The sequence below is a fragment of the Hyaena hyaena genome, unplaced genomic scaffold (assembly GCF_003009895.1).
Source record: "Hyaena hyaena isolate Hyena2069 unplaced genomic scaffold, ASM300989v1 scaffold_605, whole genome shotgun sequence".
Classification (NCBI taxonomy): Eukaryota; Metazoa; Chordata; class Mammalia; order Carnivora; family Hyaenidae; genus Hyaena; species Hyaena hyaena.
The window spans coordinates 498,214-642,392 of record NW_024081237.1 but is presented as its reverse complement, the minus strand read 5'-3'; the positions used below and the strand labels follow the sequence as shown (position 1 = coordinate 642,392).

Sequence of the window (144,179 nt, the reverse complement as noted above, 5' to 3'; positions counted from 1 at the left end):
TACTCACTCAGAGGCTCAGCTGTCTCATTTTATAAACAGGAAATAACTGCTACTGTGAAAGTTAGTAAGAAGGAGGCAATATCCATGCTAATATACCTACTTGTGCCAGATACAGCATTACATATGCATGGTGAGAACATTTAATCCACACAGCAATTCCTCAAGTTGGGTACGAGTTGGCATCTTTTATTTTACATATAAGGAAATCAAGTCTTAGGCAGCTAATAAATTAAGTTCCCCAAGGTTCCAAAACAAGTAGATAGTACATCCAAGTTAAAATCAAATTGTCTATCCCAAAGTTCTGTCTTTCCCACAAACCAACAAAGAATAGATGGGTGTATAGCAGGCAGGCTGACTCATGAAAAGGTGGGAAGCCTGTTGCCAGGGCTCTTAAATCACACCATATATCCTCCTCAAGGACTTGAACATCATGGTGGGAGAAGGGTCTAAAAGAGGGGCAGAGGAGAGCATAGTGCCAATGGCATGGAGAAACTCTCAAAGGGTAGACAGACATGTGATGAAGTTGGTAGACAAGTATGCCTTCACTTACATCCTTGAAGTACATCATCCAAGTGCATCTTGGTCTGGTGTTATATATCATCGAAGTTTGAGGATACCAATATATCACTTTATTCTCTCCTAAGGATTCTGGTCCAGTTGGAATGTAGACACAAGGGCTAGGCAGGAATTAAAATACAATGTCTGCTTTTTTACTGGTAGAGCTTAATTATTGGATGATACTTGAACTCAAGGCCAAAACAGGCTACTGAAATGACTTACCCCTTTCCTTCCCGCATATGTCTCAGGAGATACTATTTCTAGAAGAAATTAAGAGGTTGGCCAAATGAAAGAATCATTTTCTTTTTTTTCCTTTTTTTAATGTTTTTTATTTATTTCTGAGAGAGAGACAGCATGAGCAGGGGAGGGTCAGAGAGAGAGGGAGATACAGAATCTGAAGGAAGCTCCAGGCTCTGAGCTAGCTGTCAGCACAGAGCCCGACGTGGGACTCAAACCCAAGAACCGTGAGATCATGACCAGAGCCAAAGTCAGACGCTTAACCGACTGAGCCACCCAGGCACCCCAAAAGAATCATTCTCAACACATCAAACTGGACCCAAATTTTTCCTTAAAATGAAAGAGATATTGGTGCAACTATGTATTAGGCTAAGCTAGCTGCAAAGGAAAGGAAAGGCTATCCTCATCCCAATTATATTAACCCAGTATCATAAAATGTTACAGCCCTCTTTATTAAGACAAAACATAATAATACTCTTTATTTTGAGTTCATTATGATTAAGGCTTGCCTAGGAATCTGACTTCCATATGCAAAATTATTTCCATGGGAAAATACTTTTCACCTACCAAATAAACCAACCCCTAAAGGTTGGGAACTCAATCCATTTATCAGTATAAATATAGAACTGTGTTCTCACAGTATTCACTATTTCTAAAGGAAGGTCAGCCTCAAAGCTCTCACTTTTAATTGGAACCAGAAAGAAAAAAATGATAAGCTCTAGGGACCATCATAATGATGAGGAAGAACACAAACTCCATTGACTCTTTCCCCTTTTGTCACCTTCTCTGTACACAATACCCTCTGCTTATGTTTGTCTGCTTCCCTAAGACCTAATTATATAGAAACAGAAACATTTTTAAAGATATGAATGCTTGTTGATATTATATGAATTCATTCTGTTAGTGCTCTGGGAAGCTAAGTGTTCACAGGGTCCAAGGAAAGAGAATTTGCCAAGTAATTCCCCCAAAGAGCTAATTTGCTATACTCTATTTTTAGAGATTAGTATCCTCACTTTGGCTCACTGTGAAATAGGTCTACTTATTTCTGCCTTACCTCATGTGCCTAGTGCACATGAGAAACTAGTTTGAGATTGCAATTTGTTTGTCATAGTGGCACAACCCTTCATTCAACAAATCTTCCCTGAGAATTTAACATTTAGGGAATCACCCTAGGAAGTAGCAATATAGAGAGTTTCAGGTTGGTACTTTCAATATCAACATAGGTGATCTATCCAACACTCTTAACTTCTCAGTTCTTTGACTTTCCTTCATACAACAATTGTGTCCTTCGTCCCATCTATGGACATATTCCATGTCGTATCCCAGATTACCACACTCTACTGCTATCCCTCTAAAATATTGACTGTAAGTATCTCACACTTACTGCCAACTCTACTTCCGGCTTTCCCCTGCTCTGCTAACGTTCCAACAATCCTTCACCCAACCAGGCTACAATTCATTCAGTTTACTGCTCCTCACCCCCACCCCTTTGTTTTTATTCACATAAAAATCCACAGCCTATCATTATAATCAGTCCTCTACATAGACTGTCAACTTTTCTCCCCCCAACTCTCTCATGGGGAAAACAAACAAACAAACAAACAAAAAAAAAACAAACAAATCCATGCTTAAAATCAATTTTCAACCTTTTTTGTGCCTGCAAGCATGGCTGGAAGAAAACACACAAGCACATGGGTGGTTCCACTTTGAATTCCCAAGTACTAATCTCCCAAGAGTCCACACTGCTGTTCATGAAATGTATCACATGCCCCTATTCAAACACTTCTCCAACCTTCTTGGCTGCCTGTTTCTCACCTTCTTATCTCTCCTCAAAGTTCTTTCATCTTTTCCTACTTCCTATTCTTAACCAATGGCCTTACATCTTATTTAATTGAGATAGTAGAGCAATCAGAAGATAACTTCCACATGTTCCCACATGAATCGGGCACTGAATGCACCTGAACCATACATCCTACGTCTCCTCCCATATGATAATGGCAGGCTCCCAACTATGGCCAACCCTTTCACGTGTCCACTAGATCCTATCCCATTTCACCAACTCAAGGAAACTGTTCCAGCAAATCTCCCCCATATCTCCTATCATCTATCATTTCCTCTTCTGGATCATCAGCAGTGGCAAAGAAATATAATATAATGTCCCCCATCAACGCCTTCCAGCTATTGTCCATTTATTTCACAGAAAACCTCTTCCTATGAGTGATCCATGTTGTCTCCACTTTCTCTTTCCATTTGCTCTCAAACATCGTCCAGTCTGGCTCTCAACCTCATGTCCTAACCAAGCCAATTGTCAGTTCTTACCAGACTCAGACTATCAGCTACATTGGACATGATCGACCACTTCTTCCTCCTTAATCTTCCTTCACTTACCTTCAGAACATCAAGTATTTCTCCTTCTAGCACACTGGCCACCCCTTCTTAGGCTTATTTACTAGAACTCTTTTTCTCGCAACTTATGAATGTTGGAGTGCTCAAAGACCTATTCCTTAGATCTTTGTTATTATTTTTCTACACTAACTTTTTTGGATAGGTCAACTTATCCAATCCTGTGGCTTTAAATTTATATGCTGATTCTATGCAAATACTCGTCACTAACCTGGACATATATAACTCCTGAACTCTAAACTCCCACATTCAACTTCCAATTTAAAACATTCCTTTACATGTCTCATAAGCATCTCAAACTTCACATTTTTTTAAAACTGGGCTCCTTCTCTTTTTTTCCCAAACTGCTCTTCCCATAGTCTTTCCCATCTATGAAAATCACAGCTACATCCTTGCAGTTTTTCAGATTGAAAAGTTGCAGTCATTCTTCATTTACATCCTACACCTTGTTTTCACCAAATCCCTGTTGACCTTAATTTAGAAGAATATCTATAATCAGACCATGTCTTACAACTTTCCATTATCACCCTAAACCAAGCCACCATAATTCCTTTTATTCTAGGCTGGCCCTGTGCCTTGCTCTGATGGAAAGAACACAGCAGAGGTGATGCTGTATGGCTGCAAAGCCTAGAGTTTCAAAGTCTTGATGCTTCTGTCTCACCATCTTGGAAGCCAGCTGCCATGTGTAAGGTTGGCTAAACCACAAAACAATGAGACAGCGCATGGAGAGAAAAGCCACACAGAGGAAAACAGGCACCTGGCAACAGCCAGCACCAAGGCCCCAGATGTGTCCACTGGGGGGGGGGGGGGTTGGATACCAATCATGTGATCAGTTCACATGTCTCAGGTAGTCATATCTGAGTATTCACTTACTAAAATATACATATTACTTTGTCTTAAGTTCCTTTTACTTCTTTGGTTATGTTGAGGCATCACATAGATTTGTTTTGAAAAGCATATTGTGGATGGATTGTGTTATCTTTTTGGTTAAGTGAAGAACATGTTATGAAATATTAGTTAACAAAAGGAGGCATAAGGCAGTAAATCACCACCTTTGGGCAGCCTGGCTTACATCCAGGAGCCTCCGGATGAATATTTGGTTACCTATCTTACCACTATCTATAAAACTAGTTATGATTGCTCACAAACTCCCTGACTCATTTCTTCTTTCATGGATCTTTCTGTCTAGACCAGCATTTTTCAACATTATTTAATTTAAGGTCTCTTTTTTTAAGTTTATTTATCTATTTTGAGAGACAGAGAGAGAGACCACGTGCCTAGAAGGGGCAGAGTGAGAAGGAAAGGGAGATTATACCAAGCAAGCTCCGCGCTGTCAGCACAGAGCCCATTGTGAGGCTCAGTCTCACCAATTGTGAGATCATGACCTGAGCCAAAATCAGGAGTTAGATGCTTAATCAACTGAGCCACCCAGATACCCCACAAGATCTTTTTTTTTTTAAATGTTTTGGGGCACGGGTGGCTCAGTCGGTTAAACTTCTGACTTCAGCTCAGGTCATGACTTCGTGGTTGGTGAGTTCAAGCCCCGCATCAGGATCTGTGCTTATTTATTTTTGAGAGAAAGAGAGAGAGAGAGAGAGCACAAGCAGGGGAGGGGCAAAAAGAGAGGGAGACACAGAATCTGAAACAGGTTCTAGGCTCTGAGCTGTTAGCACAGAGCCCAAAGCGGAACTTGAATCCACGAACCATGAGATCATGACCTGAGCCAAAGTTGGATGCTTAACCAAACCAGGCACCCCAAAGCAGAAGTCAACAAGAGGCCCCGGAAAGGATCAAACTCACGATCCCTGGTTAACAAGACCAGTGCTCTAACCACTGAGCTATGGAGCCTACTCTGAGACCTTTTGATTGATTAATATGATTAACATGAAAATAATTCTCTCTCTGTGTCCTTCTCTGTCTCTCTCTCTCTCTCTGTCTCTGTCTCTTTGTCTCTTTGTCTCTGTCTCTCTCTCCCTCTCTCTCTCTGTCACACACACACATACCAGATTTTGGGGTGAAAACAGTCTCTGTCTCCAGCAGAAACCCACCCCATCTAGGCAGCACACTAGATGGTAGATAGCAGGCTCCTTGAACAAATCAACAGTGTGGCTCATCTCCGGACCCCACCCCTCCTCCCAAAGGACCTAGAACATGGCCGAGCACTTAATAAATATTTGGTTTATTTCTTCCATGTTGACTTCATACAACAGAAGAAAATATTGCCTGAAATTAATATCAACTTGTTCAAATTCCTGACTCACTGTTTTCTAATCTTCAGAGGAAGTATTTACCTCAACACCTCCCTCCACACTCATACAGAAATCCAAGAACCGTAGGAATTCTCTCATGCTACAAATAACTTCACATCAAATATGATTTTTGTACAAAAGCAAGTTAATTGCCTAGAAATACTCAGGGAGGTCACATTAAATCTTCGGATAACAGCAGTCTACAAAACATCTTTATGTGTGGGACCACCAATGTTTACTGTATGAGGTTCTTTCCACAAGTGGTCTTAATGCTTACAGAGCTCATTGAGGTGCTATGATTATCTCCATTTCAAAGATGAGGAAATCAAGCAAGAACAACTATTAAGGGACTTGAAAGTAAAGGTCATAGCTTGTCAAATGGCAGAGCCCAGTCTCTGCAGGCTGAGTTCGTTGTGTTTTCTACTGAGACTGTAGAAAGGCCATGGTGACCTCAAGCAATTACCTTTTAGGTCCTCACTTTTCCCGTATGTAAAATGGGAAGGAAAATATGACCAGCTTGTGCAGTCCACAGGAGCCTGCCACAAATGAACTGCTTAGATCTACATCAGGCACAGAGTAAGAACTATTGTTCTCAAACAGCCTTTTAAAACAGAAACACAAATCAGTAATCATTATTATATAGCGGCCTCTGCTGTTTTCTGTGTGTTCAGGACAGTAAGGAGATGGCTATTTCACTCATGAGAGATTTGGCTCTGACAAGAATGGGGAAACAGGAAATAAATAGCCTGGGCCAGGTGTCTCCTGTAACAATCTGTGTTGTATAACCCATTAAAAGGGGCTTTCAACATTTGGTGATATCCAATGCCTATTTCCATTATTCATTTATTATACTGACTTCTAAAAGCATGTTCCCAGCACCTAAGCCACAAAAACCCACATGGTGAAGCCCCAGCACTGCCGATGCCATGGAAACAAGACTTTTCAATCAGGTTTCACCTCCTGGAATGCGGGAGAATCACAGAATGGAAGGTGTCTCAGTGATGGCATTATGACACCACTCTCCATTTTACTGAGAGGGAAACAGGTGCAGAAAGGGGAAGTGGCTTGTTTTCTCAAGCTGTCCCTTCATTGGCTCTGTGAAATAGAGAGCATCCTCCTTACTTTACATACCTTCCTGCTACCCAATGCGCACCTGATATTGCAGCCATTGTAAACCACATGTGAACCCCAACCCTATCCCAGCCACCCTGCCTCTCTGCCTTGCACATGTTACCTTCTTCAGCAAGGAATCCCTCTGTATGGTCCACTAGGCTATTTCCAGCTTGTCCATCTCAGCTCACGTCCCCCTTAGGTCTCAACTAGACTCTGGCAACAGGCTCAACTAGCCTCCCTACTTCCACTTGCCTTCCCGCAGAGCAATGTCATTTCCTTTCATTTAAATTTTAGTTAACATACAGTGCAATATTGGTGTCAGGAGGAGAGTTCAGTGGTTCATCACTTATGTACAACACCTAGTGCTCATCACAAGTGGGTTCTTTCATGCCCATCACCCATCTAGCCTGTCTCCCACCAACCTCCCTCTATTAACCCTCAGCTTATTAAGAACCTCTTGTGGTTTGTTTCCCTCTCTCCTCTCCCCCCTCCCCACCTCCTATGTGTTCATCTGTTTTGTTTCCTAAATTCCACATATGAGTGAAATCATATGGTATTTGTCTTTCTCTGATTGGCTTATTTCACTTAGTATAATACATTCTGGCTCCATGCATGTTGTTGCAAATGGCAAGATTTCCTTCTTTTTGATGACTGAGTAATATTCTATTGTGTATATACATATATACTACATCTTCTTTATCAGTTCATCTGTCAATACATATTTGGGCTCTACCCAAATATTTTTTTGCTTCCTTTGGGTAAATTCCTAATAGTGCAGTTGCTGGATCGTAGCATAGTTTTATTTTTAGTTTTTTGCGGAACCTCCAGACTGTTATCCAGAGTGGCTGCACCAGTTTGCATTCCTACCAACAGTGCAAAAGTGTTCCCCTTTCTCTGAATCCTCACCAACACTCTTTTGCTTCTTATGCTGTTAATTTTAGCCCTTCTGACAGGTATGAGGTGGTATCTCATTGTGGTTTTGATTTCTATTTCCCTGATGATGAGAGATTTTGAGCATCTTTTCATGTGTCTGTTAGCCATCTGGATGTCTTCTTTGGAAGTGTCTATTCAGGTCTTCTGCCTATTTCTTCATTGGATTATTTGGGGTTTTTTTGGGGTGTTGAGTTTGATAAGTTCTTTATAGATTTTGGATACTAACCCATTATCAGATATGTCATTTGCAAATATCTCTTCCCATTCTGTAGGTTGCCTTTTAATTTTGCTGATTGTTTCATTTGTTGTCCAGAAGCTTATTTTGACAAAATACCAATAGTTCATGTTTGCTTTTGTTTCCCTTGCCTTCAGCAACGTGTCTAGTAAGAAGTTGTTCCAGCCGAGGTCAAAGAGGTTGCTTCCTATGTTCTTCTCTAGGATTTTAATGGTTTCCTAGCTCACATTTAGGTATTTCATCCATTTGAAATGTATTTTTGTGTATAGTATAAGAAATGGTCCAGTTTCATTCTTCTGTGTGTTGCCATCCAGTGTTCCTAACACCATTTGTTGGGAAACTTTTTTCCATTGGATATTCTTTCCTGCTTTGTCAAAGATTAGCTGACCATACCGTTTTGGATCCATTTCTGGGTTTTCTATTCTGTTCCATTGATCTATGTGTCTGTTTTAATGCCAGTACCATACTGTCTTGATGATGAAAGCTTTGTAATATAGCTTGAAATCTGGAATTGTGTTGCCTCCAATTTTGTTTTTCAGGATTGCTTTGGCTATTCAGGGTCTTTGTGATTTCATACACATTTTAGGATTGTTTGGTCTAGTTCTGTGAAGAAAGCTGGTTGTATTTTGCTAGGGATTGCATTTAATGTGTAGATTGCTTTGAGGATGGTATAGACATTTCAACAATGTTTTTCTTCCAATCCATGAACATGGAATGTTTTTCCATTTCTTTGTGTCCTCTTCAATTTCTTTCTTAAGTGTCTTATAGTTTTCAGAGTACAGATCTTTTACTTCTTTAGTTATATTTATTCCTAGGTCTATTATTGGTTTTGGTGCAGTTGCAAATGGGATAGATTCCTTGATTTCTTTTACTGCTGCTTCATTATCGGTGTATAGAAATGCAACAGATTTCTGCACATTGATTTTATATCCTGAGACTTTACTGAATTCAGGTATCAGTTCTAGCAGTTTTGGGGGGAGTCTTTTGGGTTTCTACATAGAGTAACATGTCATATGTAAATAGTGAAAGTTTGACTTCTTAGCCGATTTGAATGCCTTTTATTTCTTTTTGTTTTCTGATTGATGAGGTTAAGACTTCCAGTACTATGTTAAATAGTAATGGTGAGAGTGGACATCCTTGTCATGTTCCTGACCATAGGAGAAAAGCTCTCAGGTTTTCCCCACTGAAGATAATATTAGCTGTAGGTCTTTTGTATATGACCTTTATGATGTTGAGGTATATTCCACCTATCCTCACTTCGCTGAAGGTTTTTATCAAGAACGGATGCTGTATTTTGTCAAATGTTTTTTCTGCATATATGGACAGGATCATATGGTTCTTATCCTTTCTTTTATTAATGTAGTGTATCACAATGATTGATTTGTGAATATTGAGCCAGCCCTGTATCCCAGGAATAAATCCCACTTGATAAATACCACTTGAATAATTGTTTTAATGTACTGTTGAATTACATTTGCTAGTATTTTATTGAGAATTTTTGCTTCCAGTTTCATCAGGTAAATTGATCTGCAATTCTCTTTTTTAGTGGGGTCTTTGGTTTTCCAATCAAAGTAATGTTGGCTTCATAGAATTAGTTTGGAAGCTTTTCTTTCCATTTCTACTTTTGGAATAATTTGAGAAGAATTGGTATTAACTTTTCTTTAAATGTCTTAAAGAATTCCCCTGGGAACCCATCTGGCCCAGGACTCTTGTTTGTTGGGAGATTTTTTATTAGTGATTCAATTTCTTTGCTGGTTATGAGTCTTTTCCAAATTTTCCATTTCTTCCTGTCAGCATGGGTAGTTTGTGAGTTTCTAGGAATTTGTCTATTTCTTCCAGATTGTCCAGTTTGTTGGCATAATTTTTCATAGTATTAACTTATAGTTGTTTGTATTTCTGTGGTGTTGGTTGTGATCTCTCCTCTTTCATTTATGATTTTATCTAAAATCATAAATTTTGTCCTTTCTCTTCTTTTTGAGAAGTTTAGCTAGGGAGTTAACAATTTTGTTTATTCTTTCAAGGAACTAGCTCTTAGTTTTGTTGATCTATTCTACTCTTTCTTTGTTTGTTTCTATAACATCTATTTCTGCTCTAATCTTTATTATTTCCCTTCTTCAGATGTCTTTAGGCTTTATTTCCTGTTACTTTTTTAGCTCCTTTGGGTGTGAGGTTAGGCTGTGTATTGGGTACCTTTCTTGCTTCTTGAGATAGGCATGAATTGGAATATACTCCCTCTTTGGACTGCCTTTGCTGCATCCCAAATGTTTTAGGTTGCTGTGTTTTCATTTTCATTGGCTTCAATGTATTTTTTATTTCTTCTTTAATACCTGGCTAACCCATTCATTCTTTACTAGGATGTTCTTTAACCTCCATGTATTTGCCTTCTTTCCAAATTTTTTCTTGTGGTTGACTTCAAGTTTCATAGCACTGTGATCTGAAAATATGCATGGTATGATCTCCAACATTTTGTACTTGTTGAGGGCTGATTTGTGACCCCTTATGTGATCTATTCCAGGGAATATTCCATGTATACTCAAAAAGAAAGTGTATTCTGGGACGCCTGGGTGGCTCAGTTGGTTAAGCGTCCGACTTCGGCTCAGGTCATGATCTCATGGGTCGTGGGTTCGAGCCCCACATCGGGCTCTGTCCTGACAGCTAGCTCAGAGCCTGGAGCCTGCTTCAGATTCTGTGTCTGCCTCTCTCTCTGACCCTCCCCTGCTCACGCTGCTTCTCTCTCTCTCACTCTCTCTCAGAAATAAATGAAACATTAAAAATTTAAAAAAAAAGAAAAGAAAGTATATTCTGCCGCCTTAGGATGAAATATTCTGAATATGTCTGTTAAGTCCATCCAGTCCAGTGTGTCATTCCTCTCTCTCTCTCTCTCTCAGAAATAAATGAAACATTAAAAATTTAAAAAAAAAGAAAAGAAAGTATATTCTGCCGCCTTAGGATGAAATATTCTGAATATGTCTGTTAAGTCCATCCAGTCCAGTGTGTCATTCAAAGCCATTGTCTTCTTGTTTTTCTGCTTAAATGATCTGTCTGTAGCTGTAAGTGGGGTGTTAAAGTTTCCCGCTATTATGGTATTATTATCAATGAGTTTTTTATGTTTGTTATTAATTAATTTACATATTTGGGTTCTCTCACTTTAGGGGCATAAATGTTTACAATTGTTAGATCTTCTTGATGGATAGGCCCCTTAATTGTGATATAATATCCTTCTTCATCTCTTGTTACAATCTTTGCTTTAAAATCTAGTTTGTCTGATATAAGTATGGCTAATCTGGCTTTCTTTTGATATCCATTAGTATGATAGATGGTTCTGCATCACCTCATTTTCAATCTGCAGGTGTATTTAGGTTCAAAAAGAGTCACTTGTAAGAAATCTATAGATGGATCTTGGTTTTTTATCCATTCTGATACTCTATGTCTTTTGATTGGAGCACTTCATCCATTTATATTCAGAATGATTATTGAAATATAGGAATTTAGTGCCATTGTGTTACTTGTAGAGTTGGTGTTTCTGGTGATGCTCTCTGGTCCTTCCTAGTCTTTATTGCTTTTGTTCCTTTTTTTTCTTAGATAAATTTCATTTTTTAATGTAAATCAAACCATGACACTCTCCTGCTTAAAAGCCCCCAACGACTTCCCAACACACTTAAGATAAAACCCAAACTTCTTGCTCTACCTTCAAGGTCCTGCAGAACCTGGCCCTGCCTGCTTCTCATCCCACTTCCTGCCACCCACCCTGCACTGCTTTCCAGCCACACTGGCGGTTCTGCTGCTCCTTAAACACTCTTATTTTTGCTGGGGGCCCTGGAGCTTTTACACTTGTCCTTCCTCCTTCTGAAACTCTTGCACTCAGATCTCCAGATGTAACACCTTCTCATTCAGATTTCAAGCCACTTTCACTCACTTGCAGTCTTCTTATTACCACATAACTATTCTGCTTCCCATATCCTGAGGATTTCTCTGATAACATTTCCAACTATCTGGAATTATTGTTTGTGCATTCACTGTCTGTCTCTTCCACTAGATGCTCTATTCTATTATGGAAGGAATAGGATTTTGTTTGCCAACAATCTTTACAGCCTATCATAGTACCAGACACAGAGTTGGTACTCAATAAATACTTCCTATGTGAGTAAGTGAATTAATATCCAATCCTGCAGGGCGATCCCTCAGGTCCAGTGTTTTCAAAAGTTACATAATGGTTTAATAAATATGTCTGTTCTCCACTTTTCTGCTGTCTACTGTCTGTCAGCTGGGGTGTCCCATTATGGTCCCAAAATATTGATCTCTTCTTGTAGGTTTCATGCATTGCTTTTCTCCAAATGACTCATCATTCTGCCCGTTCATTCTTTCTGAGGATCTGGTTTTAATCTACTCACCACATTGAGATTTCAGTTCAAAACATGACAGATGAAGTCTTCCGTTTGGTCAAATATGCCAGAGATTTCAATATTAATGTATTGATAATTTTGGGGTTGACAAAGCAGAACCCTCTTCCCAGGGTAGCTCCAGTTGGGAGGGGGACAGGCCATTGCACAGGGAGACAGGAGTTTTGGGATCTCATTCCCTCTGAGGAGTGATTTATTCATCATCTCATTATCTTTATCTTCTGAAGTACATTGGATGTTTTCTGAGGCCCCTTCCAAGGCTAAAATTACATTCATTCATTCATTCATTCATTCAACAAAGATAAGTATTTATCCTATGCTTCCTCACCAAGCAGTGTCAAGGTTCTGGAAATCCAGTCTTGAAAAAAATAAACAAGAATACCTCGACTTTCTAGAAGATTATGTGAGTCTCTAGAACATCATCTGCTATTTAATTATCAAATGATTTGATTTTATGTATGGCATATTTTAATTAGAGAGAGTGATGTAATGTCTTACATCCTCTCCCCCACCAAAATGAGGCTGTCTTTACCTTCCAGCCTTATACTCTGCTTTCTACCAGAGGTGTAAGAAATCCTACCCCTTGTCTGTCTCTTCTTATGTCCCTGAGAAGTGTTTTGTCTACCCAGTGTTTTGTCTCCCTGTGCTTTGCCCTCCCCACCAAATCAGATGGGTCACAGTAAAAAAAAAAAAAAAAAGAAAGAAAAGAAAAAAGAAAAAAAGCCATTGTTATGTCTATAAAGAAAACACATGGACTAGGTTTCAAGAGCCAGGTATTAACTCCTACTCTTCCACTTACTTGGTATGACACCTTAAGAATGCCTTTTAATCCCTCAGGATCTCAGTTTTCTTAGCTCTGAACAGAATGTGATCACAGTGAGAATTCTCCCCTCAAATCTCCGACCACGTGGAGTATAACTGACCAAGGGCTTCAGTCATGCTGTCTGAAATTGGTCACCACACTGGCACCCCCAGCCAAAGCCCGAGTGCACCAAGGACTCTTCTGGGAAAAACAGGCACGTTGCTGGGGGCTGTGGGACTCCACAGACCAGTGACTTCAGCCCGAAGTCTCTCCATCAGCTTTACTGAAATTTTCTTGAACTTAACTTCTGTCAAATACTTCTGCTGCTCCATCTTTCCTTCTTTCCTCTGTAGTAGTAAGACTTGCATCCCGCTATGGTGGCTCCCTCATTCTCCACTGCTTCTTCTCCATTTTTCCTCAAGGGCAGTTTCCATAATCAGTCTCTCACATTTAACCCAATTTTAGTATCTTCTTCTTAAAGGCCCAGAACTAACACATAGAGGCAATATCTCATCTTCCTTCCTCTTATATTGTTTTAAGGACGGTGTCAGTGAAAATGCTTTACAAAGTATATAATGTTTTTTAAGATATACATCATCATATGAAAGACATAGCATCATTCATTCTTTCATTCATTCATTCACAATTAGGGACTAGAACACCACCGCGAGCCAGGCTCCAGGCAAAGGATTTGAAGACAGAGGGATAATGTTCCTTCCAGAGCAGATCACAGGCTAGAGGGCCTGTCCAGGTCCTTCATGACCATGCACCTAGATAATAACACATTTTTAGTAGGGAAATGGAAAAGAAAGAAGATAGAGTAAGAAGGAACGATGACAGGAGACCAAAAAGAAGTAGCCATTATTTCAAGGCACTGCAAGTGTTAGATCGTGCCTGTTCAAGTATACGCAAGCATTTATTTTAATTGTGCTCTATTAAACGCAGTCCGCTGCCCCCTCCCACCAGAGCTTTGCAACACAGGCGGCTTGTTGGCATGCAATGGTTGTAACGCTTTTGCAGGGAAACTCTTCAACTGTTGTCACAATTTCGTGGCCCAGAATATTCAGCTCAACAACAGACCTCCAAGAGAATATGCTCTGTGTTGTAATTTTCCAAAGGCGACACGATGATAAAACCCAAGCAGATGGAAAGATGATTGCTGTGGACGGGTAAAGCTGTTAGCAGTTTCCATTTGTAGACAAAACCATTAGTTTTTTAACAGATCGCTGCCAGAATTTGATGAATCTGGTACTCTTTGCACCCTCTGCCTTGCCGAAAGCCCCGTAACTCTGTGAGACTTTGAAAACAGTTGCAGGATGCTATTTTTGTGCATTTGTTTATGTCGAAGGCATTACCTCATCGGGTTTCACATTTAGCTTCCTGTTAATCTCTAAACTGCCATTAATGTATAGTTCCCAATCCTGAAAATTGGACTTCAAAATAAATGGCTGTGTGATCATCTTTTATTTAAAATATTACGGCACCCCATCACTCCATGTCAAGGCCAAGCTTGTTTATGGGAGTGCTTGATTACATAATTACATATTAGAAATCATTTGTAAGGAAAATTGATTGATGTACTTTACAGCAAAGATTTCACCAGAAATAACCCTGTCTCTTGTTGCAGGAGTGGAACACCAGGTTGGAAATGACACAACTTCAAAGACGTGTCACCATCTTGTTTATTTCTCCTAACAGGAAGGAGCCATTGCCCAAGGAGCAATGGGGGACAGAACTGGTGGCGGTGGGGGGCGCCTGGGTGGCTTAGTCGGTTAAGCGTCCGACTTTCGCTTAGGTCATGATCTCACGGTCCGTGGGTTCGAGCCCCGCGTCGGGCTCTGTGCTGACTGCCTGCTCAGAGCCTGGAGCCTGTTTCGGAGTCTGTGACTCCCTCTCTCTCTGACCCTCCCCTGCTCACGCTCTCTCTCTCTCTCTCTCTTTTATATATATATAATATTTTAAAAAAAAAAAAAAGAACTGGTGGCGGTGGAAAACTGTGATCCACAAATCACGCTTCAGGCAGTGTGGTGGGGTACTGGAAAGAGTGCTCCATAGGGATTCATGAGGTTCAAGTTCTAACTTTACCCCCGCGGGTGAGTTCTATGCAAATCACTCAGCTTCCTCAAACCTCCACTCCTCCGTCAATAAAATGGGAATGCAGCAGTGGGCTGCTCAGGCTCAGAAGTGGGCAATGTGCACGCGGATGCATGGGAGTTGAGCAGAATCTCCAGCCTCAGATGAGTTTCACGCCAGATGGGAAAACTGGTGGATGATACGTGGACGGTATTTCCTCCTAGACGGTGACAGGATCACTAAGACCTTGCCCACCCAGCTTCCAGACAACCCCAGGGGTCCCAGACTGGGGATCTCCGTTCCTTCCTATCATGCCTTCCTGTCCATGTGTCTCTTCCCCAGCCTGTGATCACTTTTTTTTTTCATGATCTCTGCCAGTAGAATTTGTTCTCCAAAACAGGCATCCAAGTCTGTCTGTGGCAAGGGCTTGCAGCCTTTGTTTCTAGCTCTGCGGAAGACTGTCTGTGTTTTGTGTGATCTGGGAGTGAGGAAAGCATACCAATTAAAACCTCAAATATCATCAGACCATGGAAATAGACTAATAACATCAATAATAGTAATGATGCTATCCCTCCAACAGTATTGATGATTCTGAGGAACAAATACCATAACCATAAGGATTATCCTAACTCTAGAAGTACATATTTAATTTCAAGGATTTTTAAAAATTTATTTCTTTAAATTCAAGGTAGTTAGTATACAGTGTAGTATTCGTTTCAGGAGTAGAATCCAGTGGTTCATCACGTACACACAACATCAAGTGCTCATCCCAACAAGTGCCCTCTTTAATACCTATCACTCATTTAGCCCATCCCCCCCCCCACCTCCCTTTCAGCAACCCTCAGTTTGCTCTCTGCATATAAGAGCCTTTTATAGTTTGCTCCCTCTCTGTTTTTACCTTATTTTTCCTTCCCTTTCCCTATGTTCATCAGTTGTGTTTCTTAAACTCCACATATGAGGGAAATCATATAGTATTTGTCTTTCTCTGACTGACTCGTTTCACTTAGCCTGAAACATTCTAGTTCCCATTAACTTTTTATTTGCTTGTTTTTTTCATTCCTGAGTAACTCAGATTTGTTGAAGAACAAGAAAGGAAATGCACATGAGCAAAATAGAAGAGGAAGAGGAGGAAAGGGGAAGAGGAAGAAAAAGAAGACAGAATTATTGGTAATTTCTCTTCATAATCCCTCCATCCAAATAGAACCACCATGAACATTTTTGAGCATCTAAATTCTCAATCATTCCCTGTGAATGTGCACTAAACATTTACAAGAGTGAAATCACACTGCATATACTGTGTTTCTGCATTTTTAACTCAGCTATATATTATATATCACTTCTCATGTTATATTTCTCTGTACCATTTTGAACAGCCATATTGTCTCCCATTGCAAATATACACCATAATCCCAAATATACCAGAAACTTCTTTGTTACCATATCTTGGAACATGTACTTAATCAATTTCCAGTTTCCAACCATTTTTTCTGAGAATGCTTTTGCCATTATGAGGGCAAAACATAATGACTGTACTCAGACCAAATATTACCTTAGAAAGCAGATATGTTGGACACGGTTGCAAATGAGACTTTTCCTTGTCAATTCACTTGTCTCTTTACCAGGTAGGTAAGCTTTTTCAGAGTATTACCTCCACCTACTGTGACCCTTGTGAACTTCCTGAGGGCAACCATACTTTACCTACCTCCTCAATGCCAGTGCCCATCCCAGGCTCCAGCATATCATATACCTCGATGAATAATTATCAAACTAAACTAAACTAAACTTCTCCCCACTCATGGGTAAATGCTTACTCATCACACAAGCCCCAACTCAAATCACCTTTTCCCCATGAACACACAGCTTGAGTTTCCTCCCACAGTTAATTCCACAGTATTTTATCCATGTCTTTCAGTAGTTATCCCAATAGATTTTCTGTGTGTCTGCATATCTTTCTCTCCCTACATGCTTATTTCTTATCTCTGCACCTAGCAGAGTCTGCCATGAAATAAAATGAATGAACAGCCAGAGATCGGGGGTTTTTTGGCAGCTGGCATAAAGTCAAACGCAATGCTGGCACTAAATAAATGTTTGTTGAAATGAATAAAATTGAATTGAGTTGAACTGAACTGAATTGAACTGAATTGGTGCTAGGATTTCCAACAGCAGAAGTGAATAAGCTTCTACCTCTTTATCTCTAGTTTGAAGCTTAATGATCTCACTGAAGCCCAATGATGGATGAGTATGGCATAAATTCTTTCCCCTTTTTCACCTCTCAAAACTCAAAATGCTGACACTTTTCATGCCCTGTTGATTCTTTTCCTTCTTACAAAGAATGAGGTCGGACACGGTTTACTTGCAGTGATTGTATCGATCTTTATTCTAGAGATGCAATTGGATCTTTCCCTTGCAGGTGAATTGTCATTGACCTTTCCTTGGTGAGACAGATTCTGATCATGGGATGCTTTAGAGAAAGTCAAGACTCAGTATTTAAATGTAACCAGCCCGGTGAGCTAAAATTTTTACCCAGCAAAATTACCTCTCATCATCGATTTGAATAAGCTCTTTCATGTCACTTCCAAAAGAGTTACATACAAAAATGGATCTGAACACCAGGCAAAGAATTGTGAAATTGTGTAACCATTAAATCAAATAAAATCTGTATCCTTTTCAAGTTCATCACTGGTATTATAATTCACGTATATAGTACTCCAGAGAATAGTGAGGACAAAAGCTAACTGAGTGAGATAATCTGATTTGAGTATGAGTATAGTTCCTTACCTTAGAACAGGGCTGCTCCGTGTATAAAACACTCTAATAAGTATTAACTCAGCTGTCCTTGAAAGGGCTCTTGCAAGAAAAAATATATTCATCCCCATTTTATAGAAGGTAATCCCAAGACTCTGAAAGAGTAAGGAATAAACTGAAAATAACAAAGCTGGTAAGAGTTCTGATACCAAAATGCTTGGCTGGTAAAAGCTCTGATATCAAAATGCTTGTTCTTTCGACTATACTTTGCTACTATGTGATTGGGGTTTTTTAATCTTTATTAGACTTTTTTTTACATTTATTTATTTTTGAAAGACAGAGCACATGTCAGGGAGGGGCAGAGAGAGAAGGAGACACAGAGTCCAATGCAGCCTCTGAGCTGTCAGCTCAGAGCCCCACGTGGGACTCAAACTCGCAAACTGTGAAATCATGACCTGAGCCAAAGTCAAACACTCAACTGATTGAGCCACCCAGGCTGTGATTTTGTTTATGTGAAATAAAGCTGTTCATAAACGCTTTCTTGTGCATTATCTCATCAGATACTCACAGCTCCCCTGCTGCTGGGAACAATGGCTGCTGATGGCTCACATCTGAGCCCTTCCCCCAGACAATAGGCAGAGATGAGCTGCTTCCCCCACTTATTACACTGCTTTTTCAGGGACAGCCCACACCCAGTCAGTAACTGGGAGATGTGGGGTACACAAAATCCAGCTTCCATCCAGACTGGGACAATTCTGAAGGGCCATCCCAGCTCCAAAATGTCCTCATGAAATCATCTGAGACCTGTATTATAAGTGCAATAACTTCTCCCATCTCACTCCCTATCCGCTATTGTTCCCAAAAGTACTCCTCAGTAGACTCCCTGCCCATAAATCTTCAGAATCTTTCTCAGGGAAGAGAAACAGAGTTAGTGCTAGGAGTGGTCAAAAGAACAGATTTTTGGGGCGCTTGGGTGGCTCAGTTGGTTTGGCGACTGACTTCAGCTGGTGACCGACTTCGGCTCAGGCCATGATCTCACACTTCCTGTGTTCGAGCCCCGCGTCGGGCTCTGTACTGACAGCTAGCTCAGAGCCTGGAGCCTGTCTTCGGATTCTGTGTCTCCCTCTCTCTGACCCTCCCCTCCTCACCCTGACTCTCTCAGAAATAAATAAATAGACATTAAAAAAGAAAAAAAGAACAGATTTTTAAGTGGGATTTTGGAGCCGGTCGCTTGCTAGCTGGTTGACAATGGGGAATCCATCATAAGGGATAGAGGAAGTATTAATAGCCCAGAACATCATGAAGCAGGGGTTGTTACAGTTTTGCTGGTGGAGAACTGAGATGGAACGTTGGTGGAGGGGAATGAGCATTATCTCAAGTATTGCTGAGATTTAGGAAACAACAGTCACAAGGAGCATGGGAGAAGATGTTTTTATTGGAGGATGTGTCAGACAAATGCAGTGAAAGGCTGAAATGTTCAATCACAAATTTAAGGAAATGTGCAAAACCCCGAGGGTCTCCTTGGCAGCATATGGATCCCTCATCTTCTGCAGCCAGAGGACAGAAAAAACTAAGGATCAGACCCAGGACATAAGGATAGAGGTCATGGGGTTCAGAGAAGATTAAATTCTCACCCTTGGAGAGTCTGTTCTTCTTGGGACTTGGGACACCAAGATGCAGGATGGAGACCTTGGTGTCAGTGCCTCCGAAGGACTCTGCAGATTCTCCTGACCCTTATGGTCCTAGAGAAGTGACCATTCCTCCACCTGAAAGCCTCATTCTCCTATTTCTTGTTTGAAAATGTTGCCTAAATTTCAAGATACCATGAGCCACCTGCCCTTTCTGGGTTTGTCTCCATCTCCAAGCATGGCCACCAGACCAATAGCTAGGATGAAAACCCAATATAACCGGGACACCTGGGTGGCTCAGTCAGTTAAATGTCCGACTTTGGCTCAGGTCATGATCTTGTGGTTCATGACTCTGAGTTCCACATCGGGCTCTGCTTGGGATTCTCTCTCTCTCTGCCTCTCTCTCTCTCTCTCTCTCTCTCTCTCTCTCACACACACACACAGTCTCTCTCAAAATAAACTTAAACACACACACACACACACACACACACACACACACAAAATATCACCCAGCCAAGGAAGTGCTTGGCCTGTGGGGGAGGAAATGGATCTGGTCAACATGTACCAGCAGCTTCTGGGTGAGTGTGCAGAGGACTGGATCCTGTGGGCACTGGATCAAGTGGGTGTGGGTGAAACATAATTGGGTAGAGGAGATCTCATTGATAGGGGAGTCTATTATGTAATAAAAGATTTTACCAGGATTAAGACAAATCTCAGGGCAAGGGTAGATTCTTGGCTTCCTGTATGAGCATATGAGACGCTACATGTAACTAAGGGGGAAATGAATTATTGTAGCTCTTCAAAATGTTGATGAAATCATGGAGATGTATGCTATAACACAAGATTCTATGTGTCTGTATGTTAAAAGGAAGTTCAAGTAGCTGCATGGTAGGAAGACCAGATATTGACCAAGAAACCAACCAAGAGACAATTTAAAGCATCCCATGGACACAGAGCTCTTGAAGGTGAGAGAAATTTTTTAAATAATGTTTAAATTTATTTATTTATTTTGAGAGAGATAGAGATAACATGAGCAAGGTAGGGGTAGAGACAGTGGGAGAGAGACAGAGATTCCCAAGGAGGCTCTGCACAGTCAACACAGAGCCCAATGTAGGGCTCAACTCACAAAACCGTGAGATCATGACCTGAGCTGAAACTGAGAGTCAAACACTTAATCGACTGAGCCATCCAGGCACCCCAAAGGTGACAGAAATTTTAAAGACTCAACCTGATGCTTACATTCTTATCATTTGAGTATAGATTAGAGCAGACAGTAATAATCCAGAAGCAGTAAAAATTCCTGGAGGAGTTTCATAGGTGAAAGAAAAAATTTTTTTGCCTGGTATTTAAAATAAGTCAATTTAATGACTAGGGAGCTTTACTTGTTTTTTGCTTTTAACCTTTGACCAAATCTGTATGTTTTTAACTACATTAAGAGCTAAAGAAAAATAATTGGTTGATTAATTAAATATGCTATTGGATAAATATAGAAATAAATATTGCAAAATGTAACAATTTGAACAGGTATTTTGACCCAGAAATTCCACTTCTGTACACATAACCTGAAGATATCTTATAGATATCCATGCATGCACAGATGTATACAGAAGGATGTTCACTCTAACATTGCTTGCATTGGTGAAGGCGGAAGACCAAAACAACATAAATCTGTGGGGCTAATTAAATAAAGAATGCATTGATATAATGGAATACTCATGAGCTATCCCTTTTAAAAAGTGAGTTATTAGAGCGCCTCGGAGGATCAGTCAGCTGGGCATCCAACTCTTAATTTTGGCTCAAGTCATGATCCCAGGGTCATGGGATGGAGCCCTGTGTTGGACTCCATGCTGAGCATGGAGATTGCTTGAGATTCTCTCTCTTTCTCTCTCTCTCTCTCTCTCTCTCCCCCTTTCCCCAACTCTTGTTCTTTCTCGAAAACACAGTGAGTTATTGAGTTAAATTGTTGATTGTGCTAATAGCTCCAAAATACAGTTTTACGTTCAAAAATAAGTACAGAACCATGTAAAATTCTGCCTCAAATTTGTTTCAAGATATATGCACATGTTTTTGCATGAATTTCCCCAGAAAAGTTTCTGGACGAATACAAAATGAGCATCACTGCTGACCTCTTCTCCAGCAGAGGAGATGAGGGTCCAGGGGTGGGAAAGGGGAGGTGGATGCACTTCTCAAATGAGAAGAAGATTCATATTGTTACTTTTAGAATTTTGTACCATTTGCACTCTGAATGTTTCATCTTGTTCATTTATTAGGTTATTTTTAAACAATAGGAAAGATTGTGTTTCAGGCTATAAAAGGGAACCAAGAATTCCAAACTAGCTTTATGCTGCTAAATAGAATTCCAAATAACATTAGGAAGTAATTTTCATAGCTGAGCAAGGTGAGCAAGCTGAGAAATTTGGGCTCTGAAATGCAGACTCCTAACAAGGAATTAAGTAACAACATCGTCTACCGGAGGACTGGTCCTCAGCCTCATCACTGGGAATTACAGGTTAAAACAAGAGAACATTTTGGCCATATCCCCATGACACTCAAGTGTCTGATGAAGACAAAAACAGGTAAAGACCTAGTCACTCTCTACCCTCACGACACACTGTCTCAAGGCATAGTATGGACTATGGATTTGTTTTAAAATTTCCGTGTGGGCATCTAGAATGGGGAAACATAGGCTTTATCTTTAAAAACACAGATGGACGGAGGCAGTTGTTAAGAATTCCAGTAGTAACAAGGGACAATGGCATCTTCAGACTCTTGATTATGACAAAAATGATTTAGAAAAAAAATTTAGAAAAAAAATTAAATGCTCCCCAGAACCAACTGAGTTGACCTGTGTCTTAGTTAATGCTCAAGTCCCCAGTCATTATCAGCATAATGTGGGAGGAAGACCAACAGATGTGGGGTCAGAAGAGGTAGATTCAAGCCTTCTGTATAATAATAAGATTTAATTAAGTCCTTTAAATTTAAGGCCTCAGGGTTTTTTTGCATCTTCCGAAGAAAAGTGAAAGAGGACTGTAAAATTTCACAGGTAACCTAGGTATTCATTAGAAAGCAAAGGAGTCTGATATTCATGTCCACTTACAGAATAAGATTGCAAACACACATGTGTGTGCACACATACACACATACACTTTCAACAAAATCTTAGAATGCCCTTAAATTCCATAAAACCTATATTCACAGACTCTGGATGAGAATTTTATGGAAGATGCAATGTCAATGCTTGATCAGAACAACATATTAATCCCCTCCCCCCATGTAGCAAACAAATAAGAAACAAAGTCTTATTTCTTTCTCCAAAGGATCAACAACCATCTCATTTTAGATACCCACATAACAGCTTGTGATACTGGCAGCTTCGATTTTTGAGGGATTCCTTACAATTTTCACATACTGTCTATATACATGGCTGGTAGAGGTAGAGCCTAGATTAAAAACCAAGTATGTCCAGTTAACAAGCCCATCGCTTTCACTTCATCGCTGGGACGGGTAGGAATCTGAAGCCTGGTCAATTTCCTAGAACCTCTCGGGTGTTTGTACACAGCATCTAAGAATCCGAATCACACACTTAATAACATTTTAATATGTTGCTTCCCTTTTGAATCCAATTGTTGAAAAGGGAAGATCCTAAAGAAGCCTACCCTAAGATTATACAAGAATGAGTTACTCTTTTAACATTTTGGGACTTCACTTAAATATCTGAAGTATAGGATATTTATTCCTCTATCCATCTTTTACTCAGTATTCCCATCTGCCACAGGGCAATTGTTAATGAATACTTTTCTTTTTATTTTCTCCTGAATTTCTTTCAAATGAAATTAAGCTTTGCAGACTAACATCTCCCATCACTTCCATACTGCCTTTTCACATGTCATACTTGATATTTTTCCCCCTGAGTCTTACTAAGTGATATTTATGCCCAATTTCAATTTCAAAGAAAAAAATTCTTCTAACCTTTAACACAGCAGAAAGCCGCACTTGCTTCATGCCATGCATTCTGCTTCTAGAACCCTCTCGCCACCTCACCCTCCATACACTCCGCTAACTGTCAAACTCCTATCCAATTAAAATGAGCCTCAGTGAAAAAACCCATGAGGTCTCCTCTCTTTGGACTCCCCTGCCTACCACAAAAATAACTCCTACCTTTTTTCGTCCTTTTTTCATTGAATGTAGGAAGTTATTTTGACTTCCTAAATGATGCTCTTGGGCAGAGAGAGAGATCAGGAGTTGGTTTTACTTCATGCTTTGCAAATGCAGCAATGGCATTTAAGGCCTCATCACGGCCAAGACTGCTGGTCTACCCTGGGATGCCAAGGGTAAGATAGCCTGCTCTTCTCCCACAAGGGGCCATCCAGCCATGGCACAACCCACCCCAGCAAACTTGCCACGAGGAAGGAGACAAAGCCTGCTCCACTTGCACCATCTTTATTTATTCTCTTTGTCAAGAGTAAGGGAGAGATTAAGGAGTGGCTTCCCTAAGAGCCACATTTCCACACTCTGGCTCATACTTCCTTTCCATCTGTCCTTCCATCAGGAGGAAAACTTTTGGTGGCTGAGCCCTCTTCCTTCCAGTTTTCCTTCTGCATGTGAGAAAGGGGCAAGATGCCTTGGATGTCAATGGGTGCCTTGGGTCTCTGAGCAGGAGACCACTCCATCCAAAAGCAACCAAAAATACTCATGTCTGAACATTTACTTTGAGGTAATTGCCTCTCACCCTAATGAAGCTGCACGTACCAGATAAAGTCCATGAGGCCCCTGCTCCACCCATCATTGATCCACCATCCCTGTCTATGGCCTCATGGCACCACATTTCTGACCCATCCTGTAGAACTCAGCTCCAGCATCCATCCTCCCAGAAGCAATTTCTTAGACCCCTGCTCCCACTGGGTCTGTGCTTTTTTTTCTGGGCTCACCCTTTGTGCTCCCTTTACATCTTCTTCACACCATGATTACAATCCTCATCATACTACATTGGAATCTTGCCTTTTTGCTCCAATGGCTTTTAGCTTAGTCCTGGATCCCGGTTAAGAAAATAGATCAATTTAGCTGAATACTCACTGTGTGCAAGGCATCGTGCAAAGCACTTTATATAGACTAGTTCATTGATTCTCCCACCAAGTACCCTACTATCTCCCATTTTACAAACAAGAAAACTGAGCCTGGGAAAAGTTAAATAATTTGCACAAGGTCACACAATTTGAGTCAGGATTTGAACACAAGTGGTCTGTTGGCTGAGCCACCCTTTTAACCACTATAATCTGGCACCTCTCTTCAAGACACAGAGTCACAAAGGATGAAGAGCAGTCCACTGGACAAGCAACAGAGAATGGGCATTCTGAACTTAATAATCTATAGATTTAAAGGCTCAAAATACAAATAATATGGCATCTAAGAAGTGGAAGAGAGTGTAGTGTCTGGTAATTCAGAGAACTTGGTGAGAACAAAACCTTGAAAGACCCCATTTTGTAGAAATAATGGATTTAGAATTTGGACTTTATCCTTTAGCCAGTTGAGAGTCATTGAAGGGTCTTAAGTAGAAATGAGACAAGATTGCATTTGTGTACTAGAAAGGTATTTCTGTTGATTTAAGAGAATAGAATTAAAAAGCTTAAACTGGGCAATAGAACAATGACTATTATGTGTAAGGCATTATACCAGCTTCTGGAGTGGGAGGTGCAAGATGAGGGATAACATTAGAATGAACAGGAGCGCCTGGGTGGCTCAGTTGGTTGAGTGTCTGACTTCAGCTCAGATCATGATCTCACAGTTTGTGAGTTTGAGCCCCACATCGGACTCAATGCTGTCAGGACAGATCCAGCTTTGGATCCCCTGTCCCTCCCTCTCCCTCTCTCTCTGCCCTTCCCCTACTCATGCTCTCTTTCTCTCTCTCAAAAATAAATTAATTTTTTTTAATCTTTAAAAAAATATGAGAATGAAGAATAACCATCCCTAATTTCAAGACATTCACAGAGTGGCACAGAGTTGTCACAGAGTGACAACAACCATAGACAAATCATGACTCTACATTACGCCATTGGTTAAAATTTGACACATGAGGGTGGGAATAGTCCCCATACGTCATTCTTTTCTGCATTTCCTTCCTGTGTTCTACCAATATCCTAGAAGAAAGGCAAAGGTGGAGAGAAGAAGTGGACACTATGATTGTTGGACAGATAAGGGAAATGTGTGACCCCACACCTCCACCCGTGCCCACGGAAGGCATCATAAAGTAATCTGGGCTCTCTTTCTATGGAGTTCAGAGGTGAGCTCAGATACCTTCTCAACAAAGCATTATAGGTACCCACTGCCAGTTAACCAGATTGGCTTCCATGTTAAAGCTGTTTGCCTCCCCTGAGGGCTGAGACTTCCAGAATGGAATGAATGGAAGTCTGTACCAAAGGGTGGCTGCACTGACAGGCGAAAGAAGACAGATTTCCCATCTTCAGTGTATCCTGGTATTATCACAGGTAACCACAAACTGGAAAGTGGTTGAGAAATGCCACTTTGATCAGGAGTTAGAAACATGAATATCCTTTCTCTGTCCCAAACAAGACAGCTAGGCAGATGTGCATATGCCTCTTTATGGTCACCAAGAGTGACCTTGCCATTATGAATTGAGCCCAATACCTAAGAGCCTATAAATCTCTCCAGTCATCTGAGGGTGACTGTGTTGCAGAAAAGATAGAAAAATGATCTTGTGTTTAAAAGATTCTCAAAGCCACTTTAAAAGCCTTTTTTGCCCTCATGTAACTTCTATGAGTGTAATACATAGGGTGCATTGATATCAGATTTCCTCTAACTACTGCTTCCTCTAGGAACATCCAGGAATGTTCTCGCACTGTGAATGGTCAAGTAAGAGATAGGAGCTCCATTGTTAACACTTCCAGGAGCTGCGTTTATAACCTGCCCAGCAACCTTATGAAGTTGGCAAAAACATCCCCATTTAACAGATGAAAGGAACCAACGAGCAAATTAGTTTGGTAATTTTCCCAATGATGTCCAGCTCTGTAGCAAGCCCAGGATGTGAACTTGGGTCCATGCTCTCTAAAGCATGCCCCAGCCACATACCTGACACTCCTTCTGTGGCCACAGCCATACTTTGATGGGCTCTGTCAAGGAGACAGGTCTGGAACACAAGGGCCCACCCATCTTCAGTTAAACCACCCTCCAGGAGTGGAAATGGGATCGGCAGGAAAATTTCCCACATTGGCCACTTTATAAGGGGAAGAAGCAGGGACATCCAGACCTAGCCCTTGGGAACAAGCAGTTGGCAGAGAAGGCCAGAAGGTTCTTTATCGATAATACCATTCACTTTTACACCAAAAGACTCACATTCTGGTTTGTTGTGTTTCTAGTCAGTTGAGTCTAATATTGGTTTTTTAAAAATATACATTATGGGCCCAAATGACACTTTATGGCAGAACTGAAGCTTCAGCCAATATAATCCTATTTGGTTAATGCCCTTAACTAGGTGTTCATGGTTAGCAAGTCCTGCTTGGGAAGATCAAGGAGATGCCTGCCTTTGGGAGCTCGTGCCATCATATCTGTTCATTTATAATAGTGTCAAACTGAAACGAAATAAAACTTTCAAAAGAAAAATGTGCTTATTTATCTTTCCACCCTTCCCTCTGTCAAAAACAGGCTTTGGTCCAGATAAAGGATGGCCTCAGTTGGAAAAGGAAGACAAGTAACAGTTTACTCTATGGTTTTGCATTTTAATGGGCCCAAGTCAGATGTTTTAAGCAAAATTTAAGGACTTTCTTCCCCATGTTCTTCTCTCAAGAGTAATACTTTTATCTACAACTGGTTTTTCAGTTTATATGCCAATTCTAGAATCTTTCATTTCTTCCCACCCCTACCCCATTCCCATGGGGACTAGACTCCATTCTTGTCTAGGCAAAAAGATGAAGAGAGGTGGATGAATTTGAGAGCTCTGCAAAGGTAGATTTCAAGACTTGTGACTGATTAGGTGTGAAAGAGAGAGGAAAGAATCTATGATGACTCCCAGGCTTCTCCACAGAGCCCTTCATCATTTCATTGTTTATCATATCAAGACAGAGCAATGGCTCTGGTTCTGCACAAGAAAATGGCTTCAGAAGATGCCATCTCCCCTTGATGATCCAGAGGTTAAAATTGCACACATTTCCATGGGATTAACTAAAAGAAGAATAATGTAAACATGAAGCTAGTTTCAGAGGGCAAAATCATACAGGCAGACCCTGACTTGCAACAGGAGGAATTCTAGAAAATGCAGTTCATGGTACGTTTGGCACATTCAGTCCCCAAGTGTTTCTTAGTTATAAAGCCTTGCGTAGATGGAGGTAGAAGTTGTGGATTCGCACTTGGTTTAGTTTCTTCTTGCTTTGATGTGCCCAATGTGTTTGCAAGTTTGAGAATCATCAAGCATTCCTTACCATGCATAACTCTCCTAAAAATATCCTTCCTGTATATGCTTCCCGCTTTTGTTTATAAAAGCGTATGCCAAAGCACAGTGCAAAATTCTTGTGAGAAATGTGTCACTGGTTTTCAACTTTGACTATTAAACAAAAGTCAAAAAATGTTTAACATGTGCCTGTTATATGAAGGCATAGTGCACGGGCTGTATACCAGAAATGATGAAAATTGTTAGCCAGTCTTTTCTGGGTCCTTTACATCAGTGCTTCTCAAACTTTCGAGCTGTGGAGGTGCCTACATCAGCCCACAAAAGCGGTTGTGTACAGCTGGGGAGCTCTAAAGATAGCCCGAAATGAACAACACAAAAGGAAAACTTTCCAAACCGTATATTTTAGATTATGCCTTCATGGATATTTTGCATTCTACTCCTAAACATATGTTTGCTTTTATATCATGATGAGAGGAGATGCTCTGTGTTTGTCCTGTAGATTTACATCACTCCCATCATGTTGCCCATGTGTCCAGATGCAGCCACATCTCACGGGAAGAAACAGTGACGCCGAGTATTTGTGCTAAAGACCTGAGCTCTGGCACACACAAGGCTCAATACAGAAATGGGGCTCTGCCCTTCTCATACTGATGACAACCTCATTCCCTATTCCCTCCTTACTCTCCACTTGCCCATCTTACTGCACTTGAATCTGATTTTGCTCCGTTTCTCTTCACCTGACACCAATCCTTGGCACTCTTTCCTGGTGTTGACCTTTAGCCTGTTCCTTCATTCTCATTTTGGAAACTCCCCATGACTACATTGGGGTTTTGTTGTTGTTGTTGTTGTTGTTTTTAAATGTTTATTTATTTTTGAGATAAAGAGAGAGAGAGAGAGAGAAAGAGACATGGAGTGCAAGCAGGGGAGGGGCAGAGAGAGAGACAGAACCCAAAACAGGTTCCAGGCTCTGAGCTGTCAGCACAGAGCCTGACATGGGGCTCAAACTCACGGAGTGCAAGCTCAAGATCTGAGCTGAGCTGATGCTTAACCACCCAGGCCCCCCTCCCAGTGACTACATTGTTTTAACACTGTTTCATACCTCCCAGAACAAGTCTCTACCTTTGCTGAGAGCATCAGTGTGGTACAAGCCCGTCAGATTCACCCTGGACCCAATAGTGAGTCCCCACCTCTACACACACACACACACACACACACACCAAACAAAGAAAAACATTAATATTTGTCTCACACAGTGTTAAAAAGACCATGTCTGGCTCAAGAAATATCCAATATATTTGTCTCCTAGGGCAATCCTAACAAATTACCACAAACAAGGTGGCTTGTAACAGCAGAAATTTATTCTCTCACAGCACTGGAGGATAGAAGTCTGAAATCTGGTGTGAGGAGGGCCTCGCTCCCTCCGAAGGCTCTAATGGCAAAACCTCCCTTATCTTTCCTAGGTCCTGGTGGTTGTCAGTACTCTTTGGCATTCTTTGGTTTGTAACTACATGACTCCAGTCTCTGTCTCCATCTTCATATATATTCTCCCCGTGTCTCTGTGTCTCTGTTTTCTCTTCATACAGGACACTAGACATTAGATCAGAGCACACCCTAATCCAATATGACCTCATGTTAACTTATTACATTTGCCAAGACCTTTTTCCAAGTAAGGCCATACTCTAAGGCTCCAGTTGGACATGAATTTGAGGAAGACATTATGAATCCCACTATGATGAGCATTGATTCCTTCTTTGTATTGCTGGGGAAGGGAGAGGTGATGGCTACATGATTTGTATCAAAGTTGGATTTTTAAAAATAGTTTTATATGTCTATGAAGTTCTTCAACTCTGGCGCCCTCCCTGAGATACCTTCTTGTAACTAGACTATGCATATGCTTTGGGGCACCTGAGGCAATCACCACAATTTGCAACGTCCCAGGAATGATCTGGCAGCCTCTCATCTTGTGTCTTGTGTTTGTTGTAAAAAATGTGGATAATGCCAGGTACACCCCAGAGTTCTAGAGTGAATCAAGTCCCACGCACTCCCAGTGACTTTGTCTGCCTTTGCTAGACTCTACGCACTTCATCTGACTAATGATTAATGTTTACATCCATCACAGCAAGTGTTCACCAGCTGCTTTTGAATTAAATAAATAAAACAATACCAATAATACACTTAACATTCACTGAGAGTTTACTATCTTCTAGGCCAAGACTGTCCCATAGAAATACAATACAGGAGAGCTTGGGTGGCTCAGTCAGTCAAGTGTCTGACTCTTGACTTCAGCTCAGGTCATTAGATTGAGCCCCAGGTCATGCTCCACCACTGGGCATGGAGCCTGCTTAAGATTCTCTCTCTCCCTCTGCCCCTCTCCCCTGCTTGTGTTGTCATAAAAAGAAAAGAAGGAAGGAAGGAAGGAAGGAAGGAAGAAGGATAATGCAAGCTACATATGTTCCTTTTAAATACTTTGATAACCACATTTTAAAAAGTAATAAGAAATAGGTAAAATAGTGTTTAATTTTTCAAATATATTGTTTTTAACACAATATGCCTAAATATTATCATTCCAGCCCAATATATCCAAAATATGACCATGTCAATATTTTAAAATTCTTAAAATGCATTTTACTTTTTTTTCATCCAAAGACTTCAAAATCCAGTATGTATTTCCCATCTACAGCAATCTACAACACATCTCAGTTTGGACTAGCCACATTTAAGGCTCAGCAGCCTCATGTGGTGGGTGACACCCATATCAAAGCAGTGTCGTTCTGGGAACTATACCAAGTACTTAACAAATGTTAATTATTTATGTGTCACAGCAACCTGCAAGAAGATATTATATGTGTCCCTATTTTGGGATGAAGAAAGTGAGACTGACTAGGTGGCATGAGTTTCCCAGAGTGACAGAATTAGTGACAGCACAGCCAGGATTCAGCAGTGTTTTTGATGGGCTCCTATGGTCTGAAGTCTTGTACTACATGGTCGTCGAGCCTGAATAGATGGATGGGTGGATGAATATAAATTCTTTGGAGGTTATTCCTTGGGTTCTGGGTTCTTGATCTTTTTTTTTTCCTTTTTGCTTCCCTCCAATAAGGTAATGTAAGCAGACACACACACTCCTGTGTCAGGCCAATACTTTTCAACTCTCCTCAAACCAGTTACTGCTGCATCAGAGCCACCTGGACTCTCCAGGTTCCCAGGCCCCACCCCTGTATGAGTCTCACCCAGGAGACCAATGGAAAGCTCATGAGCTATTAATTTTCCAGGTTAGTGATTTGGACACCCAAATAAAATAGTGTTCACAACACTGGCTGGTAATAGAATCACATGAGGCTTTAAAAATACCTTACTTGGAGTGGGGGAGTGGCGCCTGGGTGGTTCAGTTTGTTGAGCATCCGACTCTTGGTTTCAGCTCAGGTTATGATCTCATGGTTCTTGGGTTTGGGACCCCAAGTCGGGCTCTGCTCTGATGGTGCAGAGCCTGCTTAAGATTCTCTCTCTCTCCCTCTCTCCTTGTCCCTCCTGGCTCTCCTCTCTCTCTCTCAAAGTAAATAAACAAAATTTACAATAATAATAATAATAATAATAATAATAATAATAATACCATGTTTGGGCTTCACCCACAAGCACACTCTTGTAACTAGTCTAGGACAGGACTTGCGCATCAAAATTTTATTTTTTTTTTCATAGTTTATTGTCAAGTTGATTTCCATATAACACCCAGTGCTCATCCCCACAAGGGCCCTCCTCCATGCCCATCATCCCCTTCCCCTCTCCTCCATGCCCATCAGCCCTCAGTCTGTTCTCAGTATTCAAGAGTCTCTCATGGATTGCCTCCCTCCCTCTCCCCCATTATTTTCCCCCTTCCCCTCCCCCATGGTCCTCAGTTAAGTTCCTCCTAATCCACCTATACATGCAAATATATGGTATCTATCCTCCGCCTGACTTATTGCACTCAGCATAACGCCCTCAAGTTCCATCCATGTTGCTACAAATGGCCAGATTTCATTCTTTCTCATTGCCATGTAGTATTCCATGGTATAGATAAACCACATCTTCTTGATCCATTCGTCAGTTGATGGATAGTTGGGCTCTTTCCATGTGTTGGCTATTGTTGAGAGTGCTGCTATGAACATTGGGGTACATGTGCCCCTATTCATCAGCACTCCTGTATCCTTTGGGTAAATTCCTAGCAGTGCTATTGCTGGGTCATAGGGGAGTTCTATTGTTAATTTTTCTGAGCATCAAAATTTTAAAGTGGACAGCCGGTGTTGAAAATTCTACACCGGGGGTGCCTGGGTGGCTCAGTCAGTTAAGCATCCGACTTCAGCTCAGGTCATGATCTCACAGTTCATGGGTTTGAGCCCCATGTCGGGCTCTGTGCTGACAGCTTAGAGCCTGGAGCCTGCTTCAGATTTTGTGTCTCCCTCTCTCTCTGACCCTCCCCTGCTCATGCTGCCTCTCTCCCTCAGAAATAAATAAATAAAATATTAAAAAATTTTTTTGAAAAAAGAAAATTCAATTTTTGGTGTGAGATTCACCATCCTCATGTTTCTCTCTTCCAAGCCAGTCTGGATAATTAGGCATGATACTGCTTAGAAGGATCCAGAGAAATGAATTTAAAGCCACTAAGCATACAGGTGTCCAGGTGGTCAATTAGGACAATGAGCCAAACTGAAAGTGAAAATGGAGCATTTACTCCCCCAATGCAAGAATACAAGCAAGAGGTGATAAAGAGGGGCTGACTCCCCAGCGCTCCACTTTCCCCACAGAATGGCCCCAGATGAGGGTCATTTGGATGCAGCACAGATCAGGGTTGTCCTGAGCAAAGCCTGCAGCCTCTTTATGAGCATGTAAGCAAAGGGGACAGAGGGGGAAGGGCTAGAGATAGAAAGATACTCCAAGTGGAGGAAAGGGCTTCATCCAAGCCCCCAATAAAGAGGCCTCTGAATGAAAGTGTTCATCTAGGATGGCAGACAAACATTTCTGAGTATGGCTGGCCAACGAAGGGGGATTCTGAGTCCTTGCATCTCCTTCCAGAAAATGGCAATGCACATCTGACATGAGGAGGGTAGTTTTCTTCCCATGAGGCCTGCCGGTAAAGCCTCATAACTGCCTTTGGTCGGGTCTAAAAGACCACATGTAGGATTTTGGCTGCCTCCTCCAAACATCTATGATTCTTATAGCTGTGTTGGACATTATGACTCGATCTTTACACAGAGAATTCTCTGCACAAGTCTGTTCTGAGGAGCAACCCAGCCCTGATCATTGCGAATTTGGCAAAGCTAGTCATTAATGATCCATTTTCACACCCTGACTGGCTTCCATCGGGACCCCATTACTATATGCCTCCTTAGACACCTAGAGCTCTTGGCTCCTCCATGCATTGCAAGTGCTCTTTAGGATTCCTTTCAGTTAGAAAGGATAGAAAACCACTTTCAATTAACTTAAACCATAAAGTTTTTGTTCCAAGGAACTAAACAGACCAGACCCATAGAGGCCTTTAAACATGGTGAAATGCAGAGGTTCAAATATTCCATTGGGAATCTTTCTTCCTAACATTCTTTTCTCCTGCTGTCCATCACGAGGGCATCATCCTCAGGACACTCACAAAGCATCCTTACAAAGCATGAGAGATGGCTACCAGCAGCTCCGGGCTTAACCCTGCTCACAGCCAGCATTCTGAGAGAAGAGAGCTGCTCCTTATCCAAAACAACCACAGCAAACTTAAGCAAAGACTGGGATTGGTTCCTTTTGGGTCACATGTCCATTCTTGAGCCTATCACCATGGCTAGGACATCAGAGCCACATGATTGTCAAACCTCCCCCCCAAAAAATACAAGGAGGAAGGGAGGAGAGTTCCCAGAAGGAAGAGATCATCTTGGGCAGAGTGAATTATAAAGGAAGAACTGAACAAAATTCTTTCAAAGCTTGATGTGAGGAAGCAGTTTTGAAAACTTAAAAAAAAAAGAAAGAAAGAAAGAAAGAAAGAAAGAAAACCGCTATGCTTGCAGATCCTGTGTTCCTGAAAAGCATAAACCACTTCCTCCAAAAAAATGTTTCTTTTCCCAGAATACTTAACAGGAATCAAGTTCATTAAGCCAAAAGAGAAGAAAGGGGAGCTTCTTAGTGGAAACTATCTGTAGAAAAGACTAGGAACTGGGCCGGGCAATTTTTCTTATTTTTTAATCATGTCATTTTTTATTTCATTATGATAAGTGTACTCTTTAATCCCCATCCCACGTTTCACCCATCCCATCACCCACCTCCCCTCTGATAATCATCAGTTTGTTCTCTATAGCTAAGAGTCTATTTCTTGGTTGCACCTTTCTCTCTCTTCTTCCTTCCCTCTCTCTCTCTCTCTTTTTGCTCAGTTGTTTTGTTTGTTTCTTAAATTCCACATATGAGTGAGATCATGTGGTGGTTTTCTTTCTCTGGCTGGCTTATACTCTCTTGCTTAGGATTATACTCTCTAGCTTCATTCATGTTGTTGCAAATAGCAAAATTGGGTTCTTTTTTATGGTTGAATAATGTGTGTGTGTGTGTGTGTGTGTGTGTACCACATCTTCTATCTCCATTCATTTATCAATGGACGGGCTGTCCATAATTTGGCTATTGTAAATAGTGCTGCAATAAACAGAGGTGAGAGTATCTCTTTGAATCAGTGTTTTTGTATTTTGGGAGTGAATATGGAGTAGCACAATTACTGGATGATAGGGTGGTTCTACTTTTAATTTCTTGAGGAAACTCCATACTGTTGTCCACAGTGGCTGCACCAGTTGCATTCACACCAATGGTGTTCAGGGTTCCTTTCTGTCCACATCCTCACCAACACTTGTTGTTTCTTATGTTTCTGATTTTAGCCATTCTAACAGATGTGATGGGCCTGGCAATTTAAAGAGATCAACTCATTGAAGCCCCAGCACCATCATCAGGCAAAATGAGAAAACCGGAGCCCAACAAGATAAGGCACCTGCCCAAATGGCCGAGCAGCTCTTACACACTCTGTTCATTCTCTAATTAAAACACTATGTTTCAGGGCACCTGGGTGGCTGAGTCAGTTAAGCCTCTGACTCTTGGTTTCAGCTCAGGTCATAATCTCATAGTTCATGAGTTTGAGCCCCGCATAGGGCTCTGTGTTGACAGCACAGAGGCTGCTTGGGATTCTCTCTCTCCCCCTCTGTCTCTCTGCCGTCCCCCCACCCCAGCCATGCTCTCTCTCTCTTTCAAAATAAATAAACATTTTTAAAAAGCTATGTTTTCTTACTATGATCTTTTGCACAAAACAAGTACATATTTTATCTCATTTGACCTTCACAACAACCAAGAAGGAAAATAATGCAGGCATCATTATAGCTATTTGGCAATACTTCCTTGAGTATCTCTTGGGAATGGCCTGAGATAAAGTTGCAGGTCCAGCCATCAACGGAGGAAAACAGAAGAGTATATACAAGCAATTCCTGGTACCCTTGAACATTAATGACATCATCCATTCAGGTGCGAGGACAGTGACATTCCTGGCTCCTCACATCTTCAAGTGGAATCTTCCAGAGAGAAACAATGCTTTCCCAGTACAGCTTCTCTGTACCTCCAATCCCTTCCCACAGACCCTCCTTGGAAGACACCAAGGGGACTGTCCCAGCCCAGGGCTCATTGTGTCCCTAAGCACAGTAGCCCATCACAATCAGAAGTGCTCAAATGCTTATAAAACCAAACTAATTTGATCTCCTTGATATAATGGTGCTTGGTGCTTAAACTTGGTTTCCAGTCATCAAGGAAGAAATATTAGGTAGTAACAGGAATGTAGTCTGTGGTATCAAATAGGTGATGGCTTGAATCCTACCTAGGAGAGCTTCCAGCACATAGTAGGTGTGTATGTTGTTGCATTTTTTTCTTCCCTTCCATATCTGTACATTTCAACCTAAATGTAATGGAGCAGAAAAAACTTGACCTAGAAGCCAGAAAATGTGCATTCCAGCCCTCCTGCTACCACCAATTTCCTCTGTGACCTTTGTAAGGTGATGCAGGCTCAATGTTCCTTGGTTTCCTCAATCTTCAAGTGAGAATGATAATGCCAGTCTAGCTTCCCTCAGACTGTTGTAGGGACTGAATAAATGAATGTTCATGAATTCACTGTGAAAAGTAGAAAGAGCTACCCAAATATTAAGGATCACATTGGGCCAGAGCCTCTATCAATAATCTTTGGGACAGCCCATAGGGAACAGGCATACTGGCAGAAAAATTACAAAGTGCCTGTTACCTTTGCAAGGTCACTGCTGTGCTGCAGGCATTGACAAGCCTGAAGAACACGCAGGTCGAATACCAGGAAAATCTTTCATGCAACAGAAGATTTTTGTCAGCAGCACTGAGTGGAGTGCCAAGTCACAGACGGTTCTCTGAAAGCATGGTTAACTTCCTGATCAACATTTTGAAGCAATTTAGAAAAGTCATCGCAAACCAGAGACTCCTGGAAATTTCGACTAGGAAGAGAACCTGAGAAGTTATCATTCCAAATGCTTCATTTCCCAGTTGAGGAAATTGAGGCCCAGATCCCCACTGGGAATCTCAGATCCATGTTCCTTTCTACTATGCTGAGTATTTCCTTTTGATACAAATTAGGAGTAAGAATTCTCAAAATCATAAAAATCACTTAATTCGAATCATTACTGCACAGAGCCCTTCAACCTGGACCTCAGAGAGGGTTGTGGTTCCAAAGGTTCTGGAAATTGAGAAGAAATACGGGCAGCGTATAGAATCCCCATAGACAGCATAATTTGTAAAATTAGCATGACCTTTGAGGCACTTCAGATGAAAGTCACCACAGAAATGCCCAGCTTTTCATGAAATAACTAAAAGGAATAGAAGGTTTCACATTATATTACAGCTCTCGGGTTTCCATTAAATTTCAAAGTTGCCCCCCTTTAGATAAAAAGAGTCCAGCCCTTCCTAAAATGACGAACTCCAGAGTTTTAACTTTTCTTTGGTAGTTTAATATGACCCTGTAAATTTTTTCCTCTGGGCTGGAAGACAGGTTTTGTCACAGAAGAGGGGCCACAAGAATGAGGTAGCTCCTGGCAAATGAGTCTTGGGACCCCATAAAGTCTTGGGAGCCCTCTTTTTCTCTGTTCGTTGGAACACTGTGATCTTGTTAGGATAATGAGAGAGCTGTGTTCACCCAAACAAACAAACGTAGCTCACCGAGAGCATAAACACATGTGTGCACGCGAGCGTGAGCCTGGAGCTGAGCCACACGCTCTACCTGCCAAGCAAACATGGAAAGCATCTCTTCACAGTCTCGGGCTTGACAGATTGCTACCTATTCCATCACTAGGCCCCCAACTTTCATAAATGGGATACCTTTAGATACTATCTGCTATAGTTTTCTATGTGGCCCCCCAAAAGATATATTGAAACCCTAGCCCCCAGTACCCTGTAATGTGATCTTAACTTAGAAATGGGGTCTTTGCTGAGAAAATTAGGTAAAATGAGGTTAGACTGTAGAAGGGTAGACCCTTCATCCAAAATGATTGGTGTCCTTATAAGAAGTGTGGAGACACACCCTGGGCACTGGGGTGGCTCAGTTGGTTAAGCATCTGACTTCAGTTCAGGTCATGATCTCATGGTTCGTGGGTTCGAGCCCTGAGTCAGGCTCTGTGCTGACAGCTCAGAGCCTAGAGTCTGCTTCGGATTTTGTGTCTCCCTCTCTCTCTACCCCTCCTCCACTCACCCTCAGTCTCTCTCTGTCTCTGAAAAGTAAATAAATGTTAAAAACAAAAATTTAAAAGAAAAAGAAAAAGGGGAGTAGAGACACAGACAAGGAGATATGCATGGAAAATGCTGTGTGACAACTGAGACAGAGGCTGGGGTGACAAGGTTGTAAACCACAGCAGTACCAGAAGCCAGGAGAACAGCATGGAACAGCTTCTCCCCTAGAGTCTTCAGAGCAGGCACAGTCTTGCTGACACTGATCTGGAACTTCCCACCTCCAGACCCTGAGGGAATAAATTTTCTTTCTTTTTTTTATGTTTATTTATTTTTGAGAGAGAGAGAGACAGAGCATGAGCAGGAGACACAGAATCTGAAGCAGGCTCCAGGCTCTGAGCTGTCAGCACAGAGTCTGATGTAGGGCTTGAACTCACCAACCCTGAGATCATGACCTGATCCAACGTCAGACGCTTAACGGACTGAGCCTCCCAGGTGCCCCAAATTTTCTATTGTTTAAGCCACTCAGTTTGTGGTATTTATTGTGAAAGCCCTGGGAAACGAATACACCTTCCAACTCCAAGAAGGACAAAGAAATCAGGCCTGGGACAAGGAAAGACAAAGGGAAAGGAGGGCAAAGCAAATTGGCCAGCATTCGGAGCCTCCCTCGTCAAACTCTGGTTTGAAAAATGGTCTCTCCCGTCACGCTGCTGTGGAGAAAGAGTGAAGCAGGAAAGCCACCTTTATTATTGCTGACCTAGCATCATAAAAATAATTAGCAAATTGCCACAAGGTGCTTCCAGAAGGTGATTCAGATGTCGCTGCCGTTCAATCCGGAGGAGCAGCCGCCAGCCTGCTAATGCATCACTTTCAGAGGGAACCGCCATGTTTATGAGCAAATTTTCTTCTAAATTGCTCTCCACAGCACAGTACTTCTTTTCTGCACCTGGGACATCCAGACTTAGCTCACAGAGAACACTCTCAAATGAGCAATGAGGGTCTTGTCAGTCTGAGTAAGTGGATGTGACAGCTCCAATCAGGTTAGAAAGCCAAAGGGCAGCCAGTGGGGCCACCTGGGACCAGAAATATCCCTGGGGCATCTTCCTGGAAATGAGCCCATGTCCAGGAAGTTCAGAGTGCAGGACATGGGCTCTCAAAGTCAGAACCTGCAGATTTTCACAGGCCTATAAACATCTAGAAAATGAAAAGTTAAGTGCTCTAAATAGGTTTGGTTAGATGCTCTCAAACTTGACATCCAAGCTCCATGTCAAGTTCTAACAATGGAAGTCTCTCCTGCCTTACTTTACCCCAAGCTTGCTTTATTTTGTGTCTATATATAAGGGGTCATTCCATGGCTATCACTGTAATCACTTTCTATTATTCACTGTCAAGTTACACATTGACCTTGGACATGAAAACAATAAGGCAAGATGGAGAGAGCAAAGGATGGTCCTTGACATTATCTGTTGATGGCTTCGACATTCCGAACACCACCCTGAGCTTTTCAGCTTTATTATGTCTTTTATTCCTTATTTATATCATATTATGGATGAAGAAACTGAGGCACAGGTAAGTTACATGAATTATCTGCCCAAGGTTCCATGACAAGTTCAGGCAAAGGTGTAATTCAGGCAGAGACCTGTTTGCCATCAAAGTCAGAGCTACATATACTGCCTTATTTTTGCAGTGGAGAAAAAGTTCCAAAAACTGGGTGCAATTTGTGATTCTGACCCTGTAAGTCTCCATGGATCTCAGGAATATTCTCTCTATCTTGCCCAAGGTAAATAAGGATTTGTAAACTGTAAAGTATCATCTCTCAAATAGTGAACAAGTTTCTCTTTTGCCCCCCCACCCCTCCCCCCGGCAATGCTTGGTGCGTATCCAGCAGACACTTTCTCTGCTTGGGCAGGATTTTGAACAAAGCCAGTTGTGTGGCTGATCTATGTAAGGCAGGCAGCATGAGTGGGCAATTCATTTTTAAGATGAGATTGGAGAGGGAGCTCCTGGGTGGCTCAGGCGGTTAAGCATATGACTTCGGCTCGGGTCTTCAGGTCATGATCTTGCAGTCCATGAGTTCAAGCCCAGGGTTGGGTTCTGTGCTGACAGCTGGGAGCTCGGAGCCTGGAACCTGCTTCGGATTCTGTCTGCTTCTCTCTCTGTCCCTCCCCTGCTTGTGCTCTGTCTCTCTTGCTCTCAAAAATAAATAAACATAAAAAGAATAAAAATAGAAAAGATGAGATTGGAGGCAAGGGGAGGAGACAGAATGAAGTGGATTCTCTGCCCAGTATGGGAGCAGGAGAGGAGGCAAAGAAAGTCTCTAGACAAACATACTAATTAAGTCAACCCAGGCAAGGTCCAAAAGCATTCTTCTTTCTCCCTTCTGAGTCTCTGATCCACAGGGGGAGAATCAGTTGAGAGCTTTCAACAAAAAACAACTCATTTAGGATTACTGGAGAGCTCCCTTCTCCCATTTGGGACATATAAAATGATTCATCCCCTGCTTTTGAGTCAAAAACAGGGAGCTTTATTCAATAAGCTCCATGAATGGTTAAATAAATTACCATAGATTAGAATATTATGCCCTTATTAAAAGTCATATTTTCAGGAATATTTAATGCCACGAGACAATGCTGATAAGAGAAGCTTAAGCACAAAAACTAGGTTTCCTCCATAAGAGAATCCTATTTCTTTAAAATATATATAATGTCGGGGTGCCTGGGTGGCTCAGTCAGTTAAACTTCGGACTCTTGGTTTCAGCTCAGGTCATGATTTTGTGGCTTCATGGGTTTTATCCCTGTACTGAGTTAAAGGCTGCCAGCACAGAGCCTTCTCAGGATTCTCTCTCTCTGTCTCTCTCTGTCCCCCCCTCTCTACTTGTGCCCTCTCTCTCTCAAAATAAACAAAAAAATGAAAATAAAAATTAAAAATTAAATAAAATCTATATAAATCTGTTGATCTGAATGGAAAAGAGAGTGAAATCATTAATGGTGGTTATCTCTAGGTGAAGTGATAGCAGTTGATTTTATTTTTTACTTACTGTTTTCTGTATCTTTAATCGTATTTCACTAAGGCCAAATAATATTTTGGAGCAAGAAAAAATAACCATTGTTTTTAAATTCTTCTGGAAAGTACTAAATAAGAATATTGATCAGTGAATCATGAGAGCCACATTCCCATGCCAGCACTGTATCAAATCCCTTCCCTGGGCCATTCCTCAGTTTCCTCACTGACAAAATACAGAGGTTGCTGTTCATATCTAGGGTTCTGTGCCTCATTATACACCATGCCCATTAATGAATGTAGTCAGAACAAGAGACATAAAGAAGAAATTGAAAGAAGCAGGAGATACACAGGGGCCAGACAGGGAAGAAAAACTGAGAGAGAAGAAAGAGATCTAAGGAGAGGGGGATACAGGCAAAGCAGGTGTAAGCAGAGATTTTTGAGATGAATACTGATTTTAAGCCACTGCCTCCTGTTCATTGGGCCCTATATTCAAGGTGCAGTCCTTTGAAACTGATTATTCACAGATCTTCATCTGCTTTAATTATTAAAACTCTAACCATCTTACCTAATGATTTCACCACCCAAGCCCACCAGGTTGGAAATTAATCTCTGGGCTACAGCAGGGGTAACTAGAGAAATGTGATGAATTCAAACTGAAATCTGTATCTAGTGCCTCAGGCTAGAAATGAGTCACCCTTGAAAGAAAGCAATTATTGGGGGCGGTGGGGTGGCTCAGTAGGTTGAGCGTCCAACTTTGGCTCAGGTCATGATCTCACAGTTCGTGGGTTCGAGCCCTGCATCAGGCTCTGTGATGACAGCTAGCTCAGAGCCTGGAGCCTGTTTCAGATTCTGTATCTCCCTCTCTCTCTGACCCTCCCTGTTCATGCTCTCTCTCTCTCAGAAATAAATAAAACATTTAAAAAATTTTTTAAGAAGAAAGAAAGCAATTATTTGTGTTATCTGCCCACTTTACCTTTGACCTTTGGTTTATGTGGAAAATAATTCAGTTAAAGATGGTCTCAACTAACACCATTCCAGCAAAACACTTGCAGGTCCTCTCTCTCCAGGACACCTACACACTAGTGACTTGGGGACAGAGCTCCCTCCTCAGGAGCACCTTGTGAGAGACAGTCATTTTCACTCTACTATCAAAACTAAGATCTCCGTTTTCTGTCTTTGTTATGTCCTTCAGAGCATTCAGCTATTTAAAACAGAACACACTCAATAAATACCTTTATTTTTGGACGATTATAATTTTTCAGGCCTAGAGAATCTCATGGAAAATCAAAGGCCATCAAAATCAAGGAACAAGGTGCAGTGCAGCTTCAGTAGTAGGCTCCACACTCAGCACTGAGTCCAACACAGAGCTTGATCTCACTACTATGAGATCATGACGTGAGCCGAAATCAAGAAGTAGATGCTTAACTGACTGAGCCACCCAGATGTCCCTCAATTTTCTCAATTATAAAATGGTACCATATAGAGTCATCATAAAAATCAAATAATTAAGCTCTTTACCTAGTCCCTGGCACAGTACCTGAAATTGTTTTAAGGAAATGGAGTAATCACCAACCCCTATTTGATTATAGATGTGCTTAAAATGTATCTTTCCCTCTAATTTCTACGAATTTGAGGAGACTCACAGAAAAGGCACATATACTTTCCAAGCTAGTCAATTTGTTTACATCACAAAGTATCACAAAGTATCTGAGCCTTAATAGGAATAGGAGAACCCCAAAGAAGAAGGGGTAGCCTTCAGTATATTCATACAGTGGAATGCTACCCAACAGTAAGATTTTAAAAAAAACTGCTACATGCAATAATAGAACTAAACTCACACAGGCATGGTTTGAAAGAAGACAGATGCAAAAGTGTACATCTATCTGACTCCACCAAATGAAGTTCAAAAGCAGGCAAACTTAATCAATGATGGCTAATGACAGAATTATGGGGACCGACTATCTTGATTTGCCTGGGACATTCCTAATTTCTGCACAGAAAGTTTTATGGCAGGAAACCCCTCAGCTCCAGGCAAATTGTGACCAGTGGTCACCCTATTACCAGTCCTCAGGAGGAGGCTACAGACTAGAAAGAGTCACAGAAGAAACCCATCGAGACTGGGAATAGAGAACTTGATTTGTGCTGTGGTTACAGGCTGTGAAGACATGTAAAAATCATCGTGCTGATGATTAGCATACTCCATGCACTGTACAGTATATATATCCTGCCTTTAAAAAAAAACAAAAACAAACACGAAAACAAAACAAAACAAAGATACCTGAATCTAGAAAGGATGATAAGCAGTTGGAGAAATGAGATAAATAGTCAATAGTGCAGGAGATGGTACCCAAAGTGGGTATTTCCCCCCTAGACCCTACAGATCTCTTCATCCTTCCCCTTCTCTGTCCTTCCCTTCATATCTGTCTCCTGGAGTCTGGGCCCTGGCACCATATCTGTCCTCAAGGTAGGAAGAGATGGCTAAAGGAGTTGGAATTCAGCAATCCATGGGCTTTTTATTCATGGTCCAATTGTGGAAGACAATTCAGTTAAAGATGGTACTGATTAATTCAATTCCTAAAACACTTGCAGGTCTTTCCAGGCCTCCAGGCACTGGTGACTTGGGGACAAAACTCCCTCCTGTCTGAAGGCTACCAGGGCCTCAATGCTCTCATGAGTACAATGTGGGAGACAGTCATCTCTCCCACAAAGCCCCTGGGGCAATGCCCCCACCCAATCCAGAGCCACCTCCTAAACCAGTCTACACTTGTTCTGCCCCCATTCTCTATGGCTTCAGTCACCTTTCCATGGACCTGGTTTCCACTCTCACCCAGCCTCTTCAGTCTGGTGCTTCAGTCATGCTGTTTGGCTCTCGCAAGCCAGCTTCACCTCTGAAACCTTCTGGAAGGGAAAGAATTGAATCTCCAGACTCAATGTTCTTGAACATTCTCAGCATCACCATAGCCACTACTCCTACCACGGAGGAAATCTCCTGGTGGCCTTACAAATCCAGCCCCCATCTTCTGTATCCCTTGAAATAACAAGGCTAGGAGTGGTTAGTAAGTATTTGGCATACACACCTTCAATCCACCCTACCACACCCTCAACGGACATTACTCATCAATGTTGATTCTCCTCTCTGGATATGGATGAGGTCTTAGAGTCTTCATTAGCCCAGGGCTCTGTGTGTGATTCACGGATGAGAGAAAATGAAACCTACTTGTTATCCTCACACTGGCTTCCAAGTTCATAGAGGGACCTAATTAGCTTTGTATGTGACCATAGAAGCAAAGGCACATGGTGCCTGCAGTCTGGCCAGTGTATGTGCTACTTGTAGATGACTTCAGCCCCACGGTTTCATGAAATGAACTTGGCCACTCCTCCAAGCAACTGGTCTGGTTGGGGTAGGTTTTCCATCCTAAGGTGCTGGGCCACTCCAAGTCTGACCTGCCCCACCAGCCAGTGCACATTATTTGCCATTGAGACCATGGCAGAATATCTCTTCTCTGTCTTTACTTCTTTTCATCATTCGCATTATTTTTTACTGATGTATTTATATCAATAAAATGCAACCATCTTAGAGGTTCAGCTTGATAACTTTTGCCAACTGTACTCCTACCCCCAGTAACCACCACCCACAACAAGACAGAACATTTTCCATCCCCTTCAAAGTTCCTTGCTGGTGGAATATCTTCCATCGCAGTGAAAAGCTGGCAGAAGTTGTTTGTTCCCTTTACATGGATGGGATCAGATTCCTAGCTGGCTTGTTAAATTGCCCTCTTTCATGGGTCTCATCCAACTACAGCTATAACCTCAAACAGCACCTTGTAATTTTCTATCTGAAACAAAGAAAACTCCATTTTGTTTCTGTCTCTGTACTATTGAGTTTTATCTCCCTAGGCTTCGTTGACCTTCTAAAGGTTTTTTATATGTTTTCTTATATCCTGGTTTCTCCACTTATCTTCTTTACTGAAGTATCGGTTTTTCAGGATAGACTGTGTAAGTCCTTTTATAGTGTTGCACGGCAATCTTATATATTAGGTTTCTGGTGGGAGAGCTGTAAACTCAGGAGATTGTGGTGGGTATGGTGCTCGGGACCTGCCGTAATATTTTTCGTGTCTTGCTCTCTGTAATATCAAACAGCATTAGAATCTCTACCTTAAAATCTATCTGGCTCTTGACTTGTGGGCTCTGTGATAGGCTCCACATAACGTTTCCACGCTGCTCCAGGATTTTCTCAAATGCATCAACCCCACAAAAGGAGAAATGTTTGCTAGAAACGCAAAAAGAGCCATGAAGTAGTCTTCAGGCTTCATAAGGCAGAGTCGTTTTACCAGATGATGAAGGACTTGCAGGTCCAGGCTCTAAACACTTGTGAACCCCTACACCCAAGCAAGTTGAGAATAAAATCTTTCTAGGTATTTCCATGTAGTAGCCAGCAGGACCCTGGGCAGCATAAACATGGAAGACACCCACCCTGCTTCATCTGAAAGGAGACGGACACAGACAAAGGCATGAAGGGGAGAGCAGAGGTCCTGGCCCTGCTGCTTTGCCATCTTACACTGTGGCGTTTTTCAGACCCTCGTTGCTACCTGCCTGGATTATTTCAACATCCTCCTAATTGGTTGCCTGTCAATGGCCTCCCCCACTCTGTCCTCCATACCACTGACCATGGCTTCCCATGTCATTCTGCAGTGGCTTCCCCGTGACTGCAAATGAAGACCAAACCCCACTATGTTGCTCACGGATCTCCAGAGAGTTGCTCACCTCTCCCTGCCCTCTCTGTTCCAGCCCTACTGCTCCACCTACGTGTTGTGTTCTGCTGTTCTACAAGCCTTACCCCGGACAGCCTACTCTCCCAGAACCCCTGGCATCCACAGTTTTTTCCTCCACGTGACATTTGTTTCTCTCTCTCTCCTTCTAGTTAGTTCTGGATCAGCGTGAATTAGATTGTATGACATCTCCTCTGAAACTCTTTCCAAACACTTCTTAATAGCTTGTGTCTCCACTCCTGCACTCCCTGCAATCCTCTGTCATGGCCTGTTCAGTGCCTCTGCACCCACCTCTCACAACTCCAGGGGCACCATTCCCATTGAGTAGGACTCCCTGGAGTTATCCAACATGGCGGCACTGAGCCTTTGCACCAGAATCAGTAGTGTCCCTGTCTGTCTCCCAGGCCCCTCCCTCCACACCCCCATAGCCAACTCTCCACTAGTAACCATGACCATCTCTCTTTTTCAGAGGCTCTCTCCTCTGCCTGGGGGTCCTCGGGTCATCTTCTGGATCTGCCCATCCTTCCAACCTACTGAGTCTGTCAAACAAACCCCTTTTGCAAACTCTGTGCTTTGGGATTTGCAAGTGTCTGTTTTTCCAATAGTCCTCAAGTTTAACTCTGTCTGGGCTGAGACTTTCAGTAGGGTCATTTCTGCCATGGATAGGCAGCACTAAGCCCCAAACCCCATCCTGGACATAGTCCCAGGCCTCATTGCAAAGACGAGAACTCAGCCACACTGTAGTAACAAGAAAAAGAGTTTGGGATCCCTCGTCCCTTTAGTCTCAGCATTTGCTCCTTGCAGACACCATCACACCTCTACTTCCTTAAACCTTTTCTCCCTTCCCAGGTGTGGTGTCTTCTCTATGAGCACCCATTTTCCTACCTGGCTCAGTGGTACTTGGGTTAATTTCAGTCCCAGTTCAAGTTGGCTTTCTCCTGGCTGCTGCTCCTAGCAGAGGCTTTAGGAGAAAGAATTAGAAGCTGTTAGCCCTGGGGTGCCTGGGTGGCTCAATCTGTTAAGCGTCCAACTTTGGCTCAAGTCATGATCTCACAGTTCATGGATTCGAGCCCCGCATTGGGCTCTGTGCTGACAGCTCAGAGCCTGGACCCTGCTTCCGATTCTCTGTCTCCCTTTTGCTCTCTGCCCCTCTCTTGCTTGTGATCTGTCTCTCAAAAATAAATAAAAATGTTTTAAAAATTTTTTTAAAAAGCTGTTAACCCTGTTCTCTGATATCTTTGGATATGTACCGTTTGTTTCTAGGTTTGGCCAAGCCCAGGACACAGACAGGTTGATCAGTGGGGCTGCTACATAAGCAAGGATGAAGGCCAATTTGCATAAGGCTTTATTTAATTTAATATTAATTATTTAATAAATCTAATTACAAGACACTCAACCGCCAAACTAGGCTGTGAGTACATAGCACCTAACAACAGAAACTCCAGAGCAGGAGGCCCACCTGGCCATGAAATTGGCCCCAGGGCATTGTGTTAACGAGTTTCTGCTAGGATCATGGGCATCTTGGGATTCTTGTTCTAATGTGTTCCCATTCTTATGGAAGAGAGGGCTGGTAAAAAATAAAATAAAATAAAATAAAATAAAATTATACACACACACACACACAAAACCACACTTTTCTCTTTCTCAATTGGCTAAATTATCAGATGTACATAGTAATTATCCCTTTAATGCTTTTTAGGTAAATGTCCTTATAAGTTAATGAATAATTTGGAGTTAAGAAACATTATCCTTAGCTGAGAGATGTGCATTCTTAAAATAAACAAAAATTAAACCAAAACCCTTTTTTGAAACCATAGGATTGATGAACTACTTTGTTGATTTCATTACTATAGGTTTTCTGCAAGCCTGAGGAGTGCTGCTTCCAAAAACCTGTAAGAACAACTCATATGAATGCCCAGTTTGGTGTCTCTGATCAATAGACAATCTCTCTGACAGGGGGCACCCTCTACCGTGAATCGGGTTGTATTTTTTTTTCCGGGTTGAGGGGTGCAGATTCTCAGTTTATTCCCAGAAATGGTAAAGTCTCCCAAAATCATATATGAAAAGCAGATGTACCATGGGAGAGGGGAGGACCGAAACAATGGGGCAGAAGGAGGCTTTGGTTTATTTCTTGCACATGGCAAAGCATCATTCTCTGCTTGTGACCTTGATCCTGCAGCAACCTTGAGTCAGCCACTTTCTGGGACAGCCCATAGCCCTAGAGAATCAATCTGCTAGACTGAATTTTTCCTCATTAAAAAAAAAAAAAATCAGCTTTCTCTTCTGAAACCTCTAACAGCCAAGTGAAATAATTTGTCTCTCACTCCGGAGTCTTTCCTCTGCCAGGCAGCTAATGGCGGCCAAAGTGTCTGCCTCTGGATCTTTGTTGGGCCAAGTTCAGATCATATTCCATTCTTCATTATTCATCATAAATCAGTTCTTCTGGGCTCTTAGCCCCCTATTGCTGTGTTCTGAACTGGCTCCGGGGCAATAAATCAATTAGGAAATGTTTGTAAAGTGCTTTAACAAGTAAAAAGTGTGGAGAAGTACATCCCATTACCAGTGAAATCTGGTGGCCTAGGTGTGGTCTCTGTGTGCACAGGAGCTTACTTCTAATAAATCTCACAGTAATCTTCCTGAAGTGGATTGATTCATTTCCCCCTTGGATATTTCTCTTATTTTTGAGAAGCAAAACCAAATCATATTTCTTTGAGATATTTGTTTGGGCTGAAGGATAAGGACAGCCCTCTTTTTACAGCAAGAGAGATTGTATTTGGATATGAGCTTTCTGATGGCTGAAGAAGAAAATGAAGAGATGATCAACAAAAGAAGACTGGAGATTCCATCAGTGGAGATCTCCGGGAAAACAAACAAGCAAAAAGAAAGTATGCTTGAATTAAGACCAGGGAGAGGAAATGGGCCTCGAGTTCGGTTCAATTCTGATCAGTTCAGATCAATGGGTAGCAGCTGCCTGTAACAATGGTTTTAAAGGAATGTGGAGGCAATGTCCAGGGTCAGTGGGAAAGTATTGGGATCAATTCGCGATGTCTTCCCTGAGCATGAAGGAGGCAGACAGAGACTTGCATGGTACCTAGCAGCCTTTAGATGTTAGGTAACCTGGAAGTAGGATTTATAGGTGCTGACCTGACACAAGACACGCATTCTGCTATTGGAGAAGACTCCACATTTTGATGAAAACAACTTTGCATAGGCTCCACATCCCATGGAGAATATGTGGCCTACCAGCTAACATGAACTGCATGACTGTCCCATCCAGAGATCGATGCTAAGCTCCTGGAGATGGTGGGCAAATGCACTGCCCTTGTATTATACTGAAGTTGACAAACTTTTACATCTATGTTTTCTTTATTTTACATGCATTTCATTTTTCAACAAGTGTGTTTTGTGCTTCCTAGGAGTCAGTTAGTATAGAATGAGCTGGACACAATTGCTGCATTGAAAATAAAACATAGGCCCTGCCTCTTGATTTCACATGTTCATAAAGGATAGGAGGGAGGAAGACATAGGTATAGAACCCAATTTGGAGATGGGAAAATTGATATTCAAATAACGTATGTGACTCATAAATTTTATTTTTTTTTAAATTTTTTTTCATGATTTTTTTTTTTTTTGAGAGAGAGACACACACAGAGCATGAACAGGTCAGGGGCAGAGAGAGAGGGAGACACAGAATCCAAAGCAGGATCCAGGCTCTGAGATATCAACACAGAGCCCGATGTGGGGCTTGAACTCAAGAGCTGTGAGATCATGACCTGAGCCAAAGTCTGACACTTAACCTACTGAGACACCCAGGCACCCCGAATAACTCATAAATTTAAAAACAAAGAAAAGGAACATGGGGTGGAGGGACAGGACTCTAGGCAAAAGCTCCCCGTGTCATTTCTCTCTGTCTAGTCCTGGGCTTCTGCTCCATTGTTTCATGTAATCCTGATCCTGGGGCCGGTGGCCTCCTGCTCTGACAACCCTGGGCCTGCTTATTGCCTGGGCAATGCTAACCTTCTGGGGCTTCTCCAGTGATGCCCTGAATGCACCAGATCCCTGAGGACTCCTTCGGAGAATGGGGCCCCGGGTCTGGAAGGCAGAAGAAGGCTTTGAAAGCACTATGGAGTCAAGCTTGACTTCAGACATCAGATAAGATCTGAGGTGGAGAAGGGAAGGAAAGTCATTGCAAGTGGATGGGGTGTAAGAGTAAGAAGCAGGAGGTGCCTGGGTGGCTCAGTTGGTTAAGTATCCAACTTTTGATTTTGGCTTAGGTCATGATCTCATGGTTCATGAGATTGAACCCCACATCGGGCTCTGTGCTGACAGTACAGAGCCTACTTGGGATTCTCTCCTTCTCCCTCTCTCTGTGCACCCCCTGCTCACATTTTCTCTCTCTCTCTCTCAAAATAAATAAATTTTAAAAACTTTCAATAAAAAGGGTAAGAAGCATAAAGGGCATGATTTGTATGTAAAGGTAGAAAATCATAAAACAAGTAAGTGCCTTCAGGGAACAATGAGTAGACAGGTTTAATCAACCCAAGGGAAAAAATATATATATTTAGTGCCTGTATGCCATAGGCACTGAAAATTTTCATTTCATCCTCACAGCAACTCCATGAGTGAGGAAGGCAGACATCTTCCCTCATTACACATGGGTAAATAATCTTTGTTGCTGTTAAGTAAAATGCCCAAGGTCATAGACTGGTAAGTGGCAGAGCCAGGATTCATACCCATGTCTTCCCCTTCCTAGTGCCAGAGTTTCCCCAACTGAAAGCACGCATGGCAAGCTCGTGGTGAGTTCATGGTGAAGCATGCAAGGTCCTCAGGCCCAAGAGGGTGAGACCGGGGGAAAGAGTGAAAGCAGACATCCAATCAGGCTAGAGAGAAGACAGGCAGACCAGATTTGCCAGTTTGACAATGTTGTGACCCTTGTCAGGTACGTGATGTGTTTGGGGGAAGATGGGAGACAGCTCTCCATCGACAAACCCAAGCCTTATCTGTCATGAAAAGGAATCCTTCACTGTTTCTACTTTAAGGAACATTAAAAACCTAGAGATGAATTCCTCACATGTCCTCTATTATCTCCTGCTGCCTTCTCTTTATGGCCAATGCCCTCCCTCCTCCTTTGCCTCTTGCTGAAGACACAGCTGGTTGACCTTTCCATATGGACCCCTCTCCTTCATATTTCCTGCTGAATCTGGGCTTCATTCCTTCACATACACCCTCCTCTGTCAGGTCACATGCATCAGAGGAGGCAGGAGGTACCCCAATCTCAGCAGGTGACTCCTGCTTAACCTTAGTCAGTCACGGGATCCCCATTTCCCTTACCTGTGTGGACTTAGGTGTGAGTATGTGATGCAATGGAGCCAATGAGATATGAGGGTGAGTCTGCCTGGAGGTTTCTGGGAGACGGCTCTTCACTCTTAAGGGGATACAAGGAGGAAATCTACTTCTTCTGGGTTTTCTGTTTAATCTATGTGTGATGCCTGGAACTGTGGCAGACATGTTGCAAACATAATGGGACCAGGCCAAGGACAGACCAAGGTCATAGACTAGTTAGTGGCAAAGCCAGGATTCATACCAAACAACATTGCTCTTACCTGCTCCTGCCTGACGTGTGGCATGTTGAAAGGAAGACGGTTCCTTATGCTGATTCACTGTTGTGACAATGTGTTTCTTGGGGTGGGGGTGTGGGGGGTAGACAAACAAGAGGTTCAGAAAAGGGAGTATGGTCTATAAGGGAATGAGACAGAAAAAAACATTCTAAGAAGGATCACTTCAGTTATTAAATGGGTACCGTATAACATCCTTTGAGAGGAAGGAAGAAATAGTAGAATTTTTGAAAATTTTTTGGTGGTTGAACTATGCCTCTTGAATAGGAACCACTCAGACACTAGACCACAATGAGCACAGCCTCAGTAGCCTGAAAACAGGCCTACAGGAAATGAGTCATGGCACAGGAGGCCACTGTCCTGTGCACATTTGTTGATTTTGTGTCCTCCTCACTGAAGAACAAGGGTCGGCTAAGTGCAGTCTTGTGGTGGAGTCAAGCCAGCCCCTTGTTTATATAAATAAAGTTTTGTTGGAACACAGCCAATGCCACTTGTTTACATATTGTCCATGGCTGCTTTTGTGCTAAAATGTCAGGGGTGGGTAATTGCAGGAGACACTGTACGACTCATAAAGCTGAAAGTACTTTCTATCTGGCCCATTACAGAAAGTTTGTAGAATGAAGAGAACTGATAGGACAGAATGTCCAAATAATAGATATAGATATATATAGATTTAGATATAGATATAGAGATAGATAGATATATAGATATAGATCATCTACAAATAAGATTTGGTGGCTGACTCCCTTGCTATAGCAAGGGCAGGATAAATAATGTTTGCTTTTTTCATCTGGCTGATATCTGTTGATTTCTGCAGAATTTAGAGTCAGAGAAGCTGAGCCCTAATCCTGGATCTGCCACTCATTCTATAGGTGACATTGAATACCTCACCTCACCTGTAAAAACATGAAAATTAAGGGGGCAGAGTCCCTGCCCATGGCACATATGCTTTAAAGGTGAGACTACTGGCCATTGTATATATATCATGTATAAATATATACACACACATGGCCACCCAAATGTAAAACTGACTCACATAAACCCATATGAATTCTGACCCACAATCTACAGGAACCATCTCAAGAAACCAATCCATGACCTATAGTAAGCAGCTCAGGAAGCCAACCTGCTACCTACAAGTCAGGCTTGTGGGAGGTAAGGCCATTCTCTCTCAGTCCAGGCCAAACAAAAAATCCTGTAATGGTCAACCCCAAACAGAGCTGGATGAATAACTGAACAGCTTTCATAATGTTCATCCTCACTTGCAACAAAGGACAAGAAAAAGTCACCACAGACAATCACACAGGGTGCCCGGCTTCTAAGTATCCTGCCTGCAGCCTTCCTGAGCCCACAGCCTGCAATCAGGACATACGTGAAGCCTTCCCTGTTTTCCACTAAAATGATTTGTGGAGTCAGTGATGGTGGCCGACTCTTTTGCCATTACAACTTCAAAATAAATAGCCTTTGCTTTCCTCGTTTGATCTCTGTTTATTTGTTTGATCTCTGTTTATTTCTGCAGGACTTGGAATCAAAGAACCTGAGTTTTAATCCTGGATCTGCCCCTCATCCCATATGTGACATTGAATAACTTGCCTCACCAGTTAAAAAAAATTTTAAAGAAGGGGTGCCTGGGTGGCTCAGTCAGTTAGGCGTCCAATTCAGGACATGATCTTACCATTCTTCAATTCAAGCCCTGCGTCGAATTCTGTGCTGATAGCTCAGAGCCTGGAGCCTGCTTCAGATTCTGTGTCTCCCTCTCTCTCTCTCTCTCTGCCCCTCTCTTCTTGCACAATGCCTGTCTCTTTCTGAAAAATAAATAAACATTAAAAAAAAGTTTTGTTATAGGCTACAAAATGCTTTAAAGGTTAGATTATTGCCATACTAAAAGTATGTATGAAGGACAGAGGTAGCTCTGAAAAAGGAGTGACAGGTTGTATCTGGGTCATATATCTAGTAATTGCCTGGAATTGATTAATCAATAATCATTGTTATCTTTGGACACTATTAATATAGTCATCGTGAAAATATCTCTCCCCTAAATTCACAAATGTCTTCCTTTCCAAGCAAAACTATAAGCCACTCATTTCAAAATACGGTATAGTCATTTGTTTGAAAAATCTCATTTCACAAGTGGCTGATCTGTTAAAGGAATATTTTAATGGGTCTTGGTTCAAACCTCACTCAAACCCTCTTTTCTAAGGTTTCCATTAGTGGAAGCAGGTGACATTGTCCAAAGCACTATCAGCTTGTTTTGTGGGTGCTTAGAAATTTCCACAAATGATACACTTCTGAATATCTTGGCTGTCTTTAATCTTTTGTAGAATACCTATCTACTTGATTTATGGTGTGCAAAACAATGGGGTACCAATGGGCCAGAACCTTCACTAAGATATCATCAAGTGCCTCAGTCGCATTATCATAGTTTTATTGTCCATGATCATTCTACGAATGTCCTTAAAACCAATCATTGATAAAATAGCCTTTTAAAGCTACAGTTTCCATTAGTTAAAAAAAGCAACACGTAAATGTTTATTTGGATTTTTCAGCTTTAGCCTGAATGTTTTGTGACATATGAGCAAAGCCTAGCTTGTGAAATCCATAATACCCCAGTTTTTCCTACTCTATGCAAATTGAAAATTACATTGGAGGGGCGCCTGGGTGGCTCAGTTAGTCAAGCATCTGACTTTGGCTCAGGTCACAATCTCATGGTTTGTGAGTTGGAGCCCTGCGTCAGGCTCTGTGCTGACAGCTCAGAGCCTGGAGCCTGCTTCAGATTCTTTGTCTCCCTCTCTCTCTGCCCCTCCCCTGCTCATGCTCTGTCTCTCTCTGTCTCTCAATAATAATAAATAAACATTTAAAAAATTTTTGATATGTACATTGGATGGTGTGGGGATTCCAGGTGTCCAGTCTGGAATCTACCCCTGACCAAGTTCTAGACAACTTTGGATCCCTATTTCCTATCTTCTAGGCTATCATAAAGGTCCTTTTCAAGACTAAAAAGCTATCATCAGTGAGCTACATGAATTTTAAGAAATAATAGTAGAAAATGACATTTTCCAGGTGCTCAACAGGATGGTTTCCATCTGGAGGAAGCTTAACCTCACAAAATTTCAACAATGTTCACCTCAAGGAGCATTGGACTCAAGGTGGAACCTGGGATAACTTCTATCCAGGTGGTGTTCCCAGACGGAACAATACTTAGTTAGCATCATCAGTGTGGATGATTGGAAAGGTCAATGCAGAAAAGGACTTGACTCAGCTACTCATAGAGCAGGGCTGAGGTAATTTCTGAGGATCTGAGAGTAGCAAGACACTGCCCCTCCAGATGCCACAGCAAGTGAGGAGAGAAATGGTTGGCAAATGAAGAGAGACCATTGACTTGGCTCTGATATCATTGTGAGACCCATTTGGTAAAGAAATGGATGATTCTTGTGATCATCCCAGGCAGTATGGTAGTTACCAGTAATGAGCCTAGAACCATGCTTGGGTTCAGGGTTCAAATCCTTACTTTGCCAACTGTCCAACTGTGTGATCTTGAGTGTTACCTAAGAGTCCTCTGCCTCAGGTTTTTCCTTATCTATAAAGCATGTGTAATAGTGATTAATGCCTACTTCATGGAGTTTTCTGAGGATTAATTAGTCAATATATATAAAGCACTTCATATGATACCGAGCAAACTGTAAGCACTTTGCACGTTTTGGTAGTTTTTAGTTCTCATTTTATTGAGCATTGTCTAAACAGTGGACATGCATGATGACATTTAGTCCTCACTAGGGTAGGTTCTAGAATGCTCATTTTATAAAGAAAGTGAGAGAAGGAAGGGGGGGTAAAAAAAATTCTGGAATTTTGCATCATTCGCAGATGAGAACTGAAGAAAACGATATTCTCTTCATTTTTAGAAATCTTTCCTCCCAAAGTCTAGGGTCCAGTCCGGACTATGCTTGCCTTTTCACTTTTCCCTGGAGCTCATAAACTCTGTGAGGTCACGATCAACCTTAAAGGAGAAATTCCATCCAGCTCTGTCTTAGAATTCTGTCACTTCTACTTCACCAGCCAATGAACAATTCATAATTAGGTCCAGAGCCAAAATTCCTTAGTCTCCGCCCACTGTGAGGGGCAGTTGTCCATAAAACAAGACAAAAGTATGGCATACTTTTCCACTTTAAGCCAGATAAAGTTCACAGCAGTAATCTGGAGCAGTGATGTGAACCCCCATTACTACATTATCCTACCTCTGAGCACTTTGTGACCTGGGCAAGAGAGACATCTGGTCACTTCCTTCAAGATTCACATGGCTCCTATTACACCTAAAGGGACAGCCCTTCCATGCATCTTTATACCCTCACCCTATTCTCTGCTGGCCTGTTTCCCCTCTCACACCCTCATTTCCATGAATATGTCTATGGGTTTTTTTTTTTTTAATACAAATTACTCCTCGTGTAATAGGTATATGACTCATCTTAGCATGTATTGATATTGAATTCCCGCTCAAGACTTGGTGATTCTAAAGTATCACATTGACCGCCTTTGTCATTAGTTTCTTTTCTTTCTTATAATCTACCCATTTGTATGGAGATTCTGAAGCCCTAATTCCCTCCTCCTTTCAAATTGTTCCTTCCCAGACACATTCTTCATCTCCATTCTTCTCTCTGACTCATACTTATCAGCCAAAGCAATTATTTCCATGAATGTTTCTCCCTTCCCATATGTATTAGTTTCCTAGAGCTGCCTTATCAAAGTTGCACAAACCTGGTGGCTTAAAATGACAGAAAGGCATTGCCTCACAGTTCTGGAGGTTAGAAGTACAGAATCAAGGTGTCCACAAGGTTGGTTCTTTCTGCAAGTTCTGCGGGACAAGGTGTCCCATGTATTTCTTCTAGCGTCTGGTGGTTGCCAGAAACCCATGGTGTTCCTTGGCTTGTAGAGGCATCACTCCAATCTCTGTGTCTTCACATGGCCATCTTCTAAGGATACCAATCACTGGAATGAGGAACACCCTAACTCAGTATGGCCTCATCCTAACCAATTATATCTGCAAAGATCCTATCACCAAATAGTTACGTTCACAGGTACTGGGGTAAAGACTTCCACATATGTTTTTGAGGAGACACAATTCAATGGAGAACATCCTACTCACTTTAGAACCTTGTGCTTCAGTCAGCTGGACTAAAGAACAAATAACCTATTCTTCATCCCCAGGGATGGAGCCAGCCCAAGAAGCCATCACCACCTCCTCTTGAGCTCAGGATGCCAATCCCATGATGCAACCCCATGTACACAGCCAGCTGTGCCCCTCCCCAAACTGCCACTCCCTTCCAAGATCGAAATATCTATTTGAAAAAATAATGAAAGCCTGCCTGTGTTCTCCACCTTCCTGGAAACCCTTCCCTGTTGATGCTGTTTTTCCACACCAAATTAGGAGGAGCTGATAATAAGGTACAGCACACCCTTGACCATAACCCAAACATAGCCATCATGAAGACAACCGGGTTCATTCGGCCAGATTGGATGGTAAGAATGGACACTTTTATCACACATACCTGGTTGTAGGTAAATCTTGGCTCTACCATTTATCAGCTTAACCCTGAGTACCTCAGAGTGTGACCATGTTTGTAGGTGGGGCCTTTAAATAGGTGATTGAGTACAAAATGTTAGGGAGGGCCCTGAACCAATCTGACTGGTGTTCTTATAAGAAGAAATGCAGAGGCACAGAGAGACCCCCAAAGATGTGTGCACACAGAGAAATGCCCTGTGAGAACACAGCAGAAGATGGGCATCTGTAAACAAGGACCACCCCCCCCCCCCCGCCCACACCTTGATTTGGACGTCCAGTCTCCAGAACTGTGAGAAAATACATTTCTGTTGTTTAAGCCACCCAGGAGCCTGTGGTATTTGGGTGTTTTTTTTTTCCTTCCAACTTTCTTTGAGGTAAACTTGACAAATATAAATTGAATTTATTTAGAGTATACTCTGTGATGTTTTGATATATGTATATATACTGTGAAACAGTTACCACAATCGAGCTAATTAACATAACCTTCACTTCACATTGTTACCATCTTTCTTGTGTGGTGAGAACACTTAACTATCTACTCTCTTAGCAAATGTCATGAGTACAATACAGTATTATTAACTAAAGTCACTATACTGCACGTTAGATCTCCAGAACTTATGCATCTTTCATAACTGAAACTTTATACCCTTTGACCAACATCTCCCCATTTTCCCTATGCCCCAACCTCTGGAAACCTCCATTCTACACTCTGCTTTTATGAGTCTGACATTTTTCAATTCCACATGTGAGTGAGATCTGTGATTGTATAGTACTTGTCTTTCTGGGTCTGGCTTATTTCACTTAGCACAATGTGCTCCAAGTTCACCCATATTGACATGAATGGCAACACTTCCTTCTTTTTTAAGGTGCATAATATTCCACTGTATATATACATATACATATATATGTATATATACATATACACACACACACACACACACACCACATTTTCTTTGTCCATTCATCCATTGACAGACACTTAGGTCATTTTCATACCTTGCCTGTTGCAAATAACATTGCAATGAATATGGGGGTACAGATACTGAGATGGTAATTTCATTTCATATACATATATATCACATATATATATATATACACCTAGAAGTGAGACTACTTTTTAATTTCTTGACAATCCTCTCCCTATTGTTTTCCATAGTGGCTATACTAATTTCCATGCTCACCAACATTCCAATTTCTCCACATCCTCACTAGCATCTATTATCTTTTGCTTTTTGATAATGGCCATCATAACAGGTGAGGTGATGTGTCACAGCAGTTTTGATTTGCACTTCCCTGATGATTAGTGATGTTGTGCACCTTTTCATATACACACTGGCCATTTGTATGTCTTTTATGGGAAAATGTTTGTTTAGAGCCTCTGTGCATTTTTTAAATCATGTGTATTGTTTTGGGGCACCCGGGTGGCTCAGTCGGTTAAGTGTCCAACTTTGGCTCAGGTCATGATCTCCTGGTTCATGGGTTTGAGCTCTGCATTGGGCTCTGTGATGACGGCTCAGAGCCTGGAGGTGCTTCAGATTCTGTGTGTCTCTCTCTCTGCCCCTCCACTGCTCATGCTTTATCTCTCTGTGTCTCTCAAAAAATAAACATTAAAAAAAATCATGTGCATTGTTTTTATTTTTTTAAACTGTTAAGGTATTTGAGTTGCTTCCATGCTTTGGATACTAACCCCTTGTCAGATACATGGCTTGCTGTGTTTTTGCCTTCTTCCTCCAGCAATCAAAATCCAGTGTCTTTCAAACCCTGGCTAAAATTCTGCCTCCTTGATAAAAGCTTCCAGTGAGATCATCTGCCCTTTCTCTGCCGCATCCTACAAGCCGGGAAATAGAGTCTGGATCCCCCTCAGTTTGGCTTCTCTGAGTTGCTGAGAGCAAGCCTCTACAGTTAAATTCTGTTTGAATGAAGGCAAGTAAACATGAAGCTGCAGCCTGGAGTAGAGATGAGGTATGCCAGGACATTGTCTACATAGGAAACAGCTTTATGTTTGAAACATGGGCAAAATTCAAAACAGGAAACCCTCACAACTGGAATTCCAAATCCAGTTGCATTCTTGGGGAAGGAATTCTACCAACCCCTCTAAGAACCATGAATCCCCTGGGCACGATGAGGGAAAGGCCTTCTTGTCCAGTCCCCAGACTCTCAGCCTCTCCTGAGTGAAGAGACGAGTGACCTTTCTAGGGGACCACAGAGGAAACTACAGTCCCAATTCTCCCCACAGGGCTGAAGACCCAAGGCTTAAATGACTTCGAAGGGCAATTTAAATGAAACTGAAGAAAGTCCAAGTGTTTCCAGAGGCAAGTGGCACAGGTCGAAACTGCAGCGTGCACTACCCACAACATACACAGAGGTACTGGGGACCCAAGTCCGAGGCAGGTCAGCCAGCAATGGGCATCGTGGACAAGAACTGGACCTCATAATGCCATGTCCCCCTTGCTTACTCACAGTGTAACTTTGGACGAGTTACTTAAGCTTTCTGGGCTTCAGTTTCTGCTTATCCAGAAAGAGAGCCATGTAAGTTAACGCTGAATTCTTAACTGCAAGCTAGACAAACAGTGTGCCAATTGCTTTCCATGCAGTACACAATAGGATTGAATGAGTTAATGTGTTTACAGCTCCTGGTTCAGAATCTGACGCTGGGTAAGCACTATAACAGGGTATGGTGGCTACTGTTGCCATGAAGATGTTATCCCTATAGTCTATGGTCAGATGGATTGGCAGATTTTTCTTTTCTCAGAAAGTTCAAGCGCTGGCTTTGACCCCTGCCAGCTGTATGGCTTTGGCTAAACTTCTGAAGCTTCTCAGCCTCCCTGTCTTTGATCTTCCCAATGTGCATAACAATCTCTGCATCACAAGGTCTTTGGGACACCCAGTGATATCTGCAGGTGAAAGGCCTGGAAACAATGTATTGTGTGCACTGATGAGATCAGTCTGACTATAACCCCTGCTAATCTGCCCAGTTCCATGGAAAGTGGCCATGACTTACTGCTTAAGGGAAGCAAATATGCATACCAGAACTCCCCATGGGTAAGCACACATGGCAATCTGTGACTCATGCTGTCATCTCTCACCTCTGTTTAGAGGCCATGGATAAGCCACACCCTAGCAAGGTCAACAGAGCAACAAATGGGCCAAAGCATTTGGCCAGTGTTGTCCCATCACTCTGGCTACAAGGAGGGCCAGTCTACTTAAAAGGTAGTTGTGGTGACAGTGAATGGCAGGATAGCCTCACCAAATAATGGTAGGATGGAAGGGGGACAATTAGAAAGGGAATCATGGATTGTAGGGACATGCAAGAAATGTACACTTCCAGGGGCATCTGGGTGGCTCAGTCAGTTGAGCGTCTGACTTCGGCTCAGGTCATGATTTCACAGTTCGTGGGTTTGAGCCCCGCGTCAGGCTCTGTGCTGACAGCTAGCTCAGAGCCTGGAGCCTGCTTCAGATTCTGTGACTCCCTCTCTCTCTGACCCTCCCCTGCTCACGCTGTCTCTCTCTCTCTCTCTCAGAAATAAATAAAACATTAAAAAAAATTTTTTTTAAGAAATGTACACTTCCAGCCCCTGCTTAAGTGTACTTCCCCTGAAGTCTTTCCTGGCCATGTTGTCTGAAATATCCCACCTCTTCCCATGACTTTCTAGCTCTGTGCCTCAGTTTCCCTTTATAAAATAAAAATAATTATACCTCTTTTAGGTTGATGATAAGGATTAAATGCGTCATGCAGGTAAATGTTTGCACATGGTATGCTACATGGTGTTTCATAAATGTTAGCTTTCATCAATAAATAGTATTAGTATTTTCATCTAATTGCTATTTTATTCTAGCAGGTATGATATTCTGAAAATATTATCTTGGCTGTCGACCTCTCCTATGTGGTTGTTACCCGACTTCCCCACTAGGTCTTAACCTTTACAAGAAGGGGCCAAGGCCATCTCTGCACTAAGTGCCTAGTAAATATCAGTTGGTTGGATGAATGAATGACTTAATGAGTGAATGAAGGAACAGGCAACCCTCACACTCACCAGACTCACCTCTTGTATCCCAACAACATATTTGTAGAATGCAGTTTCTTATGTAAAGTTTAGGCACGAAGAAATAGTGACTCTGAAAAACCAACCTGTCCTCATAGGAATGTCCGCAATGGAAGCTGGCTTTAATCCTGGGCTACACCCCTGTTTTATAATCTCAGGATACACATAGGAAAGCAAGACTCAGGGCACATCTCACAGTGAAGAGGAGGCAAGGGGCCACAGTCCCCCACAGCATCCCTTGCACAGCATCTGAAGCCCAGCTGAGTCTTTACTCACTGTGACACCTGATTTCCTCATAGACCACTGTCTGAGCCAGAGCAACTTTGTCCCAAGGACAAGGCCACCTGGGTTCAGTTTTGTGAGCCTGTAAGTGCAGCTTTGTTTGTTCCTGTGGGGGTGGGGGAGGATGTGATAAGCATCACCACCATCCATGGCTTACTGTTCATTTCCTAATCAGTCATCACATTTTGTTCAAGCTTAATGCTGACCTATCGTATTTAACGCCATGTTCCGCAACAAAAAGCTACTGCTGGGATGATTTAGCGAAACCCGCCAGCTTCTGTCCTTGGCTGCTGCAGCGAGCAAAAGAATCTTAGATTTTCAGGATATTTTCCCTCTAGTTATCTACGGGTTTTCATTCTTTTCAAAAACAGTGTCCCCTCCTATTTTATCTTGCCTTCTGTGGTGCCAAGACCCCTCAAATGACTTAAAGCAGAGCCACATTTGGCTACTATCTGGATAGCTCTCCCCGCTAAAGCCACCCCCACATGGCATGCACATAAACACCCACATTATCAGCCAACAGAAGTCTGAGACCTTGGGCTTACATTTCATTTCTCAGCCTACATTTCATCAACTATCACATGGGGAGATTGGACTAGATCATCCCTTTTCGTTCTGAAATTACACAATTCCAATTTTCCCATGATTCTCCAATGATGGTGATAGAGTCCTAAATTGTCTGAGATGGAAGACATGTTTAGAATAATCTAATATGGGAGTACCTAGTGGCTTAGTCAGTTAAGAAGCAGACTTTGGGTCGGGTCATGATCTCAAAGTTTGTGAGTTCCAGCCCCCATCAGGCTGTGTGCTGACAGCGGGGAGCCTGCTTGGGATTCTCTTTCTTTTTCTCTATCTCTCTCTCTCCCTCTCAAAATAAATAAATAAACATTAAAAAAAAAAAAAAAACAGAAAGAATCCATGGGGCACCTGATTGGCTCAGTTGGTCAAGCATCTGACTTTGGCTCACGTCATGATCTTACAGTTTGTGAGTTCAAGCCTCATGTCAGGCTCTGTGCTGACAGCTCAGAGCCTGGAGCCTGCTTCAGATTCTGTGTCTCCCTCTCTCTCTACCCCTCCCCCGCTCATGCTCGCTCTCTCTCTCTCTCTCAAAAATAAATGAATGTTAAAAAAAATTTTTTTAAAGAGAAAGAATCCAATATGGCATCCTTATATTTCAATCATTTTAGTGCTGTTTCATTATTTGCCACATCTACATACCACCTACCCTACGATTTACTTAACTATTTTTCTTTAAGTTGACTTTATTGCTTAAATGCATGTATTTTAAAAGGAAAACTTATCACCACGATAAACCGAAAACCATAATCATTTGCTGTAAATAGAATCATCACTAAAGGAAGGTAAAACAACCAAAGAAAATTCTAGCTGGGTATGATTGCCCGCCCAAGGACACCAGCCAGCCACTTGCACCTCTCTGTTGAAATGGCAGCATGACTAGCATTGAAAGGCTGCTGAAGTCATGCTTGCACACAAGGCGGTTTCCCCTGGCCCTGCTCCCCACTGAAGAGAGCCACAGGTCTCTCCCAAGGCGTGCTGTGTCTTATTTATCACAGAGCCTGGATGCCATGCCACCAAGATCAATCTCACATACTTCACTTTGGGGAAAATGTCTTCCCTGCTGCTGTTTGCCCACTATTACTACGCTCAGCTCGTGCAGTGTCCCAAAGCATCTGCGTCCGCGTCTTGCCCACCTCCTTCCCCTGTGGGCACCGGGCAGCGGGGTGAGGAAGCAGTCCCGCAGACACGCACTCCCACACAAGCACAAAATGCTCCTAAACGGCTCAGAAAGCAGTGCACCCACTGCCTTCCCTGGCACCTCCCCAAGTTCACTGCTCTGGGAATCTCTGACCTCGGGCAGTTCAATGTTGCTGCCTTTTTGAAAGGAACCACTGCCAGTGTACAACCAAGAACAGCTTCCACTGAATATGTGGGGAGCCCCTGGGGGGATCTCCCCTTCTCCCCTTCCTCTTTCTAGAGACACCAAGAGGAGGAGGGAGAACAAGATAGAGACTGGGGGGTAGAGGAAGGAAAGAGAACACAGGGGAGGCACTGCCTTCGTTGACGTAGATGGCGTAGGGAAAAAGCACTCCAGTCTCTCTTCCTTGGATGCAGCCTGGCATCCACTTGCAGTTCTACCACGTGGCAGCAACATAAACTTGGGTAAGTTGCTCACCCTCCCGAGTTTGCATCTCCTTTTTTGCAAAGTGGCTCTAAAAACACATACTTCTGTTGTAAAGACGTCAGGAGTTCTGGTAGGTACGGGGCCAGGCAGGCACATAGTTCCTCTGTTAGCTGTTCTTAACTTTGGCACCATCTGCAGAGGTCCGAAGTGCGCCCTCTTTATATTTGTTTGTTTGTTTTACTTTCCAAATCTTGGGTCTCCTCTGCAAAGTAAAACAAAGCGAGAGACAGAGAGAGCACGTGCTGTGCATTCTCATAATTCAAGGGTTTTCTCCTACCAGCTGATTATGGAAAGCGATGTATGGGGGCTGAGTGGGTCGACAAGGGAGCAGAGTAAAAGGAAGAAAGACTTTACACCAGCAAGCCCAACAATCAGCCCCTTTTGAATAAGCGTTAGCAGCCTGCTGGAAACTCCAAGTCCCCAAAAGGTTTTCTGGATGAGAGTAACACCATGAATCTAGAAAATGTGGTGCATTTTGTGCATAGATTTGAATTAGAGAATTCTTGGTTGGTTTTGCATCTCAAGTCCAGGAGGTGGACGAGGGCATAAAGAAAAAACAGAGAAACACTGCCCCCTGCTGTCGATATGGTAAATAGCAGCATAGATGTAAAAAATTTCCATGAGCATGGATGTAAAAAATTTCCACTTATGCCCTATATATTTGCAAAGGATTCACTATGTGCAGATATATGAATTTTATGGAATGCATTGTCCCATCCGAAGCTACCTTCAAAGGTTGTAAAAATGATCATAAGACAGAGGTTTGCTTTCTGATGATTATGTTGTCACTGGACATTTTGTTATATCTTTATTTGAACAGGAAATGCATTGACATGATTTTTAAATCAAAACACTATAAACGAAAGTTTTAAACTGAGAAAGGTCACATCTTGTTTACTCATCTGGCCTGTTTACCCAGGCCCAGATGCTTTTATTTGATCTTTTATGTAAATAGAAGCAAGTGTGGCTCTATAATCTTTTTTTCCCTTCTTTCTCATACAGTAGGTAGCTACTCACCACTGTTCTGCATGTTGCTTTTGTCACTGAGCACCATACCTCAGAGACGTAAGCTTCCTTGTTCTTTCCTTACCAAGCATTTTAAATATGGGGGAGTGGGGCGCCTGGGTGGCTTAGTCGGTTGGGCTTCCGACTTTCTCTTAGGTCATGATCTCGCGGTTCGTGGGCTCGAGCCCCGCGTGGGGCTCTGTGCTGACTGCCAGCTCGGAGCCTGGAGCCTGCTTCAGAGTCTGTGACTCCCTCTCTCTCTGACCCTCCCCTGCTCACGCTCTCTCTCTCTCTCTCTCTCCGAGAAATAAATAAAAACATTTAAAAAAAAAAAAGAAAATTAAATATGGGGAAGTGCCAGTTGGCAAGCCATATACTTGGTAGAATTATTGCAAAATGTGAGTGATTTACAATTCTTAGTATAGACATAACCTTCGGCCCATATCACCCACTGACAAACACGGTCCATATTGTCGTTGGTAATAAACTTGTCACCCGCTTAGATTTTCATCCTGGTACTCCTCCTGACCTTGGTACCCACTCTGTTCCATGCCAGAAGAGAGCTTTGTAGCTACTGAACTTTACAAGCTGGCGCTTGGAACTGGAACGGCTTCATGCCTCTGAGATTTCTATTAAAAACCCAGGGTGAAGAAAAAAAGCCTTTCGCTTCAGCTGAAATGCTCTCGTAAAGGGCAAAATGGAAAATACAAACACCACTGCCTTTTTGCTGGTTGGAGCCCACAGCCGTCAGCACCTCCCGAGCATGGCAGTGGAAGGCGGGTTTGCTTATTGTATCTGAAACAGTTAGAAAGTGGTGCTTCCAGTGCAGACAGCAAGCCAGTAAGACTGTCAAGGTCAAAGCAAAACCCAATTATCTATAACAAATACTGACCGTACAATTAAATTATACCAGTCAGAAAAACGTTTGATCCTCTACAACTGGCCTTTCCAGAAAATTCACCCTCAGATCAGTCTGTGCAACTGACTGGCATCCAGCTGACCAATTTCCTTTTGTCATCCACATCCTGCAACATGTCACTAGTAAATATGTTAGTGGCCCACCCACGTCTCCTTGGTCCACCCTGGAGGTCACCCGCAGTTTCAGTGGGTGAAACGCATACAGATATCTTCCCATCAAGGAATCACTTCTCTCTACCCAAGGGCTTTTTCTGGCTACAGAAGTCTGCCCTGAACAGTCCAGGCATGCAAGGCAGGACTGAAGTGCCAAGACGTCAAGGCCCCCATATGGCAACGCTCAACCCATGAGGGATGGAAATTGGTAGACACATACCATAAATATGCAGGCGCCTTGCCTCTTGCTGGAGCAATGCTCAAGTGCGTGGTACCCAGACTCTCAGAGGGACCCAGTACAACTGAGCCCCGCGCGCTCACAATAGCGAGTCACTCATTAACACATCCTTTATTGGCTTTTTTCCTCCTCCTCTCTTGTGCTTTCTTCCTAGCATCACCTGCTATGACAATCTGGATCCAATCAGGAGACAGAAACCACAAAATAACTCAAACAGAGCAAGCATAGTACCAAGACCCCTTAATTGTAATAGAGTAACTGTAAGATATAAGGAAACTCTATAAGGCACCCTATGGCTTAGGGTGAGTACTTATGGAAGAACTTTCCAGGGGTCTAGACGTCTTTGGAGAAGGTGTGGCTCAGCCCACTGGGCAGCACAGAAGTCTGCTGCTTTGGCCAGGCTGGGGCTCGTCCAGAGGTGCTGGAAGCACAGGAGACCACACTCCAGAGAGCATGTGAGAAAGCGCACAACCAGCAACTGACCTTAGGCTATGGAGTCAGGAGGCCAACAGGGCCAGGAGTCCTTCAGAGAACACGTCTGTGCCGTAGGCTCTGGTTTCCGTGTTGAGGGGCTGCTCAAATGGCATCACCACCTTTGAAAAGTTGCCAAAGGACCACATTTTGGTCCTTGGCTGAGAGCCCCCTCCCCGAATGTCCTCACACCCTTATAGTTGAGCCCCAGCAGGTATAAAAATGGCAGGAGACCTTCCTCTTCTGCAATATCTCTCTAGCACCCTCTACTGAGAAGCTTGACGTTATGCTCACATTAAAGGAGAAATACTTAAAGGAATTCCATTGTCACAGAGCATAGATTGAAGGCTGCTTCAGAGCCGAGAAGCAGTAAGTTAATAACAAAGACTCCTCCCAAAGAAACCACTTGCTTCCGTATCCTTGTCCCAGGCTCTGCTCTTAAAAGAACCCAAATCAGACTTGATTTCAGTCCTGGTTCTGTGACCTCGAGGAAGGAGCTTAGCAGCTTACAGTCCACGCTTTCTCAATTGGTAAACTGAGGCAATAATAAACAATACCCACCTCACAAGGTGATGAGAAAATGAAAAAAGCAGACCATGTGCAAGTCATCTGGTACAAAACAGGGGCTCAAAAACGACATTATCTGTCTTCCTCCTTTTCGATCCAAATTGCAGCCCTAAGGTTTCTTCCTAGTTGTCAGGATGTACGGAGCTGCCCAGCCCAAGACATGTTGTTGGTGAATGTAGCTCAAGACAGCTTTCGTGGGGAAGGGATTAGAAGGGCTGGAAAACAATTTTTTTTGAAGCATTGGAACAAAGGATAAAAATAAACAAGTGTGGGGCGCCTGGGTGGCTTAGTCGGTTGAGCGTCCGACTTTCGCCTAGGTCATGATCTCGCGGTTCGTGGGTTCGAGCCCTGCGTCGGGCTCTGTGCTGACTGCCAGCTCAGAGCCTGGAGCCTGTTTCAGTCTGTGACTCCCTCTCTCTCTGACCCTCCCCTGCTCACGCTGTCTCTCTCTCTCTCCTAGAAATAAAAATAAAATAAAATAAAATAAAATAAAATAAAATAAAATAAAATAAAATAAACAAGTGCTTCTCTGCAGAGAAAAGTTCAAATGAAGAATTTCTTCAGCGCTGTGATACACCAATTTCCTTTGACACTTAAATAAATGAGCATTAAAGGGGTATATTAATAGCTACAGTTTATTGAGATCTCACTATGTGCCAGGGATTTGTATTTATAATCTTGCCTAATCCTCACATCAGTCTTTAAGATAAATGGTTTTGTTTTTTTTTAAGTTTCTTTCTTTATTTTGAGAGAGAGGAAGGGAGAGAGCGTGAATGGGGGAGGGGCAAGAGAGAGATTGGGAAAGAGAGAATCCGAAGCAGGGCTTGGGGTTTTATCCCAACTCCTTGATCGGGGCTCAATCTCAGAAACACTGATATCATGACCTGCTCCAAAATCAAGAGACGGATGTAAATAAAGGATCTCTGGAATCAGAGAGATCTAAGATCAGATCTCATTTCCACCACTTCCTACATTGTGAGAACTTTGAGACATGTACTTAGTTTGGCTGAGCCTTCATTTCTTCACTTATAGAATGAGGACAATAACTCAATCTTCCTAGTTAACGGAGAAGATTCAAGACATAACACCTGGAAAAGCACCTACCAGTGTCCTTGTGCTCAATAGCTGTTCATGTCTCCTCCAGGAATGTTACACTCCATTAGCTTTGACTTCCCCAAAGCAGAGCTGTGTCAGTGATGGCAAATGTGGGATGAGCACGGGCCCCACTGTCCCTTCCTGAGCCCAAGGACATGGCTAACCAATGACACCCCTCTTCCCTGTTGAGCCCTAAAATCCATCTCCACAAGCTTGCCCCTAAAACTTCATATTCCAGCTTATATAAAATTATAAAGAATTTCATATTTATTTAGCATCTTAAACTCAACAGACTCAGACCAGGGTTACATAGACATATATGGTACCTCTTAAATCCTCACAAAAATTTTGTGAGGGAAGCATGATTCTTGCTGAGTAGTCAAAGAAAGTCATACCCAGGCTTACTGAAGTAATGAACACCTGTCTTCAAGTCATAGGTGGCTAAGCCAGGTTCAAATCCAGATGTGTCTGGCCCACGGTGTGCCCACCATGGCATGCCCATGCTTTGTCAACAATGGAAAACCACTGAGTGTCTAACATTAGACAATAGACAATTATGGTGGAATCATTCAGAATCCAGAATTAGGAAAATAGACACACAATATGCCATTAGGAGGGAGTAAAAAAGAGAATATAGGAAATGATTTCATGCCACGAAGTGAATAAAAATAAGTGAGCTCTGGGGCGCCTGAGTGGCTCAGTAGGTTAAGCATTCAACCTTGGATCAGGTCATAATCTCATGGTCTGTGGGTTCAAGCCCCACATCAGGCTCTGTGCTGGCAGCTCAGAGCCTGGAGCCTGTTTCAGATTGTCTCCCTCTCTTTCTGCCTCTCCCCAGCTTGCACTCTGTCTCTCTCAAAAATAAATAAACTTAAAAAAAAAAAGTGAGCTCTGTTGGTATAAAGAAGCAACACAGAATCAATGGTCTGAAACACTAACAATTTATTGGCTGCTATTTCTGCAGATTTGCTTTTGGAAACAGGAGCGCATGAGGTATTTTGCTAATGGAGTAGACAGCACCTTGGCTAACCGTCAGGTGCTGCGCAGCTACACACTCTCCACAAAGCCCCGCCTCTTTCTGTTGTTTTCAGTTGGGTCGGCTTTCCTGCCAGTTACATGTGTCTCATCAGAGACAGAGGTGGGAAAACAGAGCTGACCCCTGACAAAACAGAGCTCTTTGGTGGGGAAGATAGAGAGGAGCCACTGAGCACAGTTTTGAATCTGGAAATACAATGTAATGCCCTCTCTCCTGGGGAAACAGAGGACACAGGAGAAAAGACAGGGAGGGGTATGAACGTCAGAACGTCAGAGCCAGGAGGACCTGCAGAGGCCATTTTGCCCACTCCAAATGCCAATCATGACTGCCATATTTCTATGTCATCTGTACTATTATTGACTTATTCTCTTCCTTTAAGTAAGTCCACTTAGTTGACTACATTTACTTTCATCCTAGACAATAACCAGTGAAATTATACATTTCATGTGCTCATTATATTTTTCCTTACAGATATTCAAATAAACATGGTAACTAGGAAAGCTGAAAATGTCCATCCAAAACCATGATGAGATATCACCTCACACCTGTTAGAATGGCTGTTATCAAAAAGACAGGAAATAAGTGTGGGCAAGGATGTGGAGAAAAGGAAACCCCTGGGCACTACAGGTGGAAATGCAAATTCATGCAGCCACTGTGGAAAAAGTATTAAGGATCCTCAAAAAATTAAAAATAGTGGGGCACCTGCGTGGTTCAGTCGGTTAAGTGTCTGACTTCTGCTCAGGTCATGATATCAAGTTCATGAGTTTGAGCCCTGCACTTTGGATCCTCTCTCCCTCTCTCTCCCTCTCTACCCCTCCCCTAATTGTGCTCTTTCTCAAAATAAACATTTTTTTAAAAAAATAGTAATAGTACACTTATCATGATAAACATTGAGTAATGTATTGAATTGTTGAATCACTATATTATACATCTGAATCTATAACACTGTATGTGAATTCAACTAAAAAAAAGAAAGAAAGAATTAAATATAGAACTATAATATTATCCAGCAATTCCATGTCTGGACATTTATCTGAAGGAATCAAAACTGCCATCTCACCATGATACTTACACCCTCATGTTCATTGCAACATTATTTACAAGAGCTAAGATGTGAAATAACGCTAGTGTCCACTGATGGCCAAACCAGAAAATGTGGTATGTATATACAATAGAATATTGCTCAGTCATAAAAAAGAAGAAGATTCTGCCAATTGTGACAACATGGATGGATCTTGAAGGCAGCATGCTAACTGAAACAAGTCAGACAGAGACCGGCAAATACCATACGATCTCATTTATATGTGGTATCTAAAAAATACGGAACTCATAGACAGATGAAACTGGTGGTTGTGAGAGGCAGAATATGCAGGATGGGAGAAGTAAGTGAAGGTGGTTAAAAGTTCCAGACTCCCAGATATAAAATAAATAAGCCATGGGGATGTAATGTACAGCATGGTGACTATAGTTGTATACTATAGATATGAAAATTGCTAAGAAAATAGATCTACAAAGTTCTCATCACAAGAAAAAATTGCAACCATTGTGGTAATGAATGGTAACTAGACTTACTGTGTTGGTCATTTTGCAGTCTATACAATAGACTATTTTGCAGTCTATACAAATCATTTTGTTGTACGCCTGAAACTAACAGAAGATTATGTGTCGAGTATATCTCTAAAAAAAAAAAAATGTTCAGCCATCTAACACATGAAGTCAACATGTAACACTCTACTGGGACATAATGGACCACACATCTGTTGACATATTGATGACGTTTTTTGAATTCTAGCCTTTTTTTCCTCTAGTAGCAGAAATTTAGTGGTACTAGGAGTGCCTGGCTGGTTTAGTTAGTACAGCATTTGACTCTTGATCTCAGGGTTGTGAGTTTAAGCACATTGGGCATAGAGCTCACTGAAAATAAATAAACAAATTGAAATTACAAATTAGAGAAGAAAAGAAATGTAGTGGTACAGGGGGAGTTTAAGGGACTCCAGCCTGCCCAGTACATAGCACAGAGCCACTCTGATGAAAGGAGAGTGGCCAGACACCCAGCCCTTTAAGCATCCACATTGCTGCCACCCTGTCCCACGCCCCCGGGCACCCCTTGTAGATCATGCAGAGTGCAATGAGCAGCATTTCGAACATCGCTCTAGTGCTAGTCTCCTGTTGGACAGAGGAGGAAACTGAAGCACCGGAAAAGAGTAGATGACAAAAGCTTGCATGCGAAGTTATTGCAATAAAGATCTTGAGCCCGAGGCCTTTGACATACATCTGGAGATCTCTGTTCTACTCTGTGTCCTGGAAACTCCCACCCTGGGTCAGAGAGGACACATGGCCTGCCTCCTCCTCCTCTCTCTCCATACCTTCCGGTCTGGAACAACCTTTGAAGTGAGAGAAGAGGCCATCTGGGCCAGGAAGAAAGGCGGCATGGTGGTGTTCAGATAACCATGGCCAGGGTGATACTGTTCTGCAAGCTCTTTGCACTGAGACTGCAACACTGATGCAGGGCACTTCAGGGGAGTAGACCCAACTCAAATGCTCCCGCACAACTTGGGCCCCCTGTTCTCCCTTCGCAGACACTTCAATTGATTGAAGCATCTAGAAACATACCCAAATCTTACTCCAGAAGCACTGAAAATAATTGGGGACGGTTTCCACACCTCTGCTCCTCTCCTCTGTCCCCTCCCTATTTCTGCTCACCCCATTCCTATCCGGCTGTGCTGACCCAGCATTCCTTCTCAGGATCTTTCTTTCTCAGGGCATCCAATACCTTTTGCCTGGAGAGCACGCCAGCCTCTGCAGATCTCCACACCCATCATGCTGCTCCACACAAGAGACAGCACAGCCTGCACCTGCTGGCAGTAGAGTCTTCTCCCAAAGGCTGGAGGTGGGATCATAAATAATAAAATTTTGAACAATCTTTTTCTGTCCACCAGATTTTAGCTCAATATAAGGAATCATTTTCCAGTGCCAGAGATGGAGTTGGCAAATAACACAGGGCCCATACCCTGCATTTCAGTGAAGAGTCCCATCGCTCTTCATGTGACCTCCCACCTTGGTGATACTTGAGAACCTGGGGTCATGGAGCATATCGGTCATGGGCTGGGACGGCTACACTGACTACTGCATGGGGCTGTAAGAGGAGGGGAGATGGCTCGGTCATGGGGTACTCACTGGCCAAAGGGGCAACTCTAACTAGATGCCGATTAGCATGACTAATTAGTAACAGAGGTAACAATAAGACATTACCAGTTGCTCTTTCCACAGCCTATTCTCAACCACCCTGGGAGGCCGGCATTCACATCAACCCCATTTACATGAAATGGGTTGCCCAGAGGAGACTGAATCCTAAAATTGGTTGAAACTAAGAAAACTACCATCTTGGATGTTTTCTGTGGTCTCTCATGGCAAAAAAATTTGAACTTACAATTGAGGCAAGTTGTCCTTTGTCTTGGAAAAGGACAGTAATCCCTCTGAGTTACACATATGCAAAGTACAGTCTTGCAGATATTGGGCAAGGGGCTGGTTTAGTGGAGAGGAGGCTTGGAAAGAGCTTGTGTTTAGAAGAGAGAGGCTGATAAGTGATCATGGATCCTCTCATAAATTTATATATGAGAAAAATATATGTGTGAAATCTACACAGTGGGCCAAGAAGCTTTCTGGAAGAAGAGGGCTTGGTATTTACCTACTAGTTACATTTATTAGAACACATCGGATGGACAAGGGTGAGCCCGTCTGAGGTCAGATAGCGGGACGAAAAAGAAGGATCTCCAAAAGGAAATTCATTAAGAGGGAGGGGTGTGAGCTGCACGACCACAGCGTAGGTTGTTAGAAAGAGCGCTCCACTCTGAGCAGTGAGTGGATGATGTCGTAACTCATGAAGCTGCTCTCTGGGTATGGGGCTGTGCCCTAGGAAATGTGGTTTCTCCTGTGTGACGTCGAAGAGCTGACATCTGAAGGCCATGGCCCTGGCAACCCAGGGCAAACATAGGGGAGTGTCCCTGACCAAAGGTAAACCAAGAGAAGGACCATGGTCCATTGTTCCGAGGAACCTCCGCAAGGGCTGGCATTTCTGCTGACCACAGGACCTGCATAGCTTCAGCATGGGGACAAGGATACCAATTATTGCTCTTCTCCCCTGCAGAGCACCAATGCGGAGTCCTGGGTACCTCATGAAAGGCCCCTGAGACGATGGGTAGGGCAGGCAAACAGACTGCACTGCCTACTAATCTGAGCAGGTGAAGGATTACAGTCCCAAAGTGACCGTTACCAAAGGGAACTCATTTTGTATTTATATGAGCTGTTGAGGTCCAGGAACATGAGCCAACTGAGGCTTAGAGAGGCTTAATAAGAAGATCTCAGCAATTCTCAGCCCTCACTGCTCACAGAATTGTCCAGAGAGTTTCTAAGACAGACTGAGGGTGGGGCTGAAACCCAGTCCAATTGAATCAGTCTTTTGGAGTGGAGCCAAGGAATCAGCGATTTTCAAAAAGCTCCCTAAATAGGTCAATCTAATGCATGGCTAGGTTATGAAGTACAAGACTAACCCAAGATAAAGGAGTACATGATAGAAAAAGGGAGAGAGAGAGAGAGAGAGAGACCCCTGTTTTATGGATTAGGAAGCTGGGGGGGCCAGAAATTCAAATGAGTAGCCCAAGGTCATTCAGCCAGTCCGTAGCAGAATCATATATCAAATCTAGGTCTGTCTGGCTTGCTGATTCCACATTGATTTTACTGTATCATGTTGCCCTTGGGACCCTGGAGAATGAGAAAAAAAAAACAAAAAAAAACAAGACAGACAAAATAGAACAGAAACACCCTCCAAAACTTCAGCTTCCTGCCTGTTAAAAACATCCTTGTGTTGAGTAAAAGGGGGATTTTTGCACTGTGACCCAAAATACTCCTGTATACCGATGAAAAGCCATCGAGGCCAAACCAACATATTTCAAGAGAGGTTTCTTTCACCCCATTTCTCTGTAGCTGAACGTTGTATTAAGCCAGGAGCGCCTGAGGTATCACTGGAGGTGGGTACTGAATGAAAGGGAGAGAGCAAGTGGCTGGTGCTGCTTGAAGGACCCCAGGGTCACAGCGGTGCCTGGGCTCCCAGCCACGCGACGCACAGGCAGGCAGATGCCGCCACCTGGTGGAAGAGACGGCACAAGCCAGGCTGGTTCCCGGCCTTCAGACATCACCCGAGATGGGGTGGGGGGGTGGGAGAGACTCTGGGAACTAGCACTTTCCAAGTGCTTCCAGGGCAGGAGGGTCCGTGAAGACCTAGTGATTTTCAGTTAGAGCTTCACTTAGAATTTCCATCAGAGCTATCATTTACTGAAAGCTTACAATGCACCAAGTTCTAAGCAAAGCCTTCCCCGGACACCCTTCCCAAACATCACACACACAAACCTTGGGGTTGGCAGTATTCTTTTCATTACAGTGATGAGACAGGCCTAGAGATGTGGATAGTTGACTATTTAAAGTCACAGAGCAAGTAGCAATTAGCTGGGTTCAGCCCTGTGGCCGGCGTCGCGGCTGATACTGACGCTCATTCGGAAAGTGCAGTCTGTTTGACTGCGCAACTCCTGGCAGAGTAGGTGATGGGGGGAATGCAGGCGAGAAAATGCATGCCAGCCAAAAAATCTGTCCTGGCAATTGTCCCAGTGTCTTTCCGTGTCCTCCTAGGTCTGTAACCAGTCAGGAAGAAAGGGTGAACCAAAGGGCACTTGAGTGATATACTGATAAGTATTTAATTTTTTTTTTAAATTTATTATTTCTAGGAGAGAGAGAGAGAGAGAGGCAGTGTGAGCAGGGGAGGGTCAGAGAGAGAGGGAGTCACAGACTGAAACAGGCTCCAGGCTCCGAGCTGGCAGTCAGCACAGAGCCCGACGCGGGGCTCGAACCCACGAACGTGAGATCATGACCTAAGCGAAAGTCGGACGCCCAACGACTAAGCCACCCAGGTGCCCCTATACTGATAAGTATTTAAACACTGGCTCGGGAAGGGAGGGGGAAGAGATATCCTCATTTGTGGCATTTTCTCATTTCTGTGGTATAAACACTCCACTGTGACCAATTTCAAGCTACCAACTTGGCATCAACTACTTCGCAACATTTCCTGAAAATTTAACAAGAGCTTGTTGTTTGAACTGGCTCCAGGACACCTATGGAATCAATTCCATCCTGAGAAAATAATATTTGTTAGTTAGAAGTACGGACTCCCCCACCCTCCATTCCAAAATAATCCAGAGTGTTCTGGCATCCCTCAGTGATCTCATCCAGGCTTCTTCTCAGGAGGGCTAATGTGTACTTCAGCCTGGAAGACCCACACAGTCTGGTCATGTGATTGGCGTTGCAGGCAGAACACTAATGACTTCAAGCTCCGGGTTCCACGGATGGGAAATTCAAGCAAGGGACATCCTAGACCAGAAGAATAGGTTTCATGCATCAACCCGGAGAAAAAGTCCATCCAACCCAAGATTGGGTTCAATTAGTGAAAGAACAAATTAGAACTCTTACAAATGAAAACAGCAGAGTGGGAATAGAGATGAACTACATATATATATGCACCTTATGTGTATGAAAGATATATATGTAGTATATGTAAATAGTATATATATCACCACCTTCATGGAGGTGAGGAGGTCACAATGAATCAGTCTTTGAAAATCAATATAAACTTAATTAACAATGGGATTTCAATAAAAGAAAAAGGGGTATGGAAACCAGGGATCATCCTTTCCCTCGGGCTCAGATTTGCTTTGCTGCTTCTCAGAACACTGGGTTAAGTTTGGTCTTTCTGGGAAGAAGTAGGTGGAGGCTTTGGGTGACAGTCTGTGGCATTGCTCAAGTTACATAACATTCGTAAGCCTCAGTTTCCTCAGCTGTAGAATGGTGATACTCATGACATCTTCAAAACAGCTTCTTGGATGAATTGAGTGTGAACGTTTATCTACATTTTATTTCAATGTTATGGGCAAGGGAAAAGATGTCCAAAATAATCAGTTCAAAGATTTTCTTTGGAGAGGAAAACAAGTGTGGTTTAAATAACACTATTCGACTAGAGGTTTAAAAGATGAATGTGTGGCTTACAGATTATTAGGATAGCATCAGGCTTAAAAGAGCATCGTGCCTTTGAATATCTGGTTAAAAGTTATTGAGCGCATCTAAAGAATAAGGGTTAGCAGAACAGAGTCAATCTAAGTCCCCAGAGGACTCTAAATCGCATTGAAGTCCATCATGAAAAAAAAAAAAAAAAAACCCACCAGTGCTTTATCAGGAAAGCTAGATCCTTCCCGAAGGGGCTGAAAATCACATCAAGCCACCAAGTTCTGCCCCAGATCGGATTCCAAATTATTTCCTTTCATGGTAAACATCACACTGGGCAGGCATGAGGGTGAAATGAAACAGTAATAACAGTTAACAAAAACTGGATGTTTAGCCTGTGCAGGACCAGTGGTGGGCACTTTACGTCCAATAGGAAATCACAGCATTCTCAAGTTTAAAATTCTCTAGGGGCTTTTCCGTGCACTTAAGACAAAACACACCTTCCGTCCTTGATGTCAAAGCCCCTACATGATCTGATTCAATCTACCACCCCTCTACCCCTTGCCTAATATCCTCCGGCCCCAATGACACTATTTCTGCTCCTCAAACACATTAAAGCTGATTCCTGCCCCAGGACCTTCACACGACTGTTCTCCCTGCCAGGACTGCTCCTCTTCATGTTCTCATTGCTGGCTTCACTAGGACACTCATGTCTGGGAAAGACTGGACCTAAACTGCTATCCCCTCCCGCTCTAGTGTATGGCTCTACTCAGTCTTCTGTCGGGTACTTACCTCTGTCTGATGTCTTATTCAACTTGCTTATCTGCTTTCTCTCCCTCATCTAGAACACTTCCTGGTATGTAGTAGGAGCCCAAAACAGACTTGTGGAATGAATGAATGATCTCACTCAATCTTCTCCCAGGCCCTATGGTAGCTCTACTATTCTCCGTATTTAACAAATGAGAAAACAAGGCACAGAGAGGTGGTACAATTTGCCCACAGTCATGAAGCTAGAAAACAGCAAAACTGAAATGCAAACCCAGATATGGCTCCAAAGCCTCCGGGCCCTACCCCTTCATTTTCACTTGTATCCTGTTATACATATTACACAGTTAAGTCTAGAAAATGGGAATGACTCTGTCCTTGCTGCTTTACATTGGCTCCCCTGCTTTCTTTTTATTAAAAAAAAAAAAATTTATTCCTTTTTTGAGAGAAACACAGAGCATGGGCAGGGGAGGGGGCAGAGAGAGAGAGAGGGAGACACAGAATCCAAAGCAGACTCCAGGCTCCGAGCTGTCAGCACAGAACCCGAAACGGGGCTCGAACCCACGAACCGTGAGATCGTGACCCGAGCCGAAGTTGAACATGTAACCAATTGAGCCACCCAGCCGCCCCTGGTTCCCCTGCTTTCATTAGTCAAAGGGCTATCTACTATTTTATGTAAGTCAAAATAAAGAAAAATGCCCACTTCAGGAGGGAATATGCCTATAATTGTAGAATTATATAATTCTATGCCTGACCTGAAAATTAGGCTGCTTAACCTTCCGCCCCCTCCCCCTGCCCATCCAGTGTCTGTTATCTCTTTTAAAACCAGGTTCAAGGGGCGCCTGGGTGGCTCAGCTGGTTGGGCGTCCGACTTCGGCTCAGGTCATGATCTCACGGTTCGTGGGTTCGAGCCCCATGTCGGGCTCTACGCTGACGGCTAGCTCAGAGCCTGGAGCCTGTTTCAGATTCTGTATCTCCCTCTCTCTCTGACCCTCCCCTGCTCATGCTGTCTCTCTCTCTTTCTCGAAGGAAGGAAGGAAGGAAGGAAGGAAGGAAGGAAGGAAGGAAGGAAGGAAGGAAGTAAGAAAGAAAGAAGAAAAACCAGGTTCAAGGCTGCCTTCCTACAAAGTGTTTCAAGGATTAACTGAGCCCAGCCCAGTACTGTTCCATGGGTATATACACATCCATTTCTTTCATTTTGCTCTCATTTCTACTTGATCCAACTGCACTGATTTTATTTCAAACATGTATTGTAATTTAAGTTAAAGCTTAAAAAATTTGCATCGTGTGTGCATGAGAAACATGTTCTGTCTTTACAATGAGCACTCTGGCTCCCTGAGAATGTGGCCCATGCCCACTGGGCTTCCTCTCTTAGACACATCCACGAGGGACCAGCAACATAGCAGAGAACATGTGTTCAGGTGTCTATTAGCAAAAAATGTGAATATACAAATAAAAATGTACTTTCTTCTCCATTCCTTGTTGAAATGTCTGGATCTGGGGAACAACGCAAATGCTTTATTACAAAATTCACTGTTTCACCACGATTGTAACTTGTTCATCATATTTACCACATCAAAGTGTATATTTCCAATAACCTAAAGTAGTAGAAATTCAAGTTTATCTTCAATCAAAAAAAATCTTGACAGCTACCCAGGATTTTATTATTTTTTTTAAATGAGTACCTGAGTCTCACCTGTTACGATCTCATCCTTGTCACAGAACAATCTCCAGATTTAAATCCCGAGAAGCATAACTGTGGGTTTAGTCTTGTCAGAATATTTACTGATGAGGATTTTTATGCAATTTGCTTTCAAGACGTGAGCATTTGTTCTCTCTTTTTCTCACTAACTTTGGTATCTCTTGAGGCACATGGTTCAACTCCATGGAAATCTTTTTTTTAGGTCTTCTTTTTAATTTTTTATAAATAGTTTATTGTCAACTTGGTTTCTATATAACACCCAGTGCTCATCCCAACAAGTGCCCTCCTCCCTGCCCATCTCCCCCCTCCCCCCATACACCCATCAGTCTTCAGTTTGTTCTCAGCATTCAAGAGTCTCTCATGGTTTGCCTCCTTCCCTCTCCCCCACCATTTCCCCCCTTCTTCTCCCCCATGGTCCTCCGTTAAGTTCCTCCTAATCCTCCTATATGTGCAAACATAGGGTATTTGTCCTTCTCTGCCTGACTTATTTCGCTCAGCATAACACCCTCAAGGTCCATCCATGTTGCTACACAGGCCAGATTTCATTCTTTCTCATTGCCATGTAGTATTCCATCGTATAGATAAACCACATCTTCTTGATCCATTCGTCCGTGGATGGACACTTAGGCTCTTTCCTCCATGGAAATCATTCTTGAGTCAAATCTTGGTAGCAAGAAAGTTCCTGCATTTAGAGTTGTTCCCACCCAACCCATGGCCCCTCTGAGTAACTGAGGCACTAAGGTGAAAAGAACCATTCATCTGGTTGCAGAAGATCACATCTGTGTTGACAGCTTGATGCATGTCAGCGGCAAGGAGAAGGGAGCGTCAGGCCCAGGCTGTTTAGGAAGCAGTGAACACTGACAGACGCTGGTGTTCACTGGCTCCCAGGCACATCCTACCGTTTTGCACTGTCCCTTCCCATTCTGGTTCTCTCCCATAACCACAGCAAGGCACATTCTGTATTAAACAACAGAACTTTTGTTAGGGTGGTTTTGGAATTTGTTTCACGTCATCAAATGATGAGTAAGGACGAGTGTAATTGGGCTGCAGGGACACGGGGGCAGCAGGCAGGCCTCTGCTGTTCATCTCTCCTCTGTGCCTCACTCTGTAGGTTGGCAGATTTTTTTTTTTTTTTCTCGCACAGTCCGGCTCTGTCCATGTGGGAGATGATCTATCTGGTGGCTGACTACCTCAGACATGTGTTTACAGTGTGGCCACCGGAGAGGGACGCCAATTACCTTCGAAAGTCCCAAAGATGGTTCTAATCGGGGCAGCTCGGATCAGGGGCTTGTCTCTATATTGTGAGCTGTTGTCAACGCTTCTAGATTTTCCTCATTGCCTACAAAGAGCAAGAGTCACCAGTGTAACCAATGCCATTTGCATTTATTTATTTATTTATTTATTTTTAGATTAATTGATGATTTTATTTTTTTTCAGGTTTTTATTTTTTTTATTTTTTTTTTACAAATAGTTTATTGTCAAATTAGTTTCCACATAACACTCAGTGCTCATCCCCACAAGTGTCATTTGCATTTAAAACCAATAAAATTGGATGCGACCTGAGATAGGCCAGCTGGCCCCGCTACACTGCCCAAGGCAGTGGGCCAATTCCTCCACACAGTGTGGGCCCAGCCTTCAGGCTTGCAAGGTTGGAAGGTGAAGATCAGGACTTAAAGAATGGATCTGAGCCCCAGGTAGTTTCACAATTAACCAAGCTCTTAGAGCTTTATGCATAAAAACCATTCAGGGGACTGGAATTAAAATAAAAACTTAAAGAAAAATAAAAACCACCTTGAAATCATTCATAGGGAGAGTCATAACCAAGTCAAGAGCTTCCCATATTTGCTGAGCAAACAGGAAGCTAAATAGTCTCCAAAGGCTGTCTAATGATCACAGCATAAGAGCAACGACTAAGATCATCTAATTGATCTTTTTCTAAATGTTTTAATTTATTTTAAGTTAGTATTTATTTTGAGATAGAGAGAGAGCATGAGCAATGGAGAGGAAGAGAGAAAGGGAGAGAGAGAATCCCAAGCGGGCTCTGTACTAACAGGGCAGGGCTTGAACCCACAAACCACAAGATCATGACCTGAGAAGAAACCAAGAGTTGGATGCTTAACTGACTGAGGCATGTAGGTTATCCAAGATCATCTAATTGGTCCTAGTGGCTGATGCCTAGCAGCTGAAAGGGTTCAGAACAAGCGTCTCCAAAATATGCCCCTTTGCCATGAGGATTATCTTTTTTTATTTATTTATTTAAAATTTATTGTCAAGCTGGCTGACATACAGTGTATACAGTGTGCTATAGGCTTCCGGGGTAGAGTCCCGTGATTCATCACTTACATACACCCCCAGGGCATACACCCCCAGTGCTCTTCCTAACAAGTGCCCTCTGGCATGAGGATTATCTTGGATTAACGGTAATCAAAACCCAGCAAGTTCAGGAAAAGCTCTTTATCTCCACCTCAGCTGCCCAAATTTACACTGGAATGGGAGCCTAAACCAGAAAGAGAACAATTACCAGAAAACACTTTAAAAAAATTTTTTCTTAAATGTTTCTTTATATTTGAGAGTGAGACAGAGCACAAGCAGGGGAGGCTACAGACAGGGAGGAAGGCAAAGAATCCAAACCAGGCTCCAGGCTCTAAGGTGTCTGCACAGAGCCCAATGGGGACTCGAACTCATGAGCTGCGAGATCATGACCTGAGCTGAGGTCAGTCGCTTAACCAACTGAGCCACCCAGGTGCCCCAGAAGACACTTTTTTGAGTTCGGCTTTTTATTGAACACGTTACAGAAGAGGTTTGGTCAAAAAGACCAAAGTCTGTGCCATCATCGGATTCCTCCGATTCTTCTTTCTTTGCTTTCACTTTCTTCTCTTCAGCTGGGGCAGCCGTGGTAGAGGGGGCGGGGCTGCAGCTGGGGTTCCTGAAGTTGCCATGAACCAGGGCCACTGCAAACAAGCCTACCCAGAAAGGTTCAACGTGTATACCGGCTGCTTTACTGAGGGCATTGATCTCCGTGCCAGTCATCTCATCACCTTGCAGATAAGGACTGAGTGGAGGCAGGTGAGCTCCGAGGCAGGGGCCAGCATGCAGGTGGCTCCTGCGTGAGCACTGCCAGTAACAGTGCTAGTCCCTGATGGAGCAGGGCCTCATCCCCAAAGTGGCCTTAGCTTCCTCGGAAGGACGGAGCACTTTAGTCCCAGCTGAGGAAAGGGGCTAGAAGATCCCTTCTTACCTAAGAAACGTCCCTGGATCACAGGGCAAGCTTTGTTCTCCACATCTCTCACCTTCCTGTGAATAGCCTTCCTTCCCTTTGTATCCCCAGAGCCCCAGCTCTTTCCTTAGCTAGGATGTTCCAGAAGCCTGCTACCTGGCTGCCCTTCAGGTCTCACGTGTCTATGGTTCCTCGATGTGCAGAATTACATTACTTTTATTAATCTGTCCGATCTCCACCTGGTTGTTTGACCGGCCAAATAACCTAGTGGGGAAGAAGGGAAAATTCTTCTGTACCTACATGGCAAATATATTCTCTTCATAGGGACAAGGCCAGTTCCAGACAATGTAAATCCCTCCCTTTCATAGATACCTTATTTGCTGTCTCCCCTCTGAAAATATTCCTTACTCAGAGATAGAATATTCTCATTACTTAAGTGTACAGTTTCTTGCTTATAATTACTATTTTTTCTTCCTCCTCAGAATTTCTAACTATAATTTCTCCCTAGATTCTACCTTGACCTGGATTAGATTTAGGGTATTCAGAGAATGTCACATAATTTCTACAGATCTCCAATTCATTTCTATGTTTCCTAGTTTCCTTCCTGGAGGTGTGACTTTTCATATTCAGGGCACCATGTACCATCTAAAATATTCAAGAAACATATACACAAACTAAAGCTATTTTAAATACAAAGACAGTCTTCTTGAGGGCTAAGTCATAAATGCAAAGCTCCTTTCCATCTTTATAAGCATATAAAGGAATATTTTTTATTTGAAGCCATCTGCTATAATGTCGCCCCAATAGTCAAAACAGCCAGAACTCAGTAACATTAACAGATACTGGCTTCTTCACTTCATAATAGATCTTACTTCTGTTAATCAGATTACTATCATTACCAGAAGTTTAAATCTTAAAAGCAAGGAAATATATAAAAAAGTGATGTTATGTGCATTGAAGGGGTATTTTCTTATGGAAAAAAAAAGTGTTCAAACTAGAAAACATGGAATAAAAATATGACAAAAAGGCAACCACTTAAGGGAAGATAAATGGGCATCAGGGTTCCCAAATGTAGATGAGAAAATTCCTATTTTAGAATTCTAGCTTCATATACCTAGCACCTCCCTCCCCCAAGGCCAAGAGCAATTTCCTCACAAAGTAGCAAATCTCCATTTGTGTTAATGGATGGTTTAATGTTAATTGATGGGCTACATCATGGAATATTTCTAACAGAAATGAAGTAAATATCCCATAATAAATGAACATCTATTATATACGTAGTGCGTGCCCAGTACCATACTAGAGACTTGGTTTTCTACCTTGATTATGTTCTCATTTATGGAGTGCTAGAGATTATATATAACAAAAGCACAATGACTCTTCCTTTATAGCCTGTTCTTTCCTCAACAAGGCATAGCCTCCCCCTTCTCTCTCCATCCAAACTTCATCCATTTTTGTTGCCTTTTATTTTTTTTAAATTTGTTTTATTAGTTTCTGAGAGAGAGAGAGAGAGAGAGAGAGAGACAGCATGAGCAGGGGAGGGTCAGAGAGAGAGGGAGATGCAGAATATGAAATCCAGGCTCTGAGCTGTCAGCACAGAGCCTGATGCGGGGCTTGAACTCATGAACCGTGAAGCCATGACCTGAGCCGAAGTCAGACGCTTAACTGACTGAGCCACCCAGGTGCCCCACCTTTTTTTTTTTTTTTTTAAGAGAGAAAGCGCACCCACTAGGGCACAAGCAGGGGAGAGGGGCAGAGGGAAAGAGAGAAGCTTAGGCAGGCTCCACTCGAGGAGCTAAGGGTGGGGCTCGATCTCATGACCCTGAGATCACGATCTGAGCAGAAATCAAGAGTGGGATGCTCAGCTGACTGAGCCACTCAGGCTGCCCAAAATTCTACCCATTCTTAATAATTCACTTCATCTGAGCTGCATAGTACAGGCCACTGTCATTTATAAGTCATGGCTACCCTGCTAATTAGGCATTATGTCCTCTGTTGGGAGAAGTACTTTGTTATCTAGTGAATGACAGAAGTTCTGGAAGGCAGGCTTCCCAAATGGAAAGTCTCATAACCGCACCTTTGCTGCCTCCTTCCAGCCCAGGGGTGGGGCAGACGTTTTCTACAAAGGGCGATATGGTCACCAATCTCAGCTTTGCCAACCATACAGACTGTCTCAACTCCAACCTTGCAGAGAAAAGCAAAGCCAGACAATGGACACAAAGCAAACCCAATGGGCATAGCCAGGCTGCAATGAATATTTATAAGGACAGGTAAACCGGACTAGGCCTGTGACGTGTGGTCTAGTCCAGTGTTTCTCAGAAGGTGATCCATCAACATTTGTTGAAAACACAAGTCTCAGGCCCTGACCTAGACCTACCAAATTCGACTTGGCATGGATGGGGCCAGCACTGTGCATTCACCGGCCCTCCAGAAATTTCTGATGCATGCTAAAGCTTGAGGGCCACTGTTAATCTTCCTGATTAACGACCCAGAACTCTACTATCACGTAAAGAATAAGTAAGATGATTGATAGGTCCTACTTCACCAGAAAGTGTCCCCTCCCAGCCTCCAACCCCCACCCTCATCCCACATCAAAATTTCTCTCCTCTGAAGTTCCTGCCCCAATATCCCAGGGCCCAGTCCCTTTCTCTGTTGCCATTACTGCTATCTGGCTGTGCTCCATCGTCCTACCAGCTAAGGCTCCGCGGCCTTCTTGAATTCTGCAGCTCTAACATATGCTCACTCAGCCACCATTTCCAAAGCACCTCCACTCGTGAGCACTCCCAGACTGGCAAGGAACGAGGAAGTTTCCAGTGTCTGCTAGCCAAATGTTGCTCTGGGACCACCCCCCGTCCCCTGTGTCACCTCATCTCCAAGTCCTGACCCCAGAGCAGGCGGCAATTCTTTGAAGTTCCTTCAAGAGGAAAAAAACACTCCCCCACCCCCCCACCCCCGCGATTCTCACATTCACATTTTATAATGCTCTGCACAACTGCTACTTTTCACTTTTACTGGTTATTTTATACCGCAACTGAAATCCAGGGCTGGCTGTGACCCTGGAGTTGACTGTGGAAAGGCAAATCACACATCTCTTCTCCTGAACAGCCTTATAAAAACTGCTACAAAAGCTTAATGGGCATTTGAACCCCACCTAAAACCGTATTCTAGTGTCATTGAAAAAGTGAACTTTCAAGGTTTTAACTGGGCTTTGGGTGGATGGAGGTCATTTAAGAAATGTTAGTGGTCAGTCTTTTGACTATGAAAGGCAAGGCCTTGGGCCTAGTTTGGGGTGGGGGGGGGAGTGCCCAAGGGATGTGAGGGAAAAGAAACTGTTCTGCTGGATAAGCAGATGGGTTTTCTGGGTTTAGGAGATGGCATATTATAAACCAGGGGTTGACCTTCACTGGATTAGCCCTCAGAGACAGGGTTTAGAGGACTGGGTAGGGGTGGGGGGTTAGGCAGGCTGGACTATAGAAGAGTGGAAATCGCAAGAGCCAGACACTTACCTGGCAGGGGTCTGATGTCCAAGGATACACATGGCTACCAGTATAGCAGCACTAAGTGGCTGCTATAACACGCCATCCTTCCCCTCATTCCCAAAGTGTTTGTAAAGTCTGCTAACCGTGACCTTAGCATCAGACTTAGGAAACAATGAGATCTCAATCATGTTCAGAGAGAGAAGTATTTGGTCCTTAGTGGAATGTTCTGAATTCAGACACATATAGTAGGGAACAGGAACAATGGCAATTTTTTTTTTGAAGATCTCACACCCTCGCTATTGTCAAAAATTGTATTACTGTTTTCAAAGAAACAGAAGAGATCAAAGAGGTCATTCGTAAGAAATGATGACTTTTTTTTTAATGTTTTATTTATTTCTAGGAGAGAGAGAGAGAGAGAGAGAGAGACAGCGTGAGCAGGGGAGAGTCAGAGAGAGAGAGGGAGTCACAGACTGAAACAGGCTCCAGGCTCTGAGCTGGCAGTCAGCACAGAGCCCGATGCGGGGCTCGAACCCACGAACCGCGAGATCATGACCCAAGCGAAAGTCGGACGCTTAACCGACTAAGCCACCCAGGCACCCCTGTCATTTCTTTAACAACAGAAATAAGTTATTCAGTAACAGTTAACACACATTTTATATATCAATTGTGGATCATCTGTTTAAATTATTATCAGGTCTCACCTTAAAACTTAGAGAAAATATTTAGGATTTCCTAAAATGTTGTTCACAAAATAAAAAATTAGCTACTAGCCACTGAATCTATTTCTTTTTAGCAGCAAATTCCTTATTGTTCCATTATTTTTGTTTGTTTGGTCACTATGCCTGAGTTTATTTATGGAGTTTTGCTGAGTTTTTATGGATGATTCTTAGTTATTCCCCAAAAGCTGAACAAATTTGATGATACATGCACCCATATACACCAAACTAATGCCATGCTTTTTATCATCCTATGCACTTAATAAATAATATAAATATATTTAGCAAAGTATTATTTTGCCCTGTTGATAACTAAAGGAAACATCATATTTGCATTGTATTTTCACTAATTTTGAAAATGGCTTAAACAATTATGTCTTACACTATTTTAATCTTCATTGGTTCTACTAATAAATCTTTTACAATTCATTCCATGACTTTTCTCTCTGCAGTCTTCATTATAATCTTCAAAATGCAAGGCACTTTATTTGAAGTGAAACTGAAGTCAAACTCTTTCTCAGGGAAACTAAATCCAAACTGGCTAGTTTGATGGTGAAAACAGACTCTATTAATTAGGGAATATGATGAACATTTTTCCATGCTTGACAAGGCTTCAACTTGAATGAGCTGTATCATTAGCTGCAAAATCTTGACCAAAACAAACTGAGCTTTCTGAAAACAAAACAAAATTTAAAACACCATTTTATCTGCAACCATTTATGAAAATGAACAATGTCTAGATTCTCCCCAAACTTTGAGTGTCTCAGGTTAAACAAGATGCATCTCACTGGAAAAAAAAAAAGGCTAATTCATAATCATTTGATACGTTGTTAAGTATATTTCCCAGAAACTAAAAAGTGGAACAATAAGGACTAGATAAACAAATGCTTTGGCAAGTCGCACGGTTTTCAATTGTTTGCTTTCAACAAAATTGAAGGAAGCCTGAATTGAGTAAGTGAACTGATAAGTCAGCAACTCTAATTTTTTGAGATCAAGAATTGAGGGACCCTGCTATAGGGCGACTCCATTCCCAGGTATAGCACTTGTTTATGTGAACTCGGTTTTTCAGGGCATACAGCTATAAACACTGGAAATGACAGTAGAGGTCATGCTGAGCCTTTCCCCTTCCAGCAGTGAAGCGTATTCATGCAGACAGGTGAATTTGTAAAAGCAACAGTCTCCACTCTACCCAAGATGCATTTTCCAATAAAGTTTACATTCTACTAGGGGCGCCTGGGTGGCTTAGTCGGTTAAGTGTCCGACTTTCGCTCAGGTCATGATCTCGTGGTTCGTGGGTTCGAGCCCCGCGTCGGGCTCTGTGCTGACTGCCAGCTCAGAGCCTGGAGCCTGTTTCAGTCTGTGACTCCCTCTCTCTCTCTGACCCTCCCCTGCTCACGCTGTCTCTCTCTCTCTCTCCTAGAAATAAATAAAACATTAAAAAAAAAAGTTTACATTCTACTAAACAACGAAAATGTGTTAATACCTATTTCACTTTGACCATGTGCTAATAATAATTTTTATTTTTATTTTTTTTTAATTTTTAATGTTTTATTTATTTCTAGGAGAGAGAGAGAGAGAGACAGCGTGAGCAGGGGAGGGTCAGAGAGAGAGGGAGACACAGACTCTGAGACAGGCTCCAGGCTCTGAGCTGGCAGTCAGCACAGAGCCCGACGCGGGGCTCGAACCCACGAACCGCGAGATCATGACCTGCGCCGAAGTCAGACACCCAACCGACTGAGCCACCCAGGTGCCCCAATAATTTTTAAAAGAGCTCGGTCTAGAATCAGGCAATTTGCTTTCCGTCTTCGTATCCTTCGGCAATTTACTTAAGGTCTCAAGGGCCTCCGTTTCCTGACTGGCGAACAGATGACCTAGGTAAGACCTAGCTTAGGGTTATTCCAAAGATTGAACTCTTTAACGCATATAAGAAGCTTCTAGCGCCACGCCTGGCACACAGTGCGAGCTATAGGAGCGTTACCTGTTCCTATCAAAGTAATCAATAACAAACTGTTAAAACTAAAAGCCACGGGCAGGAAGGCGCTGTGGGATGGAGGGAGGTCCAGACCACAGGCACACTCGGAGAAAGGGGACGCCCGTGGAAAAGCAGGATGGAGAGGGGGGAAGCCAGGGGGCCGCTGGAGCTACCTGCTTGCAAGAAAACTGGGCCGGATCGTAGGCCGAGCGAAGGCGGTTGGGGGTGGGGGGGTGGGGGGGTAGAGAAGCACTTCCACCTACGGTTCGCATTATAAACACCTATGGATCTCGACTGCTCGGTTCAAGAGGAAGGAGCAAGAGCGTCCGGCCTAAATGCCACCGTGGATGGAAGCCGGCCAGCCCCGCGCGGGCGCCCAGCCGGCCCCCGGCCTGGGGAGTCGCGTGGCTCGTACGCCCGAGCACCCCGGACTGCTGACCTTGGTCTTCGGCCCAGACCCCACGGCGGCTCACAGCGCCCGGTCGCCGCCGCTTCCGCCGCAACCGCGCCTCGCGAGGGCGCCCGTTGGCGGCCGGAACTGGCCCCTCGCGGCTCCCGTCGCCAAGCCTTCGTTGCTATTGTCACCTCCTGTTCCTCTCTTCCCCTGGTTCCTTTTCACTTCCGGGGTTGCTCTGGATCCGCTGGTTCCGTAACAACATCCCGTTGGCTTCCTTCAGGCGGCGGGACCGGTGCAGCCGCCGCCTCCCAGGAGCGCCCGCCCGCCCGGGCCCGCGCCTTCCCCGGCCCAGGCCTCCATGGCCACCAACCCGCAGCCGCAGCCGCCTCCTCCGGCGCCGCCGCCTCCCCCGCCGCAGCCGCAGCCGCCACCGCCGCCGCCGGGCCCCGGGGCTGGCCCTGGCGCGGGTGCGGCGGGCGGCGCGGGGACCGGCGCCGGGGACCCGCAGCTCGTGGCCATGATCGTGAACCACCTCAAGAGCCAGGGGCTCTTCGACCAGTTCCGCAGGGACTGCCTGGCCGACGTGGACACCAAGGTGCGGGGCGCGCGGGGGCTGCGAGGGAAGGGGGAAGGGGAGGACCCCGAGGGGCGCCGGGTCGGGCAGTCTCCCGCACTCGTCCGTCTGCCTGCTGTGCCTCGACTTCCCCAGGTGGGACCCCCGCTGAGCGTGCCTCTCCCCGGGTTCCCTGTGCAGCCGCTTCCTCTTTGAGCGGCTGCTAGGAGCCAGGCACTGTGCGAGGCTCGGTGCGTTCATTCATTCGCCGATCCTTTCGTTCGTTTAACCGGCTAGTGTTGATCACCTACTACGTGCAGGCATTGCGTGGACGCGGAGTATGTGGTGGTTAGCAAGACTAAGTCATTGTTCTTAGGGAGACTCGTCTGGAAACACTGATGCTAAGAGGACTTTCATCTCTGATCTTTTCCCCCCCGCGGTTTACTTTTATGGAAGTTATTTTTGCGTGCTCTCTTGAAGTTTCTGGGCGGTAAGGGTCACGTCTCTGGCCTTTGGAGGCATTAAGTGATAGTGAATCAAATTATTTGCATTGTGCATTGCTGGGCACTGTGGGGGTGCAGAGGTAAGGAGGCAGCGCCGGACGGTGGAAAGGTGGGCTAGGGAGAATGGAACTCTTGCTTCCAGCACTCTCTAATTAAGGTAGCTGAGGCCGAGTCACCTTTCTGAAGTGGCAAGGGGCCAAGGGATAGGGAGAAGCCGTTCAGTGTGGGGGAAAGGTCTGAGGAGGGGTGACAGCAGGTATTGAAGTGGAAGGTGGACAGGAAAGAAGAGTGAGTTCGGAGAGGAATGGGAAGGGAAGGCCTGCAAAGTGCTTCCTTGTATGGAAAGAGTTAGGAGCTGGGAAGGGGAAGGATTTTGTACCAAATGTCAGAGGGAAAGGGGGTGGTAGCAGGAATGAGTACACTTTGCTGATTCTGCAAAGAATGAGCTGTGGGCACCAGCAAGGAGCATCAGTGAAGTGCATGGACAACGGAGTCTGGAATTCTGGAAATGTTTGAAACAGGAAGGTTCATTTGGAAACTGAAGTTAGAAATTAGAAAATCAGGGTATCTGGCTGGGTCCCTCGGATTGGAGTTTGGATGGGGTGAGGGTGTTCTCCGCACATTCAGCTTTTCTGCGGAACCTGATTTCTTTGAGACAAAGGGTGTTTGCGTCTTACATGGAATTTGCTTGTGACTCAGTGTTCACTGGGATTTGATGAAAACTGCACACGATTCTGCTGGCTTCTCTGGACAGTCTGGGGATATCTTACAAGGACTCTGATCCACCAAGTAGACCATAGGTAGAATGTGCCTTTTCAGGGTGTTGGGGTTTTTACACCACAGAGAATTCGATGTACTTGGAGATGTTTATCTGTGTAGGAAGTATATAGTTTTCTCACTTCGTTTTAGGGAATATGCACATCGATCTTTTTGTAAATAATGACTATGGCCCTTTTTTTTTTTTTTAAATGGGAGGTTAGACAAGTCCAGGTAAATGTTATCTAGATAAAACTGGTTATTTGTGTCAGGCGAGTAGAGATTTCACTCTACTCTTCTCAGAAACCTACACCTCTGTTACCCTTGTGCACGCACATTGGAAACTTAAGATATGCTGAAGGGGGCGCTGCAACATCTACTTCTTCTTCACCCCCATCCCCACTAAAGTTTATTGTCACGAGTCTGTAAAGCCCATTCCAGATCCTTTCAAAGTGCAGCCCCGAAACCCTTCTTGGTGGGAAGGAAGGAAGCACACTTGCTTGGACTATCTAATGAAGCCGGAACCTTCTCCCAAGAAAAAATGCACATATGCATATTCAAGTGCATCTTTTATGATTCAGAAATCGTCGGCTCTAGGCAGTTACACGTGGCTCAGCCTTCTGTATAGTTTCAGGGAGTTACAGTGGCTGCAGAACAAGGTCCCTTGTTTTAATGTGTGAAACCAGAGAAGAGGAGGGCTGAAATGGGACCCCTTCCCTGACAGAAAAGGATGCCTGTGTGTGGCGGAAATTCTCTCCTCACCCCTCCTGTCCTGTCTCGCTCTGTCTTCGCTCCTGATGCCTGCCCGCCTCTCTTTTTCCTCCTTGTCTTCTCCCTCTATGCCTCCTGGTTCTGGCTCTTTCCTCTTTCCCCCATGACTGTCTCCCTCTTCCTGTTCCTTAGTTTTACTAACGACTCTGCAGATTTTAATCTGATTTAAAGTGTTTCTTCGGGTTTTGTAGCATCTTCTATCCTTTTTCTTATTAAAAAAAAAAAAAGACTTAAGTTTGAAAGTCTCAAAATTCCTGCAGAAGCCAAGGTTTTCTTTTGAGCATGACATTCCTCTGTGATGAGCGGGTCAGAGTAGGTGTAAGATCCCCCGTTCATGAGAAGGAGCATCACGTTTATGGAACCGTTGAATCTCCGCTGTAAGAACAACTTATAATTGGGACCACTTGTGGCGTGGTGCTTTTGTGAATTGAACCTTGAAGACTGGACTGCTTTATGTCAAACTCTGATCTGCAGTACAGAATCTATAGGGTCGTAGCAGTAACTGGATTGCCAGTCACATGCATAGTTAAGAATCAAGATACGGATCAGGAGCTCTGTAAGAGCAGAACCATCGTCCTGCGCAGTGTGGTTGAAGCAAGATGAGAAGCACCAAAGCCGGCTGCCCTTCCAGAAGGCCGTAAAACCCTCTAAACTGCCCCAGGGTCGTCAATGGCCCTTAACCAACCAAGAGAGGGATCTGACCGTAGTAAACCAATGGGCCCTCCTACCCAAAGAATTAGAACCTTGGTCGTCCCATACAGCACTGCGGCTTCTCTGCTATAGATGACTAGTTTTCAGATCCCCGCCATTCTGACCCCTTTGCTCTGAGGTCACCCTGGAGAGTGTGAAGAGGGACGATCAAGAGAGGCCTGTCATTGTATCCGAGGCAGGGAGCTCACCAACCAAATAAATACTGCACCTTTCTCCGCAGGTAATAAAGGTCAAGTTTTGTAAACTTTCTCAGTTACGAATGGCTCCTGGTCACTGTGATTATTGCCTCTTTTTTTTAATTTGGAAGGAATATTGAAGACCGTATATAAGTTTATTCAACCAACAAATGTTTATTATGTACAAAGCACTCTTTTGGTGCCAGGATTCAGCAGTGAGCAAAACCTCCCTGCTTTTGTGAAGCGCACATCCCAGCAGAGAAAAGCAGACATGAAATAGCGTGTAGTAGGTTCTGTGGAAGAAGTAAAGCAGGGAGCGGGTGGAAAGGGTTACTGATTTGTTTTCAGTAAGTTGTCCTGAAGATTTCAGTGAGGTGCTACATGAGCTGGTGCTGAAGGAGCTGAAGAAGCCATACCAGCTGGGGGGGCTCCGTGTCCTAAGTAAGGGCACCGCCAGTGTGGAAGGTTTGGGGGAGAAAACGACTGAAGGTGAGCTGGGAGTGGCCCTCCCTTCACAGGTCTAGCAGGCCTTGGCCGCCATTGTAAGATTTGGGCTTTTACTGGAGCTAAGAAGCCATTGGCAGGCACCGAGCCTGAGGACATGATCTGGTGCTCGCTTCGGCAGCACATGTACTAAGGACATGATCCGACTTCCCTTTGAGATGGGTTGGGTTTAGGTGTGTAATTATTAAAGAGTGTCCCCTTCACACCCAGTCACGATGTGGTCTGGACAATAAATATGTGATTATCCTAATTCTGGAAGATTAACCTGAGCGGCTCTATGAAAAATAGACTTAAGGTGAATAGGAGTAGAAGCAAAGAGATGAGGCAGGAGATGAGAGCACCTTGGACCAGAGTGGTGGTGGGAAAGAGGGTGAAAAGTGTCAGATTCCAAGTGTATTTTGATGCTAATGCGGACAGAATTTGCCAATGGTTTGGAGTTGGGGTGGAGGAGAAAGGGAGGGGTCAAGGATGACTCCTGGGTTTTTGAGCAGAGCCTGGAAAAGGAAAATAAGAGAAAGAGAAAGCTTCTCAGAGGAATAATGGAATCCAAAGTATCCCTGGGGTCACCAGGCCTTTTACTGACAGGAGAATGTGGCAACAAGGAGAATTACCAGTTCTAGATCCAATTGGAGCTTGTTTGGGGCACCTGGAGTGCTAGGTGCTCTGTGATGTTTGAGGCCAGTGGTTCTGGGACTTGGGGATACTGGAGAGAAGAACGAAGTTTTAGAGTCATTGGAAAGAAGAATCCATTTTAGTTCACGTTGATTTTGGATAAATGGTTGTGAGACGGGATCTTGAGTGTTTCTTGTAGGATAGAAAATAGATATCAGCAAAAGTCTGGAAATTGGAAGGGATGAGGGGGCTTCACAACGGGACAAAGCCTTATCATCTGTGCTGGAGACAGTTATCTGGCCATCTCAGCCTACAGCTACTTTTTCATTGCTTATCCACTGAGCAGTGTGATAAGCTATGTGAAAACAAAGATTAAGCCTTCCACTCCAGTGGAGAGGTAAATACCCCCCAATACAGTACAGTGCAAGAATTGTTGGGAAGGGGATATGGGTATGTATACAAGACGGGAGGAACATGGGATGGGGGGGAGGAAAGTAGAGGGAATGGTGAGTACAGAAGATTGAAGGCGTGAGAATGTTTCGCTGGAGTATGAGCTTTGAAGGGTAAGGGGAGCAGCAAACGGCAGCAGGTGAAGCTGTACGGTTTTGCTGAAAGTCATTCAGGGACTCTCACTCCTTTACATGAGAAGCCACGTGACAGATGGATCGTGGAGGGGGGCGCAGTCTCTAGGAATGAAGCGTGCAGTCCTGATTGAGTGGCCAAACGCTCCTAGGCATGTCCTTTTAAGAAGTGGCATAGGGGGCCCCTGGGTGGCACAGTCAGTTAAGCGTCTGACTCTTGATTTCGGCTCAGGTCTCGAGATCTCGCTGTTCTCTCACTTGATTCTAGCCCAGCCTCGGGCTTTGTGCTGACAGCGCTGAGCCTGCTAGGGGATCCTCTGTCTTCCTTTCTCTGCCCCTCCCGCATCCTCCTTCCCTCCCTCCTTCTCTCTCTGTCTCTCAAAAAAAAACTTTTTAAAAAAGTGACATACTATGTGTCGTCTCTCCTGCTTCCCTTAATTTAGGGGTTCTCAGCCCGGCACCAGACATTCTGGGCCAGAAAGTTCTTTGCTGTTCAGGGCTCCCCTGTGCACGCTAGGATACTCAGCAGCCTCCCTGCCCTCTACCCACAAGATGCCAGTGGCAGCTCCCTGAGTTGTAACCACCAAAATTGTCTCCAGACATTGTCTAAAGCCCCCGCAGAGGGTTGGTGGAGGCAGACTCTGTCCTGGTTCAGAACCACTACCTGACGCTACCCCGAATGCCTAGTTCCAGGGTTGGTTGAGCACGTCTCTACTACCCCAGTACACGCCTTCACAATGTAGTTGCTGCGTCCTTTCCGAAGTATATTTTGTGTCTCTTTACTCTCTTACTGTCAGAAAGCTCAGCTGTAGTGTATCCCTCTGCTCACGTGCAGTGGCTCCCTGTCCTCCACCCCAAACTCCCAGGTCCCCAAAGCCCTCCAGCCCCAGGCCGCAGGCTGTTCGCAACCTCCTATCTTTACTTTTTTATATTCTCTTCTCCAACCAACTTGGAGGCCCCTAGATGCTCCTGACCCCGCGCTTTCTCATCCTCTCGCTCTGCTTCTGTTGTTGGCTGTGCGTGCAGGGCCTGCCTTTCCGACGACCAGCCGCTTTGCGAAACCCAGAAGGTCCAACTCAAATGCCACATCCTCGACAAAGACTTCTTCTGCTCCCCTCCCTTTCTTTGCTCCAGATCATCTAACACGAATCTAACCCAAATATTTAAATTGGGTCTGATTTTCGAGTCCTTTGTCTACAAATAAGAGGTATGTCTTTCTTCTCTGGGTTCCTCATATCTCCAAGCATCTTGTCTTAGACAAAACAAGCAGTATTTGCATGTCTCAGGTATCCTGCAGCTGACCAGTCCTAAGCTGAGAAACTTCCGTGGCCACATCTATACTGTAATCTTAAAAAAAAAAAAAAAAAAAAGTTAACTCTGTTAAAGATACTCAAATTCCAGGGACTTCTAAATAGTGATATTATGTAACACTTACGATTTTTAACATTTGTCCTTTTTTTCTCCCCTCTCCAGCCTGCCTATCAGAACCTGAGACAAAGGGTTGACAGCTTTGTTGCGAACCACTTGGCAACTCATACGTGGAGTCCCCACCTCAACAAGAACCAACTGAGAAACAACATCAGGCAGCAGGTGCTTAAGTAAGTGTCCCAGGCTCAGGGTGCCAGGCGGGCTTGAGGGCATCAGTCTGTTCTGTGGAAGGCAGAGGCTGGTTCGTGGAAGCCGGAAGTTTTTTTAATCTCCTCTGCTTGGCTGTTTCGTATGTGACGCCGTGTAATTGGGGGTGGGGGGCTCCAGTTGCTTCACATTTCCCCGTGAATTTTAGCAGCAGTCTGGCTTCTCCTGCACACCTTTAAATACCTGAAGGAACAGGGTAGCGATGTGACTTAAAAAACAAAACAAAACCCGAGGGTGTAATGGGTGGTAAGTGCCAGAATATGCCATGAAGATCAGGCTTTATTATTCCACTTTGACAAATAAAAAGACATTCTAGATCACTGCAATTAACATAATTTTCTCTGGTCTGAGGCCATGTCTTCTATCTTCTAATACAGCTCTACCCCCCGCCCCCACCGTTTTTTCTTTTGCACTTTACTGTGACTTAAGTCTGCTTTTTAGTGATGATATAGCCAAAAAAAGAAGGAAAGTATGTTTGGATCTGTCAGAGCCATTTTGGGATAAAATAAAGAGAATGAGAAGAGCTGGAATATTTAAAAGGACCTTTAAAAAAATCATGTTTGTTCCCCAAAAAGCAGATTTATAACGCTGTCTTGTTCTTGAATATAAATATTTGCCAAGGCAGGAAGACCCGGACCTGTATCCCTGCTTCACCCTCCCCTCCAAAAGGGTGACTGAGTTCTTTAAAGAGTGCCCAGTCTTCCTTTTGTGACAAATATTTACGCTCAAGCTCATCTTTTAGAATGAAATGTGACTTTTAACAGTGAAACAAATCCACCTTCCCACCAGCTCTTCAAACGCCCCCATCCTGTAGGACTCTGCGAGCCTGTGTGGGGGGTGTGCTCTATGGACACACTTACCCTGACTCAGAGACCTGTGTAGCCACCGCTAACCCTAGAAACCAGGAGCCTGGGGGCTCAGACTGGTTCCTGCTGAGTAAGAGAGGAGGGAAATTTAACAATAGCTTTGTTGTCTGCATTGTAAAGTGTGTTTGAAAAACCTGTGGAAGAGTCCCCAGACGGCTGCATAGGAATACCTGATGGGAAAACCTGAGGCAGCTGAGGTCTGTGGGTGCCGACATTTCCAGGCTTTTCAGGAGAACGTAGCAGGAGGTGACAGTGTCAGGGGCCTGCCGCTCACTTTACAGAGCATCCTGATTACAGAGGGGGAAGCTGCCCCCCCTTTTCACTAGGGATTACATGGCTTTAAAAGCATAGTTTTTTCTAGGGGGGCCGGGAGGTGGGTTCTTTATTTCATATGTTGAATGACTAAAGTCAAAGGCAGATTTCCTGGCATTGCATTTCCTCCTCAGCAAACAAAACCTGTAAAGGAGGGAAGCAGTCCTTTATTCTTTTCCCACCCCTCTTCAGTCAGGCACTTAACAATGCTTATAGCACCCGGGGAACACGTTTTCACAGAATCGCAGGTGGTGAGGGGTTGCTGGACATGTCAGCAGGGGGTTCTTGTGACCGCCAGCCTGGGTCAGGGGACCTGTCTTCTAGAACAGGGGAGACAGCTGTCCCTTGGGTACTTTAGGCGTTGCTCTTCTGAGGACATCTGTAAATTTGCTGCCAGCTATGTTATTTATTATTTTTTTATATGTTTATTTTGAGACAGAGCATGAACTGGGGAGGGCCAGAGAGAGGGAGAGAAAGAATCCCAAGCAGGCTCCACGCTGTCAGCACAGAGCCCCGCACTGGGGCTCGATGCCACAAACTGTGTGATCATGACCTGAGCCAAAATCAAGAGTCAGACGCTCAACCAACTGAACCACCCAGGCACCTCATTAAACTAAATGTTCTCTTATGTAAAGTCCATTAATAAAGTTATATGTCACCAAGTATAACATTTTCAAGCTTCCTTAAAGAAAGACTACAGGAATTAGTTGTCCACCTGTTGGTGTAGAGGGACTACTAACCCCTCTGCATGCAATTCAGTTTTTCGTACAAGACTGAGAAATATTCAGTTGACCATTAGCCTGAACCATCTACAATGCCCATTTTTGTAAGACAAAAATACCTCACTTTCGAATGGTTCAACTTAATAATTGATCTTCTGACTCAATAGTATTATTTTTTAATGTGTACTTATTTTGAGAGAGAGAGAGAATCCCAAGCAGGCTTCATGCTCAATACGGAGCCCGACATGGGGCTCGATCTCACGACTGTGAGGTCATGACCTGAGCCCAAATCAAGAGTCAGATGCTTAGGCAACTGAGCCACCCAGACTCCCCTCAGTAATGTTCTTTTTATGCATTCATTTGAACAACAGAATCTAAAATGCTAGATAGCTCTAAATAATGATCTTAACTGGGCAGACTTTAAAAGGATAAGGTAGTAGCTTTAATCAGGAAAATACCACCTGCTGGCATTTCGGCTTTGCCCTTGAGTCCAGAGCTGTAGCGTCTCCCTCTGGGGAGGCTGCCGGGACCACACTGGGACCACACTGTTCTAGAGTGTGGTCAGTCGTTAGGACTGGCCTGCACTTGCATTTAAGATCAGAGCTGCCTTCAGTGGGAGACTAGACTGAAATAGACCAGGGCCCAGAATAAGGGCAGAGCACGCGGCTGCAGCAGTAATGTTAGGGTGGGTGGGTTTTATTTTTTACGCTACGCCTTTCTATTGTGCCTGAAAACATTTTTAAAGTTGTTCGTCCTTGTTTCTTTTACACCTGCTGCATTTTCAGGGCACCTCTAACATGTAACAGTGTTTGCAGGATTTGCTTTTTTTCTTTTTTTTATAATCTTAGAACTTTAAAAAGCAGGTTACCTACTTTGTACGGCGTTGACTCATTTTTCTCTATGGCCCACATAAGTAGAATTATAGTATCACAAGGCTGCAAGGCACCTCAGAAAATGGAAATCAAATCCATCCTCTACTCAAAAAGAGCTGCACTCAAATAGCATTGTCAAGTGTAAGGACAGTTGCCTCCCCAGTTCTGCAGAGAGAGCTGAGGCCTAGAAGCTGGAAGAGACCAGCCTCCGGCTCTTCCAACTCTATCCAGAAACATTGACTCCTCAGGTGGTCGGTTTTGTTTTGTTTTAGGAAGAAACGAGGTTGCAGTGCGTTTCGTAAAATAAATCCATGTACTTTTCTTTTACTTTTGTGATTTTCTGCATATTTCAGTCTCTGTTACCACCCTGTGCTCCTCTTTCTCTTGTGTGTATTTTTCTAAGCTCTTGCTTCCTCTTTGCTTCTGTGGACATCAGGACTCAGTGCAAGTGTCTTCTCTTTGTGAAGCATTCCCAAATTATCTTAAACGTATTTAATACTTCTTTATTCCACTCTTTCCAAGAATAGATGGCGTGTTGTAGTGCCATCAGGTATTTCAATCATGTCTGTCTCCCCCGCAGACCAGGAGCCAGGTCTGATTTGTAACAGACCAATAACCAGAGTGGTGCCTGTCATGGAGAAGACACTCGTGACACAATTGTCGAATGCACAGATCATCAGTTTTTAGAGCAGGAAGATAATAAAAAGAAAGCGAGAAGTCTTAAGTTTCTTTTCTTTATTTTTCTAGAGTTTACTTTCTTTGTTTTGTTTTAGAAGTTTGATGAAATTACAGTCTTTATATGTTCCTCAGTTTTCCTGGATATTCTCATACTTCTAAAAGGCATACATTTTTCTGTTAAAAAAATTTTGTGGAGTCCATAGATTTATTTTATACCCAGAACTCAGTTTTAGTGATCATTTATCCCTATATGCCCTGGTCAGGGTGGGGGTAAGGTAAGCATCACCTGTCAGTGTAGGCTCTAGTTAGAGTATTGTGTCTAGATTCAAGAGTGTTTGGTTTTTTGTTTTGTCTGCTTTAGTATTTCCACTAGCAGCAATGCTAGTAAAAAGTGTATAGTCTTTCTGACACTGTGATTATATCTAAACGCCACTTCGTGTGAAACTTCTTTCCCTTTGCCTACTCTTTCCGTATATTGAGGTGAGTGGATTGGGCAATTTCAGATTGAACATGTATGTGATGGGGACAATTTTACATAAAAGCAGTTAATGTAAGTAATATGAAATTGTTTTTTACCTTTCTATAAAACTTATTTGTGTTTCAGATCAGGAATGTTGGAGTCTGGGATTGACCGAATTATTTCTCAGGTTGTGGATCCAAAGATCAACCACACGTTCAGACCTCAGGTGGAGAAAGCTGTGCATGAGTTTTTGGCTACCCTAAACCACAAAGAGGAGGCAAGTGGCAGCACAGCCCCTGATGAGGAGAAACCAGACTCTTCCATCATTACACAAGGTGCTTTCCTTTTCCTCTTGGTCAGTTCCTTCCCTTTGCTTCTTGAACTGAGTATCAAGTTAAGGATACAATTATAGATTTGGTTCCTTGGCTACACTAATGAAATGATAGTGACTTTAAATATCACATTCCTCAACTGATAGAACATTTCTTTTTTAGATTAATGCAAAATAGTAAGTATTTTTCTAATGTGTTGGCTCTGTGAGTGTGTATTTCAATAGAGGGAATAATTTTTAAGACTAAAGAGAATTAGACTGTTCTCAGATTTGCATGGTGCCTCTCCTGTGATACAGGATTAGAACAGGAGAGGATTTAGAATGTGCTCATGTTGGCACTGATGTCTGAAAGTCTAAAGGAATGTGAATGGTCTGCACAGCTTACGTGTCTTATACAGATGCCAATGGCTTGTAGCATTGACTCAGCAGAGAGGCTTGCCTTCTGCATAAGGTTTTTCTAACACTCGTCTTTCCCTCGAAGGTGTCCCAGTGCCTGGACCGAGCGCTAATGTAGCCAACGATGCCATGTCCATCTTGGAAACCATAACTTCTCTTAACCAAGAAGCTAGTGCAGCCAGAGCTTCGACAGAAACATCAAACACCAAGGCTGGTGAGAGAGTATCCAAAAAACTCCCATCACAGCCGAGCACTGATGCTAGTGCCGAGAAAGAGAGAACTGCAGAGGACACGGCGGACAGAGAGAAGTCTACACCCGACCCCACAGGGGAGGGACAGGAAACAGCCCCTAAGTCTGAAGAATTCAATGATCTCCCTTGTCCAGTTGAGGAAATTAAAAATCACACAAAAGAGAGTAATAGTTCAGTTCTGCTAAATAAGGATGTTCCACAGGAAAGCATTGACCAAAAAAATAAATCAGCTGACAAAGGTGAAAAGAAACCAGAGAGCAATGACAAAGGAGAAAGAAAAAAAGAAAAGAAGGAAAAGACCGAAAAGAAGTTTGATCACTCAAAAAGGAGTGAGGACCTACAAAAAGTGAAAGAGGAAAAGCAAACAAAGGAAAAAGAAGTAGAGTGTTCAAAACTCCCTTCAGAAAAGAACAGTAATAAAGCTAAAACCATTGAAGGCACAAAAGAAGGTATATAAAAGCTTGCAAAAATCTACAGCAGTTTACAGATCAAAGAGTTAATTGCGGGGGTCCAAGGGGGCTTCAAAAGCCTGAAAACTCATATCCCCTTTACTAAAAAATGAAGAATAAACATTTGTATATTTCTTTTCTATGCTAGTGTATTGGTTCACATAGTCAATGAGCAGAGAAACTCTCAACCTTAGAATTTACCTCTTGTAATTTATGTGCATTTATTATTCCAAGCAACTTAATTCATACTTGCAAATCCTGATCCTTACAATACTAGTAAATATTTCATTTACTTAACATTTGCTTTTGTGTATGTCATTTATATCATAAACTAATAGTTACTTTTACAGCATACTAGTTTGCCTTTGTATTTTCTTAAATAGCTCTTCCTTAATACTTAATGCCTTTTTTTTTTTTTTTTGAGAGAGAGAGAGAGAAACTTGTATTTCTAGAGTTGAACTTTGGCATGTACTTAATGCAGAAAATTTTAAACGTAACTTGGGAATTGGATGCTGAATTTGTGCTTATAACATGATTTATCTTCATGTTTTATTTCCTTCTCGAAGATTGCTCCTTGATAGATTCTGATGTGGATGGACTTACAGACATCACCGTTAGCTCTGTCCATACCAGTGACCTTTCATCCTTTGAAGAAGACACCGAGGAAGAAGTTGTAATGTCTGATAGCATGGAAGAAGGAGAGATTACGTCAGATGGTAAAGCATTTTACTTAATAATGCCTCTGTGAAGCCTCCCGTAGAGCATTATTTGTATATATTTGTATATTCAGATGGCTCTCGTGAAAGACAGTGTGGTTGGTATAGTAGCAAGAGCATGGGCCTTTGTAGTTGGAAGAAGTGTTTCTGAGTCCCAGCTCCGAGGCTGTCTGTCTGAGCAAGCTTGGTAAGTTACTCACCCAGCCTTGGTTCTCTATCCTTAAACTCCATCCCTCAGGATTATTAGAAGATGTAGAGGAGACAGCGTATAACGGTGCTGGGGGGTGATCTATGTCTGGGTTTGTATGGGTGTTGTTGGGGGAGCATGGGCCACAAGACTGCTCTCACTTCTGACACCATTTCCAAATTTGAGGTCTCCAAGCCCACCCTTAGGCCTGACGATTCTCTAGGAGGACTCCCAGAACTCACCGAAAGCTTCGTGGTTATCATTTATTACAGCTAAGGGATGCACATTCAGATCAGCCAAGGGAAGAGGCACGTTGGCCAGTGTCCAGGGAGCTTCTAGGCGCCCTTTCCCTGCGGGGTCACGGAGGGTACTCCCCTCCTGGCATTGATGTCAGACAATATATATGGCTAATTGCCAAACAGGAAAGCTCGCATGAGCCTTGATGTCCAGAATTTCTACCTGGGCTCCATCATATAGACGTAGTGTCAGCTCTTAGTCTCCAGCCCCTCCAGAGGTTAGGCTGACATGCCATGACCCAAAGCTACTGACCCAGGTCATGCTGTGAGTTGATTTAACTTCAACCAAGACCCGCAGGCAAACAAACACTCCTGTCAGACACGACATTCTAGAGACTTAGAGATTACCTCCCAGAAGGTACGGGCAAGACCATACTTCTCTGTAGAGTTTGTTAATCTCACCCAACCCTTACTAAGCACTTACTGTACACTGTTCTGTGTACTAGCTCCTGGAATCCTCAGCAGTCCTGGGAAGTAGGTCCAGGTGAGGAAACAGAGTCACCAAGAGAAGGTGTCCTGTCCAGGGTCACGCAACCATTGAGCGCCAGTGCCAATTTCAGCCCTCATCTAGTGTTCTGACCAGCACTTTGTGCTGCTCTGTATGACGTGATTAAGTTCTGCTTATGACCTTTTTTAAAAATCAGATTATTTGCAACTACTTGTAAGTAGCATCTTATAAATTAGCCATTGGCTTTTGGGTAGAACACCTAGAGAGAAAATCCTAGCAGAGAAAAAGTAGAAGCTTTTAATTCCACACATGTATGTTTCAGTCCATCCCAGTTTGCATTCTTAGTACCCTGAAAACAAAATGAGCAGCCCAGAAGTCAGCGTCAGCGTTCACTCCTTTTTCATACCTCGTCATGAGGTCAGCTCCGCAGGCCCTCTGTGGGATGGCTGCCACTCCTGTGAGCGCTGCACTTTCTGAAGCCTAACTCAGCTTGTCTTCTAGGTGCTTCTGTGGGGCTTTTCAAGTTTTTTCCTAGACTGGACTAGGTTTTATACGTATGAGATCCAAAAAGTAAGAAGGTGACTATTCTGAGGGTACTACGTGGTAGAAGTGAAGGCCTCGTTCACAAGTTTTCTACTTTACTTGCTGTTTCGTGGGGAAACATACGCACCTTCCTACGGCAGAGGGCTTGTAGTATATACTTGGTGGGGGCCAGTTATTGACTCTTGCCACTTGCATAAATGAGACTCTCAGGTGGTCATTAAAATCTCAAAAAAAAAAAAAAAAAATCTCAAGCGTATTTTAAAGTGTAGGTTCAGGTGACCTTGTTCAGTTTTACAGTGGTAAAGCCAAGTCCATACCAATGCCCTGACATACAAATGAGAATTAACTATTTGTCAAGAAACCATGAATGGTAGTGAGAGGGTCTAATTTTTTTGTCTTCTTTATGTGTGAGAAGCTAATTGGAAGAAGTACATTTAGTTATGGGTTATAGCCTTTAAAACTGTTCACTGCTGATTTTTTGCATCCTGATATTTCCCATTGGACTGACAAATGCACTTGAACTATATCCATACTGCTTTTGCTGCTTGATGTTGATCAAGCGTGCTGTTGATTTTATTGGTAATTCACAGAAGTACTCCTCTTTCTATTGGCTTTCTTCCAGATGAGGAAAAGAACAAGCAGAACAAAGCAAAAACTCAAACCAGTGAGCCCAGTGAAGGAAAAGCAAAAAGCGTGCGGCATGCTTACGTTCACAAACCGTATCTTTACTCAAAGTATTACAGTGACTCCGATGACGAGCTTACCGTAGAGCAACGGCGCCAGTCTATTGTGAGTCACATTTGATCTGTCACTGTTTTAACCTGTTATGTCAGGTTGACAGACCCGGCTGGTCTGCGTGCAAGGTACTGGGCAGCAGACGGAACCATGACATGGAGCTTCTGCCTTCAGGAACCTGTCACTTAGGCAGAACAGACATAAACACGTGACATAGGTGTTCGTGTCGTTGTAATTAATAGTGAAAAACAGGCAACGAGTGTTTCACAGTATGGAAGTGTTTGAATCATGTGTGGATCGAGCTGTACAGAGATAGGACCCATTGGCATAGTATTAAGAGGGAAGTGCAGGTGGGTGGCTCAGTCAGTTAAGGGTCTGGCCTCAGCTCAGGTCATGATCTCGCTGCTTGTAGGCTCGAGCCCTAGGTTGGGCTCTGTGCGTAGAGCCTGGAGCCTGCTTCAGATTCTGTCTCCATCTATCTCTGCCCCTCCCTCGCTCATACTTGCTGTCTCTCTCTTTTAGAAATAAACATTAAAAATTTTTTTCTTCAAAAAGAGAAGTGCAGTCTACAAATTTCCCAGGTACAAGATGTGTCATTGGATTATTAACAGCTTCTTAGAGAAAAAATTTGGTGTCTCATCATACTCATCATATGTGTACATCAGTTTTAAGATGACTTATAGTTTTAGAAACATTAAAATAAGGAGTTGTACATCTTAGATTGAGGAAATAGAGTGTCCTGTTACTTGGACAACCATTTGAAGGAAGTAGAAATGCTGATAGATAGTGGCTTATCTCTTGAGAAGTTTGCTTCATCGGAGGCTATGCCTATGCCTTGAGTTTTTGGCACTTTGAGTGCCAAAACTGTGAGTTCTTGCTGGAAAGGGTGGTGGGAATAACCCACAATGACTGGATTCTTGTTTTTTTATTTTACTTTTTTTTAATTTTAATTATTTAAATTTATGCTTAAGAGAGAGAGAGAGCATGAGCATGAGCAAGGGAGGGGCAGAGCGAGACAGGGACACAGAATCGGAAGCAGGCTTCAGGCTCTGAGCCATCAGGGCAGAGACCAACGCGGGGCTTAAACTCACAAGCTGTGAGATCATGACCCGAGCCAAAGTCGGATACTTAACTGACTGAGCTTCCCAGGTGCCCCTTGTTTTTTTAAAATAGGACAGCAGAAAATCCCCTGTCCAAAACCTGGGTCCCAAGAGCATAACCAGGAAGTCATATTTGTTGTAGGACAAGCCTATCTCTTGAATCTGTACTTCAGCTTTCTCCTTTTGGAATAATTTAAAAATTATGGAGATTTGCCTGTGTGTATATCATGTACAATGATGTTCATATTTATTTTCACAGGTTCCTTTTAATTGAAGTAACTGGTTTTTTAAACCGCCATTTCCCAAAATGATGCCTTTCCCATTCTTTAAACTAATGGCAATCTGAAAGAGTAATGGAAAATTCTCATATCTGTCTCTTCTGGTAGCTTCCAAATTGTGTAATGTATATGCAACCCATTATTTTGTAAGAATATTTGAAGGATAAACATATTTGTTTTCATTGTTTTTGCTTTTGCCTAATAGTTGGTAAGGATAATTGGGAATATTTTGTGGTTTTAGGCTAAAGAAAAAGAAGAGAGGCTTTTAAGAAGGCAAATTAATAGAGAGAAACTTGAAGAAAAACGAAAGCAGAAAGCAGAAAAGACAAAGTCTTCAAAAGCTAAGAGTCAAGGTATAGAAGTGTCAACTTTAATATTTTAAATTCTCTTGTGTCCTCCATTATTTTCTAGATATTCATATTACTTATGAGACGATATAAAATGATCTAAATTGCATCTCAATAAAGCTGTTGTATTAAAAAATTATTTTTAGGTATGGAAGTTTTTTTTTTTAATCTGATGTATCAGTTTTTAAATTATATTGCTGTGTCTAAGTTAAACATTCTGTCAGGTACCAACTTATACAACTTTCATTAGCAGTTTATTTTCAGCAATTGTGTAATGAATTATCACTGGAAAATGGATTGTTAGATGTGAGTAATCAAGCCTTGCTGGTGACATTAGTAGAATTAATCTGTGCTTTACGTTAACTGAAGTGCCAAACATTTATCTGGAATATTTCATTGAACAAAATTGAACTTTCTCTGGTCACTGATTCTGTGTAATATACAAAAACATACACACACATATAGGCATTTGAAAGTTAAAAAAAAAGCTAAGACTTGTCCATCTAAATTATTTCCTTTCTTCTAGCACAACTTAAGGATAGTAAGCCATTCAACACTTCTACACTGATCCAAAAATCTCCATGAAAATTAAATATTACGCTGTTTATAAATTCCGTTCTAAAGTACAGCTTATTGGTATTGCTTCTTTCCTAGGCAAAAATAGTGTGGACTTAGAAGAATCATCAGGAACGAGTTTGGAGCCTAAAACCCCCAGAATTAAAGAAGTCCTTAAAGAACGGAAAGTTTTAGAGAAAAAAGTAGCCTTAAGCAAAAAAAGAAAGAAAGATTCAAGGTACGTGTTTTGTCTGGCAGCGTTCTCATTACAACTCTCCCCTGGCATGCTTTCAGAAGAGAGGCATTGGCAGTGACAGGAAAGAACCTCACCTTGAAAGTGTGGTATTGTTTCTCATTTATGAAAATTGTGGGGTTTCAGAACCTTTTATATCCTGGTTCATTGTGTTCATATCTAGGTTGTAAAGTAGCATGTTTTAATATTTTGGGGGGAAGAGGTCCCAGAACTTTTTTATAATCTGACTGCAGTCTTTGATCTCCCCAGAAAGATGCACGTGTATCAACACACAGTTGTTTCTAGAGTTTCATAGAGTTTATGGACCCTGGAGAATACTCAGAAAGTATCCCTACTGTAGCCACTTAATAATTACCACTTTTTTACAGTGACTGCTTCCATTTTCCAGTCTTGCTAGGCATTCCCTTCAACAGTGTCTCATGTTTCTCCCTAATAAACCAGGTTCTAAACTAAATGATTATCTGTCATTGCATGATTGTAGTGAATTCTGTAAGAATTAGAAAGCTGAAGAGACTCAGAAAGTGGCCTGAAGGCCTGCAAGCCATAGGCCACAGTAAAGATGGAATTATGTACGTTTGTCATAGGCTTTGAGATAGCTGAATCAGTAATTAATCTTACTGAGAAATTCTTATATTTGATTCAACTAAAGTTCATATATGACTTTTTCTTCCCACTTAGGAATGTTGAGGAGAATTCTAAAAAGAAACAGCAATCTGAAGAAGATTCCAAAGAAACTCTCAAGACAAGCGAGGTGTGTCTTAATTAATAAAATCCATTTTAAGTGCTTTTGTGTTAGGCCATTCAGTCCTTTGGAGTACAACTTGGAATGCAGTTTGACCTTTTCCAAGTTAAAGAAACAAATCCATCGCCTTCAGCGTTCTTGAACCCCCATCCTATTATGACCCGATTTCCTCATTTTGACCAGTTGATTCATGTGATCTCTTATCCAGGTAATAGCTACTTTTCCACTTTCCTTTCCCTCATTCCCCACCCTCCACCCTTAATTCTTATACTGGCAACAACAAAATTGCCAGTAATGATAATGTTAAAAGGAAAAGGGGAAGCTAAAACCCCTTCTCCAGGGCAGATTATCCAGTTCATTCTCTTGCATTCCTCCACAAGTGTACGTAATTCTGTAGAATGGGTGTAATCTTGCAAAATGATTTTAACATTCCCTCTTGCTCATTTCATGTTACCTTGTAAATTTCTAGTTATTATATTTAATGATTGCATAGTGTTGTATTGAATAGATAGACCATAATTTAAGCATTCCCTTAGGGTTGAGCACTTGGATTACTTCCAAGACCTGATCGATTTAAGTAGTGAAAATACATTTGATGAATACATTTTTCTCCTGTTTGGATTATTTCCTTGGAGTAAACTTTTGCTTTCACTGGTTTTAAGTCCTTATTTACCCTGCTATATTTATCATTCGATAGCCAAATTTTGTTTTTTGTTTTTTGTTTTTCTTTTGAGCAGATTCCATGCCCAGTCTAGGGCTCGAACTCATGACCCTGAGATCAGGAGTCACACTCTGCTGTCCGAGCCAGCCAAGCACCCCTGTACTGAAACTACCTTAACATTTCCAAGGGAAGACTAATAATTTAGTGATTATTTATTCATAGCCAACAAATCATCTTGATTTCTTTATCCAGAAATTAGAGGCATATTTATAAGTATATCCTGATGTTTTAACAGCATACTTTAAAATATTTTAACTTCATTTTGTGATAAATTTCTTTTAAAAATGACTTCATAAAATTTTGTTCACATAAACTGGTTGAAGCTTACTATAAAATTAGGTTTTAGTTCTGTTCTTTCTTTTAAGAATTTCATTTTACAGAGTTTTTTAAGATCTTGCTATGTCCAACTCCCTGAATCTGTAGAAGTGCATTAATCTTTGTGTTAAATTGTAAGAAGGTGCAGTGATAAACTAACCCGGAGACACAGAGATCTTTCTGAGAACTTCAGCCCGTTATCTGAAGAAGAAATTGTAGGTGGTGGTTCATGAGACTGTACTAAAGTGTGTGTGGTCTGCATTCATGGACTAACAAGTAATGTACTCAGTGCCATACTGTGGGACAGGGAGGAAGGGTTGGATGCTCTGGTCCACCATTGTCTTCCTCCGATGCATAAACATACACGTGCTCCATATGTGATACAGCCACTGCTACAGATGTTGTGTGCATTTGAAACTTCCTAAGTAGAATGGCCTTTAAGGAGCCTGAATTCATGAGGTTTCCATAAGTAATTCAGGCTCCTAAATTAAAATGTAGGATACCTTTATTTCTGTATCAAATTTTTAAATTGTCTTCATTATCAGGTATTATGTTTTAGGGCTAAGAAAAACATCGGGCTGTCATTCACGCAGCTTATATTTATTAGTGGCTCCTGGGTATTAGTGAGCTTTAACAGTCTGGAGGTAAAGGCCCCCCAAATGCAGGGACAGGCCTGAGGAGAAATAGCCAGTCTCTGCACAGATGTCTGTGGTTCTCTGGGAAGAGCCCTAGACTGCTAATGAGATCATCTGAAGTCGCTGCCTGGGGATAAGGTTACAAGTCACGCTGAGCCTCAGTTTCCTGATGCATCAGATGAGGTCACCAGTACCCACCACAGGCTGCTGGCAAGATTAAGTGACATCTAACACGTGACTGCACTCAGCATATCCAGGGTTCCCAAACATGAAATTTGAGTTTAGTATTGCTCATATTTTGCCTTTTATTTTCTTACAGCATGGTGAAAAGGAGAAAGTGTCTTCTTCAAAGGACCTAAAGCACGTTCATGCAAAAAGCGAACCAAGTAAACCTGCCCGGAGACTATCCGAGTCTTTGCATTCAGCTGATGAAAACAAAAATGAGTCCAAGATAGAGCGGGAGCACAGAAGACGCACATCTACCCCCGTTGTGGAGGAGGGGGCACAGGAAGAGGCTGACTCAAGAGATGGGAAAAGGCAGGTGGAACGGTCAGAAATTGGCACCGAAGAGCCCCAGAAACAGAAGAGCACACTTAAAAACGAAAAGCATCTGAAGAAAGATGATTCTGAAACCCCACATGTGAAAAGCCTACCTAAGAAAGAAGCAAAGTCCTCAAAGGAGAAGCCTGAAAAAGAGAAGACTCTGTCAGAAGACAAGTTGTCTACGAAACATAAATATAAAGGCGACAGTCTGCACAAAACAAGTGATGAGACAGAGCTTCACTCTTCTGAGAAAAGCTTAAAAGTGGATGAAAATGCTCAAAAGCAAAGTCAACAAGCAAAACTTTCTTCAGATGATAAAACTGAACGAAAAAGTAAACATAAGAATGAAAGGAAATTATCAATTTTAGGCAAAGATGGAAAGCCAGTTTCTGAATATATCATAAAAACAGATGAGAATGTTCGTAAAGAAAACAACAAAAAAGAGAGACATGTGTCAGCCGAAAGAACTAAAGCAGAACACAAATCAAGGAGATCCAGTGATTCTAAAATTCAGAAAGAGTCTCTGAGTTCCAAGCAGCACGGAACCCCATTACAGAGAAGATGCGAAAGTTATTCAGAGGACAAGTGTGATATGGACTCAACCAACGTAGATAGTAATTCAAAACCAGAAGAGATAGTTCACAGGGAGAAACGAAGAACAAAGAGCTTGCTGGAAGAGAAGCTTCTGTTAAAGTCGAAACCAAAAAGTCAAGGCAAACAGTTGAAAGTCATTGAAACGGAATTACAAGAAAGTGTCACAAGACAGGTGACCACTCCAAAACCAGATAAGGAGAAGAGCATGGAAGAGATCAACCCAGACAGACAGCGGAAGTCGAAAGTTGAAGACAAACCCTCTGAGGAAACTGGCGCTGAAGCTGTATCGGACAGTGCCGCTTCTTCAGCACAGGGCATACAGAAAGACCCTTCCAGTCACAGAACCAAGTTACCATTAGCAAAGGAGAAATACAAGGCTGAAAAAGAGTCAGGCCCCTCCAGACCTGAGAGGAAGTTATCAGATGGGCACAAAAGCAGAAGCTTAAAGCATAGCAGTAAGGAAGTGAGGAAAAAGGAAGAAAATAAATCAGATGACAAGGATGGTAAAGAAGTTGACAGTAATCATGAAAAGGCCAGAGGGAATAGTTCGGTTATAGAAAAGAAATTGAGTAGAAAATTGTGTGAAAACCGAAGAGTAAGCTTATCCCAGGACATGACCAAAGGAGATGAAAGGTCAGCAAACACCTTGGGCACCACCAATAGTTCCTCCATTCAGAGACCAAAAAAGAGTGGTGACACCACATCAATGCCTGAACAAGAGCCGATGGAAATTGATTCTGAGCCAGCTGTTGAAAACGTGTCTGAAGCATCTAAAACCCAAGACAACAGCAATACTAGTTCTCAGCAAGACCTTGATTCTGAAAACATCATGAAACAAAAAAACGCGGTCCCGGTTCTAAAGGATGAATTAAGAACTTCCACAGCAGATTCAAAATCGGTAGCTCCGACCTGTAAATCAGGACGCGGAACAGGAGTTGTTAGTAATTCTGAAAAGCACGCTGACCATAAAAGCCCCCTGACCAAGAAGTTGCATATCCAAAGCGCTATATCCAAACTGAACCCCGGGGAGAAAGAGCCCATTCACCAGGGAACTCATGACATGAGTAGAGACTCTGACACTAGTCCTAGACCGTTTCCTCGAGCCCCGTCAGAAAATGACAGGGCACAAAAGAATTTGAAAAATACAACCAGACCCACCCAAGAACATGTTGCCCAAGGAGACGCTGGGCGTGAACATTCCCCAAATCTAGATCGTTCACCATCCTTGAGTTCAGTAGCTGTTGTGCCTACGAAACAGTCCCCCAATTCAGATGTAAGTACTTTGGTGGCCCAGGGGACTGCTTTAGAAGGCAGCCCTGCCAGCACCTCACTTGTGAAGCACCTCGTTATTCCTAACCCAAGTTTGTCTGCTGGCGAATCAGAAGTCCTTAGGACAAGTGACAGCAAAGAAAGTGGGGCAGTTTCCACCATAGATACGCCAGCAAAAGCTAGCACGGATAGCAAAAGACACATTCCAGAAGGTTGCCAGCCCGCTGTGCTGCACAGTAAGCAGGAAAAAGTAAACATGTCTGTTGGTAGCAAGGTAACAGACGTGAAGATGGAAAGTGAGAATGTTAACAAAGAAGATGGCTTGGTGGACATGGCCAAGACAGAAGGTGACTTAAGCACAGATCCCAGTCCAAAGCAGACAACAAGAGCTGTGCTAGAACATGGCAAAAAGCATGGTATCACTGTTGACCCGGTAGCCGGCATGCGGACAGAAAAAGCGGCTGAGACGGTTGTGCTCAAGTGTAGTAGTGGCCCAGGTGAAACAGAAAGCACAGCAGTTGATGTTGACAGAAGGACCGAAAACAATGAGGTGGACACCAGTGCTGGCCGTAATGCCGCTTCCTCAGTTTCTCAGCAACGGAGTGGAAATGTTGAGGATGTGACAGCTGGGTCTCGTGGGGCAAAAAAGTCTTCTTTTGCCACTAGTTCTGAAGGGAAGGACGAAGGCGTCCCCTCCAATACCGTCAAGGCGGGGGATGCTACAACCACTTCCTCGGAAACAGGAGAGGGTGAGGTGCCTGTGCCCTGCATGAGCATTGAGGCAGACGAAGGCTTTGTAGCAGGTGCCTGCTCTGGAAACCATCCTCTTCACGTTGGGGCAGAAGCCAGCGAATACACTGTCTTTGCAGCAGCCGAAGAGGGTGGAGGTGTTGTCACGGAAGGATTTGCTGAAAGTGAAACCTTCCTCACAAGCACCAAGGAGGGAGAGAGTGGAGAGTGTGCCATGGCTGAATCTGAAGAAAGGGCAGCAGACCCCATGACTGCTCACACAGTGACAGTTGAAGACAGTGTCAATAGTGAGGTGACAGAAGAGAAAGATGATGCTGTCACCAGCGCCGGCTCTGAAGAAAAGTGTGACGGTTCTTCGCGTAGTGACTTGGAAATGGCAGAAAGAGCACCCACCTTTATCAGTGAGGTCGAAAGTGATGGTGCGGTGACAAGTGCTGGGACAGAAATAAGGGAGGGCTCCATAAGCAGTGAGGAGGTGGATGGGTTCCAGAGAAATGTGATGAGAATGGGCCCCAAAAAAGAAACGGAGGGGACCGTGACGTGCACCGGAGCGGAAAGGAGCAGCGCTGCCTGTGCCGTGTGCTCCGTCACCGGTGCAGAGCGACAGGAGGAGCGAGTGGTTACAGGTGCGGAAGCGGCCCTGGTGGGCGACGACGTGCCGCCAGGAACCAGTGCCCCCAAGGAAAGAGACACTTCTGTGAATGATGGTGCAGAAGGTGAAAGTGCCGTCACCAGCACGGGGATAACAGAAGAAGATGGAGAGGGGCCAGCGAGCTGCACAGGCTCGGAAGAGGGCAGCGAGGGCTTTGCTCTGAGTTCCGAATCGGAAGAAAATGGAGAGAGCGCGATGGACAGCACGGTAGCCAGCGAAGGCCCTACTGTGATGCTGGTCGCCACTGGCCCATGTGACGACGAAGGCGTTGTCACCAGCACCGGTGCAAAAGAGGAGGACGAGGAAGGTGAAGGTGTGGTGACCAGCACGGGACGGGGAAATGAAGTCGGGCACGCGTCCACTTGCACTGGGGCGGAGGATGAGAGCGAAGGAGTATCGATTTGTGGAAGTGCCGAAGAAGGGGACAGTCAGGTTGGGACCGCGGCAGGGCGCATAGGAGCCGAGGCCGGAGCCGCTGTCACTAATACCAACGAGAGCGGCTTCGACAGCATGAGCAGTGTGGACAAGGGCCCGAAGGAGCCGGAGATCTGCTCCAGCGCCAAAGGGATCGTAGAAAGCAGCGTGACCAGTGCGGCTTCGGGGAAGGCTGAAGTGGCACCAGTTCCCGAAGGTCACGAGGCTCCCATGATGAGCGCAGCTTCAGGTCAGAGTGACAGTCCACTCGCCAGAAAAGAAAAGGTGGATGATACCACTGCTTCCGCTGGCATGGTGGGGGGCAGCTCTGAGGTAGTTGGGCCGGGTGCGGACCCACAGTGTGAAGCCGGGCACATGTCACCCGGTGGGAAAGAAGATGAAGCCATCATCACCTCTGTGGAAAACGAAGAATGTGATGGCCTTATGGCCACTACAGCCAGGGACGCTGTCACCAAGCAAGCTTGTGTCGCTGGGGGCAAAAGTCCGGGCAAAGGCCTGCTGATCTCCACCAGCACAACAAACGATTACACCCCTCAGCTAGGCGCAGTGGCAGACGTACAGGAGGGTCATTCGAGCGCACCGAGAACTGGGGAAGATGTGGAAGGTGCGGGCATAAGCGGGGAAGAATTCGAGGCCCCCATGCCCAGTGCAGTGTCCGATGCGAGCCAGCTGGCTGCCGTGCGAAACGAGGACAAAGACGAGTGTGCCATGATTTCCACGAGCATAGGCGAGGAGTTCGAGGTGCCCGTTTCCAGCGCAACAACCCTTGTGTGTGCTGCGAGTCAGCCGCCGGTGGCCGCGGTGGAGGGAGGCGCGAGAGGTGCCAGCTCGGCAAGCACCGACGACTTCGAGGGGCCCATGCCCAGCGCACCCGCAGTAGCCGAAAGCCCCCTGGCCTCGACCAGCAAGGAGGAGAAAGACGAGTGTGCGCTCATCTCCACCAGCATAGCAGAGGAGTGCGAGGCCTCCGTGGCAGGCGCACGGCCCCCCGCTGGCCCGGAAGAGAAGGACGGCAGCGCCATCATCTCCACCAGCTCGGGGGAGGACTGCGAGGGCCCCGTGTCCAGCGCCGCCCCGCGGGAGGAAAGCCACCCCTCGGCCACGCGAGCGGAGGAGATTGGTGACACCGCCATGATTTCCACAAGCACCTCCGAAGGCCGCGAGGCGGCCATGAGGGGCGCTGGCCTACAAGACGACGAAGGGCCCGCCACCGTGAGGACAGAGGACTCGAGCGACGCAGCCATCATCTCCACCAGCACGGCCGAGTGCGTGCTGGCGCCCGCCGGCCTCGACAGGCACGAGGAGAGCCAGCTGACCGCCCGTGTCTTCTATGGAAAAGATGACCCGTCAGCTGCCAGGAAGAGCCAGGCGGAGGCCCCAGTGCCCAGCCCGATAGCGACAAGCAGCCCTCCACACCCCGCGCCACCGGCGGGGGCCAGAGCCGCGGGCTCCGAGGATGGTCCCCGCGAGGTGCCACCAGCAGTGATGGAACAGAGCGAGGGCTCTTCACACCTCGTCGATGCAGCAGAGAGGAGCATGTGGCCAGGCTCCGTTCAGAGAGGACAGGGGGCCCAAGGGGCAGCCGCGGCCGGGCACCACGCCTGTTGGGCAGGGAGGGGTGAGCAGAGGGGAACTGGCTTACCCGAGGATCGGAGGGGACAGGAGCAGACGGCCAGGCGGACAGCTGAGGACCCCTCCCCTAGGAGTCACCGCTTGGCGGCAATGAGTCTTGGTGCCGAGAGAGCCGAGGGTGCGCCCCCTGCAGGAGACCCTGCTGCGAGGTCACCCTCTCCCGGGCACTGTGCATCCGTGGACCCTGCGGAAACCACCACTGAATGTGTTAATGGCCAAGAATCAGAAACTGGTCCTTCCCCCGTGGCGGTTCTTCCAGCTGCCTGTGATGTGGCTCTGTCAGCTCTAAAACATGAGCAAGACCTGACTGTGACAAGTGACTGCAATGGCAGACGGACAGTCCAGGGGTCCAATGAGAAGGCAGGAGATGATGATGGCATAAGGAAGTCATTCCAAGAGGAAGGAGACCTCAAGGTCACTGTTCCTCCTGAAGGAACTTTGCACAATATAGGTGAGACTCTCTCTCCCTGTGGCACATTTTAGCATTTTACAAAGGTGGCTGCACGTAGGATATGTTTAAAACCATCTTCCAAAAGGTGATTTTGGTTCCAGAATGTCAGAAAATAACTTCTCAAATGGGAAGGTTGAGCTTGGAAACGTGGGTTTCAAAACTTAAAAGCATAGACCTATTTCTCATGTGCCAGGAGAGCAGAGGCAGAAAGCTGGGGAAGGGAAGCAAGCCACCATGTGTCACCTGCATGGCTGCTGCAGGTTATTAAAGCTTTAATCTCGGGTTTCTCCTTCATTTTACAGATGAGGAAATAGGTTTGGAGAGTTTAAATGACTTGCATGGTACTTAGGGCCCCTTAGAAAAAAATTACTTCTGAGTCTTAGTTTTCCATTGTATAAAATGGCGATAGTAGTACAAAAACAAATGCCAGTCAGCTCTCATCTAAAGTCCTGTGGACTTGCACTGAGGGTCCATTCAGTCCGATTGGCTACTTGTGATCAGGGGAGCACAGGATATTTTGTTTGTTTGTTTGTTTATTCTTTTTTTTTTTTTACAAATAGTTTATTGTCAAATTAGTTTCCACATAACACCCAGTGCTCATCCCCACAAGTGCCCTCCTCCATGCCCATCCCCCCTCCCCCCCACGTCCATCAGTCCTCAGTTTTTGTCAGCATTCAAGAGTCTCTCATGGTTTGCCTCTCTCCCTTTCCCCCACCATTTCCCCCCTTCTTCTCCCCCATGTTCCTCAGTTAAGTTCCTCCTAACCCTCCTATACGTGCAAACATATGGTATCTGTCCTTCTCTGCCTGACTTATTTCACTCAGCATAACACCCTCAAGGTCCATCCATGTTGCTACACATGGCCAGATTTCATTCTTTCTCATTGCCATGTAGTATTCCATTGTATAGATAAACCACATCTTTTTGATCCATTCGTCCGATGATGGACACTTAGTCTCTTTCCTTGTTTTAGCTATTGTGGAGAGGAGCACAGGATTTTTTAACTGAGTTTTTTGTTCAGATAAAATGAGCTTCTGGATTGGAATTTGAAAGCCAGAAGAAACCTGTTCCCCCCCAACAGATTTCAGAGAGTTGCTCTTGGTAGAAACTCTTGGTACCTTTCAAAGGGGTAATGTTTAGGCTCCATCATTCACTATGCCATTCAGCTGGGGACAGTGTCAGCTACAACTGAGCTGGGCTTCGGAGATGCGAAGGTAAGTCGTCAAAATGGGGAGTAGCTGTGAATCCAGCCTTGTGTTTTAAGTAGGCAGTGACACTCTGACTGCAGGTGCTTAGACGCTGTGAGAACTCAAAGGGACATTGTGGGCTGCACTTGAGGGAATCAGGGTCGTTGTCCTGTTTTCTACTCTGTATAAATTGTAGTGTCCTGGACTTTTTTTTTTTTTTTAATATTTTTTTATTTATTTCTAGGAGAGAGAGAGAGAGACAGCGTGAGCAGGGGAGGGTCAGAGAGAGAGGGAGACACAGACTCTGAAGCAGGCTCCAGGCTCTGAGCTGGCAGTCAGCACAGAGCCCGATGCGGGGCTTGAACCCACGAACCGCGAGATCATGAGCGAAAGTCGGACGCTTAACCGACTAAGCCACCCAGGCGCCCCAGTGTCCTGGACTTTTAAACTGGAACAGCCCATAGATGTCATCAAACGCAGCCTCAGGAAACTGAGGCCAATACATCGAGTCCCACTCATTACAGGGACTTGAGATATGGGGCATTAAGAAGTGTTCAGAGGTCTAAATAAGGAACTTGACATTTTTCCATTGCATTTAGCATGGGTAAATGGAGTGTTCTGCAGATTTTTATGTAGTAACCATTGCTACCATCTGTTACTCCTTTCTCCCCTCTTTTGTTTCCCAGAAGGAGCAAAAATAGAAGAGGTTAGGGGCACCTGGGTGGCTCAGTCAGTTGAGTGTCTGACTTGGGCTCAGGTCATCTCATGGTTCATAGGTTCAAGCCCCGTGTCGGGCTCTGTGCTGACAGTTCGGAGCCTGGAGCTGCTTCGGATTCTGTGTCACCCTCTCTCTGTCTCTGTCAAAAATGAGTAAGCGTTAAAAAAAAAAAAAATTGAAGAGGTTTTAGCAAGGAAAAGCCCTCAGCCTCTTAGAGAAAGGAAGGGTTTTCTTTGGAGACTTCTGTGGGTGGGAAGGAACCGGAGGCCATAGTCACAGAGGGACAAGTGCGAGAGAAAGGCAGTGTCACCACAGGGATAGGATTGAGTCTCCACCAGAGAAAACGCCATTTTCTTGTCTGCCTCACAGTCTTCTAACTTCACTTTCGACTCTACTGTGTTAGGGTGAGGCCAGCAAAGTGAGTCTGTCCATAAACATTTTCTTTGTTGAGAATACATCTCAGTGGCCCGGAAAATTTTCTTTTAGGCCCAAACTTGATTCAGAACACTGTAGAAAAATATTTGGAAACATCATGTCTCCAGAAATAATCCTTTGTTATTCTTGCTGGGCAGCCATCTTAACAGCAAGAAACAGTTTCACCCCCAAACTTCGTAAACCACTCCTGCCTTTCGCCCAAGATTGTTCGTACATATTCCTTTTATTGTTTTCTCCTGACAGTAAAATAAAACAGCAGGCGAAGGTGTCACGGCAGGTTAGGGACCAGTATTTGGTTACCTTTTGATTCATCATGTTTTTTTGCAAGCAAATTCTTAAATTGGCCTAATGGTTTGAATTTCTTCAGGCAATGAAGAGTCTCCATCGAGTGTTTTGGGAGGACAGGCACCAAAAGGCAACTTGAAAACCGAGGTAAGGGGGCGCCTGGGTGGCTCAGTCAGTTGAGTGTCTGACTCAGCTCAGGTCATGATCTCGCGGTTCGTAGGTTCGAGCCCCGCGTTGGGCTCTGTGCTGACAGCTAGCTCAGAGCCTGGAGCCTGCTTCAGATTCTGTGTCTCCCTCTCTCTCTGACCCTCCCCCGCTCATGCTGCCTCTCTCTCTCTCAGAAATAAATTAAAAACAAAAAAACCCACTAAAACGAAACCCAAGGTATGGGTGATAGTTCAGTTACCCTGAGCTGTAAACGGTGTAAGTACCGTGTCACCACCCTTAGACGTGTGCGTCCTAATAGCATCACCCGACTCCCATTCCCACTGTACTTTGGACGCTTACACGCTGTTATTGTCATATCCTGTGCAAAGAAAGCTAATAATCCAGATGCGTGGTGCCGCCATCATGAGTTCCACGTCCTCAAGCCAGACACCGGGAGTCACCCGCAGTCTCTGTGTGTCCCCCTACATTTCATCCATTGCCAGTTCTTACCCGTCCCATTTCCAAGATATAACTGGAATCTCCACGCCCCCTCTGCAGTCTGATCTCGCGGCCCCCTGCAGGTGTGTGAGACAAGGTAGCAGTAAACACGGGAACTATGCACAGCGCAGAGGAGACTCAGCTTACCAGCAGGGGCAATGGGGACACAGACAGGAGGGCTTGCAAAGAAGACATTTGAGTGGTTTACAAGTAGAGTAGAGGTTTGCCAGAGGGGAGAGAAACGGAAAAGAGCCTTGCAGGCAAAGAAGTGTTTTCTGGACATGGATCAAGAGGGCAGTTGTGAGTCCCAGGCCCCGCAGTGGTGCAGAAACGCAGACCTGACGAAGGAAGGGACATGATCAGGGAGGGTCTTGGGTGTCATATTAAGGTGGGGTTTTACTTTTAAAGCGACGGGACAGCCATTGATGGATGAAATAATGAGATGACATTGATCTTTGTATTTCAAGTTTGGCATGTATCCATTCAGTTCTGCACAGACTTGAAGGTCGTCTTTTATGTTGTTACAAGATGCAAGTTGTTTTCATTATCTTGAGGTTAGTCTTGCCCTCTTGTCAAAACCTCAGTTAACTTACTTTTTTATGGTGCTTTGGAATTTTTAGACATTTGTACCATCCGAGGAAGAGAAAAAGCATGAAATCCCAGCAGCACCAGAAAGTCTGTGTGGGAAAGAGCCAAGTGGATCAGGTAAGCTCCTTTTAGTGGTTGTCCACGTTACTGTTTTCCTGGTCTGCAGTTTTACTCTCTGCTGCAGCTTAAAATCAATAGCTGATTCATAATAACAAAACACTGACAGGCTCAATGAATTTTCCTCTCACTTTTAAAAATAGGTTGGAGAGAATTCTTTCCTATTTCGTTTTTAGCCTATACTCTTTCTCATCAGTTGTCGGTTTCATGTTAACATGATTGTTTAAATCTCTCATTACCTAGTAAGTGTGCGAGAAGGCCAATTGCTTTGGAGCAAACTCTTGCTCTTTCCGTAGAACGTGGCTCCATGCACCTTGCTGCCATGGAAGAAGCCATCGCAGCCCCTTGCCAAAACTCAGTCTGTAGCCCTGCATCCATTCAAAGCTCTGCTTGTTTGCCCTTGGACTCTGGCTGGGCCCCAGCGAGCACTTGGGGCAGCAGCTCCCAAACTCTGGTCTCAGGACCCCTTTACACAGCTAAAAACTATTGAGGATCCCAGAGAACTTGTGTTAAGTGAATTGTCCCTGTTGGCATTTTTCAAATAAGACACTAAAACTGAATTAATATCATTAACTCACTGTAGGTTAAGCATAAGTAACATTTTTTTCATGAAAAATAACAGATTTTCCAAAACAACAAAATGCAGTAAGAAAAGTGACGTTTCTTTGCAGTTTTGCAAGTCTGGCTTAACAGAAAGAAAGCAGTTGGCTACTCGAGGCTGTTTCTTTATTCAGTATATTGTTAATGTTGTCTTGGTTGAAGTGTGTGAAGAAAACCCAGCATTCACACTTAAATGGTTGGATTTTAATAGCCTTTTCAGATAGTCCTGGGATAGAAAATAGAAATAGAAAACTCCATTGTGGCCTCATGAATTTAGAAAGTGAATAACATCTTAGCATGTTGACAGTAGTTTGGGCCTTGTGGGCCCCGTGATGGAAGATCCCAGGAGTCCTAGGGGTCCTTGGACCACACTTTGAGAATCACTGGGTCAGGGAAATAGAAATGAGAATTGCGACAATGGACAATTATTTCTGGTTTGTATTATAATCATTATTGTATCATCTCTTCTGACCTGCACATCATCTAAGGAAAAAGATACTAGGAACTTGAGAGTATGTGACCAAAATCAAGTCAGTTCTTTTTTGTTTGTTTTTAAATGTTGAGATGTCCATATAAGCTGCGTGGAACAGTCAAGGCGATTGTGGTTGCAAGTAACAGAAAGCCCTCCCAACGTTTATAGGGAATGTACTCACTCACTGTCTGAGGCAGTTCAGCTGTTAGGACAGAATTCCGTAGACTGGGTGCTGAAGCAACAAATACTTATTTTTCATGGTTCTGGAGGCTGAAGCTCCAAATTCAGGGTGCCATCATGGTCAGGTTCTTGGAAAGGGCTCTCTTTCTGGTTATGATCTCACATGTATGCATGCAGAGAAAACGATCTCCTACCTCTTCTGCTCTCCATAAGGTCACCAATACCATCATATTGGTGACTAGAGTTTCAATATATGAATTGGGGGGGTGAGGGGTGGGACTCAAACATCCAGTCCACAGCATTCAGAAAACTGCAAAACTCAGGCAGAGTATGATCCAAGAGCATGATGCATCCCCAAGGACCCATCTTGTAAAGACCCAATTTCTTACCCTTCCCTCAACCCCCAACAGAGGTCATAGCTTTCTCATTTGTGAGCCTCTACAGAAATATCTTTGTCCTGTCATTCCCGGCCGAAATCTTGAGACTTACTCTGATTTCAGCTTCGGTACCTTTGTCCACCCTAAACTAGTTACTAACTATGACCAGATGCATGTGATTTGATGGTTGACTCGAATGGAATCAAGTGCTCTATTCCTGGGGTGAGAGTCAAGTTGGTGTCTCTGGAAACACACAGTATCCCAGACCACAGTCTGAGTTCTTGGAGAAGGGGCTAGGAGAGCAGCTATTATATTTACCATGATGGCCTTGGCTCTTTAAATTACTCCCCCAACAAACGTGAGTAAGCGGGGTTCCTTGTGAGTACCAGGGAAATGGAGGTGGAAAATGTGCTTCCTGTGCTCAGGGAGTTTGCAGAAGTAACTGCCATTGAGGGAGGTTCTCTGTGTCAGCGAGATACATGCATGACCGATGGGGCTGGCTCTGCTGGGAGCCTGGGGAGGGCCTGGGTTTAAGCTAAACCAGTGTCTCTTTCCCCCTTTAATTATAGAAAGTCAGATACATAGAAGTGCATAGTAAAGCTTCCCACGTTTCATGATACCCACCTTAAATACAATTCTGTATTTAAACAAAAATGAAATCATAGTACTTAGAGTGTTCTGTAATTTCTTTTTTTCTTTTTAACTTGGTGTTAGCATATACAGATTGACCTCATTTGTTTTAACAGCTGAAAGTAGTCTGTAACGCATTTTCCCATTTGTTAGAGCTTTAGTGGTCTCCAGTTTTTATGGTTTTTAACTATTATAAATAAAGTTGCAATGAACTTTAATATGCATGTCGTTCTGTGTTTCCCTCAAGTATTTCCATGAAAGAGAATTGAAGGGTCAGGGAATATATAAGGTTTAAATTTCCATAAACGCTTGTCATTCCCCCTAATTTGGAGCCAAATATCAAAGGATGAGCAGGTACGCATTAGGTGGGCAAGGCAAAGAGGAGGCCAGTGTGTGTGGATCCTCACTCAGGACTGTCCAGGGTGGTCAGGACAGGGACCCTCCAAGCAAAACCATCTGAAGGGACAGTCCCCAGAGTATGGGATCTCAAGAGCCTTCTAAGCAGCAGGATCAAACAGTCCTCGGGAATCACCCCAAGACCTGAGAAGCCATTCATGCTGAAGTGTTACAAAACCGATGACATGTTAAGAACAATGACTCATTTATCCAAAACCTAGATGCATTAGCTAAAATTTGTCTGTATGTGTTAGACTACAGATAATGAACATCCCCTTGTTAATTGTCAAGAAGGTAAAGTTTTTGGATTCTGAAGTCTTTTGTTCCCTCAGTATAATTCCAGATGACTTCCCTGTGTTTAGGTATGATTCAGTAAGAGATCTACTTACGTAAAAGGAAGTTGTTTAAAAGAAAAATGTGTGTTCTGTCATTGTTGAGTAGAAACAGTAGACGTTGTACTTCAAGTTTCTAGAGAATATAAATAGACCATTGCTGTTTGAAGGGATAGAATCTAACTTTTCCCTTGATGACATGATTTTTAAATGAACCTATGTCACTTCGCAGCTCAACAGTTAAGCAGAGGTCTCCCTTTCTTCTAAGCTTCAGATAGATCACCAACATAGTTAAATAGTTGCAGTGACTTAATGGACTGCTGCCATTATTAGAAAAATGCAGGCAACAATAGTTTCTGTTTTTCTGGTATAATGGCAGACACGAATTATAGAAAGCAATGGGTCGGAATCTTACAGTTCGCAAGTTCATAGTTCATAGGCCACTTAGCGACACAGCCCTACTTTACCTTAAGAAATTCTGTATTTGTTTCTCTGTGGTTCAGAAACCATATTCGGTTTCCTTATTTCTCATTTTTGTTTTTGAACAGCCCAACTGCAGGGAGAGCCTTTCTTGGTGAATCAGTCACTTAATGTAAGTCACCATCAGGGTTCGGGTTTTGTTGTGGGGTTCGGTGTTCGCACAAATGGATAGGGGTGTCTCGCAGGAGGGCTGCCTGGTGCACTGTTTAGGAGACAGGAGGCTGCTTGTGGTGTGCCCTTGGCTTGAAAGTGTCACACCGCGACGCCCAGGCCAGCGTTCAGCTATGTCCGCTGATGCTGTAAAATTGAGTTGCATCCCTCAGAAGGAAAGGGCCGCTCTGAATTCAGCAGTACCGGATACTAGTGACTCCTTAGACCAGCGTCTTGAAGCATTTAAGGAAGCAGAAGAAGGCCTCAATACCTCAGACTAGGAGACTCACCTGGCAATTACTAATGAAATCTTTCAAAGAACATGAACTTTCTATTTTTTTATGACTTGTAGCGAGTTTGATCACTGGATTGCAGCCTCTGAAATTATCCCGGTGCTGTAGACAAAACTGTTTGAAAACCAGAGGTCATTTTATGTTTTTGGAAAAGCTTTCCGGAAGGTACTAAACTATAATTGCCACGCATACATAGTCTTTCACAGCCTTGGCTGTCATAATCCCTTTTGTGCTGGAAAGAAATTTTATGTCCTCCTTAACGTACAAGGGACCCGATATCTCACCAGGAGAGAACATTTTGTAAAATGCTTGCAAGTCGCAAACAGACACATTCTTTCCAGTGCCCCAGAGAACTAGCGGAGCTCTGCACCAACAGATATCAGAGGGCTATCTTCACCCCTTTGAAACATCCTGTATTGTAGCTAGAAACGCCTACACAATCAGCTGAGTGAGAAGGAAGAGAAAAACCCACTTGGTTTGGTTCAGATTTTTCCTCCAAAAAGATTCCTAATGTGGAGGCCTCCACCTGGCCTCGTTTTTCTGAGGCCCCCCAGCAGCACCCCGCCTCGTTTCCCTGAGGGCCCTCAGCAGCACCCCGCCTTGTTTCCCTGAGGGCCCCCGGCAGCTGCCTTTCCCCAGTCAGGGCATCACTGTCCTTTCCAAATATTCATGAAATTCTGTAGCTAGGATTTAGAATGTTGTAGGATATTCTGAGACTTCCCTCAGTTAAAAAACAAAAGCACAGTTGACAAGCTTTCTCAGAGAGAGGGGCACCTGGGTGGCTCAGTCAGTTAAGCAGCCTACTTGAGCTCAAGTCATGATCTCATGGTTCGTGGGTTTGAACCTTGTATCGGCCTGTGTGCTGACAGCTCAGGGCCTGGAGCCTGCTTCAGATTCTGTGTCTCCCTCTCTCTCTGCCCCTCCCCTGCTTACACTGTGTCTCTCTCTCAAAGAATGAATAAATGTTTAAAAAAATTAAATAAGAAAAAAAGATTTGCCTGAGAGAGATGATGACAGAATGACAGAATCCTTCAGCATTTTTAAATAAAGAGAAAAAAAAATCGTGAGGGTCCATCGGATGGGAAGAGAATTCATAGAATTCAGAATAGTTTTCTTCTTACACTTTTACCATAACTAAAAACAAGGAGAGTAAACACAGTGGGATGATAATTTGTTAAGCCAAAACTACAAAAGCACTGTGCCCTTAGGCCTCTGGGTGAAATTTATTTTTTAAACTTTTTCTTTCCTGGGTGAAATTTGAGCAGGTATTCTAGTCCATTTCATCATTCCTACAAATGGCCAGATTATGTCCATTACCCTCCTTACTTGTTTTTTTCTGCCTTTAAGACTCTGGTGAGATTATCCGTAAATAAGCTTTTCTATGCTATGTTTAGGTCAAAAATTCAGGCTCCAGAACAAATGAAGAAATTGATGGCAAATCTAACAAAGAAGGTAAGTTAATGAATTTCATACTGTTGATGTTAATATTGACTGTGGTTACCATTTGTCGGGGCCTCCTGTCTGTCAGGCCCTATGCTAATGACTTCACAAATTTGCTCTTAAGCCATGTCATTTGGTTAGTGTTAGCAGCATCACTTCAGTAGCTGACGAAACTGAGGCTTGGAGAGGTCCAGGGCTTGTCCAAGGCCCTCTAGCTGATAAGTGAGTGGTTCCTTGCCGTAAATGGCTACTAGAACTTTGCCAGGAACCTGAGAATGGTCTTAATACAGTGGGAATACAAACTGCATAGTCCCCCGTCATTTGTACTGTAGGAAAAGTTCTAAGTACTCATGCTAAGTACTTATGCTAAGTACCTGTGTTTACTTCGGACCGGCAGTCCCAGTTTGGTAGGTCAGGGATGTCCCATCTATGTGGCTGTTCCCCCAGCAGTCAGGCCTCACTCCCTGAAACCCATGGAGGCTGCCAATTCCAGAGGGACAATTCTCTCAAACAGAATGTAGAATTTCGTTGATTCCTACCGTGGATACCCTACTGCAAGAATGGGGAAAGAGGTCTTCTTATAATACGTTATACCACGTTTCAAACCAAAGTAAAGCAGTGATAATTCTATATACTCCAATACTCATCACCTGTTTCTGTCTTATCTTAAAATTTGGTATATTTGCTCCATTGGCTTGTAAAAAAAATGTTACAGAGAGAATTGAAATCACGTTGTATGCCTCCCTGATCCCACTCTCTCTCTGCCAACTACTCCAAAAGGAACCATTCTTCTACAGTCAGTGCATGTATTTCCACAGAAAATACGTAGCGTGACGGTGCATACATGGAGGAACTGACCCGCCTTATTTGGAGACCATTCATTCGGCATTACATTCTGAAATCTTGTGTTGACGAGTGTAACTCCAGTTACTTGATTTCAGGCGCTGTTCAGTGTCCTACCACCTTCATTCGGTTTTGCTTTTGTTGGTGGACATTGGGTTTTTACAACTTTCCCAGTTACGAAGAGTGCAGCCGTGTGTGGTCCGGTGCCTGTTTCCCGACGCACAGTCGTGTGGCTGTGACTGGGGTGTGCAGTTGCTGAGGGCTGGGCGCCTCTTCACACTGTGCCAGACTGTCCCCAGGTGGTTCCAGTGATAGCCCCACATCTTCTCCCGTACTTAGTATTATCAGACTCGGAAACCGTTGGCCAGTCAGAGGACTGTGAAACAAGGACTGGTTTTCCTTGGATGCGTCTTCACAGTGTGTTGCTCCGTGAGCTGGAGGACTATGGCTCTACTCTGTGCAGAGTCCAGTGACCCTCATCCTTTCACGAACCCATTTACTCACATTCACAAATGGAAATCACAGAGCTTACCTGACATATTGCCATGAGGACCCGTCACGAGGATTTATAAAGTGTCCTTCCCTCTGCCATGCACGCCCCTCAAATAAGTATCGGAATGAATAGTAGTTAACCTTTTCTCTTTTTTGTGTTTATAAATCAGAGATATCCAATGGCAGAAAAGACAGCACAGAAGCCTTACGAGATCACAGTGTTGAAGCAAATCCTAAAGAGGTAAGTTTTCCTAAGAAACTCCAGTGTTTCATGGTTTGTACGTAGTGTTTTCACCGGTGCACAGAGAAGGCTTTACTTCTTTGTATGTGTTAAAAATTAAATGAATCTCCGTATCCCTTTTATCTGTTAATGCTCTAGTGTTATGTAGGTGATTATTGGGATGTGCCCACATTGTACAGTCAGGAAGGTTATGTGTTATTTCATACCCTGCCTTTCCTTAGCTTTTTGCTGGGCCACTGAGAGGAGAAGAACCCTACCAATTAATTTATGGCATGCCATTGATTGATTGTAAGACATAGCTGGACTTCGGAGATGGTAAAAGGAGAAATACTTATTTAAAAACATATTTTAGAATTGTTAAAATACAGTATCTAATCAGAAACAGATTTAGATGTTTTGTATAGATTTACGTTCAAATCCAAAAAAAAAAAAAAAAGACTCAGGCTCATAGCTCATAAAATAAGTCGCATCCAAATCTAGATGCCAAAAATGTTATTCTAGATTTTTTTTTTAATTGGATGAAAATTTATTTCAACGGCTAGAAGCTGATATGTGCTATCATTTCAGTAGATTTGGTTCCACATTGTATTGCCTTTAATACAGTCATTCTTAATTCCAGGCTGAAGAGGAAGAAAGGCAGATGCCTAAAAGAAAAAGAAAGAAGCATTACCCCTCTTCAGAAGATGAACTGGGTATTTAGAATATATATGTTCCTCTTTTAGACATCTTTGAAGATCATATTATTTTTACATCCAAAATATTGTGCAAGCATCCTAGGAAATTTTGAGGGTAATAATTACTTACTTTACAACTCTTGAGTCCAGTTTGTGTCCTGACTGGCTTGGCGCCTCCAGGGTTTTTCTGGACTTGATCCAGAAACTACATTCTTACCTACAGAAGACCCAGCCGCTGGGACTCACACAAACCCAAGGTCCCTCCGTAACTTGTGTCTGGACCCTGCCAGGGGCCACAGGTTCCTTATTTTATATCATAAACAGATGCCCCACAGCGCTAGTGAAGTGTATCAGTGAAGCTAAATGTAGTAGCCCTTCTGTGCGTCATACTGTTAACCATCCCGTGGTCTATAACAGTGCCATCCAATAGAACTCGTCACAGTGGTGGAAATACTCTGGGTTTGTTTTGTCTGGTAGCCACTAGCCACATGTGGCTATTGAGCAATGCAATGCCATCAGCATGAACGAAAGACCGGATTTATAATTTCATTCCATTTTAATTTAAATTCCAACAGCCACGTGTACCTAATGGCTGCCATATTGGATAGTACAGAGACTTTGACACCTGATAGAAAATAGAAATGCAATACATGCTTATTAAATAATAGGTGAGAAAGAATGGATAAATGCTTCCCTCTTTGGTTAGGAGCATGAAATTATTTTTTAATTCTTGAGTTCATATTTTAGGCTCCATTCATGTTATTTCATACATGTTCATAATAACTGTGTAGGTTAGGCATTATCACCATTTTGTAAATGTAGAAATTAAGGTTTGATGAGATTATGATTTTATTCCCACCAAGTAAATCTGATTCCCAAGCCCATGGTCTTAATCCCTAAGCTGTACCTCCTAGGTAGTAACTCATTCGGGATGTTAAAGTATCTCTGGAAACTCCATATGCCCTAGGCCCTTTCCATGGAACCTACTGCTTTATTGGGGTCATCTGAGCATTTGTGGATTTTTTATATTTCACTTTTTTGGTTTTGCCAGGGCCACCATCAGCGTTCACTGCTCAAGTCACATGACATAAATACATTTAGAGTAACTTTTGGCTTCAGTATATCACAAGACTAAAAAAGAAGTCTTAAACTGTCTTAAAATAGAACTATGCATTTCATTTTTCATTTAGCTTTTATTCCTTTGTGATTCTGTCCAAACTGATTTACAGATGAAAATCCAGATGTCCTAGATTCCAGAATAGAAGCAGCACACAGGCAGTGTTCTGAAACTGAGCCACAAGATACAAAGGTATTTTCCCACATATTAATTTTCAGTTTTGGGGGTAACCTAATTACATCACTGTGAGTACTTAGGATATTCTTTTTCATCATCATATCCTTTTTACTTTCTGTATCTGTAATAGTCGCTTTATCGTAAAAGGTATATTTTTTAGAAATCTGCAGAAAACCCAAAATATCATTTTAAGCTGTAAGAGTATTAATATCACAGTTTATATATGACCATTACTTAGGTTTCCGTTCAGTCATCTTCACTGACTTCAGGTTTCTAGGCGTTTTCTTCCAAAGTGTCACATGCTACAGATGAGCTTGCACCAAAACCGTGAAATACAGCGATATATGTTATTTTAAAGTGTAAATATTCTGCCATTTACTGTACTTCCTGGCCTTGAAATAGAAGTCGTCCAAGGGCCGACCTCACCCACTGCCTTTTGTTCACATGGTCATATTCTCACCTTAGGACTCAGGGAGGCAGCTCCCACATTTGAATTTCTGCCCCTGCTCTCCAGGCCCCGTTTGAGCATCTCCTGGCAGATACCTCTTCTCAGGCACGTGTCCGTGTCTGCGACTCAGCACTACTCATTGCCTCTTCCACACTAGCTCCATCTCCCTGTTCCCTCTTTTTTTTTTTTTTTTTTTAGAATATTGATTTTTTTTAATTTTTTTATTTATTTCTAGGAGAGAGGGAGAGAGAGAGAGAGACAGCGTGAGCAGGGGAGGGTCAGAGAGAGAGGGAGTCACAGACTGAAACAGGCTCCAGGCTCTGAGCTGGCAGTCAGCACAGAGCCCGACGCGGGGCTCGAACCCACGAACCGCGAGATCATGACCTAAGCGAAAGTCGGACGCTTAACCAACTAAGCCACCCAGGCGCCCCCCCTGTTCCCTCTTTCCCTCACTTATTTTTTCCACCTTGTACCAGAAGTATTTAAGTCCGCTTCTGTCAGTACATGCACTCGAATTCTAGCTTAGTAAAACAGGTTCAGAGTCTCCCTTTTCTGCCAGTGACCGATGAACTAAATAAAAAGTGGTGCAGAATTTTAACAACCAAAGAGGGAGTCGCGTAACGTCATGAATTTCAGTTGGTCATGGTGAAGGAAAGAAAGGGGATTTGAACCCCACCCCTCCCCCTGCCCTGTCCAGAAGAATCCTGAGACCATACACTTGGATTGGTAGAGGTGCAGCTTGAAGGGGTATCTTTTTGTTTTCCCTTCAATTTCATGTGAGGTTTTCAATGTTTAAGTCAAATATACCAACCATTTTCACTAAAAACTCCCGTACAGATAATATTTTCAACATTGTAAGATGGATTTCTAATTTTACATTTTATGTGTTTTTGTTTGGGTACTATGTTAATGTTGCACTATGACATTTCAGTGTTTCTTGCTCAAAACTCTTTTGCCCCTAAGGGTGAATGACTCATGCGTTGTGAGATCATTGTTCTAAATCAGCCCACCTGGATCCCCCAAATTCTCTCAGGCGCTTTCCTCTTTATCCTTCCCGGCCCCCCCCCCCCCCCCCCCCCCCCCCCCCCCGTCTCCTCCTTCGCCTCCCAACAAAGAAAAAGAAATCTGTTGCAAATTCCTATCAGTTCTTCTTTGGAGTTTCTCTCAAAAAGACGAAATCCAGGGTGAGGGAGGAAGAGTGATTTCTGTTTTGGCGCGGGGGATAGAATGGCCTTGTTGCTGTTGAGTCGAGTTTTATCTCCTGTGATTCTGCCTTTGGAATTTGTATCTTTTTGTATAGCCTCGCTAGCAGCAAAAACAGTTACTTTTTAAACATTCTGCAACAAACTTCTAAAAAAACTCCTAGGAAATATTTTTTGAAATAGAAAGGAAAACCTGTGGGAAGGACAAGAGGAGGCAGGGTGAAGAAGCCTCTTACTTGTTCAACTTCTCCATAGGAGGGGAACGCAGCGGATCCGGAAGAATTCTCTAAAATGAGTTCTAAGACAGCCAGCACTGCCTCCCGGGCCGTGGACGAAAAAGGTGAGTAACACAGGGACTTAGATAAATTCTCGTGAGACGAGACTAACCCTTCCGAGCGTCAGCGTCTCCGTCCCCAGGCGTCGCGGGCCGACGCTGCAGCTGGCTCGTCTGTCCTTCCCGGAGAACACAGTGCGCTGGGCCTTCACAGCCACAGGGCTTGGGAATCGTTTTGAATTTGGGTCTTAACTCTACCCTAAGTCTGCTCCTCAGTTAGCCAGACTCTGGCGTGTTAACTTGGGGGGGGGCGTAGGCCTGGAGACGGCGTGTGTGTGCATCGATGACCAGGACCGCGTTGGCCACCTGGACGGGTGTGGTGGCGGCGCGGCTGCCCGGGGTCCCCAGCAGTGAACTGGGCTGTGCTCTTCCTGCAGACGAATACAGCAGCGGGGAAGCTGCTGGTGAAAAGACAGAGCAGAATGATGATGACACGGTGAAATCTCAGGAGGTAAGGAGTGTCCTTCATACCTTCTTGCTCAGGGATGCGAGTGCTGCTGGGAAGGAAAACGCATTAAAGGTGATTCCCAAAAGTTTCTGTCAAGTGCTTTTGAAGTCGTTCGTGGTTTTAGTTCAGTGAGCCACCGTTTCACGCCGGGCATCATAGTATCGGCGTCATTGGGGTTAATCTTGTGCTCTTCACTTTTGCTTCATGTCATCTGAACATTTGTAAGAGACCTGCTTCTGTCATGACCATGTAGGGTCAGCCCCGAGCTGTGCCTCAGTCTGTAGGTCAGGGAGCACGGCTGCCGAGCCCTGGAGTCTGCACAGGACAGAACGGGGACAGCACAGCCGGGTGTGCAGACAGCCCGCAGCAAGCGCTGAACGGGACCCACTTTCGGGAGAGCAGGCCGACCTCCAGCCTCACACCCTCCCTCCCCTGCCCCATACCCTGGGGGATGTGCAGAGCCCAGGGAGGGGGCCGGCAGAATCCCACTGGCCTGAGACAGGCCCATAAATCAAGGGAGACAGCCCATACACCAGCCACCTCCAGATGACCGTGACCAAGTTTGCCTGACTTGATACAACTTTTGAATAGTTCTTTTGTTTTCTCACACTTGTGTATGAGAAGATCAGTGGCCTCCTTTATTTTTTTATAAGAGATAACATGTGGTCACAGGTGACTAGCAGGGAATCCATATTTAAATGCATATATATATATATATCGATGGCAGAAGTCAAAGCTGACACTAAGCACTCATCTCCGTTAGCTCGTCACCTAATCCTCCTGACTCTGTGAATTAGGAGTACAGCTCTCTGTGTTTACACGGTGACGGAATGCACGGCCCGGAATGGATCCCTGGGCCAGTTATGTGTAAGTGACAGAGCTGGGATCAGAGACCTCTCAGGAGAGAACTCAAAGTGCCATTTGGAGACCACAACAAAACAATTTTATTGCTCTTTGTCTCCTTTCCCATCAGGAAGATCAGCCAGTAATTATTAAAAGGAAAAGAGGAAGACCCCGTAAATACCCAGTCGAAACAGCGTTAAAAACAAGTAGGTATTTATTTCGTGTGTTTTCAGTTCACGTGAGAGACAGTTTCAGGGGGGTCTAGTTGGCTCAGTCATTAGAGCGTGCGATTCTCCATCTCAGGAGCATGAGTTTGAGCCCCACGTCAGGCATAGAGCTTACTTTAAAAAAAAAAAAAAAAAGACATTTTCAAACTGATTTTCTAAGTGAGATTTTTACTTTTTAGAAGAAGATTGCAAAACGGATCCTGGCGTTGTCACTGTGAGTAATTCCAGCGTGTGAGAAATCTGGGAGCATTTGCTCCGGACCTGGATAGTGTAGACTGCGGGAATCGTGTTTTGAACCACTTTATTTCTTTAAATATTTGAAAAGCATTATAAGAACCCCTTGAGTAAGATACTGAGTAACCGCTTACATAACATTTCGGTTACCAGTATCTTGACACAATCTACTGTTCTTCAATCTGACCCCATCCTCCCGTGTGAGTTTGGCTGCATAAAAATTACGTAGGGACTTACCTCGTTATCCTTGATTATAATACAGAAAGTAGCTCTTTTATATGATTTTTAGATAACGGCTTTATGGAAACCTTCACTGTGTCACACCCGTTACTACTGTCTATGGAGTTCCTTTCGTAATAAAATGTCCCCTGATTTCAAGGCAGGAAAATCCTCAGTGACACTTTATCTTTTCTTTATGTTTGACCCTGAAGTGTACAGTCAGCAAAGTCATTGTGTCAAGACTTCATTGCATGAGTTTCAATGACAGTGTCCTTAGAAGGACAAACATGTGTCCAGTGTCCTAACAAAAGCAAATGGGACTCAAGTCTCCACTCTGCAACTTACAGCCAGAACTGTGCACTGGGCTGGTCGTGTGACCTTCTAGAGACCCCCATTTCTTTGGCTATAAAGAACTGTAACAGTCCCTGCAGTACTTCTCTCAGTGCAGTTACTAGAAGACAGCAGACCCCAGGAGCCATGCGTGCGTGTGAGACGGTTTGCCCGAGTCAGGAATACTAACGGTGGGCCATGCCCCGTCCCCTCCGGTGTCCCTCCCCCGGCGCAACAGCAGAGCGGCCGGGACGAGGCTCGTGGTGGAAGGAGCATGTGTTCACAAGCGTGGCAGCCATGTTCCCATGGTGGACCTCACCAAGGGCAGGAGATAGGCGGTCCGCGGATCCTGCCTCCATAGCAGCGATCCTGAACCTTCCTTATGTAATTACTGACTTTGTTTGCGGTGACGACCAACTGCTGACTTCAGTTTTTTCTTTGCTTAAATGTAGGTCGAACAGTCTCCGTCTGGCAGCAAACCAAAAGCCACACAAGCCGGTAAGCCTCAGGCGTTGCTCTGCACGTGACCTCCGTAAGGACGGAGGCGGCACCCATGGGGGAGGTTGTAGAGCTCTGTGGTTTCTCACGAGGTGGCTCTCAGCAGTTGTCCTTGGAGTCGCGGGAGACTCTTGCTACTGGCCTTTGTTGTGACGTGAGCCCTTCTTGGTGTTAGGTTTCTGTAGGAAGCCTCCAGAGACGAGGGTGAAGGCAGCAAAAGTAAAATAGGGGTGGCCCTGCCACGTCCAAACCATTTTACTGGATATGTTTCAGGGAGAGATGGATCGAGCTGGGGCCTGGGCACCCACACCAGGAAGATAGGAATTTATGCAAGATTCTGTTGTTTTCGCAGAGTTTTGAAAGCAGCCTGTGTAGCTTATAGAGCCGGAGTGCAAGAGATAAAACTGTTCCCGTTGTTTTTGTCCTCATTCCAAGGAGAAAAATCCTCCAGAATGTTGACAATCATTGGCTCGGGTGGTGGGATAATGGGAACATTCTTTTTGTTACCAGCATGTTCCAGAATTTTTACAATGTGTATATATTTCTGGTTTAAAGTTCTTTTTTTTTTTTTTTTAAATTTTTTAAATTTTTATTTTTTTATTTCTGAGATAGAGCATGAACAGAGGAAGGTCAGAGAGAGAGAGAGAGAGAGAGACAGAATCGAAAATAGGCTCCAGGCTCTGAGCTAGCTGTCAGCACAGAGCCCAATGCAGGGCTCGAACCCAACGAACCATGAGATCACGACGTGAGCCGAAGTCGGAGGCTTATCCGACTGAGCCACCCAGGAGCCCCTTTCTGGCTTAAAGTTCTGTACTTAAAAGCAACAAGACCCCTTGGTGGGTTTTAAAGGACTGGAAAAGGCAGAAAGATGAACATGACTGCTATTTCAGGTCAAATAAACAGCTGGTTAGATCAGGAAAGAGTACATATTCTCAACAAGGTAAAGCAAATACATGATTTAGAACCTTTTCCGCATTTAACCGTGTGATCTCGCGATCAAATTTCAGTTTCTCTTATCTCGGAACATTAAGGTTGGCGGATTTTTTTTTTTTTTTTTTACAAAGGGAACTTCTGGTTATGTTTGGTTTTTAACCAGTTTTATTCATAATTGTATAATATTTTGAATTCATACAAGAAACCTTGATAACTTGAATGTGCCCTCTACATTTAGACTTAAGTTGAGCTGTGTGATCAGTGGTTTGGCAGTGATTTTCTGAGTCCGGGTAACAATGGCCGGTTAAGGCAGCCTTCCTGATGTGGCTCTTGCGTCTGCATCAGTCAGCGCGCAGGGAAGGGTGACCTCACGGTCCTCACCGAGTGTCTAGTGAGCACGCCCGTAACGTTAATAATCTTCAAACAGCGCCTTAAACGGAACTGTGTCCTCCTCGCCAGATACACCATCAGAAAACCATAACATCTACAGGAGGCATGTATGTGAAGAACTGCCATGCACAACCCAAAACAGGCTTCTAATAGGTGCTCTTCTCATTGCTCTGATAGAACTGTTTATAGTCAGAGCGTTCCAGCCAGCGTGCCACTTGTCACGTGACTCCGAACAAGTCAGTCACATCACGTTACCTGAGCCTTGTTTTTCCTAACTGTAAAATGGGGATGGGCTCCGTTGAGGCCTCTGTGAGGTCCGTCATCCTGACGTGCAGCTCCCGGTGCGTCTCGAGGGCCCCCCAGGTGTCCCTCTCCTCCTCCTCCTCCTCCTCTGGATTCAGAGCATTTGAGCTGAAAGGGGTGGGCTAACCACGTCCTTACCTTACAGATGAAAAGCTGAGTTTTGAGGAATTTAAATAATTCTCCCAGATGGCGCAGGTGATTTCTGACAGGTCTGAAGCACAAACTTGGAGGTGCTGACTTGCATTCAGATGTACTTCCTGCTGGGTGTTCTGCCTCGAAGTCCGCTTGCCTGATACAAGGTCAGGATACTGTGCATTGATGGGCACTGGTACATTCAGAGACAGCAAGCCGGACTGTTGAAAATGGATTTTACACCAATAAAGTATTAATGCTAATTAAAGTTTTCCTTTTCTTAAAGACGAGTCCAGTAAAGAAGCCAGTGCCCCACAAGAGAGACGTATGAGCCACGTAAGTGTTAATTTTCTCATCAGGTACATCCTTTAGGAATAAACTTAGTAAATGTTCAATTCACCACCCTTTCAACTCGATCGTCCTTGCTTCTAGGATGATGGCGAAGAGAAAGCGGTAGCGAGCGTGCGCCGGAGAGGAAGAAAGCCCAAGCGGTCGCTCACTCTGTCAGACGATGCTGGTATGTTTCTGGCACGTTCTTAACTGCGGAGTCTTACCATTTCACAGTCACCTTTTTAAGAGTTTTTCTCTGGACGAGGGAAAATCCAGTGGGGGGCAGCCAGTATTAATGTTACATAAATATGTGTGAAACGGCTCTAATCCCATGTCAGAAATGGTACATCCCAGATGCTTTCCTGAGTACATGTGACTTTTTCGTGCGTGCTGGCTGTGAACTGCCTAAGTAAACTATCCCAAATGTGTTTGAGGTTAAGTTAAACAGTTGTGAGCTGCAAGCGCTGAAACAAAAGGAAATGGAAAACCACTTCTTCTGCCTCCGAGTCCCTGGCCTCCTGCACTCCCAGCGCCATGACTCTCCTCTGGAAGTGTCGTGGGGAATTGTCCAGTCCAGGTGTCCCCCTTCTGTCCCAGCAGAATCTTCAGAGCCGGAAAGGAAGCGCCAGAAATCAGTGTCTGAAGGCACCGAGGACAAGCGAGACCAGGAGTCGGAGGAGGAGGAGGAGGAGGAAGACGAGGAGGAGCCCCCGGGAGCCACCACGAGGTCGGCCACCAGATCAGAGGCTCAGAGGTAACGGGGGCGGCAGGCTTCCCCGTGGAGAGCAGCCTCGGGTTTCACGGGCTTCTCTTTCCTGACTCCCTCGTGCCGCAGCGGGGGCTGTGTCCTTCCGGTTTGGCCTCGGACACTGCGGTCCTTCTCCGAGAAAGCCGCCTTCCACCTTCACATCAGTCCTTGCCAGGGTCTGGAGGCCTGCTCGCTGGGACCCGTTCGGTTCCCGTACAGACGCTGGCTGAGCGCCAGCAGGTGTCTCAGATACTGCACGCCCCGGGGGAGGCAGGTGCACACGCAGCTCCCGCGTGCGCCGGCTCAGCCCCGGCGGGCCAGGGCAGGCACCCCCGTCACTGTGGTGAGGCGCCAGCAGCCAGTGTCGCGGAGCAGGTCAGTTGTGTGCAATTGCCCGGATGCCACCGTTTTTTCCTAACATCCTTCGTATTTCCCAGAGGTCATTCTCCCAAGAAGCCTCTGGAGAAAAGAGTGCCGTGCACCAGTGCGTTTTGGGAATGCCAGTGCGTTCTTTGTCCTTCAGAAGTCCCAGCGCACAGGGGCTTGGCATGGTCCTAAAGGAAAGAAACCTGTTTAACGTTGTCTGAATTGACATTTGCCAGTTCTACCCCCACCTGCCCCTGTTGATATCAGTCAGTGTTCTTTTCCCCACGGCACTTTTTGAGACCTTTACAGTTAATTAACTTACTAAAGCAAGAGTGTTTTCCATAGTTAAGGTGATTCACAAGCCATTAATGTGGTATCATCTTCTGTCATTTCATTATCCAAGATTAATCAGAAATCTCAGAAACAGTGATTTCAAGAGTATCACTGTATCACACCTCTCACCCATAGTGTAGCAGTAAAACATATGAAGACTTAAAGTCAGCCTATTTCTTTTAATGATTTTTATGTGTATTTATTTTTGAGATAGATAGAGAGCAAGGAGGGAAGGGGCAGAGAGAGAGAGAAAATCAGTGCAGAGCCCGACACAGGGCTCAAACCCACGAACCGTGAGATCATGACCTGAGCCAAAATCACCCTATTTCTGATTACTCTATACTTAACTCATCATTAGCCATTCTTGCCACGGTTTGGTTTCTCAGAGAATCAGACTTTAGAGCCACAAGACTTTAGGAGCTCGCACGGCTGAAGATCTGGTGGTGGTCCCATACTTGCACTTTGGGTGGAGCAGCCCAGATAAATAGAAGAGACAGAGTCCAGTGCCCTGGGGGTGGGGGAGGCTGGGGCTCTGGAGGGCGGTTCCCCTGCGTGCGGCACAGAACCACACCAGCGCTACCGCTCCTCCAGGACAGCAGGGCCCGCCTCACAGGCCGTCTGGGGGCCTTCTCCCGTCTCTCAGTGTCCACAGGTAGCCGTCATGTGTTTAGAATTAATTCTCTGGAAACAAAGCTCGCCCGACTTCTGATTCTGTAGTCACCTACACTGTCCGTGTTCCTTCTTAATGTGCCTTAAGGACTTCTGACTTATAAACGGATTCTCTTAGTTTAGACTCCTTGGCAGCTATTGATAGGTTCCAGGGCTCTGGCTCTTTGTAGTTCCAGATTCTTGGGGTTGGCTGGGGTCTCTACGGGGCTAGCACCTCACTCGCTGTGCCCGCAGCTCCTCCGGGAAGGTCTTCCTGCTCGCAGGCTCCTCGGTGGCGGCGGGAGACCACACCCCTCCCCCCAGCATTGCTTTCTCGTGCGCAGCAGGAGCTGGCCCCCCAGAGGCCTCTGCGCTTGTTCCGGCCCTGCTCTGGCGGCTTCTCTCCAGTGTTGCCCTAAACACTTGCGGACAACTTCCAGGTCTTACTTTGAGCCCCCTCGTCATCCGTGTGCTCTCCGGAATTTGTGTGTTCTCCTCTGGAGCGCTTGCTCTGTGCACGTGTTCTGTACCAAGTGTGGCTGAGGAACCCGGAAGAGGACCGCCCCACCTCACCTCGCAGGGACCCCCCCACCTCCGGGCTCCATTCTCCGCTGGAGCCGCACACTGGCTCATGCGTGCTTTCTCTCCCCAGTTCCTGGCCAGCCGGCTCTTCTTCCTCACTTACCTGTGCAGACCGTTACTCAGCCCAGCCTCAGGGCTTGGTCAGTCAGCCCTGTGACTTGTACTTCCCTGACCCCAGGCCCTTATTCTCCCGCGGTGAGCACTGCGGGGATTGCTGTCTTGTCAGCCAGTGTGCTTTTTATCATCACAGACTCCTCTTCCTCTCAATCATGAAAAAATCTCCCACACAGTAAAAGCAAAGAGTCATGCAGGCAGTCCATGGTAGGCGACATCAGATCCACTTTTTACCATTGGTCCAGAAAACCAACCATTTTCTGCTTTGAGTCCCCATTCTCTGAGTCGCCCGCGAGGAGCCTCGTCCTTTCCGGACAGGCCCGGGGACTGGAGTGTTGAGGGCACCACTGCCCGGTGTTTCTGTAATCTGTTTCAGAAAGCATCCTAGCAAGCCAGCGGCACCTGCAGCATCCAAACATGGCAGCCCAGAGACAGTTTCTTCTAGAAATCGCCAAAAATTAGCAAAAGAGAAGTTATCTGCCAGCGAGAAAGTTAGTAAATCTCCCCCATTAGGAAGGTAAGTCCCTGCTTACACTCCACGTCATTTTCAATCCCCTGAGCTTATTTTTGATACAGTAATGTTTTCTCCCCAAGTTCCTTTAAGATCTGTCTTTTGGGATCATTGGTTTCCCAAATGGAAACCTCCTCTGAAAGGAATTGGAGTGGCTGCAGAGGGAACGTCAGCCCTTGCTTCACGGCCCTGCTACACAGACTTGCCCTTGACCCTTGTGAGCCGTCCCTACAGGCTCCCATCCACCAGGGCCGAGGGCAGGTCGTGTTTCTTCCCAAGTGGCCGCAGGTCTGAGTGCATGGCTAGACCAGCACGGCGTGGGCGGCCAGGCTACAGCGCAGAACCATTTCTGTTCCGGCCGGAGCACTGGCGAGGCGAAGGGGTGACAGCAAAACAGCCACTCCGGCTCCGTCCCCACCGTCCACGGCCCCCTTCGTCCTGCTGCGTCCCCCAGGCCACACCGCAGCCTCCTTTTTGGCCTTGGCTCGTGCAGGCTTGTGCGCCCTCGCTCCCAGCCCCCCAGTAAGCCAGGCACTGCCGCCCTGGCTCGCCCTCCTCAGGAGGCCCCGCTGCTTCGGTGTCTTCTCTGGCCTTCCTGCTGTGCGAGGGGGCGGTGCGGCCCCCTCTGGACCCTGAGCTGCTTCCTGGAGATGCGGGGCATGTCTTACTTCCGTACGTCACAGCCCCAAGAGATAGAAGGCTCCTCGCTGTACGGAAGCTCTTGTGGCCTCTCCTAGGACAGCTTGATCTTCACAGCTCGGGGAACGTGTATAGGTGCTGTCATCCCCACCCCCAAGAGACGGAGGCGGACCGAGGGGCCAGGCACCTTTCACATGCATTCTCCCATTTAATCCTCATTATGTGGAGTGTAATATTTATTCTTATTTTATCAGGGAGGGGATGAATCTCAGGAAAGTCTGGTCCCTGTTTCTCAAAATGGAACTGCAGACCAATCGTGGAGACTCTCACTAGGATGAAGACTGTGATTCTGGGGTGGGGCCCGAGAGTCTGCATTCCTGACAGCCCCCGGGTGATGCCGCTGGCCACAGACCACATCCTGGGTGGCCCACTGAGCTCTCCCGGCCAGGAAGACGCGCCCTGACCCAGAGCTGCGGTCCCCGCCATGCGGCATCGGGCACAGTGCCGCCGCACACTGGCTGCTCAGCAAATCGGAATCGGTGTTAGCGTAGGGGCTGGCGGCTTTCCCGACCCTGGCAGGGGTGGGCTGTTAACAGGCCCTTCTGTGCAGTACGTGCCTGTGTGCCGAGGCCGCGTCCTGCACAACCGTAGTGGACTCCGTTTGAGTCTATTTCCCTGTGTCGTCAGAAGAACGATAAACCAAACACATTCTTCTGTCGGTGCAGCCCCCACTGGTCCACCTCGGCTAGACTTAGTTTTCAGTCTCCGTCCCGGGTAGAACGCGGACAGGTGCGGACACATGCTGTGAACCAGGTGCAGGACCCAGTCACTGCCCTGGAGAAGCAGCCTAGTGGACGTGGACGTGTGGACATGATCTTCAAGCTTTCCTTGGCCCCAGCCACACTAAAGCCATGTTTTGCAGTGTAACCAGTGCTCACATTCTGCCGCTACCACTAAAACAAGATTTTTGTGAACGAAACTTAATAGAAGCAATGCCAGCGGCATTTTCTCTTGAGGTCTGCTCGCTTGTTGTTTTACAGTAATGACTATCTGCTCTAGTTGAAAGACCAGCAGATCAGTGACAACGGCGAGCGCTGTGGCGAAGACTCAGGGTGCCAGGGGGTTCCCGAGAGCAGCTTGCTCTGTGAGGAGGAAGGCTTCCCAGGAGGAGTTGCTTTTGAACTGGGGCCTAAAAACGAGGGTGTTTGCTAGGTGGAAGGTGTGGGTGATTCTCCAAGAACTCACATGTCAAAGCATGAAAACATAAAGGAGTGTCATGTTTGGGAACGACAGGACTTCGGCGGGACTGTGGTCCAGGGCCGTGTAGGAGTCAAGAGCTAATGGTAAAGGACTTTGTGAATTCTCAGGATGACTTTATCCTGAAAGCATCAGATGGTCAAGCGGGATATATACATAAAATGCATAAACAGGATAGTGATACCATTCATTGGAGCTTCCAACAGATAGTTGTCACGGCAGACAGGAGAGCAAGGAGATTGGCCAGGTTGCTCTTCTGAAATTCTGGTGCCTTCCCCCCCTCTTTTTTTTAGCATTTATTCATTTTTGAGAGACCGAGAGAGACAGAGCATGAGCAAGGGAGGGGCAGAGAGAGAGAGACACAGAATCCAAAGCAGGCTCCGAGCTGTCAGCTCAGAGCCCGATGTGGGGTTGGAGCCCATGAACTGTGACATCATGATGTGACCCAAAGTCGGATGCTTAACTGAGCCACCCGTGCGCCGCCCCCACCCCCCATTGCCTTTTCTCACATTGCCAGCCCTTCTCTGTAACACTGGCCCGTGAAACACTGTCAGGCACTTGCCCAGACGTAGTCCACAGCCCTGCTGGGTTCCCGCCAGCCGTCTCGACTCAGGGCAGTGTGTGGAGGACTGGCTGTGGGCTGCTTTGTAGACAGAGGAACTAGGGCCCAGAGGAGAAGGTGCTTGGACCCAGGCCAGGAGTGCAGGGGAGTGGGAGGCAGTGCACAGGCCTCTGAGCCGCCCTCGGGCCATTTGTGTGAGGCGGCCGTAGCTGACAGGTTAGCACCACTCTCCCCCAGAGCCGCCTCATCTTCCGGAAACGTGACCCGGGCTGTCTCCTCCGGGCCCTAAAGTTAAAACACCTTCCCTTCATTAAGAACTCCCAAATTACTGAAGCGTTCCTTTGAGCTCTCACCACTGCCTTGACTTTTGTTTGCTGCAGATCGAAGGCCCAGCTCTCGCCTTCTAGCAAGCGCAAGAGGGAAGCCAGCCCCCCCGGAGCCCGCACTAGAGGCCAGCAGAGGGTGGAGGAAGCCCCTTCGAAGAAGGCCAAGCGGTAATCCTGGCCGCCGCTGCCGTCCCTGGCTTGTTGGGGCCACCGCAGAGAGAGGAGGGACGAGCCTCGGGGCCATACGCTTTTGTTTTTAACCAGGGAAAGGACATGCATGTGCTCTGAGTTCCTAGGTGCAAGCTTTTTCTTGTTCTGTTTTAAACAGCTTTATAAACTACTGTTCATAGAAGATATTATGTACATTTATTTCAGATAAAGGAAAATAAGTTTACTTTGTATCTGAACTCCAAACAAAGTAGTTGTATATTTTAACATTTGAAATTGGGATTTCCCGATGGGACACGTCCCTAATGCAAACCCTTCCGGCCCATCAGACACCAGGCTGCCTACTGGTAATCTGTGTACAGTATAGAAACCTGTAAAAATAGGTTGTATTTTACTCTATGTATGATGCTAATCAATGAACACTTTATTTATTTTACAGAGAAAACTTATCTGTGAACTTTACTATATATCTGCTTATTTTATTTTATTATTTTTTTTTATAAAAAAAATGGGGGGGAGGGGTTTTAAATGCTATGCAGTCATTAGTAGAGATGTTTTAGGACGCTCCCTGCCTTGTAACTATCTGACTATGACCCGGCAGGAAATACCGAATCTTCTCGCATGTATCCCAGTAAAGTAGTTTAGCTCCAGAAAGGGTCTGCAGTGCTTTTCTGTTCACAGCTGTGACTGTTGAACGTACCTTGTTTTTAGATTACGCTCGCCTCTGTGGCTCTCCCTCCAGCCCGCCCCCTGCAGCTGAAAAAACCCATTCCGTCCATGTCCGTTCCCCCCCTCTGTGTTCCTCCGAGGCTTCTACCCATTTTCTTTCCACGTTGTCCTTTTCCGTGACGAGAAACGCATCGAGATTAGGTCACTCCTGTCTGTCGAGCTTCAGGATTTTATGTTGTTTTATACACAATGATTTCAAGATAGAAACTGGCTTTATTGCCAGATTCTTTTTTAAACATGTTTTAACTCCCATACGAACAAACTGTCCGCCCTAAGTTTTTCATAAGATTAAATTTTTCTTAAGATCAAACTTGCCTCCAGCAATGGATGTGATGAGTTGCCAAATAATTGAGATTATTTTAAAATGTTTTGTTCATATTGTTTTATAATTAAAATTTACATTCAGTGTGTGTGAATTTTTTTTTGACTCTTAATGTAAGGTGGATATTTCTGTCATTTTACATGGTTTCTTACAAGATTTTATATATAAATTATGAAATGTTTCCAAAATTTGAGCGGTAAGATTTTTTTTTTCCGTATTTTAAACTTTCTTCTTGTGAAAACCACTTCGTTCCAAATACTTGGTCTTGGAGATAATTGCTCCATTTTCAGGGTCAAATATGAGTCGGTAGCGGCCCCTCGGTACAACTGGATGTTGGATCTGGAAGGGACCTTGGAGACCAGGAGCGAGAGTTACTCATTTTCATTTAAATGGGTGAATTCAACCAAAGCTCAGAAATCAAAAGTGATTTTTCTTACAGTTAGTCCAGGAAGAAGCCAGAGTCGGTCCCAGGGCCCCAAAGTCCTTGACCCATAGCTTCTGCACCGTGTGTGTTAGATTCACCAGAAACACCCCCGAAACTGTTCTGAGTGTGAAACCTGCCAGCGCGGTTCCGTCGCAGCTAGTCTGGGCACGGCCTCACAGGGACGAAGTCGTTGGCTCTGAGGAAATGCTGCCTCTTTGTAAAGTTGGGGCTGCACATGGGCACTGGAATATAGAATAAAGACGGGGGGGGGCTCCATCCCACGGGGCCCTGGAGCCACAGGGAGCAGCTCCTGGCCATCACGGTAACTGGCGGGTGTTGAGCAGAAGGAAGGAGGTGGGGAACGCTGAAGGCGCCGCGGGGCGCCAGATGGCCCTCACCTCCACAGAAGGGGCTGTGCCAAATGCCTGGAGCCGCCCCTGGAGACCCGAGGTGACGCACGCACAGCCCATCACCGTGTTCGCCAGCCCCTGGTCTCCACTCAGCCTCCACTGCCCCCACCACGGGCACCCTGAACAACAGCACACGCGGAGCTGAGACGGGGCGGGGATAAGCCAGCAAGACTTCGCGAAGGGCCAGAACCCACCGCCCGCCGATGGCAAGTGATGCAGCTAATTCCTCTTCCGCTGAAGCTGGCGGTGCACAACACAGTCCTTCCCTCCCCGCTTCAGGCCTCTGCGCGCTACGCCCCGTGACCACCGCCACCACCTAGACCTTTTAAAGACGAGAACCTGCTCACGATGGCTTATCCTAAGCACCCCAGTTTGGAATGGCCATCTAACGTCACTCCTCTTCCCGGCAAGATCTCACAGTGGCTTGGCGGCAAAGCTGGGACTCAACTCTCCTCACCCCCAGGTCAGGGTTCTCTGTGCCAGGCCCCGCAGGAGGGCCCCTCGACCTCAGGACCGCCCTCTAGTGCAGCCCTGACATCGAGCAGCTGGTCAACCCAATTGGTTTGAGACTGGGGGTTGAGGATTCGAACTCAGAAATGCTGAAAGGTTTGCTTCCTGTGATCGTTGTGTCTTCTGTTCATCCTGTGTGCAAGAGCCCTTTACATTTCCCCAAATTACTGCTCAGCCAGCGTTGTATGAGGAGATCAAGAGCAAGCTGCTCTTCACTATCCACTGACAGACGCTTCTCCCAGGGGAAGGAAATGGTTCGACAGCCTGTCTTCACACCGAAGCCGCCATGCTGGGGAATATGTGTCTGACAAGGTCCCGCGCCAGGGATGGGAGTCAACCCAGGTGTTGAGGGGTGACGTCCTCGTGGAGCAGCTGTGCTCCACGGGGATTGGTGTCCGGGCACAGGGCACGGCATGGGGACGAGGGAAGCCAGATGAAGGACTGACTCCCGACAGATGAGAGTTCGTCGTTTGTTTTAAGTGTGAAACAGAGTTTTAAGCAATTTTAGAACCCAGAAAAGAGAGCATTCTGGAAGCTGAGGAGCAGAGAGAACTGGAGACCATGATGGGTGCCATTTTTACCACCAAGTCAACCTTCCAGAAAGTTCCTGGAGGAGATCCAGGCGAATAATAACTGTTTAAATAGCTCCACATCACACAAAGGACTAGTTCCAGCAGAGGCTTCCTCACACCGGCCCTTCTGGGAAGTTCACTGGACACATCGGCAGTGCACATAAGTTTCCAAGAAATCAGGTTAGCTTTATTTAACCCAGAATTTTCCGAAGTTACTAAACCTAAAACCCTTGTTTCCTCACCCCAATGCATGTGTGCATGCGCGTGCGCGCACGCGCACACACACACACACACACACACACACACACACCTGCACACACAGAGATATAATTCGACATCCGTGGAAACTGATGTTGCGCAGAACTTTGAAAACTTCACCAGGTTCTTAGCAGCCCCTCTGTTCTATGGCAAGGAGAGGCAATGCTCAGAGAGGTTGTATAACTCACTTCTAAGGACACACACGTTACACGTTGCTGGACTGGATGTCAGGATGTCATGACTGGATGCCATGAGCCTCGTCAGCGTCCACAAGCGTGGCCTTGCCAGTGTCTGCCATGGCAGGAGCCAGGTGACCTGGAATATCTTTCATGTGTTTATTTTCCTCTTCTGTGAAATGCCTGTTCATTTCTTGTGTTCATCTTCCCATTCAGTTCTTTGTGTTTTTCTTATTGATTTGTGAGGGTTCTGTATATATTCTTATATAAAGGTACAAACAGGATGCCTGGGGGCTCAGTCAGTTAAGGATCCCAACTTCGACTCAGGTCATGATCTCACAGCTCATGAGTTCGAGCCCTGCATCGGGCTCTGTGCTGACAGCTCAGAGCCTGGAGCCTGCTTTGGATTCTGTGTCTCCCTCTCTCTCTCTCTGCCTTTCCTCTACTCATGCTCTGTCTCGATCTCTCAAAAATAAATGAACATGAAAAATTTTTTTAATATAAATATATAGCTCTAGTGTTGGGGGCAATAATCTTTGTGTATATATGTCACAAATACCAAGCCCTCAAGCACACACATACACACACACGTACTGTGTGGTTTATCTTTTCACTTTCTTTGTGGTACTTTCGGTGAAACGGTTTTTTAATTTTAACATAACTGAATATAAATTTCATTTTGTAGTTAGCTCTTTTTGTCTTGAGATTCAAGATCAAATAGATAT

The 144,179-nt window shown here is 44.2% G+C and overlaps 1 protein-coding gene across 4 annotated transcripts; it reads left to right on the top strand.

Moving 5' to 3' along the window:
- The first annotated feature begins 88,059 nt into the window (after positions 1 to 88,059).
- BOD1L1 (biorientation of chromosomes in cell division 1 like 1) lies at positions 88,060 to 141,198 on the top strand. Of its 4 annotated transcripts, none has more exons than XM_039257175.1 (27): positions 88,060 to 88,318; positions 94,364 to 94,488; positions 98,580 to 98,770; positions 99,248 to 99,862; positions 100,429 to 100,578; positions 102,675 to 102,841; positions 104,407 to 104,518; positions 105,167 to 105,305; positions 105,999 to 106,071; positions 108,053 to 114,059; positions 116,767 to 116,831; positions 117,950 to 118,034; positions 121,570 to 121,613; positions 123,339 to 123,396; positions 124,890 to 124,960; positions 125,580 to 125,652; positions 126,864 to 126,943; positions 128,834 to 128,918; positions 129,290 to 129,363; positions 130,334 to 130,409; positions 130,610 to 130,644; positions 131,666 to 131,711; positions 133,756 to 133,805; positions 133,902 to 133,986; positions 134,400 to 134,553; positions 136,967 to 137,107; positions 139,940 to 141,198. In XM_039257175.1, the coding sequence occupies exons 1-27, from the start codon at positions 88,082 to 88,084 to the stop codon at positions 140,055 to 140,057; spliced, it is 9,156 nt and encodes a 3,051-aa protein (XP_039113106.1). In that variant the 5' UTR covers positions 88,060 to 88,081; the 3' UTR covers positions 140,058 to 141,198. The 4 variants fall into 4 exon arrangements, with proteins under 4 accessions (XP_039113106.1, XP_039113105.1, XP_039113109.1 ...); XM_039257174.1 differs by having other exon boundaries at positions 134,397 to 134,553; XM_039257178.1 differs by lacking the exon at positions 136,967 to 137,107.
- The last annotated feature ends 2,981 nt before the right edge of the window (positions 141,199 to 144,179 follow it).

Coding starts and splice junctions, on each gene's coding strand:
- BOD1L1 (XM_039257174.1), top strand. CDS start 88,082: ATGGCCACCAACCCGCAGCCGCAGCCGCCTCCTCCGGCGCCGCCGCCT. Junction 99,863..100,428: donor CATTGAAGGCACAAAAGAAG/GTATATAAAAGC, acceptor TCCTTCTCGAAG/ATTGCTCCTTGATAGATTCT. Junction 123,397..124,889: donor TGGCAAATCTAACAAAGAAG/GTAAGTTAATGA, acceptor TTTATAAATCAG/AGATATCCAATGGCAGAAAA.